The sequence below is a fragment of the Bos javanicus genome, chromosome 10 (assembly GCF_032452875.1).
Source record: "Bos javanicus breed banteng chromosome 10, ARS-OSU_banteng_1.0, whole genome shotgun sequence".
Taxonomy (NCBI): Eukaryota; Metazoa; Chordata; class Mammalia; order Artiodactyla; family Bovidae; genus Bos; species Bos javanicus.
The window spans coordinates 85,568,658-85,679,718 of NC_083877.1; the positions used below are offsets into that span (position 1 = coordinate 85,568,658).

Here is a 111,061-nt window from a genome sequence, read left to right on the forward strand (position 1 = left end):
TAAGAAAGTAAATAGTTTTAAAAAAATCATAAATGGAGAACTTCCCTGGTGGTTCAGTGGTTAAGAATCTGCCTGCCAATACAGGGGACACTGATTTGGCCCCTGGTCAGGGAAGATCCCACATGCAGTGCGGCAACTAAACCTGTGTGACACAACTGTGCGTCTGCATGCCTAGAGTTCCGGCTCCACAACAAGAGAAGACGTTGCAAGGAGAAGCCTGTGCACGGCAACTAGAGTAGCCCCTGCTTGCAACTAGAGAAAGCCTGCACACAGTGGGCCCCAAGGCAGCCCCCCCACCAAAAAAAAATGGATACTGAAATTTATCACATTCTTTTTCTGCATCTAATGAGATTATTTTCTCATTAATCATAAAAATCTTTCTCCTTAAGCCCGTTCTATAGGAAATTACATTTATTTCTATAGTTTTCAAGAATTTCAATTGAAAATATTAAAATTACAAGTAAGTGGGTTTCTGAGTTGGGTAATGTTCTGTCTCTTGATCTGAACACAAGAGTGATTGGTTTGTGAAAATTCACTTAGCTGTATGTATGATTTGCAATTATAGGTATGCACTTTATATTTCAATAAAAATTAAAAGGCACACAACTAAATTTCTATTTGAGAATGAAAAGCTCTTCTGAAGGATACTTAGTTGCCCCACTTTCTACTCACATTCCCCTCCTAAGAGAGGTGAAGATCTGGGTTGTTAGGATAGAAGCAATGTCAAATCTTTGAGTGATGCAGAACTGACACGTTGACACAGTTAACAGTCTCATAGTTTTTTGTTTTGTTTTTCAGAATTCAGGGTGTATCAGTTTTGTTTTTCAGAGATTCATTCAAGCCAAAGGAGTTCCTGTTTAGTCTTACATGAGACTGGATTATTTTCTAAATCCAATCTAGTCCTCTCTGGACAATCTTGTTATCTGGCATTTACTCTCTTCCCCTTGGCTGATATTCTCCAACGTAAATTTTTCTGCATTGAATTATTCTAAAGAATTTCCTTTCTCCGCTTTTACAATACCTGCAGGAATTGGTGAAGATTTACATTCCGTCTTCAGAATACATCATCACAGATTTGTTCCCAATTGGATTTTTTTGTTAGAACTGACTGAAGCCTATTCACTTAATTTGAGAACTGACATCTTTATACTTTTTCTTCTTTTCATTCAGAACCATGGTAAACATCTCCATTATTTCAAGTCTAATTTTATTCCACTCGGATATGATTCGCTACGGTTCTGTAGTTTCCTTCACACAGATTCTACATATTTCTTTTTAGTGTTAGTCCTACCTGCTTCACAGGTGTTTTTTTTTAATTGTTGTTGTTGCGATCGTTGCTATTGTGAATGGAACCTATTTTTTTTTTTTTTTCCTCCATTCAAAAATGAACCCGCAGAGCGATAGGATCTCTACCACCGTTTTCAGCGATGAGACTCTATGGTTCTACGGGAACCTTCTACTCGCCCCGACATTATCCTAACCGGAAGAAAGATGGCAACCGAGAGTCGCTGAGGACTGGGCCGCTCTATCTCGCCTTTGTTCTCCGATCTGTGGCCACTGCGCAGGCGTAGTCGCGCTCGTACGGTCCCCCAACCTTCCCGGTCGCGGGCCCAGCTCGGTAGCGCCGGCGCACTGGCGCGCTCCGTTTACACGCTCCGGGGCCTGTAGGCGCCGCGAGTTCCGGCTGTCGCCGCCGCCGCCGCCGCAGCTCCTGGAGGGTCGGTTGCGACGAGTAACGGCGCCGGGACGAGCGCCGCGCCCTTCTTCTCCCGATATGTACCCGAATTGGGGCCGCTATGGCGGGAGCAGCCACTACCCGCCGCCGCCGCCGGTCCCGCCGCCGCCTCCGGTGGCGCTTCCTGAGGCCTCGCCGGGGCCCGGGTACTCGAGCTCGACGACTCCCGCCGCCCCCTCCTCCTCCGGCTTCATGAGCTTCCGCGAGCAGCACTTGGCTCAGCTCCAGCAGTTGCAGCAGATGCATCAGAAGCAGATGCAGTGCGTGCTGCAGCCCCATCACCTCCCGCCGCCCCCGCTGCCGCCCCCACCGGGGATGCCGGGGGGCGGCTACGGGGACTGGCAGCCGCCGCCGCCGCCGATGCCCCCGCCGCCAGGGCCGGCCCTCAGCTATCAGAAGCAGCAGCAGTACAAACATCAGATGCTCCACCACCAACGAGACGGGCCTCCTGGTTTGGTTCCCATGGAGCTGGATTCCCCCCCGGAGTCGCCCCCGGTGCCGCCCGGGTCCTACATGCCTCCGTCTCAGTCCTACCTGCCCCCGCCTCAGCCGCCGCCCTCGTACTACCCTCCGGCCTCATCTCAGCCCTACCTGCCCCCCGCCCAGCCGTCCCCTTCCCAGTCCCCACCGTCCCAGTCCTACCTGGCGCCCACCCCGTCCTACTCCTCCTCTTCGTCCTCCTCGCAGTCCTATATGAGCCATTCGCAGTCCTATCTGCCCTCTTCTCAGGCATCTCCTTCCCGCCCTTCCCAAGGCCATTCTAAACCCCAGCTGCTGGCTCCGCCACCGCCGTCCGCCCCTCCTGGGAATAAGACAACTGTCCAGCAAGAACCTTTGGAGAGTGGGGCCAAGAACAAGAGCGCTGAACAGCAGCAAGCTGCCCCTGAGCCAGACCCCTCTACGATGACTCCACAGGTAAGAAAGCTCCTGCCCAGAGCTGAGTCTCTTACCTAGAGGGCCCTAAATGAGCTGGCCCTGGAGGCTATACCTAGTGCTTGGCCTGATTCCCTCCCCCTCCCCCAACAATAACGAGCAAATTTACACTCCAAAGGATTTCACAGAAGTCAGGGATCTGACACACCAGCTTTATAATCCGCTAAACGTGGATTATTAGAAGAACAGTGTTTGAGGATGTTTCTAGACACCAGAGTAGTTGGGTGGATCAAGAGTTAGTTCCCAGATACATTCTTTGATTTCCTTTAACCAGCCTTTTAGGTTTTGTTGCTGTTGCAAAGGGCCTTTCTTCCCCCTCCCCCCGCACCACCACCACCCCCTGCACCACCACCGCCCCCCACCCCCGCCCCCGCGCCCACAGTTGTAACTTAAAATTGTATTTGAGAGGCAGCGTAAAAAAAAAAAAAGAAGCTTCTCAAAGGGCTGACACTTGAAATGAATATAAATCTTATGACCAGTTAGCTCCTTTAAAAGAAAGTTAAGGGCCACTAATAGCTGTCAATTTGCTGAGTTAATCTCAGCAAATGAAGGATGGAAATCTTGTTCTAATCAGGAACGTCCTGTTTATAGATATATATATGCCATACCTAGGGAAGTCTACATATATGACCTTTTTGGGAGTCTGTTGGTCATTTCAGGAATTGACCCCATACATCCCTTTTCTCACATCACTTAAAGGTAGTTTTAAGACATGACCAATTTGCTGCATTGCATTATTGTTACCATTTACTCCAGAGTAACAGCCTTGGAATTTGGCCAAGCTGTAAAAAAAAAAAAAAATGTTCATGCCATCTCTCCATTCATGAGAGAGCCCTTCTCAACTTCTGTTTGAAGTGATGCTTCCATGTCAAAGATTGATAGAGTAGCAGTAATAAATGAATTCATTTCTTAGGAAAGAAGATGAAGGAGAAGAAGTCATTTGTTTTGATTTCTTAAAATAGACACTTTTAGCAATTCCTAATCTACCTAGCTTCTCTAATGAAAAGAGAATCTTTTAATTTACAAGCTCAGATTTGCATATAAAAGATTTCCAAAAGATGGGTTTGAGGATGGTTTGGGTTTACAGTGGTTTGGCATTAGAAATTAAGAAAAGCATGAGGAGAAAACAGCTGAGATGCTGGGGTAAAACAGTAGAGTGAGAGATTCTGTTAGCTTACACCAAATTAGTACCAACAGGGCAGCCTGGTGGGCTGCTGTCTATGGGGTCACACAGAGTCGGACACGACTGAATCAACTTAGCAGCAGCAGCAGCATGTTATTTGCTCAGATTCCTCTATTATAGACAGAATTTCTCCCCGTTTACCACCCCTCTCTGAAATTGCTAGGTTTTTTTCTTGTTATTGTTGTTGCCAAACATTCTCAGAGTTAGTCCAAGCCAAAATATGACATTTATATTCTCATCTCTACTAGACTTTTTCTGGCCTTTTAGAGAAACCAATGAATTGGGGGTTTTTTTGGTAGTGGTGGGGGCAAATCAAGCCAGTCCTTAATATAAACATGAACACTGCTTTTCTGCTTTTGTACCCTTGTCTATGGTGAACATCTTCAGTGCTTTGACTATTCAGTGCCTCAGATTCTTTGATGACAGCCAGAAAGAAAGTGGTGGAAGATGAGATTTGAGAGGTGTGAATGGGTCAGAACAAGAAGGCCGGTGCTAAGCCTCTTAAGGTGTTTTTTTTTTTTTTTTTTCCTTCTTAAACCTCTGTCTAGAATTTGTCCCAACTTCCTCAACCCTCTGATATCAGGCTGTCCATGAAGCCATGCCTCAGCTTACCCATGTGGTTTGGTTCTGTTCTGTTCAGATTATAAGTCCCTTGCAGAAAGAGACTGTCTCACCATTTTTTTTTTAATTTTTATTTTTGATTGAAGTATAATTGCTTTATAATGTTGCGTTGGTTTCTGCCATACAGTAATGTGAATCAGCCATAAGGATACATATGTCCCCTCCCTCCTGAAATTCCCTCCCACCCAGCACCCCAACCCACCCCTCTAGGTTGTTACGGAACACTGGGTTGAGCTTCCTGTGTAATATGGTAACTCACCACTAGCTATCTGTTTTACATATGATAATGTAAGTGCTACTCTTTCAATTCGTCCCACCCTCTCCTTCCCCCTCTGTGTCCAAAAGTCTCTTCTCTATGTTCACCTTTTTATCCCCTGTAGCACCTAGGACAGTGCCTTGCAAACTGGCGGCTTTCCACAAAGATGTGTTGAATAAGATACAAGAGTTGTCGTGTTCTAGACTTAGGATACTTTGGTTTATTAGATACTACACATTTTCTTCATGACAGTGCCAATCCGTGACAATTAACCCTTCTTAGTTGATTCATATTTTGTTTTTGGAGTATGTCATTAAAATTTTTTTATGGTGAAAGATTTTAAATGTGCACAAAAGTAGAGAAAATAGTATGATCCTCCCCCCCATTACCCATCACTCAGATTCAACAAGTATCAAGATTTTGCCATGTATGCTTTACCTAGGCCTTTATTGTAGTTCTTGCTGAAATATTTTCACATGACCCTTAGATCTCACGTCATTTCATTCCTGGACTCTTAATTAATTGATGTCTTTTTTTTTTTTAAAGACTTTCTTCTAAGGTAAACATACATTATAACACCTGACAAAATTAACAGGTTTCTATGTATCATCTAATACTTGACCTATTTACATTTCCCCTATTGTCTCATCGTACTAATCAAAATAATTCCTTGTTGTTTTCCGTGTTAAAATTCCCAGCTGGACTCAATAGTGTTTTGAGGGCTTGTTGAGATCGGGCTTCAGCTGAGGCAATTTTGGGCAGGGTAATTTTGTTGCAGCGCTGTACTGTGTGTTGCGGGATGTTTAGCAGCCTCTCCCTGCTAGATGCCTTAACAGCACCTGGTTGTGAAAACCAAAAATAGTTCTAGACCTTGCCAAATGTCCTGGGGCAAAATCACTCTCCCTTAAGAACACCTGATTTAGGTCAGTCTCTCTGATTCTTTTTCTGCTCCTGCCATTGATCTTGATGAAAAATCTGTGTTGGTTGTCCTAGAGAACGTCCCACGTTGTGAATTTGTCTGTTGCCTGATGGTGGTGTTTGGTTTGTTCCTCTCTCCCATGTGTTTCGTAAACTAGACGTTAACCATGAAACCCTCTTAGGTTTAAGTTCACCTTTTGGCAAGGGGACTTTGTAACCTAGGGAGCGCGGTGTACCTCTTTGGCATCCCATCAGGAGGCACTCAGTACCCGATTATCCCGTAGTGGTGCCAAGATTGCTCAGGGGGTGACAGTCCGATTCCTCCCCTATAAAGCTTCCCATAAATACCGTATCTAATGTTTCATTTAGTGGTTCATCGATTGATGGTCTTTGAGTAAATCATTTCTTAGTTAGAGGTCACAATGTGGTGATTTTTTTCTGCCATTTCTTCTACATTTACCATCAGGCATGTCATAAAGAAAAACTTTTATCACTCATAAACTAGGGCTATTTGGAAATGCAGTTAGCATATAAAGGATAAATGCTTGATAGTCTTCCATTTAATTTCTAGTTTTCATCGTAAAGTGTTGTTGATTTAATGGAATATGATTTTTGAAGAATTAACTTTTCTCTGAATTTAAAGGACTGGCTAACTAAAATGCATACTGGTCTTTTATTTTTTCATGAATTGTAATTTATTTTTTTATGCTCAAAACTTAAGTAAAGTTGTTGACTTTGATTAGCGTTTTTAGTCATTATTTAATATTCAAATATTTGTTAACAACTGTGTACCAGGAACTGCGCTTAGTACTGGAGCGATGAGATGGTGATCAAAATAGGCAAGGTACCTGCTCTCATTGGATTTGTTCCAATGGGAGGAAAAGACATTTAAAAAGTAATTAAGAGAAGTGTAAAGCGCTGAGGAAAAATAATATAGAAAATATCACTAGACTATGCCATAGGAATAGGAAAAGGTGAGCTTTTTTAAGTTCACCATTATATATATATATTTTTTTTTTTTCTAAATTTTTAAAAGAAAATCCATCCTGAACCCTCCTCCCTCCTCCCTCCCCATACCATCCCTCTGGGTCGTCCCAGTGCACCAGTCCCAAGCATCCAGCATCGTGCATTGAACCTGGACTGGCATCTCGTTTCATACATGACATTTCACATGTTTCATTGCCATTCTCCCAAATCTTCCCACCCTCTCCCTCTCCCACAGAGTCCATAAGCCTGTTCTATACATCAGTGTCTCTTTTGCTATCTCGTATACAGGGTTATCGTTACCATCTTTCTAAATTCCATATATATGCGTTAGTATACTGTATTGGTGTTTGTCCTTCTGGCTTACTTCACTCTGTATAATAGGCTCCAGTTTCATCCACCTCATTAGAACTGATTCAAATGTATTCTTTTTAATGGCTGAGTAATACTCCATTGTGTATATGTACCACAGCTTTCTTATCCATTCATGTGCTGATGGACATCTAGGTTGCTTCCATGTCCTGGCTATTATAAACAGTGCTGCGATGAACATTGGGGTACACGTGTCTCTTTCCCTTCTGGTTTCCTCAGTGTGTATGCCCAGCAGTGGGATTGCTGGATCATAAGGCAGTTCTATTTCCAGTTTTTTAAGGAATCTCCACACTGTTCTCCATAGTGGCTGTACTAGTTTGCATTCCCACCAACAGTATAAGAGGGTTCCCTTTTCTCCACACCCTCTCCAGCATTTATTATTTGTAGACTTTTGGATCGCAGCCATTCTGACTGGTGTGAAATGGTACCTCATAGTGGTTTTGATTTGCATTTCTCTGATAATGAGTGATGTTGAGCATCTTTTCATGTGTTTGTTAGCCATCTGTATGTCTTCTTTGGAGAAATGTCTATTTAGATCTTTGGCCCATTTTTTGATTGGGTCATTTATTTTTCTGGAGTTGAGTTGGAGGAGTTGCTTATATATTTTTGAGATTAGTTGTTTGTCGGTTGCTTCATTTGCTATTATTTTCTCCCATTCTGAAGGCTGTCTTTTCACCTTGCTAATAGTTTCCTTTGATGTGCAGAAGCTTTTAAGTTTAATTAGGTCCCATTTGTTTATTTTTGCTTTTATTTCCAATATTCTGGGAGGTGGGTCATAGAGGATCCTGCTGTGATGTATGTCAGGGAGTGTTTTGCCTATGTTTTCCTCTAGGAGAACCATTATAGTCACAGTACTTTGCTCAGGATCTAACACATAGTAGATGAATAATAAATATTTTTCAAATGATTGAATATAGCCGGGAGCGCTAACCTCATTGAAGTGATCTCCCTTTGCAAGTAGTATTTAAATGAAATCTGAAGAAGGGGTAGGAAATGACCAGATAGGAGTTCAAAGAATAAAGTTCAGTAAGGTTGACTGAAGGTTAAGGTGAGACTTCATCTTAAGGGTAGTAGGAAGCCATTGAAGGGTTTTATATAGGCCGTTGTGCCAGATTGGCCTGTTGAATGTTCATTCTGCTTTGGGGAGAGTGGAGTCGAGAAAAGCAAGAGTGATCTAGAGAGTGATCCAGGCAGGAGTTAACAGTGGCTTGGACTTGGATGGTGATGGAGAAGATGAAAAGAAGTGGAAAGACTGGAGAAATATTTAGGTGCTAGAATCCAATTGGAGATTGAGTAGTAGTGGAGAGGGTGGCATCGGGGATGCTTCCTGGGTTTCTGAGATAGGAAACTGGGTGGATGGTGGTTCCATATACTAACAGCCTACAGGAGAGGGAACAGCAGGTCTGGGGATGAAAGGAAAATGATGAGTTTAAGTTTTAGATTTACTGAGTTTAAGATCCTTGAGATAAAAGATTCCAAATGGAGATGTCCAGTTGGAAGTAAGGTATGGGTTTGGATTCTAGAAGCCAGATCTGAGAGACATGATGGACTTGTGAGTCATCAGCATAAAAATGATATTTGAAGGCACAGAAATGGATGAGGTCTCTTGAGGAGTGTGTATAGAGTAAGAATTAAGTTTAAAGGACATTGAGCCTAGCCCTGCAGAACCACAGTATCTAAGGGAATGACTAGGAAGAGAGGCCAAATAAGTAGATGGAAAATCAGGACAGCGAAGTGCCACAGAAGTGCAAGGAAGACTGTTTCTAGGAGAGAGTGGTCAGCTGTGTCACTGCTGAGAGGTCAAGCAAGATGAAGACCGTGTGTTATCTTTTGCATTTACTGACATGTAGATTATTGTTAACCTTGGCAGGAGCAGTTTCATAGTGACTGAAGCCATATTGCATTGATTTGAGGAATGATGGAAGGTGAGGAAATGGGGATGGTGAGTATAGACAACTCTTTCAAGAAGTTTGACTGAAGGAGAGAGAGAATGTAGGCAGGGGCTGGAGGAAGAGGAAAATAAAGGAGTTTTTGGTTTTTTCCCTAAAATGGGATGAAGATTATCTGGTGACCTTAATTCCTGGAATAGACTGTGAACTTTAAAAATACTGAAAATAAATATATTTTAAGTAAATTTTTTAAATGGAAATCCATTTCATCATTTTATCGTCTCCTTTCCCTAAACCACTTGCTTTAGGAGTTGGCATTGAATATTTAGTGTTACAGGCATTTATCCTAATCAACCTGGATAGGAAAGGCAACCTTTCAGAATTAATCTTTAAAGCATCACATACATATACACATATATTCGTTCATTCATTCTCTGTCTCTCTGTTCCTCCTTCTTTATATTTCCCTACTTGGAGAATCACTCAGTACCTAGTTCCTTACTGTACTGGTAGCAAGTAGTCAGTAAGTATTTGCTGGATTAATTAGCATCTTTTTGGTAATGGTATTTGTGGTGAATACATCCTTACTTTTTAACTCCATTCAGTCTCTTTTTGAATGTGACATGTACTGTGTTTGTCCTCTACAAATGACCTAACATCCTATATGAAATGGAATTGTCTGATACAATGAGATACTTAGAAGAACTGGCTACTATTTCAGATTCTATCAAGTCCAGGCACGTTTTTATTCATTTCTAAAATAGAGATAAAGCAGCCTTCTCTGAGATCACTGAGGACATTTCTGAATGATTTCATCATCATTCATTTGTAGAGCTTTAAAGATGTGCCAGAACCTCATCCTAGGATTGAATTAGAACTGGGTTCTGTTTATTGGGTTCATATTAAATGGAAATAGACCTGCAGTGCATGCTGTCCGTAAACCAACAAGTACTTGAGCTCCTAACAAGGTTCTTAACCTTAGACTAGGTCTAAGACAAAGATAGAAAGCATGAAAATAAGGTTGGTGCAGATTGATAAAGAATCTAGATCTGAAGAATCTTCTTATCTATAGCCACTGGCTTCTAGTTTTATGAAAGATGGTTTGCATCTTTGTATCTTTTGATAATACTTTCAAAACAACTTTGAAAAGGGAAACTTTTAACTTCTACTTGAAAGAGTTTATCAGTTTTTTAAAGCTAAAAGACAAGCCTGTTTTTCAGTATTTTCATAGAATAATGGAAGAGAGTTGAACATGTTTTAATACCATGTTATTGTTGACTGCCATGGCAGTGTTGTTTTTTTTTTTTTTTTTGATGTTGGATAGTAAAAGTAATTACATTCCAGGAGCTGATGATTATGTGTATGATAATGAAAAAGAAAAAAATCTAGTTGTGACCCAGACTTCAAGATGGAGTTAGTGAGATGGCATTTATTCTTCCTAATGGATTGCAGCAAGTTTCAGGTCATAGAAATTAGTAGCCTAGAAGAGAAGTCTTTAGCTGATCAGCAGTCACTTACTGACGTTCTACTGTGTGCTCCAGCAGTGTGCTTAAGCACCAGGTAGGATATGAGAAAAGCATGAGACGTATCTCTCTGAAGAAAATTACACTCTGTGAATGAAAAAACAGATAACAAAACAGTATGTTTAGTGAGAAAAGAATATAAGGTATGTCTGCATGTGGAAAATTAGAGAGGATATACAATAAAATAGTAACAATATAGGACATTCTGGTTATCCAAAGATAATGAACCCCAGTGAATTCAAGTAAAATGAATCTGTTTAACACAGAACCAAAAGTTTATTGTAAAAAGGAAAAAAAAGCCTTGATTTGGGACACAATCTTGAAAAATAAAGCTCAAAAATTGTAGAGAATAGCCGAGTCTTAGAGTTTATAAAGAACAAAGTTTAGATCAGATTTCTGTACTATAATTTTTGTGACAAAATTGTATGACAACACTATACTGTCATCATTTATTTTGTTTTTGGCTATGTTGAAAAAATATTTTAGGGATTCATGCATTTTTCCAGGGACTGTTTTTCAGCCTTGGATATTCATGTCATCCTCTTTTGCAGTTCATGTTATAAGAATTCTTTTTGGTTGTTAACTGGTAATGCTTCTGCTCCATCCTCCCCTGTCGTTAATGAGTTCTGAAGTTCTCCAATATCACTTTCATAAAATCCTGCATCTTTATAATTATAATAGAAATATATGCTGTTGTTAATTATAGAAGTATATAGGGCAGTTCATTAGTGAATATTTTAGTGTTATGACGGCTTTTTTTCCCCCTTATACAACCTTGTAACCATGGGGACTTATATAACACTGGGAAAATGAAGATCCTATAGTTATTTCTGAGTGGTGAGTTTTTAAAGTTGATTTTAATTATTGTTTGTTTATTTATTTGTAGTTGAGTCTCTTTATATGAGGTATTTTATGTTTTATTAAGTTTTCAATAATACTGAATTAGTGAAATCGGAACCTTTGCTCCTAGTTGGGAAATATGGGGTTAGGTGTCTGTGGGCCTTTGGTCACATTGGTTGATTGTATCAACCAGTCAATACATAACTTTGTTTCATATGTGTTTCTGTTTAGACACCTTGTTTAATGGATGCTGTTGATTCATGAACATTGAACTCAACAGCCAACAGCACTATAATACATGCCTGAAGGAAGCTTATCCAATGCAAATATGTTTTCTCCATAAGGCACATCACAGTCTTCTTGCACTTAGGACAGTAGATAACAGTTCAGCACTGTGCTTGTTGGGGTTAGGTGTCTGTGGGCCTTTGGTCACTTTGGTTGATTGCATCAACCAGTCAGTACATAACTTTGTTTCATATGTGTTTCTGTTTAGACACCTTGTTTAATGTATACTGTTGATTCATGAACATTGAATCAACTATTCAATAAGGGGTGTGCTTTTTAAACAGAAAAATCCTCAACAAAAAGTACAGGAATATGAAAAATGTGGCTTTAAAGAGACCTTGAAAAGAACACTCATTTACAGTATAAGAGCTAAACAAAAAGGCCAAGCATGGCCATTTTCTGCTTCAGCTGGGAACATGCAGTTCAGGTAACTCAAATTTTTTGCCCATCTCTGAGTGTCCACAAGTGACTGTGAAAGTTCCCTGAGTGTTGATTTTGGAGTTAGAGATAAATTTTAGCAAATAGGCAAATTCACAAATACAGAATCCATGAATAATGAAGATAGACTGTATCTTCTAATTTTTTTCCACATTAAACTTATTATTGTAGTTTTTAGAAAGTGGAAGCACAAAATAAGCATACAGAAAATTAAATTACAGTAATATTTGGAAGACAGAGTGAAACTTTAAAAATATATAGAAAGCATTCTGAAACAGTGTATTTTCATTTATGCATATATCCCTTGGTATGGCAAGATTAATGATAACAGGGCTTCCCTGGTCGCTCAGTGGTAAAGAATCTGGCTGCCAGTGTAGGGGACACAACTTCAATCCCTGGTCTAGGTAGATCCCATATGTCACGGAACAGCTAAGCCCGTGTGCCACAGCTGTTGAGACAGTGCTCTAGAGCCCAGGAGCTGTAATTACTGAGCCTGTGTGCTTCAACTACAGGGCCTGTGCTCCACAACCAGAGAAGTCATCACAGAGAGAGGCCCATGCACTGCAACTAGAGAAAAGCCTGCTTAGCAACACAGACCCAGCATAGCCAAAAATAAATAAATAAAATGAAAAGATTAATGATACAGCAGGGGTTTAAAAGAGGGAAGGACAATGCAAAAGAGAAGACCAAGAAAGGAGGTAGGACTATTTTGTTATATTCATTAATCATGAGACCACTATGGATAAAACTGAACAAACTAAAAGGCAAGTTAAAAACAAGTAGCTGTGAATACTAGAAGGATTTACTCTGGTCGTTTTTGAGAAAGACTGCTTTCACCTCCAAAAGCATGTTTGTGTTTTTTTTTTTAATGACAGAGAAGTATATTGAATTAATATGTATGAGTTAACTTCAGTTCAGTCGCTCAGTCGTGTCTGACTCTCTGTGACCCGCTGAACCACAGCACGCCAGGCCTCCCTGTCTATCACCAACTCCTGGAGTTTACCCACACTCACGTCCATTGAGTCGGTGATGCCCATCTCATCCTCTGTCGTCCCCTTCTGGTTTAACTTAATTATATACATTTGGGGGGGGGAAATGGAAAGATCTTGTTTATTTGCCTTTTTCAGTTCAGCTTTGCCTTTTATTATGTATAAGTACGTGAACACAGACACAGATGTAGCTCTCTGTCAAAGCCAAATTGCACATATGTAGGATTGTCAACAAAAATTCTTAAAAAAAAAAATGGTTTCTGTGCTAGGAACAGCAGCAGTATTGGTATCGACAGCACCTGCTTAGTTTGCAGCAGAGGACAAAAGTGCATTTGCCAGGACACAAAAAGGGTCCTGTTGTAGCAAAGGATGCAGCTGAGCCAGTGAAAGAAGAAGTTACTGTACCTGCCACCAGCCAAGTACCAGAACCCTCTGCATCTGAGGAGCCTCCATTACCACCCACTAATGAAGACGCAGCACCTCCTCTCCCACCTGAGGAGCCCCAGGTAACCATGAAATTAATTACTTGGTATTTTTAAGTTATTCAGCTTTTTTTCTGATTCATATATATAAATGTGTATGTATATATATATACCTTTGTTTTAAATGGATATATTTTTTTCATTTTTAAGTGCATGTAAAATTTCTTTTGTGGAATAATCAGATGTACGCCTCAAGGGATTTAGAAAAGAACATTTTTTTCATGGTTTAAGTGAAATTGAAGAATTAGACACTCTTCTGAATTGAGTATCTCTAAGCACTAAAGGGATGCCAGGGTGGATGTTTTCATGTTGATGGCACAGGGCAATAATTTAAGAGATTCAGCTTTATTGTCAAACTGCCTGGGCTGTAGTCCAGGCACTGCTACTTACTGGTGGTGACTCTGAGCAAGTTAGTTCACCATTCTATGCTTCAATATCCTCATCTAAAAAATGGGCATATTTAAATTGTAGCTTTCTTATAGAGCCATTGAAGCATTAAATGTGATAATCCTTGAAGCTTAACCTACTGGCTGGCACATGGAAAGTCCTCAGATTGGTCCAAAGGTCATTGTTCTCCCAAGAGCCTTATGTAGAAACATTAATGAAACATAATGATTACACTGTAGTCAGCTGGTGAAAAGTGACTTAACGGTGAAAAAGAGGTTTCTCATATAGTGGAAAGGACACTAACTGTGGATTACTTTCTGCTGGGGAAATGGTTATCCTATTGAGGAACAGTGAGGTGATTATTACAGCAAAGACTGTGGGATTTGTAAATTCCTTTGTGTTAGTATTCATGATCACAGGATAAGACAGTAAGATTTTAACAGAACTAAGTATTTTATCTAAAGATAGAATAGCTTTTCTCAGCCAGAGTTGCAGGGATTCTGGACTTTATGATACCATACTGCTGCTGCTGCTAAACTGCTTCAGTCGTGTCCGACTCTGTGCGACCCCGTAGACTGCAGGCCACCAGGCCCCCCATCCCTGGGATTCTCCAGGCAAGAACACCAGAGTGGGTTGCCATTTCCTTCTCTAATGCATGAAAGTGAAAAGTGAAAGTGAAGTCGCTCAGTCGTGTCTGACTCTTCAAGACCCCATGGACTGCAGCCTACCAGGCTCCTCTGTCCATGGGATTTTCCAGGCAAGAGTACTGCAGTGGGTTGCCATTGCCTTCTCCTGATACCATACTATTATAGCATAATACGTTATTACATATTCATGTTTCTTGTTTATGACTTAGAATAAAACTGTTTATGGTTAGAATAAAGCATACCCCCTCTTTCACCTTCAGTCTGAGGACCCGGAAGAAGATGCCAGGTTGAAGCAGTTGCAGGCTGCAGCCGCACACTGGCAGCAGCACCAGCAGCATCGAGTTGGCTTCCAGTACCAGGGAATAATGCAGAAGCACACTCAGCTCCAGCAGATCCTGCAGCAGTACCAGCAGGTTATACAACATCCGCCGCACATCCAGGTGAGAGCTTCCCTCACGGACATGTGGAAAGTTGTCCCAGATGCTTAAGGGATTTGTTTCTCATGAAAGAGATTTAAGTGTGATGAAGGAAAAGTATCAGATGTTCCCCCTGGAGTGCCCAAGTAGTTGTTTGTCACATTTGTCACCTGTGGATTTTAAAAGATAACACACTACTGTCTGTAAAATAGGTAAACACTAAGGACTTAGTGCAGAGCACAGGAAATTATATTCACTAGCTCATAGTAACCTATAATGGAAAAGATTTTGAAAAAGAGAGTGTGTGTGTGTGTGTGTGTGTGTGTGTGTGTATACCGTGCACCTGATACACAATATCGTTAATTAACTATATTTCAGTTTAAAAAAACACAGGGAATTCCCTGGCGGTCCTGTGGTTAGGACTCTGAGCTTTCACTGCTGAGAGTGTAGATTCAATTCTGGTCAGGTAACTAGGTCCTGCAAGCTGTGCAGACTGCCCCCCCCCCCCACAAAAAAAAAAAAAAGAAAAGAACCAGAACTTCCTATGTTGCTTCAAGTTAACCTGTGTTTTGCCTAAAAAGTATGACAAGCAAAAATCTACTGACAAGATCAAAGCAACCACCCCAGAAAGCCTGTGCAAATACACCACAAAAGATGAAGTGACTTAGATCCTTGTATGTCTTGTATCTTTGAGGTATAAACTTACGTCTATAACAGATCATTTTCAGTAATAATATTAAAATGATCCATATGTAATATTAAAAACTGCTGAGATACGTGTTTGCTTTAGTGATTAGTTGGGTTTTTTTAAGCATATCCTTTTATTTATTTTTTTAATTGATTTATTTTTGGCTGTGCCTGGTCTTTGTTGCTGCATAGGCTTTCTCTAGTTGCAGAGGATGGGGGCTCCTCTAGCTGCAATGCATGGGCTTCTCATTGCGGTGGCTTCTCTTGTTGCCGAGCACAGGCTTTAGGCGCATGGGTTTCAGTAGCTGTGGCACGTGGGCTTTGTTGTGGGCATGTGGGATCTTCCCCAACCAGGGATCAAGCTCGGGTCCCCTCCATTGGCAGGCAGATTTCTTACCCACTGCACCACCAAGGATGTCCAGTTGATATTTTTTTTTTTGACTCTGTGATAACTTACATAATTAAGTTAAAAGGAGAAAGGCGAATGATCATTGTTGAAGGGATTTAACAAGCATATCCTTAGCCTTCCTTAGTCTTGTGGTCCGAGTTCCTAAGGCTTTAAACACCCTTGACTCCTTGATATTTCAGCTTAAAATTACTTCCCTTCTGTGAATGTCTTAACAGTCATTTGCATCCCTCTGTTTGTAGACCATGTCCGTAGATGTGCAGCTGCGGCACTACGAGATGCAGCAGCAGCAGTTCCAACACCTCTACCAAGAATGGGAGCGGGAGTTTCAGCTGTGGGAGGAGCAGCTCCACTCCTACCCTCACAAAGATCAGCTCCAGGAGTATGAGAAGCAGTGGAAGACGTGGCAGGGACACATGAAAGCCACTCAGACCTATCTCCAGGACAAAGTCAGCGCACTTCAGAACGTGAAGAACCAGTACATGGGGAACATGTCCATGCCGCCCCCGTTTGTCCCCTATTCTCAGATGCCTCCGCCCCCGCCAACAATGCCCCCGCCGGTATTGCCACCGTCGCTGCCGCCGCCAGTGATGCCCCCGGCCCTGCCGTCAGTCCCACCACCTGGCATGCCCCCACCCGTGATGCCACCGTCTCTGCCGAGCTCTGTGCCCCCTCCAGTGATGCCTCCGTCTCTCTCTTCCACGGGGCCGCCGCCCGTCCTCCCCCCACCGTCCCTGTCCTCAGCAGGGCCGCCGCCGGTGCTTCCACCACCTTCTCTGGCTTCGACCGCACCACCCCCTGTCATGCCCCTCGCCCCACTCTCTTCAGCCACACCTCCTCCAGGCATCCCTCCCCCCGGAGTTCCCCAGGGGATGCCTCCTCCCTTGACAGCGGCCCCAGTTCCACCCGCCTCCAGCTCCCAGAACTCACAAGTTCCCGAGAAACCTCGACCAGCGCTGCTGCCCACCCCTGTGTCTTTTGGTTCAGCCCCACCCTCGGTTTACCACCCTCCACTGCAGTCAGCCCTTGGCCCATCAGACCAAGTGAATTCCAAAGCTCCTCTGAGCAAGTCTGCTCTGCCGTACAGTTCGTTCTCATCTGAGCAAGGACTTGGGGAGTCCTCAGCTGCTCCATCTCAGCCACTCGCCACAGTCAAGGATATGCCAGGGAGGTCAGGTGGACTGCTTCCAGATCCTCCTAGAAGCAGTTACTTGGAAGGTCCAAGAGGCCCAAGGTAGGTCTGCCTTTTTATTTGGGGAGGGGGTGGGAAGGAGTGGGGGGTGGATGGTGGCTGTTTTGCTGCTGTAGGTTGAGTAGGCATTTACATTCTTTTTATACTTTTATATATATTCTTGATTTACAATGCATAATGTTAGTATTATTCACTCATTAGACATGGCGTAATGAAATCTAGAAATGGCAACATACCCCCTTTCCTTGATGTCACTGCTTTTATCTTACATGTAGAGATTTTATTCCAGGATGAATGTAGTGGTTTTAAAATAATGCTTACCAATTTCTTAGTGACTTTGACTTTCAGCTTCAAAATCATTATTTATTTATTGATCTTTTTTACTCTTTGTTGATTTGACAAATAACTGGATTGGTAACTTCTTTTTGTGAGATGATACGCTAGCTGTTAGAGATAAAAATGTATAAGTATCTAGTGAAATAGGCAGTGAAATTTAAGGGTAAACAGGACTTTTATCCATTTGTTCAGCAAATATTTATTAAGTTTCTGCTCTGTGCTTCTAGCAGTGAATATAACATAACAGATAAAATTCCTGCCCCCATGGAACTTTTATCCTTTATATTTTCCTCTCTTTAGGAGATATTTTTCTCTTGTCTGAACCACATTTTTATTTAGAAAAGCACAAAAAATATTTACCAATAGATTCTAAATTTTTTCTTTTACCTTTTAAAAGGGCTTAAATTTATTTTTCCAAATTTGTAGAAATATTTTTCCCTAAAGTTGGCCTAAATGATAATTTTCTTATAGAAAAACATTTTCAATCAGAATTTTTTCCAGTTGGAAATTGTACTGGAAATATATACTCCTTACACAAAATGTAGACAGAATAGGAAAGTATTGAAAAAAGTAAATGTCACCTAATTCTACCATCTGGAGATAATTTTTAAAACATATGTTATAAAAAATTGAGTCATACTAAGTAATATTTCATAACTTGATTTTTCACTTATCAGTATTGATTAGTTTTCCCATCTCTGTTGATGGATCTACATTACCTAAATTAAATATTTGAAAACAAAATATGTCTTTTATTTATTCCCCAAGTTTATATTCAGAAAACAAAACTCCATACAAAAATGAAAGCTAGTTAGAGGCAATTGACATGAATTCCTCTGAGTACCAGAAGTCTTCTCAGAAGCGTTACATATATTATCCCATGGAGTCTTCTTGATAGATTGTGAACTTGACAGGTTTATCCCTACATTTACGCTTTATAAACTAGGGGTGGAGAGGATTGGGTATCTTGCTCAGGATCATAAAGTGGGGGAGGTGAACCTGCATGCAACAGTGGGGGCTGAGATTAGAGGGTCCCAAGAGCAAGAGCGCTAGTTAAGCACTGTGTTTAATGCTGTGATTCAATGATGTTCATCCTGTCAGTGATTAGAAGTGCATTTGTAGTCTTGGCTTATTTGGCATGTGTTTCATCTTGATTTGAATTCCTGTTTAACTCCTGGATTGAGAGCATTACCTTTTAGATCTGGTAACTGACTTGCTGTGTGACATTCTTGTAACCTATGTTGTTCCTATACAGCATAGGTTTCCTGCTCCCTTTCTTTCTGGCATAATAATGTTTTCTCTCTTCTGCCTACCAAAATCTTAATTTTGTAAATTTAGGACCTATTTTAAGTTTTTTCTTGCCTTAAGGTACAGTTAATAATTTCAGCACTAGGAGTATCTTAGCAATTAAACAGTGCAGTTTTCCCTCTTTAGCAACTCACCTTGGTGTTGCGTTTTAGTTTGTCATCCTGGGTCTTGCACATGTTACCTAATTTGTTCTTCTCCATCATCTTATGAAGTAAATGGGTAAAGGGAGCTGAGATTCGGAGAGGTTACAGATAAATTGCCCTGGATGTCATAGCAAATAAATGGTTGAGGTGGGGTTAGAATCCAAGGCTTTCTGATCCACTCTTAAGTCCTTTGCTCTTCCTGTGACAAGCAGTTGATGATGTTCAGCGTTGCCACTGCAGTAAGCAGCACTGCCCTATACAGTTTTCTAGAAACTTTATTTGTTACATTGAGTATCAATATGTTACCTTGACTTCTAGATCTGCTAGTTGATTCTAGATCTGCCTGTGTGGTGCAGTACATAATGAATTATCCCGTTCTTCAGTGTGTACCTACCATTGTTTAAAGACCATCCTCTTGTCTCCGTCCACCGGCCTTAACCGTTCTGCCCTGCCATCACATAAGCTGAAGTTCTGTTCTTTTCACACTAACATGGGTTCTAGCCTTCTGCTATAATGTTCATGGTGCCTAGCTTTCTCCTGCTTTATTGTTGATGGTCCTTTGAAGAGCTTTTGGTTTGTCAGTCTGCTTCAGAATGAACACTTAGATGGAGCAGACCATAGGCCTGTTACTAACTTTGACGCAAAGAATGTACTTATATAGCTGAACATACTGCTTTTTATGGGGAGGTGGGTGGCTTCAGTCAACATGGTGTTGACTCGTGTTGAGCGTAACGTCAGTTTGGCCTCCTAGGTCTTTTTCATCTTACTGTTATTCTTACTATTTCATCTTTCTGTTATTAAACATCTTACTGTTTCATCTTACTGTTCTCTCTCACCCTGAACTTGTACAGTCTTTGGTCTTTTTATTTTTCTTTTTCTAAGACTTTATATTTTATCTAGTTAGGTTTGGGCCTGCATTCCAGTCTGCTGAAATCTTGGTGAATGGAGGTTACATTGCTTTTAGGTATGAGGTACCCTTTCCCAGCTTTTTTCCACCTGCAGCTTTGATAAGAATGGCATTTTTTGTCCCTGAATTAGATGCTGCTCACATTTTTTACCTTAATCCTGCTAACAGTTTTCTGAAAAATCTAGATTTAGACTGCTTTCTAAAAACTGAAGGTTTACAAGAACTCAAGTAACATAACTGCATTATATGTAAATAGCATACCACAGTGTTGAGATTCTGAGGCAACTTTTTGAAACTGTATATGTGTGTATGTATCATTGAACTCACCAAGTCTTGTAGAAGACTACCCCTGCTCCAGTAAATTGTCATGTTAGTGGATGTTGGTTTCCAAGAGTCTTTTAGTTTCAGTAATAAAGCTTTTTTATTGAAGAGTAACATACAGAGATATACACAATCATAAGTGTATACCTTAGTAAATTTTCATGAATAGCTAGGCCTATGTTGCTGCTGCTGCTGCTAAGTTGCTTCAGTCGTGTCCGACTCTGTGCGACCCCATAGACGGCAGCCCACCAGGCTCCCCCGTCCCTGGGATTCTCCAGGCAAGAACACTGGAGCAGGTTGCCATTTCCTTCTCCAATGCATGAAAGTGAAAAGTGAAAGTGAAGTCGCTCAGTCGTGTCCGGCTCTGTGCGACCCCATAGACGGCAGCCCACTAGGCTCCTCTGTCCATGGGATTTTCCAGGCAAGAGTATTGGAGTAGGGTGCCATTGCCTTCTCCGAGGCCCATGTTATCACTACTCAAATCAAGAAATAGAAATTAATAGTGTCTGATGCAGTCTCAAAAACGACAGAATGATCTCTGTTCATTTCCAAGGCAAATCATTCAATATCACAGTAATCCAAGTCTATGCCTCAACCAGTAATGCTGAAGAAGCTGAAGTTGAATAGTTCTGTGAAGACCTACAAGACCTTCTAGAACTAACACCCAAAAAAGATGTCCTTTTCATTATAGGGGACTGGAATGCAAAAGTAGGAAGTCAAGAAACACCTGGAGTAACAGGCAAATTTGCCTTGGAGTAAAGAATGAAGCAGGGCAAAGGCTAATAGAGTTTTGCCAAGAGAATGCACTGGTCATAGCAAACACTTCTTCCAACAACACAAGAGAAGACTCTACACCTGGACATCACCAGATGGTCAATACCGAAATCAGATTGATTGTATTGTTTGCAGCCAAAGATGGAGAAGCTGTATACAGTCAGCAAAAACAAGAGCTGACTGTGGCTCAGACCATGAACTCCTTGTTGCCAAATTCAGACTGAAATTGAAGAAAGTAGGGAAAACCACCAGATCATTCAGGTATGACCTAAATCAAATCCCTTACGATTATACAGTGGAGTGAGAAATAGATTCAAGGGATTAGATCTGATAGAGTGTCTGAAGGACTATGGATAGAGGTCTGTGACACTGTACAGAAGACAGGGATCAAGACCATCCCCAAGAAAAAGAAATGCCCAAAAGCAAAATGGCTGTCTGAGGAGGCCTTACAAATAGCTGTGAAGAGAAAAGAAAAAGCAAAGGAGAAAAGGAAAGCTATACCCCTTTGAATGCAAGTTCCAAAGAATAGCAAGGAGAGATAAGAAAGCCTTCCTCAGTGATCAGCGCAGAGAAATAAAGGAAAACAATAGAATGGGAAAGACTAGAGATCTCTTCAAGAAAATTCAGAAGACAAAGATCATGGCATCTGGTCCCATCACCTCATGGGAAATAGATGGAGAAACAGTGGAAACAGTGTCAGACTTTATTTTTCTGGGCTCCAAAAACACTGCAGATGGTGACTGCAGCCATGAAATTAAAAGATGCTTACTCCTTGGAAGAAAAGTTATGACCAACCTAGGTAGCATATTCAAAAGCAGAGACATTACTTTACCAACAAAGGTCCATCTAGTCAAGGCTATGATTTTTCCAGTGGTCATGTATGGATGTGAGAGTTGGACTGTGAAGAAAGCAGAGCGCCGAAGAATTGATGCTTTTGAACTGTGGTGTTGGAGAAGACTCTTTAGAGTCCCTTGGACTGCAAGGAGATCCAACCAGTCCATTCTCAAGGAGATCAGCCCTGGGATTTCTTTGGAAGGACTGATGCTAAAGCTGAAACTCCAGTACTTTGGCCACCTCATGCAAAGAGTTGACTCATTGGAAAAGACTCTGATGCTGGGAGGGATTGGGGGCAGGAGGAGAAGGGGACGACAGAGGGTGAGATGGCTGGATGGCATCACTGACTTGATGACGTGAGTCTGGGTGAACTCCGGGAGTTGGTGATGGACAGGGAGGCCTGGAGTGCTGCAATTCATGGGGTTGCAAAGAATCGAACACGACTGAGTGACTCAACTGAACTGAAGGGAACTTTTCATGCAAAGATGGGCTCAATAGAAGACAGAAATGGTATGGACCTAACAAAAGCAGAAGATATTAAGAAGAGGTGGCAAGAATATTCAGAACTATACAAAAAAGATCTTCACAACCCAGATAATCACAATGGTATGATCACTCACCTAGAGCCAGACATCCTGGAATGCAAAGTCAAGTGGGTCTTAGGAAGCATCACTACAAACAAAGCTAGTGGAGATGATGGAATTCCAGGTGAGCTATTTCAAATCCTAACAAATGATGCTGTGAAAGTGCTGCACTCAATATGCCAGCAAATTTGGTAAACTCAGCAGTGGCCACAGAACTGGAAAAGGTCAGTTTTCATTCCAATCCCAAAGAAAGGCAATGCCAAAGAATGCTCAAACTACCGCACAATTGCAGTCATCTCACACGCTAGTAAAGCTGAAAATTCCCCAAGCCAGGCTTTAACAGTATGTGAACTGTGAACTTCCAGATGTTCAAGCTGGTTTTAGAAAAGGCAGAGGAACCAGAGATCAAATTGCCAACATTTGTTGGACTATTGAAAAAGCAAGAGAGTTCCAGAAAAACATCTATTTCTGCTTTATTGACTATGCCAAAGCCTTTGACTGTGTGGATTACCACAAACTGTGGAAAATTCTGAAAGAGATGGGAATACCAGACCACCTGACCTGCCTCTTGAGAAACCTGTATGCAGGTCAGGAAGCAACAGTTAGAACTGGACATGGAACAACAGACAGGTTCCAAATAGGAAAAGGAGTATGTCAAGGCTGTATATTTCCACCCTGCTTATTTAACTTCTATGCAGAGTACATCATGAGAAACGCTGGGCTGGATGAAGCGTAAGCTGGAATCAAGATTGCCAGGAGAAATATCAATAACCTCAGATATGCAGATGACACCACCCTTATGGCAGAAAGCAAAGAAGAACTAAAGAGCCTCTTAATGAAAATGAAAGAGGAGAGTGAAAAAGTTGGCTTAAAGCTCAACATTCAGAAACTAAGATCATGGCATCCGGTCCCATCACTTCATGGCAGATAGATGGGGAAACAGTGGAAACAGTGACAGACTTGATTTTTTGGAGCTCCAAAGTCACTGCAGATGGTGACTTCAGCCATGAAATTAAAAGATGCTTACTCCTTGGAAGAAAAGTTATGACCAACCTAGATAGCATATTGAAAAGCAGAGACATTACTTTGCCAACAAAGGTCCGTCTAGTCAAGGCTATGGTTTTTCCAGTTGTCATGTATGGATGTGAGAGTTGGACTGTAAAGAAAGCTGAGCACCAAAGAATTAATGTTTTTGAACTGTGGTGTTGGAGAAGACTCTTGAGAGTCCCTTGGACTGCAAGGAGGTCATACCAGTCCATCCTAAAGGAAATCAATCCTGAATATTTATTGGAAGGACTGATGCTGAAGCTGAAACTCCAGTAGTTTGGCCACATGATGTGAAGTGACTCATTTGAAAAGACCCTGATGCAGGGAAAGATTGAAGGCAGGAGGAGAAGGGGACGACAGAGGATGAGATGGTTGGATGGCATCTCTGACTCAATGGACATAAGTTAAAGTAAACTCCCAGGAGTTGTTGATGGACAGGGAAGCCTGGTGGGCTGCGTCCATGGGATTGCAAAAAGTTGGACACGACTGAGCATCTGAACTGAACTGAGAAGTCTTGCTCATGCCCCTTCCCATTTTTCCTTATCCCAAGCTAACCACTATACCAACTTTTACGTGATAGGTTACTTTTGCCTATTTCTGAAATTTGTATTTTGGTAAATGGACTCATGCTATGTGTACTCTTTTAAGTCTGACATCTTTTACGTGACATTTTATTATTGTGAGATTCATTAGTGTTGTTCATTCTCATTCCTATACAGTATTTTATTGTATGAATATACCACAGTCTGTTTATCCATTCTAATTTGATAGTCATTTAAGTTTTTGGCATAACACTGCATTGTTTCTTTGGTGCTGTATATGTCCCTTTAGATATGCACGTGTGTATGTGTGCATGTGTGTTTGTACTTAATTTTGTTTAGATGTATACACCAAGGATTAGAATTGCTTTGTCATAGGAGTATGAATAATATTGTACTTTGATAAATATGGTCAGTTTTCCAAAGTGGTTGTGTCAGTTTATACTCTCATCATCAGTGTTTCTGTTCTGCAATTTTTTTATCCCCTCATCAACACTTGGTATTAATGAACTTTTAAATTTTAGTAATCTTGGTGGGTGTTTAGTGATACTGTAATATGGATTTAATTTATATTTCCCTGATGACGAATGAAATTGACTTCTATTTGATTATCATTCAGTTGGATTTCCTCTTTTGTGAAATGCTGGTTCAAGTCTTTTTCCTGTTTTTCTGTTGGGTTATGTTTTTTTTCTTACTGGCTTGTGGGAGTTCTTTATATAGACTAGATACCAGTTCTTTGTATATCCTATGTCTAAATTGTCTTGACTGTTTCTCACTCAGCAGCACTTTTTGCATTCTTATCCTTCAGGATACTAGAAAACTATTAGTCTTCACTATTCCATCTAGATGGTCCAGTGGAACCTTTTTATTTTTTTTAATTTAAAAGTAACTTTATAAATAACGTACAGAAGTAAGAATAAAGGGATAAGGAAAACAACTTACTAGAAGTTTTAATAAAACTTTAAAAGAATAAAAATCCTTGCATCAAGTAAATTTTGGCACAGAAACATTATAGAAGATGAAATAATTGTGTCATGTATTCTTTGAGCAAAGCAAAATGGTCTAGGTTCTTGGCCAAAGATACATGAGGAAGTCTTTCTGTTTAATAGCTGGATGACAATGCCATATTTCCTTTCTGTCCTTAGAAATATATTGTTCACATCCTCTCTTGAGTTTGAGAATATTTATCTAGAATATTGTCATCCAAGGACTCTTTAGAGATTCACTTGTATGATTAATTTCACGTTTTTATTAGAACCTGGAGTATAGCTGTCTGCATTTATCTTTACTTCATCTAATAATTTTGACACAACTTTCTCTGACACTTTTCTTTGTCAGGATATGAAAATTTCTCAGTTCTCAATTGTGCTCAATGAAGCCTAAAAGCAAACTGCAATATTTGGGCGATCCAGGAGGGGCGACAACTCATTTCACAGTTTTGTCGTTCCTTTGCTGTCTTTATATTCTAACCTTTAGCGTAGTTGGGGGTAAGTGATAAGTAATGATGAATAATAATGAATTCTAGGATAAGCAAATCACAAAATATTTCATTATATAGAAAAAAAGTCACTGAAGATCCCGTAATATGTCTTAGATTTATGAAAGAATTCAATGAACCTATATGGTAATTGCAAGATAGTTCTGTTTTTCAAAAGGTGAATTTTCTCTCTGTTCTTAGGAAGGCCTGTAAGAGATAAAGTCATGAACTATCAGTCCTTAAAAACAACTGTTTAAAAAAAATTTAAAAACTAAAATTGGATCCAGTGAGCTGAAATGAACCCTAAGAGTTAATGATATCTTTTGATTAATAGATATTCTTGGTTTTTTAATTTAGTAGTCTAATTTACTGATCTTTTCTTTATGATTTGTGCTTTTTCATGTCCTGTTTAAGAAATCTTTGCTTACTCTAAGGTCATAAATATGTTATTATATTTTGTCTTTTATTGTTTTACCTTTTATTTTAAAATCAACAATCCGTATAGAATTGGTTTTGTTTTTTTTTTTTTTTTTTGGTTAACGTATGGTAAGAGACAGGGTATAAAGTTCATTGTTTTCCATGTGGCTGTCAAGTTGACTCCAGTACCATCTACTGAAAAAAAGCATCCTTTTCTTACTGCTTGGCAGTGTCTCCTTCATCATAAGTGAATACATGTGTGGATTTGTCTGTGGACTCTTTCTTTGGTCTGTTTGTCCTTCCACCAGTGTTGTATAGTTTCAATTTCTGTAGCTTCAGAGTGAATCCTGCCATCTCTTAGTGTGCGTCCTCCAGGTCTGTGTTTCTAGATCAGGGGTGACCAAACTGTTTCTGGAAAGGGCCGGGTGGTAAATGTTTTTCGGTTTTGTGGGCCACATTTAGTCTCTTTCAAACATTTTTCTTTGTTCCTTTCTTTAGCCTATAAAATGTTTTTAAAATTACTGTTAACTGGGTTTGACCCATGGGCCGTAGCTTGCTGACCCCTGATCTAGATTATCTTAACTATTCTTGGTCCTTTCTATTTCCCCTATAATGTAAGCAGCTTGTCAGTTTAAAAAAAAAAAACTGGTGGAATTTTGATGAACATCATATAGGTTTTATTGATGATATTGAGGAAGAACTGACATTTTTATAATATCAAGGTTTCAGATCAGTTTTACCCACTTGTTGTTAGTTTTAGGATTGGAAATATGACCTCTTCCATTCTGTAACTGTTAGCAAGGGGCTATTAATACCATACTTTTTCTTAATTCTTCCATTTTCATGGCTGTTTCTGTTTATAATGATTACTTCTCTTTGGAATTTTGATTTTAAGATCTTAGTTATACATATTAGAAAATGGCATTTGACGTGAAAACCAAAAGGGCAGGCATTTGATTCCAGAATTTAGCATCTTGTGATTACCATGATCTGCTGATGTGAGTGTGTTTATATAAATATTGTGATAATCAGACATTATTATCTTGTTTAAGAGTATTTATATTTCTATATCCCTCTTAAGTTTTTGTACCCAATTTGGATTATATTTTTTGTATCGCATTTTGAAATTTTTGTTCCTAGTTCTAATGGTCTCATGCCTAGTTTTAGGATTTTCTTTAATGTTTACAGTAAATATTTAATGACATAGATACTTACAAAGGAAGCTAAGAGGAAAAAAAAACAGGATTAAATTTATCTTTTAGAAGTTTCTGAAATACCTAACTATACAAGCAAAACTTTTCAAAATATTTAAACCCCAGATATTTGTCTCTTTTTCATTTCGTCTAGCCAGTGTGCATTGTGTGCTTTGTATGATTGAGCAGGTGTGTGCTGTTTGTACTTTATTTCCAATACATTTTTATATGTCAAAAAGGTCATAGTATTTCATTGTGTTGATGTGAAGATGGCTTATTTTTGCACATATGTTTAATATGAGTAACTTTTAATATATTTGTTCCAAGGACCGAAAAGTTCTTTACTTTTATAAATCAAAAAGGTTTTGATAGTTTGACATTTTGTAACATCCTTGAACTTTGAAAAATTGGTTGCCATTTGTATGTAGTGTTGAAAGTATATTTCAGTTGGTTTAACATATTTCTGACCACCAAAATAAAAATAAAATGATGTTGCTTGGCTGCTGGTCAGCAATTTAATGTGAAAGCAAAACACCCTCCCCTTTCATGGACACTGTATTATATATGCAGGCGTGAGGTTTACACAAGTGATTTCATTACCTCTTACAGCTTTTCTGCCTTGTTCATTTCTTTATTTTCACACCTTTTAGTGCTTCCTGCTTCCTTTATCCTTTCCTCTGGCCTTTGCACGTGCTCTGCTCTCTGTTCTTAATCCCTTTTATGTCATTTTTTGCTTTATCGATTCCTATTTTTCCTGCCCTGGGGATGGGACTTCTACAGTTAATGTGTTGAGAACCTTCAGTGAGTCAGACATTGGGAATACTTCAGTGAGCAAGACCAGCGTGCCCCACATTTATCAAATTCTGTTCTGATTGCTGATTTACTTGTCTCATTCTTCTTACGGACTATGAACTCCTTGTGGTTAGGTATCAAGTTATTTACAGCAGTAACACAATACTTGACAATTAGTAGGGGTTCAATAAATGTTGCATATGCCAAATATCTCAGTTATGGGTAAAATTCTCAGGGCATTCACAGTTTAGTTAGAAAATAGTTTATTCATTCTGAAGTTGATTATAATACTACCTAACATATTAAAGAATGTTCTTATACTGATTTGTGTATTGTGTATAGTCTTCTCTTACAGCTGATAGGAGCTAATAATTCCTGAATTGAATACAGAACAGATGATTTTACACATCTTTAATGGCCTAACGTGTTATTCTAGGTACTTTAATAAATTGATGAATGTAACTTCAAGAAAAGGAACCAAATCATCACAAAGCCTGAAATGGCATACTTTTTTCCTTCATAAATATATGGTCTCTATCCTTAGCATTGAGACATACTGTTTTTTTGGCTGGGTCATGCAGCTTGAGGGGTATTAGTTCCCCAACCAGGGAACAAAGTGGAAGCATGGCATCCTAACCTGGACTTCCTGTGGTGTACCTTTGACCAGCAGTTGGTCAGCTCGTTTCCCCTTTGTCCAGCAATAGCTGTGTCAAGCCTTCATTATTTTGTATAGACATTCTGTGCTATTGCTGCCTTCTCTGTCTCAGCAAACATTATTTCTCTTTGTATCCTTAATTTTTCTCCTTGCCCCAGAGAATCAAGGCTTTCAGGCCCAGTGAAATTTACTTCTCTGCCTTACCACTACTTCAGTTGCCATCCTCATAGTTCTTGTGGTCTCAGAAGAAGCCCTTTTCCTGGTTAAAGCTAACACTCTTTGTGTGTCTGTTAAATCCATTGTTAATAAAAATGATACATACATATAATTTTTTTAAAAATCAAGAGAAACAACTGCCCACTGCTCCAAACCACTGTCAATGTGTTTCCTAAGGACAGCTTCTAATTCTTCAGCTGTTTCTTTTGGTAATTACCTTATAGTACTAAAGAATGTGCTGTTCCTTTTGTCATTTATACATTTTAGATACTACTTATTTACTTCCTGTTCTGATAGGTAAAATTCAGTTCTTCTACTATTCTGTAACCCCATTTGCCCAATGATATTTATATCATTATTCTAAAATAAATCAGTAAGTAATGTTGTTCATAGAGGTAAGCAGTATACTGTGATTACATTTTCTGTAGTGTAGTAACCTTTTTTTTTTAGAATTTCCAGTTGCTGTTCTTCTTGCAACATCTTTAAATAATCCTCTTAACTCCAGTCCCCAAAGCGACATCTTTTTCTCTTGAGCTCTCTCTCCCAAATTCATGCATCCTCTTGCTTTTACCTGGGTTGGTTGGCTGCTCTGAAGATCTGTCATATGGCTATTATTCTGTCATTTCCTTTGACTCTTATTCTAGATTGGATTCACGGTTTGTTGAGTCTCATGGCTTTCTGTTTGTGGTGTAGTGCCTCTTTTTCCTGGAGTGCTTGTTCAATTAACTAAAAAATTGTGGGTTGGAAGTAAGTTCCCTGAATTCTTGTATGCCTGAAAATGTTTTAATCTAACCTCACACTTGATTAATAATTTGAATATATAATTTGAGGTTGAATATATTTTATTATAATTTATTTAAACTAAAAAACAAAAGAAAATAAAAAGTTTACCCATTTCTCCCACCTCCCGCACCCCACCTCTGGCAACTATCAATGTGTTCTCTGTATCTAAGAGCTTGGTTTTTTAATTAATTAAATTTTTTTCTAAGATTCCACGTCTAAGAGAGGTCATATGGTATGCCTTTCTCTGACTTATTTAACTTAGTTAGCATAATTCCCTGGTGGTCCATTTATATTGTCACAAATGGCAAGATTTCATTCTTGTAACATTCCATCTAATGTGTATGCTGCATCTTCTTTGTCCATTCATTCATCAGTGGACACATAAGTTGTTCCCGTATCTCGGCTATTTTAAGTAGTGCCGCAGTGAACATGGCGGGGCGCTGAGGGGCATGTGTCTTTTTGAATTAGTTTTTTCGTTTTCTTCTCCAGTAAATACCCAGAAATGGAATTGCTGGGTCATATGATATTTCTATTTTTAGTTTTTCAAAGAGCCTCCATACTGTTTACCATCGTAGCTACACCAATTTACATTCCCACCAACAGTGCACAGGGGTTCCCTTTTCTCTGTATCCTTACCAATGCATGTTATTTCTAGTCTTTTTGACAATAGCCTTTCTAACAAGTGTGAAGTAGCATCTCATTGTGGTTTTGATTTGCATTTCCGTTATTGGTGTAGGGCATGTTTTCACGTATCTCTTGGCCATCTGTATGTCTGCTTTGGAAAAATGTCTGTTTAGATCTTCTGCTCATTTTAAAATCAGGTTGTTTCATATTTTGCTATTGAGTTGTATGAGTTCTTTCTGTATTTTGGAATTAGCCCTTTATCAGATACATGAACATGCTCAGTCATGTCTGATTCTTCGTGATTCCATGAACTGTAGTCTGTCAGGCTCCTCTATCAATGGAATTTCCCAGGCAAGAATACTGGAGTGGGTTGCCATTTCCTTCTCTAGGGGATCTTCCAGACCAGGGGATCGAACCCAAATCTCCCACTTTGCAAGCCGACTCTTTACCAGCTGAGCCACCAGGGAAGCCCATCAGATACATGATTTGCAAATATTTTTTACCATTCAGTAGGCTGCCATTTCATTTTAGTGATGGTTTGCTTCACTGAGCAGAAGCTTTTTAGTTTGATGCAGTCCTACTTGTTGATGTAGGCCTGCTTTCGTTTCTTTGCTTTTGATGTTTAGAATCAAAAAATCATTGCCAAGACCTATGTCAAGGAGCCTACTGCCTTTTGTTTCTTCTAGAAGTTTCATGATTTCAGGTCTTACACTTTCATCCATTTTGAGTTAATTTTTGTGTATGATATACAGTAGTAGTTCAGTTTCATTCTTTTGCATGTGGCTGTCTGTTCTCAGTTACATTCATTTAAGAGACTATCCTATCTCCATTGTATATTCTTGGCTCCTTTGTCATGAATTAGGTGACTGCATGCTCTTGGGTTTGTTTTTGGGTGCTCTCTTCTGTTCCATTGATATGTATGTTTGTTTTTGTACCAGTGCCATAGTATTTAATAGTTTCCAGTTCAGTTCAGTCGCTCAGTTGTGTCCAACTCTTTGTGACCCCATGGACTGCAGCACGCCGGGCCTCCCTGGCATCACCAACTCGTAGAGTTTACTTAAACTCTTGTCCATTGAAGTTGAACATAATTTAGGATCAGTGTTTAGGGTCAGCAAGCATTCTCTTTTCTTCTGTTACCTAGTATAACTGTTGTGCTGTTCTGATTCATTTCCTTTTTAGATGATTTCTCCCTACTACTAGAAAATTTTTATTTAATCTTCATTATTTTAATATTTTATAGTGGTTTGTATTTGTTCAGTATTATTAACTGTACTGAATACTTAGTGAACTGGGCCCTTTCCATCTGGAAATTAGAGTCTAACTCTGGGAAATTTCTTGGTCCTATTTCTTCATTTATTTCTTTATTTTTTTCTCTTGTTTTCTGTTTTTCTTTTTCTGGAACCCCTGATTTGTAGGATTTTGAACCGGCTATATTTCTTTCTGTTCTCTCTCATTTTGTTAAACTTTCTGAGATACTTCTGGTCCTTTTATTGCCTCTTTTATTTTGAGAATTAAATAATTTCTATAGTTCTGCTTCTGATCCTTTTTTATATATAGCAAATTGTTCTTGATTTACTGATACTATATCTTAAGAATTCTCTCTGAGGATACTAACTTGAGAGTTGTTTATTTTTAAGTTCTCTTCTGCTTTTTTGCATTATTGCTCTTTCTTCCAGATCCATATTCTCTTCCTTTCATTTTGGAGGCATTCCTCAAATATATTGTGATCTTTAGTTGTCCATTTATACTTGAGAGGAAGACAGTGAAACTGATGGGGCACTGTTTATGCATGTGGAGGGGGGCTCATCAATTGTCAGACTTTGCTGTAGGAGGCCAGAGGATTGTCTGCTAATGCTAGGGGACCCTCAAATTCAGGCATTTAGAGACAATTCAAGCCCAGGGAATGGCTGATCGATGATTTAGAATATGGATTTTAATTTACATCATTTTAGCCGCAGGTCTTACCTAGTCTTTTCCCCAGCATCCCTGGCATCTGAGAATCCTGACCTTCTCTGGGTTTCTGTGGGCAAGCCAGACCCATTTTGATTGTACCCTCCTCTGCTCCCGGCAGTCTAAACTGCAGCTTCTTCTTGCTCCATGTGTCACCACTCATGTTTGTTCTTTGTCATCTAGAGTTTAAAAACAAAATTCTCATCTGCTGGCTGCCCCTTCTCTCTGTTTATGGTGAGTTTATGCATTTTTAAATTCCTTGTGATGATTCTGTGTCAGCTTGACTGGGCTGAAGTACATTTCCCAGAGTTCTCTTGCTTCTGTGTTTCTGGTTAGGGTGGGTCACAGGGTGGGGGGGATTTTGTATCTAACAGGAAATATTTATCCCTGGACAACCAAAAACCTTCTAACCATTTTCCCAGAAAAGATTATAAAGTCTCTGTTTTTTTTTGTTTTGGGGGAAATCAACTTTGTTCTCCCTAGCTGGCTCACGTCCCCTCTTTGATAGTCTGTGACTGAAATTCTGAGATATAAAGTTAGCTAGTACTAATACATCTTATGTTAGATGATAAGGAAGAAGAATCAGTCAGAAATATCTGACTAATAAATATGTATATATTTAAACATTTCATAGCAAATGTTGAGGAAGAACTACTCTACACACCCATTATTTCTGCAACTGGTCATGTAATTTCAGTTGGTGTTTATAACTACCTTCTTTCTCTACTTAATCCATATTCTCTTTGCTCTCAGCGAGTACCTCAGCTTGTCCAGGTTCCTTGCCTGATGAAGTGTCCCAAACTTTCATTCTTGAAAGGTCTAAGGTATTCTCAGCCCTGCCTGGATTGAGTAATTGTAGTTTTGTCTTGACTTTAGTCATAGGACATGAAAGGTAGTAAGGAGTGTCCTAGAGGATCTCTTCCATTCCAGACATACCTTCACCCTCATTGTATAAAAAGTACCCAATTTCCCCTTGAAAGACAGTATTACTCACCCCAGCCAGTACAGTAATAACTCCCTTCTTTGCCTGTCGATTCAGAACCCAAAGTGGCCAGATGGCAGTCTGAACTGAAGTTTTAATAGAGTCCTTGTGTCGCCCGATGGAAGCATTCCTCCCTTTGAAACTGAGACTTCCAGATCAGCAAAGCCTAACGTCACAGGGATAGGAAGTAAATATTTTGCTGAAACTGAATTTATTACTCTCATTTATTTCCCTAACTAATGAAAGAAAAACCCTTCTGTTTCTCTTTAGAGGCATGAAAGGCATCACTATCACCTCAGCCAGAAACCTTGGAACCATCCTAGTTCTTCCTTTTCCAGTATTTTAAATCGCACCTGTTAGAAAATTTATCAGCTTTACCTTCCTTCACATCTCTCACTTTTATCTCCTCCTTTTCCTCATTCAGTCACCGTCTTAGAACAGACTTCACTTTCACTTAGACTGTAGAGACAGTGTACCATCAACTTTTCCCACTTATCCATCTGCTACTTTTCTGCTGGAGCAATCTTTTAAAAATAAGATACTTAGCGTCTCTGAGTGCTTAAGGTAATTTCTAACTCTTTGTGCAAGCTCAGTCACTTCAATCATGTCTGACTCTGCGACCCCATGGACACTACAGTCCATGGGAATTCTCCCATGGCAAGAATACTGGAGTGGATTGCCATGCTCTCCTCCAGGGGATCTTCCCGCGTGGCTCTTATGTCTCCTGCATTGGCAGGCAGCTTCTTTAGCACCCACGCCACCTGGGAAGCCCTCTAACTGCTTACCCAGCTGAATTAATTCATCTGTTATAACAGAGATCCAAAGTCCACGGTTTTAACAAGTTGGAGGTTTGTTCTCTTTTAGGACTTATGTGGTGACTCTACAGTGTCAAGAATCCAGATTCCTTCTCATTTGTTACTTTACCATCTCTTATTATGTGGTCCATATCTACATGGTTCAGGATGCCCCACCACCATATCAGAGCCAGCATGAAAAAGAGAATATGAAGAGAAGAATGTGTTCTTCCCTTTAAGTTTACCACTCAGTTCAGTTCAGTCACTCAGTTGTGTCCGACTCTTTGCGACCCCATGAATTGCAGCACGCCAGGCCTCCCTGTCCATCACCAACTCCCGGAGTTCACTCAGACTCAGTCTATCGAGTCAGTGATACCACCCAGCCATCTCATCCTTTGTTGTCCCCTTCTCCTCCTGCCCCCAATCCCTGCCACCATCAGAGTCTTTTCCAGTGAGTCAACTCTTCGCATGAGGTGGCCAAAGTACTGGAGTTTCAGCTTTAGCATCAGTCCTTCCAAAGAAATCCCAGGGTTGATCTCCTTCAGAATGGACTGGTTTAATCTCCTTGCAGTCCAAGGGACTCTCAAGAGCCTTCTCCAACACCACAGTTCAAAAGCATCAATTCTTCGGCACTCAGCCTTCTTCACAGTCCAACTCTCACATCCATACATGACCACTGGAAAAATCATTTTCACTGTCAGCTCATTGGGGGCTGCAAGTTCTCCCTGCAAGAGAGTTTGGGAAAGAGAGTCTTTAGTCTGGCTATCCTTATGTCTTGCTAAAAATGGAGAGGTTCAATTACAGTAAGAAAATGGAAATGTGTATTGGAGGAGTACCAGTAGTCTGTGGCGCCGAGGTACACAGGGTCTTCTGGGAGTTGACCTTGCCTGTCCCTTTACCTTACCTCTCGGTGTGCTGCTGTTCCACTCCTTCTTTCCCGGCCGTCCCAGACTTTGTCTCCTCTTTCCTTCAGCCATGCCAAACTGCACTTCCAAACATGCTATGCTGGTATGTGCTTTTCTGCTTTTCCTCATAATACTTCCTTAACCTGAGAAATCCTTGCCACCCACTTGCATCAGCTCCAGTATTCTCTGTTAACCTGGTCTCTGAGAATTTGTTTCTTAAGAGTTAACTAAAGCATTTTCTGTTATAGAAAGCCTTTATGGGACAACACCACCTTCACTCTCATAGGGTTGACCATTCTCTCCTCTGTTGTCCTTATTATATGCAGATAGATGTTAGTCATTGCATCTTTTGGCAATTATTTACACTTAGATTCTTTCTCTTCTGTTGTAAGCCCTTTGAGGACAAAGAATTGTTCTTTGAGGGCAAAGAACATTTTATTCTTGTATCTCTTGGATTTAGCGTAGTACTCGACAGAGGATATACGCTAAATATTTATCAAATGTGCAAGTGGGTCCATAGCAGAATATCTTGGTCCAGATTTTTAAATGTTGGGGCGTGCTCTTAAGACATAGCTGGCTGCTGTTTTTTAAACTTTTGTCAGTTAGTCAAGATGATAATGTTAGCTCCAACAATATTTATACTCATCCTATGTTAACATTGCTAATTGTTTCATTTTTAGGTTTTAGTTATAATTTAACTCTAAAAGTACTCTTAGAATTAGCTATGGGACTTTTTTTTCCCCCTGTTTGACAAGAATGGACTTTTCTGTCTTTATTAAGGCACAATATTAATCATTGCTTTTTAACAATTCAGTGACTTGCTGCAGGAGATTTGTCGTAAGACCTTCTGAGCTCTGCCACCTTAACATAATGGTTCTAAGATATTGGTATCTCAGGATTTGTTTAATGACTAGCAGTCATTTTTGTAAAAAAAATTCTAAGGCAAGATTGCCTTAAATATTTTTACATGGAAAAAAATTTTTTTTCTGCTTTACTGTCTTGAGTAATATCTTTTGTTTTACTTGTAGATTTGATGGTCCTCGAAGATTTGAGGATTTAGGGTCAAGGTGTGAAGGACCGAGACCCAAAGGGCCTCGTTTTGAAGGAAATCGCCCCGATGGGCCAAGACCCAGATATGAAGGTCACCCAGCAGAGGGCACTAAAAGCAAATGGGGAATGATTCCCCGGGGGCCAGCATCTCAGTTCTATATTACCCCCAATACATCCCTCAGCCCTCGACAGAGTGGACCACAGTGGAAAGGCCCCAAACCAACTTTTGGACAGCAACATCAGCAGCAACCTAAGTCACAAGCAGAACCAGGAAACAAAGAACCATTAGCAGACACCAGTAGTAACCAGCAGAAGAATTTTAAAATGCAATCAGCTACATTTCCCATTGCTGCAGATGTAAAGGATGGCAAGGCGGCTCAGTCAAATGAGAATCTAAGCGACTCTCAGCAAGAGCCACCTAAAAGCGAAGTCTCGGAAGGGCCCATAGAGCCTTCTGATTGGGACCAGGATTCTCACAGTATGGAGACTCAAATGGACAAATCCCAAGCTGTTACTCACCCTGTGCCCCTTGCAAATAAAGCTGTACCTTCTCAATCTACTTTTCCCTCAAAAACCGGGGGGATGGAGGGAGGAACAGCAGTAGCAACATCATCATCACTAACTGCAGATAATGATTTTAAACCTTTGGGTATTGGTCTGCCCCATTCAGAAAACAACCAAGATAAAGGGCTACCTCGGCCAGATAACAGAGACAATAGGTTAGAAGGCAATCAAGGCAGCAGCTCATCTTACAGAGGTCCTGGGCAAAGCAGAATGGAAGACACACGGGATAAAGGACTAGTCAGTAGAGATCGAGGCCAGGCAATCAGCCATGGCCCAGGGTTGATCAAGCAAGAAGACTTTCGTGATAAAATGATGGGTAGAAGAGAAGACAGTCGAGAGAAGATGAGCAGAGGAGAAGGCAGCCGGGACAGAGGGCTGGTGAGGCCGGGAAGCACTCGGGAGAAAGTGCCAGGTGGTCTGCAAGGCAGCCAGGACAGAGGTAGAGCTGGCAGCCGAGAAAGGGGACCACCCCGGAGGGCTGGCAGTCAGGAGAGAGGACCCCCTCGAAGACCTGGGAGTAGAGAGAGAGTGCCACCCCGGAGAGCTGGGAGCAGGGAGAGGGGACTGCCTCGAGGGCCTGGTGGTCGGGAGAGGGGACTGGGAAGACCAGAATTTGGTCGTGACAGAGGTCCATTTAGACCAGAACCAGGAGACGGTGGGGAAAAAATGTATCCATATCACCGAGATGAGCCTCCTAGGGCTCCTTGGAACCATGGAGAAGAGAGAGGGCACGAAGAGTTCCCATTAGATGGTAGAAATGCTCCAATGGAACGAGAAAGACTTGATGATTGGGATAGAGAGAGATACTGGAGAGAATGTGAACATGACTATCAAGATGATACTCTAGATCCGTATAACAGAGAGGACAGGTTTTCAGCCCCATCTCGATCTCATGATGGGGATAGACGAGGCCCATGGTGGGATGACTGGGAGAGAGATCAGGATATGGACGAGGACTACAACAGGGAAATGGACAGGGACATGGACAGGGATGTGGACCGCATCGGAAGACCCGTGGATATGTATGATAGAAATTTGGATAATGAGTGGGACAGAGATTATGGGAGACCACTGGATGAACAAGAATCGCAGTTTCGTGAACGAGATATTCCGTCTCTTCCACCTTTACCACCCCTCCCACCTCTCCCACCTATGGATAGATACCGGGATGATAGATGGAGAGAAGAAAGAAACCGAGACCATGGGTATGATCAAGATTTCCGTGATAGGGGTGAGTTGAGGATCCGAGAGTATCCAGAAAGACGAGATATCTGGCGGGAAAAGCGAGATTATATTCCTGACAGAATGGACTGGGAAAGAGAACGATTGTCAGACAGATGGTACCCATCTGATGTGGATAGACATTCCCCCATGGCGGAACATATGCCTTCACATCATTCTTCTGAAATGATGGGGTCGGATGCAAACTTAGACTCTGACCAAGGCCTTGGAGGGGTAATGGTTCTCAGTCAGAGGCAGCATGAAATCATTCTGAAAGCTGCACAAGAACTGAAAATGCTTCGGTAAGTTGACTACTTAAGATCATTTCTTCTAGAACAAGCCACATGCATACTTCTCTTTTTAAAACGATGATGTGATATATTTGAATGGAATCATTTTAAGTTTTTACCACATAATTTTAATTTTAATTTCTAGTCATTGCTGTTTTAGGGTAGGATGGCTGTTTAGGAACTGTGTTAATTATAAACTTATGTCCTGAAAAATGAAAATTTGGTAGCCATTCTTGACTTTTATAGATATGTTGCTGACATGTCATACCTGTGATTATGTCAAGTTCAGACTTCAACTTTCCGGTACTCTGGGTTTCACAGAGCTCGTATGTAAAATCCTTTATTCCCCCCTCTTTGTTACTAGATCTGATAGACTTCATATTTACTAATCTTTGGTATAACTTTGGAAAGTGGTGGAAGGATTTATATTTTTCTCTTTTGAAGCTAAGAATGGTTTACCTGGAAGCAGCCTCAGATTTGTCTAACTATTGATTCTTCCTTTTGGGAATGTTTGATCTTTCATTATAACCAGAAGCAGCTATCTCTGCTTGAGGTTGTTACTTGTTTCTATATAAGCAAATATTTTCTTTGTGAAATGGAGAATAGAATTTAGATTTCTTGACTTACAATCACCTATGTATATAGGTATCTACATAACACTTCCCATTAGTAGCCGTAATAATAAAGGTTAACATTTATTGCACATTTGCTATATACCAGGGACTGTACTAAGTGCTTTGTATATATTGATTTATGTAATCCTTAGGAGTCACTGACAGATTACAATGAGAAATTACTTTTTGAATAATTTCTTATGAATTAGCAAATTTTTTGCAAAAATAAATTAATGGTTAGTTTTTTATATATTCCAGTATATTGTTTCTTTCATTTTTTCAATTCTGGTCTATATTTGTAGATTATGACAATTAAATTATAGCTGAAGCTTTATAACTGGGAAAGTATGATGAGGAAAAATACATATAAAATGAAAGATCAGATGCCTCAGGCAACACAACAAATTTCTGTGGTCTACAGAAGATACACTTTAAGGGATTTAACTTTTCCAGATTGCTCATGAAGATGTAGAAAGCATGTTATAGAACACTTAGCTACTACTATTTTCACTTTTAAATTATGGATATCTTTAACACCTACTCTGTGCTGGCACTGTGCTGATAATTTACTGTGTTATCGTCTCAATCTTCGTATTTCAAATCCTTATCTTAAAGGACTGCAAAGATAAGTAGTAGTATTCTCGCTTCACTAAGACTCAAGAGAGTACCACTTGGCTACTAGAATTGGTAAACCTAGAATTTGAAGTCTGTCCAACTCTAAAGTCTTTTTTCTTTAAGGAGAACACTAAGCTGATTGATGTTACTCAGCTACCAAGGTTTCTTCCCTTTTTGAAATTTCCTTTTCATCCATTATTGCTTTGTATAGAAATGCTGGATAAAGTTACTTCATCATTCCTTTTAAAAAGTTCTTTCTAGGCCACATAATTAAACAAAATATGTGAAATGATGGGTAATAATGGTCACAGTTGAATACAAGTCAGCCATATTGTGTCAGGAAAGTCACAATATGAGTTACATGAGGCAGAAAGTAATCTTTTTCTTACACTTGACCCTTTGTGTTCACTTGGGTCATTACACTTTGCAGAATGGTAGGAAGAAAATTGTAAAAGGTCTGAAGAGGTTGTGGTACATGTTGTTATGTGTTGATTGTGGATGTAAGACAAAGTGAAAGGAATTTGACCAGCCATTTAAAGAGAATCTTGAAGAGTTACATAATTACTCTTTAGGAACATGAAGTGTTGTTTTTAAAGGTTTAGGCTACCCATTGTTCTCACCATATACAAGAGGGGCCTTAAACTAAAATGCCCACCAGAACCAGACAGGTAACTAAAATGAGTGAAAGTGGGCCAGTATAACTCTACTGAGTGTGAGGATTGTAGCAAAGCGCTTCATCTAAGGCTGGCAGCCGCTGCTCCGCTGAGTGATTGCTGGCATGTGGGAGTGTAGGCCCAGTGTTTCCAAATTGCAAGTTTGAATTTATATTGAAAAGTATGTATTTTTTTGCTTTGTAAATAGTGTCAACTAGCACAGATTTTTTAAATTGATAATGAAAGCCAAATTGTAAAAAGCCTTTTTGTGTGTTCATATATATCCAAATACATTTGGCCCACGTGCCACCATTTTTCAACCACTTATCTAAAGACTACTGAATGAAAAAAAATCAGCAAGAGATTTTGATTGGATGAATGAAAAACATGACAAGTAGGTGAGATACTAAAACAGACTAAAGAGGCAGGTTCTAGAATCGATCCTTTCTAGATCTTCAATAACTTATCATTATTTATAGGTTGTAGATGTCTGATAAGTTAGCTCGTAAAGACAAAAAAGTATTACCCTGGAGATGTTTTATGAGTACTCTATAGAGAGTTTGAAACAAGGTGTTTAGTTTCCTTTTTTTGTTTTTCGATATTAATTATAGTTACTTAGGAACAGAGAACACATGCCTTAAATACAATGGCAATTTTATTTGTTTACAGAGAACAGAAAGAACAGCTTCAAAAGATGAAAGACTATGGGTCTGAGCCTCAAATGCCTGACCATCTGCCACCCCAGGATTCAAGATTACAGAGTACACCTTCAAGACCTGGATTGTATCCGGTACGGGAAAATAATGTACTCAGAAAAATGAAATGGTTCTCACTTTGTATGTTTGTATGTCGTTTGATTTTTTGTTGTTGTTGTTGTTGTTTTACAATAAGTATAATTTTCCTCTGTAAAAAATGAAAATTTTGGAAAAATGAAAAACGCTAATGGTAATGAACCTTTGAGAATCTTAGGAGTATGGTCGGAAGTGTGACAGAAATGCTTTCCCCTTACAGTTTAAGTACACCAAGCACATCAGAACTATGTATATGGCTCTGTGTTCAGAAAACTGTAAAATTTTCTTGGTAATCCTTTTTGTTCAGATAGTCCTATTTTTCATCTGGACTATGCAAGGATTCCCTGTGAGCCCTGCTCATGTGAGCTTCCTAGCCTCCCTACCTGTTCAAACTCCTAATCCTTAGCTAAGGAAAGGGATAGAACATCATGCCCCAATTCAGGCAGTGAAGTTATGTTAAAGAGTCACGTGATTAAGTTCTCTGCCAGAACCCTTATGGTCCTGTATTTCGATTGTCTGTTTTCTTGTCTGTCTTGCCTTCTGTCTTATTTTGCCTATTCTTCATAAGGATAGGAACTATGTCTTTTATCTTTGTATTTCTTAGCAAACAGTAGAAGCTCTAGATTATAAATCCACATTTCTGCTTTATTTACTTGATAAATCATAAACATTTTAATGTTTTGCTACATGCTTTATATTTTTGATGCATAATAGTTTATTAAAATTATTCTGTTTCTGTTAGACCTTTGTTTCTAATCTTTTACTCTTATTAATGTAATGTTAATGAATGTCTTTATATCAAATTCATAATAGTTTTAGTATTTTTTTTATTGAAGTATAGTTGGTTTATAGTGTTGTGTTAATTTCTGCTGTATAGCAAAGTGATTCATATATCTATGTATGTCTGTGTGTGTATATATGTGTACTTATACATACGTGCATTTTAAGATGTTCTCCATGCTGCGGTTTGTCTCAGGATATTGGCTAGTATCCTCTGAGCTGTGCAGTAGTGCCTTGTTGTTTGCCCATTCTGTGTATAAGCTCACATCTGCATTCTTTTTTTCTATAAACCACAATGCATTATGCTTCAAATTCTTATTTTAGGTATCTTCTTAAAAGTACTTTTAAATTCCTAAAGATCCTTTAGGAATCCTTTTAATGACTAAAGAACAAGGACATTTTTAATGATTCCTGTAATGTAGTCAACAGCTCTCTAAAGCTGTGTTGTAGCCTTAGAAGCATCAGCTACTTAATATTTTTGGTAGATTGAATAGTTTAATAAAATGTTACAATATATTTGGTAGTTTTGATAATTAGTGAACATGACTATTTTCCAGTATTTGTTAATTACATTTCTTGTAAAAAAAAAAAAAATCCTATTTTTGTTATCTATTTGACTCTTCAGGTTTTTCTTATGAATTTATGGTATAGATATTAATCCTTTCTAATGTAAATACTGTAGGGGTGTTTTGCTTTTCACAAATGTACGTGTTGCTATCACTGGGTACTATGAAGAAAACACTTTTTACTTATAGTCCAAAGAGTTCCTAAGATACGCACAACATGTCTGGACAGCTGTGCTCCAGATACAGTAGCTTTGCCATACAAAGGCATTTTCTAACACAGTTTAAAGTGCCGTAATCTAAAATTTATCTTTAGGTAGTAGTCATTTGTCTTTAACTCTAGCCTGTATTGGCCTCTTGATAAATGACATTCCTAACATTAGCCAAAATGTAATTTTGCTACTCAAAAAGTTTGTTTTTAAAGCCTAGCCTGTGTATGAGTAAATATGTAAGTAATGTGCATTATTGACTTTCCAAGGCCTGAAGTAACCGTCAGTGTGTTTGTCAATAGAACAAACAAGGCAGAAACACAGAAGTAAATGGATAAAGAGTATTCAAATCAGAGATTACTTGCAAAGATTAAAATAAAATTTGACAATTGGATTTCAGTATTAAGTAGATAGGACCTATCTTCCCAGAGATTCTACTATTTCCGTAATACACATTTCAGTTGACATCCGGTGCTTGTCAGAGAGAATACTCAATGTCCGTTTGGTTTCTTTGTCATTTCCCGTCACTGATGTCATGTGTTGCCACAGACAGCTATTGTCAACCAGATGAACTGGATAGAAGTGAGGGACCTAGCTAGAATTTGTTTCTCTCACTGGAAGTTCACTATTTTTGTGGAGGAGATAGGTCACTAGAGTGGAGAGAGAGTTTATAGCAGAGATTCTTTTTTTTTTTTTTTTATAGCAGAGATTCTTAAACGAAGTGGTGAACGTGAGATCGAGGCCAGGCAATCAGCCACGGCCCAGGGTTGGTCAAGCAAGAAGACTTTCGTGATAAAATGATGGGTAGGAGAGAAGATGAGCAGAGGAGAAGGCAGCCGGGACAGAGGGAGGGAGGAGGTGATAGTTTTGAGGGCAGTTTTTTTGGTCCCTTTTTTAAACCAACCTAATTGAGGTATACTTTACATACATCTAATTTGTCCATTTTTAAGTGTGTAATTCAGTGATATTTAGTAAATTTACTAAGTTGTGCAGCCATCACCATAATCCAGTTGTGTAACATTTTCATCACCCCAGTAAGGTCCCTTGTGCTAGTTTGCAGTTAATCCTCATTCCTACCCCAGGTCCCAGGCGACAGCTAATCTACATTTTCCAAAGTGGCTACACCATTTTACTTTTCTAACTGTAAGTCCTAAGTGTCTTCGTGTTTCTTTATATCCTCGCCATCATTTGTTATTGCTGGTTTTATCAATTATAGCCATTCTATTGGGTATGAAATGGTACTTTATTGTGGTTTTAATTTGCATTTCTCTAATGACTAATGATGTTAAGCGTATTTTCATGGGGTATTGGCCATTCATACATCTTCTTTGGAAGAATATATGCAAATCTTATGGCCATATTTTTTGATTGTCTTTTAAAAGATTTTTATATTCTCAATATAAGTCCTTTATCAGATATGTGATTTGCATATATTGTCTCCCTGATGGTGTATTTTAAAGTACAGAAAGTTTTGAAGTTTGAATAAGTTCAGTGTAGTGAGAACCAGGTTTCTACTGATACGTGAACATATGATGGTATGCTCATTCATTAAGCCATTTACCCTCTTCTCCAGCCTCCAGGGTCCTACAGACCACCGCCTCCTATGGGTAAGCCACCAGGATCAATTGTAAGACCGCCTGCCCCACCAGCAAGATCATCTGTTCCTGTGACCAGGCCACCTATCCCGATACCGCCACCACCACCCCCTCCTCCTCCTCCACCACCGCCTCCTCCAGTGATAAAGCCACAAACTTCAGCTGTGGAACAAGAACGCTGGGATGAAGATTCTTTCTATGGCCTCTGGGATACAAATGATGAGCAGGGACTGAATTCGGAATTTAAATCTGAACCTGCAGCAATTCCATCTGCTCCAGTGTTACCACCCCCACCTGTTCACCCTTCCATCCCTCCTCCTGGCCCAATGCCTATGGGTATGCCACCCATGTCCAAACCACCACCAGTGCAGCAGACTGTTGATTATGGCCATGGCCGAGGTAGGTAAAAATGGCAGACTTGTACTTAGGATTCTAGAGGAATTGTCAGCTTCAACTTTGGCTTCCTTAAGCTTCACTCTTACTGTGTTTTTATCCTTATTTTTGTTTACCAGACATATCCACTAATAAAGTTGAACAGATACCCTATGGAGAAAGAATAACTCTGCGTCCAGATCCACTACCTGAAAGATCAACTTTTGAAACAGGTAGAGGTCCCAGGGAGATCAGTATTTTTAAACCTTTTTGGACCTATTTATCATATGATTTTCCTTTTGGTAAGATTATCTGGGCCTCCCTTTAATATAGCTAAAGGATTCATACGTTGAATTTAGGGCAGCAGTTTATACTAGTTCTAAATTTAGATTTGTATTTTTCTGCTTTTATTTCAGGAAAAAAGGGATGTAGTTCTTAGCTTTAAATTAATTGTTTTTGCAGAGCATGCAGGCCAACGAGATCGTTACGACAGAGACAGAGATCGTGAGCCTTATTTTGATCGTCAAAGCAATGTCATGGCAGATCATCGAGATTTCAAAAGGGATCGGGAGACACATAGAGATCGAGACCGGGATCGTGGTGTTATTGACTATGACCGGGATCGATTTGACAGAGAACGCAGACCTAGAGATGATAGGTATGCCGTGAAAACTATCTTTGCTGAGTGTGCAAATTACCATATACTTAAGTTCAGCCAAAGTCAGTGTAGTTAAGGGAAATTTAGTAAATGATGTATTTTTCTCATGCATGTGTGTGTATAATTTGGAGAGGGAAGAGTACCAATTTTCAGGAGACTTCGATTCTTGAGTTTTGCAAGCTTGACTTTCAGAGAGTTAAATGGGAGATGGAGAAAGGAAAGAGTATTGTCAACAGAGTTGTAATCATTGCTTAGTTAATAGGCAGACAATTAATTTTTGCTGTTTGTGAGCTCTGGCTGTGTGCATGCAAGGCAGATCTAAATGGAAAAGCAAAATAAAAATATAAATATTGACTATGAATGGTAACTACCCATAGAGAAAATTGGGCATATAATGGTGTTGCATTATAAGAGACCGCCATATGTTTTTTATTTACCAAAGCACTTCCTGTCAAACTTTGTAGGACTCAGTCATATCGAGACAAAAAAGAGCATTCCTCATCCAGAAGAGGAGGGTTTGATAGGCCTTCCTATGATCGCAAGTCTGACCGACCAGCCTATGAAGGACCGTCCATGTTTGGAGGTAGATTAGTGCCTAACTAACTATAAAGATGCTGAGAATTGAAAACTACAGGAGATGCTTTTGATTGTAGCTCTGGGTTTAAACTTTCAGAGTGAAATACACTCACAGATTTCTCAGAGATGGCAACATTATCACCAAAAAGAGTCATATGAAATAAAATGTAAATCTCCTTTTTTACATTATTAAAGAAATTTTGGAAGACAGAAACAAAATCACTTATAATCCTACCACCTACCTACCGTACCACAGCCATTGTAATTTTGTATATTTCCTCTCATTCTCTCTTCACATACATATTAATGAAGTTGTAAACAAAGTCTGCATACAGTTTCTTTATTGTGCTTGTTCTCATTGATACTATACTGTATATAATTTTCTGTATGTAAATCTATTATATTAATGGCTCTATGATAGTTCATCAAGTGAATAAGATGTAAGACTCTTATTTTTGAACACTTAGATTGCTTTTAGTTTTTCACTGTTATAAATTAGACTTAAATAAACTAGCAATTCATACCTATTTTATGTGAATAAGTTTTCCTAAGCTGGTGACTCGTTCTCATATATATTAACATATATATATATGTATATTAGGAGGAGTGGAGAGCATTAAAATTTTAAATAATTACTATATAAATAGTAATCTTGTTCAACCGCTGGCATCCTAGGAGAACGAAGAAGTTACCCAGAGGAGCGAATGCCCCTGCCAGCTCCTTCAATAAGCCACCAGCCACCTCCAGCTCCACGGGTTGAGAAGAAACCTGAGTCTAAGAACGTGGATGATATTTTGAAACCACCTGGCCGAGAGAGCAGACCTGAGAGAGTGAGTCCTGTGGGGTTGACTAGTTTTATTGCAAATCAGAAGCTGATAAGAGATCTTTTTAGTATCCTGAACAGAACTTCTGTACTTTTCTGTGACATGGTATTTTATTTTTAATTTTTAAAAACTTATTTTATTGTAGTATAGTTGATATGCAAGGTTGTATTAACTTCTTCTGTATAGCAAAGTGATTCAGTTACATGTATAGATACATATTTTCATATGCTTTTCCATAGTTTAATCACAGGATATTGAACATAGTCCTCTGTGCTATACAATAGGACCTTATTGTTGTCTGCTGCTGCTAAGTCGCTTCAGTCGTGTCCGACTCCATGCGACCCCATAGACAGCAGCCCACCAGGCTCCCCCATCCCTGGGATTCTCCAGGCAAGAACACTGGAGTGGGTTGCCATTCCCTTCTCCAGTGCATGAAAGTGAAGTCGCTCAGTCATGTCTGACCCTCAGTGACCCCATGGACTGCAACCTTCCAGGCTCCTCCGTCCATGGGATTTTCCAGGCAGGAGTACTGGAGTGGGGTGCCATTGCCTTCTCCTAGTCTATATATAATAGTTTGCATCTACTAATCCCAAACTTCAGTCTGTCCTCCCCCATTCCCCACCTTGGCAACCACAGGTCTGTTCTCTATATATGTGTGTCTGTTTCTGTACTGTAGATAAATTCATTTGTGTCATATTTTCGATTCCACACATAAGTCATATATATAAGTCCACATATATAAGTCATATAATGATGGTATTTGTGTCTTTATCTTTCTGACTGACTTCACTTAGTAATAATCTCTAGGTCCATCCATGGCATTATTTCATGCTTTTTTATAGCTGAGTAGTGTTCCGTTGTGTGTGTGTATCTTCTTTATCCATTCATCCATCAGTGAACATTTAGGTTGTCTCCATGTGTGACATAGTATTAATATCAGATTCATGGCATCTTGCCATCTCCAAATCATCATTTTTCATAAACTGCCTATCCTTTAGAATCTAAGAAATTAGAGCTTAATTGCTTGGCAAAAAGAAAGTGTTGATTATTCTCTAATTAAAAATTTTTTTTAAAGTGTTAAATTATAGAAAATAATTAAGAAGAAATTAATTGCACTTTGAAGAAGGGGAAAGAGGATTTGGTCTTACGGTGTGTGGAATTTAAAAGGAAGAATTAGAAGAACTTGATTAGTTTAGACTTACTTTCCTGGTGACCTCCATTTATATATAGAGAGAGATACATAGATATCTATCTATCTGTCTATCTGTATATCTATATATATACACACACATTCTTACATTTACCCTGTATTGCAAAATAAATAGATTCCATTTAAATAAACTGATACTGGGATTTCTGTCAGAGGTTTGAACCATGTATGTATGTATGTCACTGTTTTAAAGTCTATTTCATTATTGGTATAGTTACTCCAGCTTTCCTGTGGTTGCTGATACCTTTTTCCATCCTTTTAATTTCAATCTGTTTGTGTCTTTCAGTCTGAGATGTGTTCCTTCTAAACAGCATGTAGTTTAGATCATGTTTTTTGCTTCTTAATTGGACTGCTTAAATCCATTCATGTGTCATGTTGTTACTGATGTAGATGGCTCAGGTGCCCGGTGGTTAGGATGCAGCACTTTTGACTGCTGTGGCCCAGGTTCAGTCCCTGGTTGGGGAACTGAGGTCCTGCAAGCCACACAGCAGGGCCATCAAAGAAAAAGAGATAAGGATTGCTTAATTCCATTTCTGGCTTGCTCAGCTGTATTGAAATACAGGTGGTTTTTGTGTATTGATTGTATATTGCTCCACATTGCTGAACTCATTTATTGGTTCTAATAGATTTTTAGTGGATTCCTTGGAAGTTTTCCTGTATGTGAGATGATATAATCTTGCAGATGGAGATGGTTTTACTTCTTACTTTTCAGTCTGGATGCCTCTTTTCTTGCATAGTTGTTCAGTGTTGAATCGATGTGGTGAGAGTGGGCATCCTTGTTTTATTCCTGAACTTAGAAAGAAAACTTTCAGTCTTTCACCATTAAGTACTGTGCTAGCTGTGCATTTTCGTTTGATGTCCTTTATCGAGTCGAGGAGGTTCCCTTCCATTTCTAATTTGGTAAATGTTCTTATCATGAAAGGATGTTGGATTTTGTTATACACTTTCTCTGCATTGGGAATTTTTGGTTTTTATTGTATTGATATATTATTACATTAACAGATTTTAGATATTAATTGATATCTCTGGGATAAATCCTACTTGGTTATCTTGTTTAATTCTTTTTAATGTTGCTGGATTCAATTTGGTAATATTTTGTTGTGAAGTTTTATATCCATATTCATAAGAGATACCAAATTTTCTTGTGACGTCTTTGTCTGGTTTTGGTATCAGATTATATGCTGGTTTGAAATACTGGCCTCATAAAATAAGTTGGGAATTGTTCTTTCTTATTCTATTTTTTTTTTTTTTTCCTGAAAGTGTGAAGAGTTGGTATTTTTTTTTTTAATGTTTGTTGGAATTCAGTGAGGAAGCCATCTGGGCCTGGGTGTTTCTTGTTGGCAGTTTTTTGACTACTAATTAGGTCTCTTCACTTGTCCTACGTTTGTCCAGGTTATCTATTCTTCTTGAGACCATTTTAGTAGCTTGTGTCTCTCTTAAGAATTTGTCCATTTTGTCTGAGTTATCTAGTTTGTTGGTATGCGGTTTCATAGTAGTCCTTTATAACCCTTTTAAAATTTTTGTAAGGATGGCACTCATGTCCTCTCTTTTTTTCTGATTCTAGTAATTTGAATCCTATCTCTTTTTTCTTAGTTTAGCTAAAGGTTTGTCAATTTTGTTGCTCTTTTCAGAGAACTACCTTTTGGTTCCATTGATTTTTCTTTAATTTTCTGTTCTCTATTTTAATAACCTCTGCTCTAATATTATTTCCTTCCTTCTTGCTTTACGTTTAGTTTAGTTTGTTTAGTTTGTTAGTACTAAACGTTTGTTAGTTAGTTTAGTTCTTCCATTTTCTTATGTTGTGTCTTCATTTTTGTTAATCTCAAAGTGTTTTCTGATTTTTGTTTTGATTTCTTCTTTGATCTATTGGTTATTTAAGAGTATGGTGTTTCATTTTTACATTTTCCCAAACTTTTAAATTTCTTTCCATTGTGGCCAGGGATATGCTTTGTATTATTCCTGTCTTCTCAAATGTGTTAAGGTTTATTTCATGGCCTATGGTATGGTCTCTCCTGGAGAATATTAGGTCATTGTTAACTCTAAGATCAATTCATTGTGGAAAAAAAACAACTAAGTAATTTTTTTTTAATTTGTGTTTCAGATTGTTGTTATAATGAGAGGATTGCCAGGCAGTGGAAAGACACATGTTGCAAAACTTATTCGAGTGAGTATGGAAAAGTGAAAGCATTACTGCTTTTGTTAGCTATTTGCCTTCTTAACAAGCAATGTGATGTTGACACAGGTATTTCCTGTTTGATCCGCTCTAGTTGGCCCAGGTGGATGCTGTCTCATTTTGATCTGCTTAGACAGATACTTTTGCCCCAGCTTGATTTGAAACCACAAGAAGATTGTGTGGTATTTAACCATAAGAAAAAACTTTGTGCACATTTATTAATTTATTCCATAAATTCTTTTTAACTTTCTTGAATATCTGATACTTAGGATAAGGAGGTAGAATTCGGAGGACCTGCACCCAGAGTTCTAAGCCTGGATGATTACTTCATCACTGAAGTAGAAAAAGAAGAAAAAGATCCAGATTCTGGAAAGAAAGTGAAAAAGAAGGTACACTATATTCCTCTCAGATTACATCCTAATTCATAAATAGTATTGAAAGCATGTTCAGAGAGAAATTATTGACTTTTTTGAACACAGACTTCAGTGCTCAGGTGTGAAGGAAAAGACTACACCTGAGAAAGAAGGAAAGTTGTCTTTATCCAAATGCTAACTAGGGAAGAGATGCAAGGTGACTCCTGCTTTTGCTAACTCTGTATCTCTTTTGTGGGGAATCTTAGGTAATGGAATATGAATATGAAGCTGAGATGGAGGAAACCTACCGTACCAGCATGTTCAAAACTTTCAAAAAGACTCTGGATGATGGCTTTTTCCCTTTCATCATCCTGGACGCCATCAATGACAGAGTTAGACATTTCGACCAGTTTTGGAGTGCAGCAAAAACCAAGGGATTTGAGGTATAGATTTAAAGAACTTTAGAGTATTTTGTGTTATCATGTAAGTCTTGCATTTGTTTGCTTAATCATTGTTCATTTCTTCTTAGGTGTATTTGGCTGAAATGAGTGCAGATAACCAGACTTGTGGCAAGAGGAATATTCATGGACGAAAGCTTAAAGAAATAAATAAGGTGATCATTATTATTATTATTATTTTTTAAGAAAACATAGAGGGCATGCATGGTCTCTTGGTCTTTCTTTGAGTAGCTTCCAGAGATAACTTGAGCTCCTGAATCTCTCAATTAGATGGCTGATCACTGGGAAGCTGCACCTCGTCATATGATGCGTCTGGACATTCGTTCTTTGTTGCAGGATGCCGCTATTGAAGAGGTGAGTGTCCTTTGGCTCGAAAGCAGTGCAGAAGCCACCTTTTTCTCCACCATTTTTACTTTGAAAAAATTTTTAATTACAGAAAAGCTGCATGATTAGTATAAGAATACCTGCATGACTTTCATTGAGATTCACTGATTGTTAACATTTTGTCACGTTTTTCTCTATTAGATTTCTTCTGTTTTTTCTTGTTGTTACTGTTACTACTATTCCTATTACTGTGAAACCATTTGAGCGTAAAAATGCAGACCTCATAAACCCTTTATCCCCTAAGTATTTCAGAAGATACCTCCCAAAAGCAAGGGCATTCTCTTACAGAAGTAGAAATCTCAGTTATCAAATTCAAAAAATTTAACATTTGATAAGATCCCATATTGGTGCTGCTGCTGCTAAGTCGCTTCAGTCGTGTCCGACTCTGTGCGACCCCATAGATGACAGCCCACCAGGCTCCGCCATCCCTGGGATTCTCCAGGCAAGAACACTGAAGTGGGTTGCCATTTCCTTCTCCAATGTATGAAAGTGAAAAGTGAAAGTGAAGTCGCTCAGTCATGTCTGACTCTTAGCGACCCCATGGACTGCAGCCTACCAGGCTCCTCTGTCCATGGGATTGTCCAGGCCAAGAGTACTGGAGTGGGGTGCCATTGCCTTCTCCGAAGATCCCACATTAGGTAATATAAATTTCTTGAATTCTTTCATGTACAGTCCATAGTCATATTTCACCAGTTGTTTCTGTAATGTGCTTTATAGCAGTTTCTTAAAATCCAGGATCCAATCCTTTTAATAGAAAAAATGGTTTCTCATCTATGTCACTGTCATGAAAGACAAAGAAATCTTGCAGCATATTGGTCAGTTAACTGTTCTGTTAGCTCCCATCATTGTGGGTTTGTCATGATTAGCTTTAGGTTAAACGTTAGCAGTGACGTGTTCTTAGTGCATCATATCAGGAGTCATATGATGTCAACTTATTTTATTATTGTTGATTAAAATGTTGATCCCTTGGTTTTGGTGATATCTTCAAAGTTTTCTACACTTTTCTCTTTGTAATAAGTCATCTGTAGGGAGATACTTTGAAACTGTTAATATCCTGTTCCCTGACAGATTTTCATAGATTGATAATTCTTATCTAAATCAATTATTTGTTTGGTAGAAATAAATCTTTATCATGGAAAAGGAGAGCTCTTTCTCTTTTAATCAGTTATATACCTCTGCTTTTTTGACTTCTTCCTGCGAATGAGAGTTATCGATACTCAGTGTTTCCACTGTATTTTTACGTGCTTTTGCCTCCCATGCCACTTGTCAACCCATTTCCTTCTGGCTTCTGTCCCAGCCATTCTCTAGAGACTCTCTCACCAGAGAGTTTCATGACAGTGAACAATTCTCACTTTTGTTGCATAATTTTGCTGCCACATGTGACTGTGTCCACCTTCTTGAAAACATTTTTTCTCGGCTTCTGTGAGTCTGCCCTCTCCTGATTTTCTTCTTGCATCTCAGGTCATGATGCAAGTCTCCTTTCCTGGCTTCTCTTGCTATCCAGTCCTTAAATGTTGGAATTCTTTAGGGCTATATCCCAGGCTCTGCTTTCAGTCTGCACATTCTGTGTAGATAGTCTTTCTGGTACCTTGAATTGCCTCTTATATGCCCTTAATATTAAATTGTAAATCTTGGAATGAATTTTATCAATATCTTAACAGTAATTATATCTGAGTGGAGAGGTTATGGGTGATTTTTACAATTCTACTATTATTTTCCAAATTTTGTACCAAAAGATATGTATTACTATTACCTTAAAATACCTCAAACCCAGCCTATTCAATGTATAATTCATCCAAACCTGTTCCTCTTCTAATAATCTCTTATTTAGTAACGAGACCCATCAATGACTAAGTTTCTGAAACCCTGACTCTTTTACTGTCCATTATTTTTGACTCCCTTTATACCGCGTTTGACTCTATCCCTCCATGTAGTCAGTCTATAAATTTTGTCAGTTTTATCTTATAAATACTGTCTATCTACTCTCCATTTGCATTGCTGCTCTTCTGGGCCAAGCTCTCCTCCGACTTCTTACTATACCCTGTCTTACATTTTGAGATTTGAATGATACCGTGTTTTATGTGATTGAAAAAATACTTACTAAAGGTTTTCAAAAGAAATCCTAGTAATCTATAGCCATTCAAAACAGATAACCATCAACTTAGATCATTATATTCAACTTCACAGGAAGTTATAAAGATAGATATCCCAGGAAAATGAAAGGCGGGAATATCATCTTGTCTGTCAGTTCTGTTTCAAAGTTTAGAAACTTTGAAATTTCCTAGTATGTAACAGTGAGTCTGTGCATCTTGCTCTGGGCAACTGTGCTCATTTCAGATCTCAGTGAGGGACTCAACATTTTCCTGAATGTTAACTCAGCCTATTTTATGTGTGATTATTGTGGTGGTGTAGGTGGAGATGGAAGATTTTGATGCAAATATTGAAGAACAGAAGGATGAAAAGAAAGATGCAGAGGAAGAGGAAAGCGAACTGGTAGGAGACAGAACAACCACTTTGAACAAAGTGTCTCTTTATTAAAATTCTTAAGGGTTTAAATTCATCTCTGTGGTCAGATTACTATTGTTGATATGCACCTTAATGGTAAAAGTTTCCAGAATCATCTTCACGGAGACTTTTGGATACTTTTTATTTTTACCCCGACCAAAGGAAAAGAACCCTCTACTGTGTTGTTAACAAGAAAATTTTAAGAATGCTAAGAAACGTACCCTTGTATTCACTCAGCTATTTGTGGGTGGCTCTAGGGGAATATACTTTTTAAGAAAATCAATTACATATGAAAGAGCATTTTTACATTCCAGCAAATACATGGTACAGCCTATCCAACTTATGCATAATTGTCTCTTCTTTGCTCTAAGAGCTCATAACTGAGTTTCTATAAACTGAGGCAGAAGAACTTATTGAATGAGGAGGCAGAGGGTTTCCACTGACTCCCGGATTTGTTCTTCCGCATTTTATCCTATTAAGTGATGGGGAAAATGATTTGACTGTGTAGGCAATGCATTTTGCTTAGGCTAATTAAAGGCTTACGTAAGTGTGAATTCAGAGTTCCCGTGTACCTACTGTAAATGCTTTTGATCACACCTCTGTTGTGATGTCTGCCTTACCCTGTCATTCAAGAGTATGTGACTTCCAGACTTATGTTATTTTCAGTGTTTGCTAATGCGGTACAGAGATTAGCAATGCCTTGAAATAGTGTTGCTTTTTTAATTCAAAATATTATTTGTTTTATTTAATACTTCAGCCCTCGCTAAAGTTGCTTTTCATATTCTTCTGAAAATGTACAAAGTGAGAACCCCGATTCCTCCCCCTAGAGAATACATGCTAAGAAGTGGTTTCATCACCCCATGTGTGTTATAGAGGACTCTGGATAGAAACTGTGTGTTTGCATAGAGATGGTGTCAACCTCTACATTCCTAGATTTCGTATGTGGATTAAAAAATAAGCTTTAAAGTTAATGGCATTTGAGTCTCAGTATGTTTTTTTTTTCCTTTAAACAAAGTCTTTTTATTTAATTAGATTGTATTTTAACATACATGATCTAAGGTGTAGGTAGGAAATTCACTTAAAGGTCCACGCTGTCCTGGAATATGGCTAATGACAAGTTTAGTTACTTGCAGCGTGCATACTAGAAAGCCATCATATGAGAAGCCTATAATGTCAGCTCTCTGAAACTCTGTCTTCCTTTGTAGAGATTTCAGTTCAGGATATGGTTCATAACATCTGACTTGCTTAGGTGTAGGTCAAAACTTGGAACTTTTAATTGAATGTACTATTATTTTTCAAAGTGAAACACACTGTAATACAATATTTTTTCACCAGAAACATGGCATTGAAACTTTAGAGCTCTACCCTGCTGAACTCTCTCTTTTATTTCCAAGTAACCTAATGTTTCATAGAGTGAGAAGATGATTTTAAGTTTTAAGGAAGAAAAGAGTAGTTCCAGCAGGGAGAGCTTAACATACTCATTTTACTTAACCTTTATGTTATAAAACTTCTCTTAACCTTTTTTCAAAATGCAGAATCCAGATCTCCTATTGTTGGGTTCTATTCCAGGAGTAAAAGATTCTTGGAAAATTTTAATAAAAGGGTTAAGAGCAAGTCTCTTGTCATTCAGACCATTTTAATGGAATTTTCACTCAACTTTGTTTTCTACTCTGTACTGATTACTACAGCTGTGTGAAATCCATACTTTTCTTGGTCAAGAGACTCCTTTGGGGGGATCATTGGTATGATATTTTGTCTTCTTTAATGCCTCAGTGGACCTTGTAGATATGACTCAGAATTTTAAAATATATTATTCTAGTGACACTTAAGGTTTTTAGATGATTTTTGAGATATAACAGTACAGATTCCATCAGTACCAAACTTTTAGCACCATCACTTCAACCTTTGTCTTTGTTTGTTATTGAAAATGTATTTGGAAAAGATAATATAATTTATAATCTGAAATACTACCTAATTAGTTGAAGTTGAATTATTAGTCTGGCTTAAAGACTACAAATGTATAAAACCTGTTGATTTCCTGGAAGATTGATAATGCTCTAGTAAACTCTTACACAGAAGCTATTGTCATGAACTGTTCAACATGCTTTCCAGCTTTACCTGTGTGTCAGTCTATTCTGTGAACTTCAGCATTACCAATAGTAGAAAGATTCTTAAAAGAAGATGCTGACACCTTTGATGAATCTGTCCTATATAATAAGTCCTAATATTAAAGTTCTGTATGTAAAGATCTAATAGAGAAGAACACAGTCCAAATGAAGTGAAACCTGTTTTACTTCAGTGAATTATATGGAAATTAATTATAAATCAGTGAATTATATGGAAAAGGCATACATTTGCTAGGCAAATAAACTGAAAGGCTTTACTGCATAGTTAAATAGGTACATTGGGAAATTTGCAAATCTTTATAGGACTTTGAAATAAACCACTCAGTTATTTTACTAAATAAGACATAAATTGCCTGTGGAGATTTCTGGTTTTTCATATAATAGAAAAAGTGTAATTTTTAAAAAACATCAGAAATAATCTAGCTTCCAATTGACGAAAAAGTAATACTCTGAAATAGATTCAGTAAAATTAGTCTTTGTAAGATCTAACTGGTAAATGGATTGAATCATTTTAAAATGAGGTTGAACTTAATAATTGTGTATCTAAAATTACACTGGAATACAAAGTAATTGTCTTGAAGAATACTCCTTGGACCTCATGCTATTATCACTTAATAATAGCAGTTGTATTTAGAAATGACCTGGCCAGGATGATAAGCTCTCTGCTGCTCTGAAGGATAGTATTTAGCGTAGTAACCACCACAGTAGCAGCGTAGTGACTACCAGACGTTCTTACTGTGTTTGCTGTACAGCTGTTTTTCAGACTACAGTTGTGTCCTGAGCTGTAGTTGCCTCAAAGCGCCTTCATGATACTATTCTAAAGTGCCTGTCCTCAAATCTGGGTAGTGAAGTTCGTGAATTTGGTAATTCAGTTTCTTCAGAGATAATGAGACTGTTTTCCCTAAGGATATATTTATAAATAGTGAGTGGAAACTGAATCCATTCCCAGTTGTAATGCTTTTCCAATTCAAAAGTGATATGCATGTATGTGTCTCTTTCTAACCCTTCGAGCTTCTCTCTGTGTACGATTTAGGGTTACATTCCGAAAAGCAAATGGGAGATGGACACATCTGAGGCAAAGCTAGGTGGGTATTTCCTTTTTCCTGTTTTTATATGTGATACCTGATGGTAATGGTCATAGATCTTTCTGCTGTAAGAAGAACAAGTTCCCCCAAATCTCTGCTTAAACAAAGATTTTAGGCCTACCTTACTACATCCTCAGTCTGTTTTGCTGACTTTCATTTTATATATTGTGACAGAGTAAATGCAAATATGTGATAAATTTAGTAATAAAATATTGTCACTTCTAAAATCCATTCATTTATATTAATCAGAAATGTTGGTATAGATGAGATTTCTACCTTTATAAAAAATATTTAACTGTAGTTCAAAATTGAAGTGGATTATGAATATTTTGGATAATAGTGATAGTAAAAATAATAAATATTGAAGTTTAAAAATTAATTAAAAAGCAGTTATTTTCTTTGTATAATAAAAGTTTGTAAGTGGGGGAGGTAGATATATAATTTAGGTTTTTGAGGAGCCTGGTTTCTAAGTTTCCATTAAAATTTTCCTCCAGCTGGTCTTTAGTGCAGGTTACAAGGTAAACTGGTGAAAATTATTGTCTAAATAAAAACTTGGAGTTGCTTAATGTGAGGTTCTTTGTCAAGTAGAAAATCACATATATCCAATGGATTTTCCACCAGTATTTTATGGTAATATTACATAACTTTTTTTTAAATCTCGCCTAAAGAGAACCATTTAATATGTTGATTAAGATGTATTAGTAAATAATTTAAGCTGGTGATATAAGATTTATTTATTTATTTTATTTTTTTTTTTTAATAAGATTTTTTTAAAAGCTGGACCATGCTACTGTATGAAGTATGACTGTTGGTCTCTGCATTTCTCTTCTGTAATTATGCTGTAACCCCCAGAGCTGAAGTAACCATAGAAACATACCTTAAATTTATAGAACAAATTTGAATAATTTAGCTGCTTCACTGTTTGGGATATACTCTCTGTGTTTCTGACATCAGAGGGGTGCATTTTACATACAGTTGCATAGACTGTGCCTTTTATTGTGCCCAGTTGGTCATGTGAGCCATTGATGTTGACCAGATCTAATGTTAGAAGATAATTCTGTAAACAGTAGTATTACCATATTGTTGGGATAGATGCTTTGTTGCAAAGTCTAGAATTTTCTAGTGTACGGCATGTGAAAATTTTATGTGGTGGTTACTGACATATTCTTCCATTCGTCCTTCCTCTGTGGGAAATCCATTTTAATAATAACCAACTGTCTCCTTCCTGAACTTTTAAAGCATTCGAAAGTGCTTAAATGCAATTAAGTATGTAGGAAAATAATAACAACAAATTAGTTTTAAATAATAATGCTGTAAATATGTTTATTTTAACATTAGTTTAAATCTGAAGTTCTGTACTTATAGAATAACCTATAAGACTGTAAAATCATTTTCCTCTTTCCTGCTTTTCTAAATAGTGATTATCTTTTGGGGCAAAGAGAAATGGTAATTAAAGAGATATGGGAATTATACAATATTTTAGCTAAGCATATAATCTTTAAGAGGCCTTTGTAATATATTATCTAGGATAATGCTTTTTTTAACTTGAGCCGATCCACACTCTTACTTTCCTTTCTAATATCTAAAGAGAAAGGAAAATGTAATTTAGTTACGATGATTATCCAAGATAATATGACATTAATCTTGATATCACTTTCCAGAAAAAATTCTGGCTGGTCTGCTATTTGCTTCTCAGAAAATACATTTAATACAAATTCAGTCCATTTTAGGTTTTTTTTTTTTTTTGGCTGTGAGGCTTGTGGGATCTTAGCCTCCTGACCAGGGATCAAATCTGCACCGCCTGTATTGGGAGGCCAAGTCTCAACCACTGGACTGCCAGAGAAGTCCCACAGATGCAGTCCATTTTAAAGACAATGCCAGAAATAGAGTTGTTAAATAAACCATTTCAGTTAAAGGCACTGAAGATCTAGTAATGAATCTAGGAAAGAAGTTCTTAAATGTTTGCAGCTGGGTTTTCGTTTGTGACAGTGATGTTCCATCTAATGACTCGCCTCTTGCACCACCTTGTTATCTTGAGAGCTAAATCATCTGTCGAGGAAGGAGTGTGAGCCTTCCTGGAAGTACTCCTTTGATATTGGTCCATGGAGCCAATTGAGAAGAAGAGCCTAAAGCACGAGGCTCTGTTCTTTTTTGTCACCTTCCTTATCATAACAAATTCAATAGATTTGACTACCAGGTACAACTCTATTTTACCAACATTTCTTAAATATCTCTTGGTAACATGATTATGCTGGGTGGACACGTGGTGGCATGTATTGAGCTAGACAAGCTGAATCTGTAACTGAGAAATTTTGACTTACAGATGAATTGGCCAATGAGAAAGTATTCACTTACTTGTAATCTTTCAAGCAACTGTTAAATCTTATTGTTGAGTCTTGATCTGTGTTCATTAAGTATAGTATTCAGTTCAGCCTGTGTGTGTGTGTGTTAAAGTAGAAGCAGTGTGATTTTAGAAAATTCAGAACTAGCCTGAGTTGCATCTGGCTTGGCTGTCATGGAATTGTTGAGGACTGTCTGTGACCCACTCTCAGGAGCACTTTGCTTCTTTTCCAGCTGGGACACAAGCGCCCTAAGGCAAGGGTGGTTGTTACAAGCCACATCAAATGCTAGGATTCAGCATTCAAGCTGCTTAAATTCCACTGACATGATTTTAGTTTCTCAAACAGTAAAAAACCAAAAGTATACTTGAGACTGTTGTCATCCTAATTTAGGTTTCTTCATATAGCTTACTTTTGCTTTTCTCATCTCAGCGTCATTTGTCTCCGTTTATGAGTTACTGTGTACTGGCCTTCTACATGTCAGGCAGTTTCATCTCTTCCCAGTTGGAATGTAATTATTTTGTATAGGCATGTAACCCTTGTGTGTTCACCATGAGCAAATTTTCAGAAATATCATTTATGTTTAGAAAACATATAGATGTATCTAAAAATTTTTTTCTGTTGTGCTATATATAATATACTGTTTTGAAGATATGGTAAAATCCTATGACATGCAGAGTTGGATATTTAAACTTTCATCTTCATCTTCAAACTTCATCTTTTAAATTCAAACCTCTGAAAATCATTAGTATGAGTGTATTGGATACCAGTCGTCTTCTGTAACTAACAAATACCCCAGATTCCTCTTCCCTTACCTTATGCCATACATCTGTGTGTTTGAGTTTCCAGGATGCCATGTGGAGGAGGTATGAACCTTTCTTCAGCTCCAAGAAGGAAACTTTAAACTTGTGTACAATAAAATTTCAAATTAAATATTACAAGCAAGGGTGTTCAGACTAGAAATACATACTCTTCTGAACTTCCGTGTTACAAATGTGAAACTCCTGGTGTGTAACTCCTGTCATACACCCAGTGTATGAGGAAGAGTTCTTGTAGTTTTCACACTGTCCTTCTGTAATTGCTGCCTGACCATGTTCTATTCTTGGAATTGAAATATGAAATTTTCCTTTGAAGTATGTAAATGTCGAAGTTGATCTTACTAAGTTTGGAAATCCTTTGACGTTTATTCAATAAGTGTGTTGGAGCGGCTGATACTTTACACTATTCAACTGAGAACAGTTTTACTGTTTGTGGGCTTCACTGGTTTTTCTAATACCATATTCTATGTCCCTGTGCAATCAAGGTGTCACTTGTAAGATCTTGTGTAATACGGCCTGTCCTGTACATGTAGGTTAGAGCCCCTTGGTATGGCATGTGATTTACAGAGGAGGTTAGAAGACTGTTTCTGTTGCACTCATCCATGTTAAAAATTTGCCAAAGTGATATGATAAAAATTTCTTGAGTTTTGTAAAGTGTTGTAGTTTGCCTTGCTGATTTTTCAATAATATTGCTTTTATGGGGGTGGGGCTTAGGAAATAAAAGCTTTGACAAGTATGCAAAATCTTACTGGTTTTTGAGATCTGTATGGTATGCACAATTAGTTGTGTGTGTAACTTTTACATTTGAAGCATAAACTCATCTTGCCTCCTGCTTCCATTGTACTTTTCTTTCACGTTCTGTCTGCCTTGATGCCTAAAAGGTTTCTATTATATATACTCTTCACCATTTATGGAGTTAAATGGAGTGTGGTTATTGTATGTTTCTGAAGTGTGTAGGTTTTCCTTTATTGACCTACTTAATAATAGTATGTTTTTATAACTGTAGATGATCCAAAAGTTTAGTGCTTCAGTGTAGCTTTTATATATATATGTACATATATATGTGTGTGTGTGTGTGTGTATATATATATATATATAACTCATAATATTTCACATGTAGAATTCAAAATCACAACTAACAACCAATAAAACAGACTATACACATTTCCATCGTGTGTTCTTGAAGACACCTAAACTCATATCTCATAATTTCTGAATCAGCACTCCCTGTTAATTTAATTGATTAAAGTCTGGGGCCTTTGGAAAGCCTCTCAGATTGAGGATTCAGAAAGAAAATTCAGATCCAGCTACTTTGGCTGACTAGCCCTCAGCCTCAGAATAGTCAGCAGCACTTTAAAGTACAACCAAAGACAGTGGGGATTTGTATGATCAACTTAGCTGTAAACGTTAACTTACAGCAAATCCTGTCACCAGTGGTCAAAATCCCAAGAAACTGTTCATCTAAAACTTTCCCAAGCATTAGCTTGGCTCATTAAGTTCTTATACTACCTGTTTTTCATGTAACACAATATCACACATGATTGCAGATCGAATGGGTGGTGTTAATGTTGTGTTAAAGAAACAAAAACAAAAAAGAATGGAAGAAGTTGCTTTTGGAAAAACTCAGCGTTGCTTTTCATCAGAACATGAGAGCTGAAGTGTGATTTTAGGTGGGTGGGGAGGATAAGGAGCCCAGTAAACAAGTGTCTTCTCTTGCTCTGCCCATATTTGCTACTTAAACCAGTATAGTAATGTAAAGGCTGCCGGTATGAACACCAGATAAAGAGTGGAAATTGCACAGAACTTGATATTATCTCAGCTAAGAAGAGAGTTTGGATCTGCAAGTGGTGGTGCTCTCGGAATTGCGGATGTGCCCTCCGACGGTGTTCCAGCCTTCTTTCCCCTTGTTTGTGTGTTGTGTGCAAGCTCACACTCTTCCTTAATGCTGCGGCTCTGTGTTTGTCCCTCAGACAAGCTGGATGGCTTGAGAACTGGCACAAAAAGGAAACGTGACTGGGAGGCTATTGCCAGCAGAATGGAGGACTATCTTCAGCTCCCTGATGATTACGACACTCGTGCTTCTGAGCCTGGGAAGAAGAGGGTAAGAGACCACGAGAGTGATTACCAACAGTTAAAGGCCTGTGTAGACATCTGGTTTTAGAAAGTTAAAGTCAGATAAACACGAATGCTATTTTTTTAGAGTGGTTTGGTTTATACTGCACCAGAGTTGGACACAACTGAAGTGACTTAGCAGCAGCAGCACCATATTACACATTTGCAAAAGAGACCTTACAAATTATTCGATCAAAATGTACAAATAACTTAAATAATGGAGAACAGAGCCTCACGTGGTTAGCACGTTATCAACCTTAAAGGAGTCTGGAATGGCTGCTTGTGCCATTTTGTCATGGAGCAAAAGAGTCAGGTGTGAAGTAGAGTACTGAAGAGAATCTGTGGAGCTTCTTAATGGATCAGATGTAGAGGGTCCAGGATGGATGGGCTCAATGGTGACGTTTCAGGATTCTGGCCATAAGCATTCCATGCATGTGGTACCATTTACTGAATTAGCGTAAAGTAGGGGAGACATACAAGTTTGAGAGTGAAAACTCAGAAGTTCAGCGAAGTACCAGTGAAGTTAGAAGTGGTAATAGGACTCGGGACTCCAAAATTTAGAAGTTCAGATAGAAGTAACTGTTTTAAGAAGGAAAGAATAGTCCATTGTTAAATGATACAGAGAAGACAGATAAACTGAGAAAAGAGAACTCACCATTGAATTTGGCAACATGGTGATTGTTGATGTCTGGTCAAAAAAAAAAAGTCAAGCTTTCTTAGAGAGTTGAGGGGAGAAGCCACTTTCGAGCAGATTTGAAGAATAGGAAATGAGGAAGTGCAGAACAGCAAATGTAGATAAGTTTCTGAAGAAGCTTAGCTATGATAGGGAGCAAAATAATGAAGCCAAGATGTTGAATAGGTCTTCCACACAGATGGCAAATTAAATAAAAGTGATATTTGTATGCATCCTTTAAAACACAATAAAGTAAGAGGTATAACATTGTACATGGTCCACATAAAGCTTTTCCAGCTAGTCTGTCTTGATCTTTCTTTTAAGTATATACAGACCTACCATTCTTTTTAATTTATTTTATTTTTGGCTGTACCACACAGCAGCTTCCTGCCCAGGGATTGAAACCTGGGCCCTTGGCAGTGAAAGCGCCGAGTCCTAACTACTGGACTGCCAGGAATTCCCTACCCTTCTTTTTAAATGGCTTCCTAGTGTACCATCATTTGGTTGAATAATCAGTTCTTTATCCATTTCCTTATCAGTGGATGCTTATGCTGTTTTTGTTTCATTGCTAATGTAATACTATAGTGTAAGTTGTATGCGTTTGTCTTGGCAACCTTTTGGCAGTGTATCTCTAGGGTGTATTTTTAGCCTTAAAGCTGCAAACTCATAGAATATGATGTATCATTCTGACAGCTATTATGAGATTGTTTTCCAAAAAGGTTGCGCCTATTTATACACCCACATGTAAGTAAATCCCTGTTTTTTTCACACTTGCACAAGCAGTGTTATTACTGAACTTTTTAACTTTTGACAATCTGATAGGTGAAAAATGGTATCTCATTTTTCATTTCGCCAAGTAAAAATGAAATTGTTTATCATTTCTTTATCTTTACACATCATTTCTTTTTTTATAAATTCCCTCAGTACTTTAATAGTAAAAGATGTTTATTGTAAGAGAATGAAAAATGCCACTTCATTACTGTGGATACCATTACAGGGGACTCAAGCTTTCAAATAGTGCAGACAGTCCCTGGGCCTGCCCTTGTTTGTGTGTCTTGAGACCTGATTAGTGGCCTTCTATGTCTGGGTGGCCCAGCTCTATCCAGGGACTACGTGTCTTAATACCTCTTATTCCAGTTTTAAGGTTGGGGCAACAGAAGCAGAAATAGCTCTTTCTTGGGAATAATAATTTGGTATAACAGTGAATAATCTCAAGTAAGAAATATTTTTCTCTAGTTCATTTTTAGTTAGGTAACTATTACTCTCTTCAGTAGGGAGTGTGTAATCTCATATAGTTTACTCTGTAAGCTGAGTGGACAAAAGCGTGAGCTGTACACATCCTAGTTCATTAAGTGGCTCCTCTTTCCACTCCTCTCCCTGCCTTCCTTCCTCATTTCAAATTGTTTTTAACATTCAAACCATTTTCCAAAATCAACTTCTTGAGCACAAGGAAATCCTGCAGGTAGCATGGAATGCAGGACTCATTCCTTTCCTGGAGTTGCTTGATTTCTATAATCCAGATTTTATAAATATTGGGTAGATTCCTGGGATTAATTTACACCGAAACACAAAGGTAGTTCTGTAGAATTGATCATACTAGAGTTTTACCAACGTGGCTAGGATTTAAAATATAATTAAAAAAATTTTTTTCCACTTGCTTAGTTTTGTATAAAATGACTTTAATTTATGTTTCTTTGATAACTGTAGAAAAGTGAATATTTCCCTAGTTTTGTTTGAGAACTCAAACGTTTTAGAGATATTTTTGGTGACAGTAGCTAAAATGTACACACACAAACTTCTGAGTATTGGTCAAGAGTTTTCTTTACTATACCTTTTTTTTCCCTTAACAGCTAAGGTAAATGGCAGAAAATTGAGATTGTAAATGTCAATAAAAGTACCTCTCTAGGAAGGTTAGGAGGGACACTTGACATTTCCAAAGCCATTTCTAGTTGCAAGTCATTATTCTGCTCCTTACATTTTTTTGTAATCATTTCATTCCTTTTACAGAATTGTATGTCTGTATGTCAGTCTGTGCAACTGCAGCCTCTTATATTTTCATTTCAGCTTTAAAATTTGGGGCATTTGTGCTGAAACATATTGCTTTTTTAAAAAATAACTACTTTTCTTCCTAATTCCATATTCTTTATTTTATCTGAGTTTTAAAGACTTAGAATTTAAACTTCAGATTTAAAGTAACTTAGTTTACACAGGGCAAGATTGATTAGTGTATTTAAATCTGTTTTAAGGATGTACTATGGACTGTTTTCAGTCTGTTTCTTTGTTCGATGGCCACAATTCATCTGTCTGTCCATCCATCCATTCTTCATTCCCCTTAACCATAGTCATCTTTTGCTAAAATACGTACACTTGATCCCAATGAGAACTGAAGAGAGGGTCCATAAATTTGTCAGAATAAATACATCAGCATTAATGGGCAGAAAGCCCAAAGATCTTGGTATTCAGAAACCCACATTATTTATTAGGCTTTTTATTAAGCCTCATGAAGGAAATTGAGCCATAGGTTTTCTGCCCACAAATAAATCTACCTTAAAAAGTGTCAAGTGTTATCAGTGTTCCCCCACAGCTGTTACTTGTGTGTATTATCTTTAGCCAAGTGGTTGATAAAAACAATTATCAGGGGAAGAAATAAGAAGCCAGTCCTTTGATTACCATTCCTATAGACAGTAATAGGGAGGGTCATTTTACTTCTCAGAGCAGTTACACATTTCCAGGTACAGCGTGGATGAACGTGCTCTGGTTCCCTCTCCTTGTTATAGATCACAATCACAACAAATCACAAGCCATATTTAAAATACAGTCTCTGAAGCCTTTGGTACTAGGCAGCTGCAAAGCACAGTTATAAGTATTTTATCTTTTACAGGTTAAATCTGCTTATATTTTTTAAATTATTACTGTAATACATACAAATCCGTATTTTTAAAATATCAGAATACCAATAGAAAATGTCCCCGATTCATATATTTGTAGGGATAATCTTGCCATAAATGATATCAACTGAGTTTGTCTCTTGGTCTCTTTATCTCATCAGTAAAAGTAATGATACCAGGTCCCTGTTTTCTAAGAATAAATTTCAAAAACTTCTATTATGTGGAGATGAGACTCAGTCTTTGATCTAGGATGTTTATGGTCTGTTGGGGAAGGGAGATCTGTCAGTGGATAATTGCAATATAACGTGAAAGTTCAAAACTAGGCATGTCACATCTGGAAGTAACTCCAGGGAAGCAATGATTATTTGATTGGCAAAGGACAAGAGGGATAAAGCAGAGTTCATGCGAGGCGGATCAGGTTAGAGCAAAGACATTTTCAGGAAGAGAGTCTAGTTTGTGTAGGGTTACAGAGGTGGGAATGACCCAGTGTGCTCTGAGAGCTGAAAGTACTTTTGTAACTGGTGAGCTACAGTCCATGGGGTTGCAAAGAGTCAGACACAGATAGCGACTGAACACACATCTGTTAAGCATCATAGGTACTGCCCAGAGATGCTGCAGGAGGACAGGGCCAGATCCAGAGGGACCTGTGCACTTGGATTTTATTCTGTAGGTTGGGCGAGGATTTAAAGCTGTGGCAGAGTGGACCAGAGGAAGTGAGAATGAAAGTAGGAAGACTAGGCAGAAGTTAGTGCTTTATTTTTTACTTAAGGTAAAAAATGAGGCTGGTGAATGGAAAAGGGGATAGGAGGTGGAGGGGACAGGGCTGACTTTTTCAGGAGCTGGTATGGCTAGGACTTGTGATTGACTAAAGTTTTCTTTCTGTAACTTAAGATGTATGACTGTCTTCAGTTCTCCAGTTAACTTCTAATTTTTTAAACCCCTGGCCTCAAATTAGTTATCCTACCCGTTAAACTATTCAGAAAGCTAAGAGACTCTTTGCGTATTTATTTTTTTCTAAAGCCCAGCCTAACACTGTGTTCTTTTTAGGTGAGATGGGCAGACCTGGAAGAAAAGAAGGATGCAGATAGGAAAAGGGCCATAGGTTTTGTGGTCGGACAGACTGATTGGGAGAAGATCACAGATGAAAGTGGTCACCTGGCTGAAAAAGCCCTCAATCGAACCAAATATATATGAAACTTAGTTTTTGAATGGAGTCATTACTCCTCTAAGGTAAGGGTACACGGTCATGTAAATAGCCTACTGTGTGTTGTTTTGAAGAGTCTGAGATAAAGAAGACAGCATGCTTTGCTAAAAATGCTTCTCTTCCTATATTATTTTCTGGTTCTAAGAGTAAGTATGTGCCAGTTGCCAGCATTTATAGTACAGGGTATTAGAAAAGGAAGCAATTTTCTGCAACCTGGCTTACTTATAAAAATCTAAGACTTAAGAGAAGCTTGAATTCTGTAGATCTGGGAAGGAGTGACGTGATGAGAGACTGAGGTCTGCTGAGTTTTCTGTCTGTCCTTCCCGCCGTGACAGCCTTTTCTTTTCTTTGCAGGTGGTTCGCTTTGAGGTGATCTGAAGCCACGGCCTTCTGGAGCTTCGTTGTGTGTCCCCTTGCTTCCACGTTTCAGTTTTTGTTTTGTTTCTACTGCTTTAGTTTTTTAAAGTTCTCCAGTGTCCCCGAGAGGTATTAGAGTCTTGCTCGACTTGAACAAGACATTAATCTTTCTTTTTAACTGCTTTGGGGAGGGAGGGAGTGATAGCGTAACTGCTGAAGCCAGGTGGAGATGTGCTGGAGGACTCCAACAGACAGTGTTTCCTCCACTGTACAGTTGTTACAGACTATCTCTATCATCATTGCTTTGTGGCTGTTTTTGTTTTTTACTGTATGTAACTGGTAGCTGATTGTACTAGGATTAAAAAAAATAAACTTTCATGATAAAGCCATGAGATTCATGGGCTATATAGCATGAGCCCCTTTCTCTTGTTTTCTTAATTTTATTTTTATTGCTTTTTTAATATGGTGTGTTCTGATTACATGCTAGTTGAACATCTTAAAAACCTCGTTCGCATCTATGATTCCGTAACGCATGTTGTAAACACAAGGCTCAGCAATGTTCACAACACTTATCTTTGTTTTATAGCTGATTTCTTTTTCTGTCTTTGTGTCTTGAAGACTAATAGAGACAATTTCAAATATTTATCTGTTCCCTGGAGCACATCTGTTCTGTATCATGATGTTTTATTGTCGTCATTGTCGTTTTGATCCTTTTTTGCTCTTCCCTATTTTCTTTTCCTTCCTCTTTTTACTTTCTCCCTTCATGTTCTCTAATGTTTTGATTTTTCTCTAATCTGACTTTGACTCCTGGGTGGACAAAACTGATGTACTCTATGAAGCTTTGGAGCTTGTTGCCTGACTGCTGAACTTGAATTGTTGGTTTTTTAAGCCAAGATTGCAGGGCAGGAATATGGCAATGCAGAGCGCTCTGGCAGGCAGCCTTTAAGTCTGTCAAGTTTTCAGGTTCTTGCCAGATTGTTCATTATTGGAAAGCATGGCCTTCTGCTTAAAATTTTATCTCTTGTGAATGGTACCAGGTGGAGCCTAGAAATTGCATAGAGCTAAAACCCAAGTATCGTTCCTGTTTAAAAAGAGAAAAGGAGCTCCTTTCCCTTTTTCATTCTGCAAAGGAAAAAAAAAAGTTGTTTCCAGCATGAGAGAAGACTGAGAAGAGACTTCTTTCTCAAGCATCATTTCCACTATGTAATCTAACTCAGTAAGCTGCAAATTTGTTTACAGAAGGCTTGAATATTTTGAAATGTTTACCTTTGTCTAAAAAACCAAAAAACATTTTCGTTTTATTTCCTACATTAAATGTTGTGTGAATAGAGATAATGTTGCCATTCACATATTAATAGTATTATTTTGGGTTCAAGAACTTCAAAGCACTGAAGACTAGTGGGAAATTCTGATGAATTTCTATACTTTTTAATGTTTCCTACAATTCTGAATGTTTAACGTAAGAGGCTTTATGTTATTAACAAGTCAATATTGAATGTATAATTCGCTACATTAAGTAACTTCTGGTGTTTGTAGTATTTGAGAAACTACTTTGGTTGCTTGCTGGCCGACGGTACGTTTCTATGTAGTGATCTTTCTCAGTCACCTTTATTATGTTGAGTGAAGGTACGTCACAAGATGGTCAACAGAACTATTGTTTATACAAAGACCAACCTACTAATTATTGAATCTACCAAATGTATGTTTTTAACAAAAAATTTCTAGAATGTGCTCTTTAGTTCAGGAGGTAGGTATATACATATTCTTATAGAAGATGCTTTCCTTCCATTTCTTAACCTTTTTATGTTCTAACAGCATTCAGAATGCCAGTGAAATGAGAAGTGGTCATCACTCACGAATCACTTTCAATCTGTCATGTTTTTGCCTTGCAGCCATGGCTTTGTGTCTGCGGTCTTACTCCAAGAGGTGGTAGGGAAAAGTGAATGGGGTCAGAAATAGCTTCTGCTGATTTTCAAAAGATACTGATTAATATTGCTGTTAGGTGTTGAACATAGAATGTTTCCTGCTTTAGGAAATTGGTATAATATAACCCAGTGAGTGGGATTAATAAGAGAAAGATCAGGCACCATAAAGCAAGTATTAGTCTGTTGACGTTTGAGGTTGCTAGTCTGATACAGAACTGGTAAGAAATTCTTAAATTTACTTTATCACTTGAAGCAGAATAGAAGAGAAAGATCAAGACTATGTTGGAGAAATTTGGTGTGAGCACAAATTACCTTAGAACACAAATATTCTAAGTTTATTAAGAGATGCCCTTGGAATACAAAGAACTGAACTTTGGTTGCATTTATTTGCTAGCATTTTACAAACATGTTCAGAAAGCTGCTTGGTATTTTTTATTTTAAGCATATTAAGTTTATTTAAAATTGGTACTTGCCTTATACAAAATAGTCTGATGTTGGAAAAGTTCCAGTTATCTTTTAATGTTTCAGATCTTTTAAACTAAATGTAAAACCTCTTTCTGCAGTAGTTGAATTCTACCTGTAAACTCCCTGTGCAAGTAACGTGGATAAGATGCAGAAATCTTTCTACTGGGGAATTGTTTATTTAGGGTTAAGCTGGCATGTTCAAAATATGTTGTGACTGATTACAGAAACTGAAAGCTGTTGGGTAGTCTGCTTGTTGACACGTAATTGATTCACATAATTTTCTAGAAGTTTGTATTTGGTTAAGATGTCAATGGTTAATTCAGAAGGTTTTTTTCTTTTGGATAAAGATAAAATCTTAAATTTACTGGCTGGATCTTAAATTTACTGACTGGGTTCATGTCCCTTGTGAAAATTCTGATTATTGATTGACCACATCAAAGTAAGCTCCGTTTCATTTGGAGACTAAGTATTACATTCTGAATTGGAGTGACTAAAAATTTATTTCTTTGAAGGCACCTCCACTTCTTTTGTAAAGTATTTTATCTTCTAGCTACGCAAGGTGCAGATATTTTGGTAATAATAGACATCTGGAGTCAGCTTACTACTAGGACTGTAAAAGCAGCAGGTTGTCAGCTATAAAGAGACCATTCAGATGTTTCAGACTGGATTTTAGAATTCAGAGTAACCAAAACTGAGATGAATTTTACTAGGCTAAAGAAAAATGATTCCTCATTTCTAGCCTTGACCGGTCCTAATACACATTCAGGTTCCTTTCTTGAAAGCTGTATGATCTTAAGTTATTAATCAAATTAGAAAGTAAAAATCAACGAAACTCACTTATCAAAGGTCTCTGTGAGGAGCAAACTAGATAATGCTTATAAAACTGCTTGGCACAGCACCAGGCTCAAAAATTGGTAACTGGCCATCAATCATTATTTTTTTGACTTGTTCTTTCATGTGTGCTTTTAAAATTAAAACTTTTCACTTGGCTTGAAGGTAACTGTCACCTTTTATAGTTAGCTACCGTAACTGAGCTAGGCCATATGAAATAGTGTGGTGAGTGTAGGTTGGAAGAGTAATAATTTAGAAGCATTTTCAGGTAGCCACTGAAACTGATCTTCAGAATCAGTATGAAGATTTGTTTAAAGGAATCACTGAGGTGCAAAGGCTCATTAGTAAGTACCCAGGAGGAAAGTGAAAGTGTAAGTCACTCAGTTGTGTCCAACTCTCCCCAACCCCATGGACCGTACAGTCCATGGAATTCTCCAGGCCAGAGTACTGGAGTGGGTAGCCTTTTCCTTCTCCAGGGGATCGTTCCAACACAGAAAGGGATGAGTACTAATGGAAAGCTGTTGCCAGACCACACGTGTGAACAAAGGTGAAGGCGCTGAAGCGTTGATTTGCCTTGTCACATATTCAAAAAGCAAATAGTAATTTTTATGAATAAGTAATACAGTCATATGATATAAAATCCAGAAGGTTTAACATCTTTCCATCCCCGTCCTCAGCCTCCCACTATCCTGTCTACAGAGACAACCAATGTTGACTTTCTTTTGTGTCCTTTCAGAAAAGTTCTGTGGATAAGCAGTTGATTTCGCTTTACCCAAATGGCAGGGTGCTGCCCGCGCTGCCGCGCCGTTTCTGTTACAGTGTCCAGGAGGGCTTCTGGTCACACGGGAACAGTCCCATTCTCATTCGGCTCCTACTCTCCTCTCCCCCTTCTTCCTCTCTTCCCTTTCTCCTCCTCAATCTTCCAAAGGTACCTTCTAATTATAAGGAGCTTCACTGACAATTTTTAGAAATTTACCTGTATTTCTGTTCTCTACAGGTAAATGGCACAGAATATGTAATTATTGTATGGATCTGTCTGTATACATTTTTATCACATGTAGGTTTTTATATCAACCCCTGTCTTTCTCTGACTCCTGCCGCCACCTCTGACCCTAGGCAACCACTAATCTGTTCTCCATTTCTGTAATTTTATCATTTAAAGAATGTTCTATAAATGAAATCATATAGTAGGTAACCTTTGGGGATTGGTTTTTTTGGCCTTTTTCACTTGCTGTAATTCCCTTGACGTTTATCCAGGTTGTTATGTGTGTTATCAGTAGTTTGTTCTGTTTATTGCTAGCATTCATAAATGCTGTTAATGGGTGGAATCAATAGCATTCCATCCCATTCTCTTTTCTAGCTGTAGAATGTTTTATGTCTTTATCGTAATGTAGCTCACCAGGTCTCTGTTGATGGATTTAAGCTGTCTTTTGCTGTTATAAATTGTGACTTTTATATACTGTTATCATTACACCACTCCTGTACTTGCCTGATTTCTAGCAATGAAGGAGCACTAGGTACAGCATCATTTACATAGGCATCCTTGAGGGTGACAGGTGCTTAAGAGCCAGCACAGCACATCACAGCGATGAACTGTCAAGGGAACTGACAGTAACGAAATGAAAAAGGCAAATCCTGTTTCCTGGAAAATCCTACAGTATAGAATTCTGACAGAGTAAAGAACCCCAGTGGGTCTTTGAGGGCTTAGAGTGGCCAGAGACTGATGGGTTCCCGGTCCACACATAACAGAGTTTAGACCTTAGTTCACTCTCTTTTTACCTAGTTATTTATGCTTCTGCATCTCCATGGCTGATCTGAACTCAGTTCTCGGCTCTATTGCCTTCACATCAGACTGTAGTCAGGGAGCATCCTCAGGACTGAGTTATGGACAGCCCTCGGTCTGCCAGCAGGAATTTGCACTTGTGATACTAGGAAAATCCATAGACTTAATGGTTTACTTTGTAGTTGACGAGACTTGACTTTGACTCCTATACCCAAGTTTGAATTTTCTACCAGAGATTCACATTCTTAGGTTTGACAGTACTGATGTAGATTATAGCTCCCTTTCCTATGATATCTGAAGAATTAAAATAATTTCTTCCACTATGACTTGAAATCCCACTCGCAGGTCTATTGTTTCTGAGTTCCTACTTCTTGGCATGTCTAATTTTTTTTTTTTTTTTTTCTTTTACAGCATCTAGCTCAGTACATGGCTCATTTATCTGTAGAGTGAATAAATAGAGGGGATATCTCCTATCTGTATGGCAGTGGTCACTCATTCAGAGTCGGACAGGTAACAGATGTGTGAGGCAGAGGGTGGAGATTGTGGCAAACTGGAGAACAAGGTAGGTCCTGTTACAGGGTACACAGTACCTGCTCGGCCACAGACTGGCCATCTGGGGATTTGGGTCTTGTGTTGCCAGATTTTTCTAGGATTTCCAGAGAAGTGAGAAAACTGGATTTTTTGTGAGATCTTCAATATATTAGCACCAGAAAATTTTGTTTCTTGTTTGGTTTTTTGGTAAGTGCTTCAGCCCACACTGCCTACCTGTCATTTCATACTTGAAGGCTGCCAAGTTGAAATTGTTGATATTTAGATAAGAGGTTGAAGAGGCCTTAAAAGTTCATTCTTGTCAAGTTCCTTCATTTTACAGATGAGGTTTCTGAGGCTGAAAGAAGAGAAGTGACTTGCTCAGTTACTTGATGGCAAAAGAAGGCTAAATCTTAGTTTTCCTGGTCTGTTTCTTATAGGAGTAAGTATGTTTTCTGTACTTTATAATTGCTTACGTAAGGCAACTAGCCTATTTGCTTTGGCTCCAATGACAAGTGTTATTCCTTCACTGAGAAGTTCCCTATTACCTGCCTTATTACGGACAGATGCATTCAGCTTGGCAATGAAGTCTGTCAACAACATCGTCCAAACTACCTCTTTGGCTTCCTTTTCCACTTCTCTTGCCACATGCGCAATAACGGCAGGTGCATTGTGTGGCTTACCCTCAACACTCCGTAAAAATTCTTGGTTTACTGCCTCCTTTTTATCTTATCTTTTAGAAATTGTACCTGTCTTAAGGCCCAGCACACATGCCGCCTTCTTCCTGAGGCTTTCCTGTCTTGCTCCCTCCAGCTCTCATAGGGCTTTGCTTCTGTTGATATTTGTTCTGTGATCTTCTCTTACTTTGCCTTTCTAGGAGAGTAACTTATATACTTCTCTATTCCATTTCCCCCATCTGTTCTCACTCCCAAATGCAAGCTCCTTGAGGGTAAGAGCTGTTTTATTCATCTTCATCCTTATAACACTGAATATGCAGTACCTGTTAGGTATAGTTGGTACTCAGCAAGCATATTTATTTATTTTTTCAGTTAGCATATTTAGAATTGATAGCATGGTATATTTTAAATATGAAGTTAATTCAGTAAAAATTTATGTAATTCACAAAACTCCAATTTTTGTTTGCTTCTTCACTGCTTCTCTATCTTTTGGTTGATGACATATGCATAAGTATTATATAAATCAGACATCAGATATTCAAATGCCTACTATGGACAGGAAGATACCATAAGTGAGAGAATTGGCCAGTAGTTTCATAATGGCATGCTAAGTTCTATTCTTTCATCCGAAACACACTGTTTTGTTATTGGACCTGTCAAAATATTCTTATAGAAAAATATCCTCTTTCCCATTTTTCTTGAAACATCGGACATTCTGTATTATTAGCTTTCCCACATTTGGTAGGAATGTAAGTACAAGTATTTTCTTCCTAACCCTATTATGACAAAAACAGCAATGGAAGCAGAGTAATGTGGGCAGCTGACTCTCAGCCTTAGTATTGAAGAGGCAGTAGGGCATGGTGGGGCCTAGGATGTTGCAGAGTGCTTTCCCTGTCTCACTGCGATAGTTCTTCCCCAGCCATGGTTGCCATGAAGTAAGGTAGACCCAGTGTTGCCAGATGAAGGGGAAGTGGAAATCTGGATCTTTGTGTGAAGTAGTCTTTGCAAAGTACCATGAGGACAATACAGTAGATGTAAAACAAATCACATCTGGAAGTGACATACTTCAGCCATCATTTTGGGACATATACCATAAGGGATGGTGAATCCTGGCACTAAAGAAGATATCTATAGGAAAGGAAACATCAAGTTATATCACATAGATGGCATAAAAATATTTTGACAAACACCTTTTGACTGATATTTTGGAGTGAGCAGTTCTGTTTTCCTTGAGCCAGATGGTAACACATACATAATGTACTGATGCTGAATTTGCAGTGGGTTGATTTTTATCCATTTCTTGCTTTGACGTGGAAGCATGTGAATTGCCCCTCTCCTTGGCTAACATCCTTCCAATGACTCCATTTATCAAGATGCAGGTAAGCACCTTATGTGTGCACAGTTAAATAGTGGGCACACACTCCTGTCCCAGAGAAAGAAGATAGCAAGAATTCCCTTTGGTTAAGTGAAACTGCTAAGCAGCCATACTTGGATGCAAATTTGAACCAGAATGTTTTCTTAATTCTCCATTGTGTTCTGTTATTTCCACTGAGGAAAGAGGATGCATGTCATTACAGCTTCTTTGGCACCTATCCATGTCAAGGTGGGTATACTTTTGATATATTTGATTTCTTAAGTATGTTTTGGGGCATTATCTTTTCCAAATTCTCTTCAGCCATAAAATATAAGCTCATTATTTTTAAAAGTGTATCAGAGATAATACTAAAACCCTCCATTGAGCAACAAACACCTTAAAGTCTTAGAAGTAGTTACTGTTATCATTTTGGAATGTGGCTTTCCAAACCATTTTCTGTGCATCTTAATGACCCAGATAACCACGATGGTGTGGTCACTCACCTAGAGCCAGACACCCTGGAATGTGAAGTCAACTGGGCCTTAGGAAGCAATACTGTAAACAAAAAACTAGTGGAGGTGATGGAATTCTAGCTGAGCTATTTCAAGTCCTAAAGATGATGGTGTTAAAGTGCTGCTCTCAGTTTGTCAACAAATTTGGAAAACTCAGCAGTGGCCATAGGACTGGAAAAGGTCAGTTTTCATTCCAGTCCCAAAGAAGAGCAGTGCCAAAGAATGTTCAAACCACTGTACAATTGCGCTCATTTCACATGCTAGCAAGCTAATGCTCAAAATCCTTCAAACTAGGCTTCAACAGTATGTGAACTGAGACCTTCCAGATGTACAAGCTGGATTTAGAAAAGGCAGAGGAACCAGAGATCAAATTGCCAACACCTGTTGAATCATAGAAAAAGCAAGATAATTCCAAAAAAAAAAGTCTACTTCTGCATCATTGACTATCCTAGTATTTGACGGTGTGGGTCACAACAAACTGGAAAATTCTTTAAAGAGATGGGAATACCAGGTCCTTCCTTGTCTCCTGAAGAACCTGTATGGGTCAAGATGCAAGAGTAAGAACCAGACATGGAACAACGGATTGGTTCCAAATTGGGAAAGGTGTACAACAAGGCTATATATGGTCACCCTGCTTATTTAACTTACATGCACAGTACATTGTGAAATGCTGGGCTGGATGAATCACAAGCTGGAATCAAGACTGCTGGAAGAAATATCAAAAACCTCAGATATGCAGATGATTCCACTCTAATGACAGAAAGTGAAGAGGAACTGAAGAGCTTCTTGATGAGGGTGAAAGGAGAGTGAAAAGGCTGGCTTGAAATTCAACATTCAAAAAACTAAGATCATGGCATCCAGCCCCATCACTTCATGGCAGATAAAAGGGGCAAAAGTAGAAGCAGTGACAGATTTTATTTTCTTGGGTTCCGAAATCACTGTGGACAGTGATTGCAGCCATGAAGTTAAAAGACGCCTGCTTCTTGGAAGGAAAGCTATGACAAATCTAGACAGCATATTAAAAGGCAAAGACATCACTTTACTGACAAAGGCCCATATCATCAAAGCTACAGTTTTTCCAGTAGTCCAGTACAGATGTGAGAGTTGGGCCATAAAGAAGGCTGAGCACCAAAGAATTGATGCTTTCAAATTGTAGTGCTGGAGAAGACTCTTGAGAGTCCCTTGACATGCAAGGAGATCAAACCAGTCAATCCTAAATGAAATCAAACCCTGAATATTCATCAGAAGGACTGATGCTGAAGCTGAAACTCCAATATTTGGCCACCTGATGTGAAGAGCCAATTCATCGCAAAAGACCCTGATGCTGGGAAAGATTGAAGGCAAAAGGAGAAGAGGCGGCAGACCCTGAATATTCATCGGAAGGACTGATGCTGAAGCTGAAATTCCAATATTTGGCCACCTGATGTGAAGAGCCAACCCATCGCAAAAGACCCTGATGCTGGGAAAGATTGAAGGCAAAAGGAGAAGAGGCGTCAGAGGATGAGATGGTTAGATAGCATAACCAACTCAATGGACATGAATCTGAGCAAACTCCAGGAGATAGTGGAGGACAGAGGAGCCTGCCTTGCTGCAGTCCATGGGGTTGCAAACAATCGGACATGAATTATTGACTGAACAACAACAAATATACGTGTATCTATAAGGATATATTTTTATTTTTTCAGTGAGTGATATTCTTTACACATTGTTTTGCAGACCCACCTTGTCATATACATGTACACACTTTATGTATGTGTATATCCTATTACATGTATATAACAGATTATTGTATTTTCCCTTATTTGTGACAGTTTTTACTGTCATAACAATGTTGCATTGAACATCCTTGTAAATGCCCATTTCGGGGGTATAATTTCCTATTTTCCAGATAAAAAAGTAATTGAATTACTGGGCTACAAGGAAACAATCTCTTTTTTAATGTCCTCCTAATAATTATATATATGTGTGTGTTTTAGAGAAAGTCCTAATTTAATGTCCAGGGTTTCAAAAGAAATGCTTTTGAGGGGTATTTTAGAATTCTAATTTTATATTACTACTCTCATTTGATGTCTGACTTTTGAATCAATTTGAAATTGATACAGGTAAGCAAAATAGGCTCTAGGAAGTAGCCATGTTCAAAATTAGTAAGCTTTTGAGTGACGTGTTTCAATGGTGGGGAAATGAAATTTTCAATTGAGAAAATAATCTCCCTTAATCATGAAGTTCTTTTTTCCAAATCTTTTTCTGCTCCCTTGGGAATTACAACAACTGGATCCATAGGAGGTGTGAAAATATTTTTTCACATCACACATTTTTAAAAATACTAGTTTGAATAATCCTGGAAAGTGTAGGTTTTTGTACTGTGCCCTTACAAATCTTTTTAAAAGAATGTTCCTTAATACAAATTACTAATACCAGAAATGAAAGAGATTCAATGGACATTAAAAGGATAACAAAGGAATACTGTGAACAACCCTTTGCCCACAGGTTTGACATCTAGATGAAACAGATCAATCACTTGAAAGGCACAATCAGCTAAAACTCACACAAGAAGGTATAAATTTGAATAGACCTGTGCAGTATCTATTGGTTTGTCCAAAAAGTTTGTTTGGGTTTTTCCACATGATTGTGCAGAAAAACCCAAAGGAACTTTTTGGCCAACCAGTATTCTAAAAATCAGTAAGTATTAGCCTTCCAAGCCAGAAAGCACTGGGTTCAGATGAATTCACTGGAAATTTTGTCAAACACTTAAGAAAGAAATTACATCAATTCCTTATGATCTCTTCCAGATGATAGAAACAGAGGGAATGCTTAACATTATGAGGCCAGTTATTCTAATATCAAAACAAAAAACATTACAAGAAAACTGCAGACTACAGCCCTCTCACATGAAATACAGAAATCCTCAACAAAACATTGAGGATCCAACAATGTAGGAAAATAATTATATACTATGACCAAGTGGGAAATATAGCAGCTATGCAAGGCTGGTTCAACACATATGAATAGATGTGGTAGAAGCATCTAACAGAATCCAACACCCATTTAAAATAAAACCCTCAGTTAACAAGGGATAGAGGGAACTTCCTTAACTTTATAAAGAATGTGAAAACCCTACAAACTAACATGTTTCATCATACTTAATGATGAGAGACTTGAGGCTTTCCCACTAAGATCATGAGCAAGACAAGGATGTCCCCTCATACCAGCACTTTTCAATGTTGTATCTGATGTCCTAGTTAATGCAGTAAGGCAAGGAAACAAAATGTATATACATTGGGAAGGAAGAAAGAAAACTTTGTGTATAGAAGATGTGGTTATTTCTGTAGGAAATCTGAATCAACAAACTCCTGGAACTAAGAAGCAATTATAGCAAGGTTGCAGGGTACACAGGATTGATACATAAAAGTCAGTTGCTTTCCTGTGTACCAGCAATAAACAAGTAGAATTTGAAATTTAAAACAATACCATTTACATTAGCACCCCCCCCCAATGAAGTACGTGGTATAAATCTGATATGACATGTACAAGATCTATATGAAGAAAATGAACTCTGATAAATAAATGCTGATATTCCATGTTCATGGATAGAAAGAGTCAATATTGTCAAGATGTCAATTCTTGGGCTTCCCTGTTGTCCAGTGGTTAAGAATCTGCCTGTCAATCCTGGGGACACAGATTCGATCCCTGATCTAGGAAGATTCCACATGTTGTGGGGCAACTAAGCATGTGTGTCTCCAATACTGAGCTGGTGCTCCGGAGCCCGTGAGCCACAACTGCTGAGCCTGTGTACCCTTGAGCCAGTGCTCCGCGAGAAGAGAAGCCTCTGCACTGAGAAGCCCGTGTACTCTTGAGCCAGTGCTCTGCAAGAAGAGAAGCCTCTGCACTGAGAAGCTTGTATACCACACCTAGAGAGTAGCCCCTGCTGCCTGCAACTAGAGAAAAAAGACTGCTCACAGCAGTGAAGACCTAGTATAGCCAAAAATGAAGAAAAAAATTTTTAATGGATGTCAGTTCTTTCCAAATTGATCTATAGATTCAATGCAATCCCAATCAGAATTCAGCAAATTTTTTTGTGGATGTCAACAAACTGATTCTAAAGTTTATATGGAGAGGCAAAAGATCTAGAATAGCTAACAGTATTGAACAAAAACTCAAGGACTAGTCCTACTTACTTGAAGCTGAACTTCAAGACAGTGTGGTATTTATGAAGGAACAGACAAAAATAAATACATGGAACAGAATTGAGAGCCCTAAGTAGACCCACATGAATATATAATCAGCTGATCTTTGACAAAGGAGCAAAGGCAATGTAACAGAGCAAAGATGGTATTTTCAGCAGACAGTGCTGAAACAGCGTTGACATGCAAATAAGTAAATCGATACAGACTTACGCCCTTCACAAAAATTAACTCCAAGTGGATCACAGACCTAGTTGTAAAACACAAAACCATAATTCTTCTAGAAGCGAACATAGGAGAAAAGGTAGATGGTCTTGGCTTTGGTGATGACATTTTAGATGAAAGGCATAACCCACAAAAGAAAGAATCAATAAATTAGACTTCATTCAAATTAAAATTTCTGTGAAAGACATGGTCAAGGGAATAAAAAGGCCATAGACTAGTAGAAAATACTTGCAAACTGCATATATCTGATAAAGAACTATTATCCAAAATCAGAAAGAACTTAAAACTCAACAATAAGAAAACAACCCAATTTAAAAATGGACCAAAAACCTTGGCACCTCACCAAAGAAGATAAACATGATAAGCATATGAAAAGATGTTTTACATCTTGTGTCTAGGGAATGCAGGTTACAACAATGAGGTATGTGGGTCAAGAAACAACAATTAGAACCAGACATGGTTCCAAATTGGGAAAGGAGTACAAGGCTGTATATTGTCACCCTGCTTATTTAACTTACATGCAGAGTACATCATAGGAAAAGCCAGAATGAATGAATCACAAGCTGAAATCAGGATTGCCAGGAGAAATATCAACAATCTCAGATACACAGATGATACCACTCTAATGACAGAAAGTGAAGAACTAAAGAGCCTCTTGATGAGGGTGAAAGAGGAGATTAAAAAACTGGCTTGAAGATGATAGTATCTGGTCCCATCACTTCATGGCAAATAGGAGGGGAAAAAGTGGAGCAGTGACAGATTTTATTTTTTTCGGCTCCAGAATCACTGCAGACAGTGACTGCAGCCATGAAATTAAAAGGTGCCTGCTCCTTGAAAGGAAAGCTATGACAAACCTAGAAAGAGTATTATTAATAAAAAGCAGAGAGTATTATTAATAAAAAGCAGAGATTTTGCTTTGCCAACATAGGTCCATATAGTCAAAGCTCTGGTTTTTCCATAGTGCTATACAGATGTGAGAGTTGAACCATAAAGAAGGGTGAGCACCAAAGAACTGATGCTTTCAAGTCCTGGTGCTGGAGAGTCCCTTGACTGCAAGATCAAACCAGTCAATTCTAAAGAAATCAAACCCTGAATACTCATTTGAAGGACCGTTGCTGAAGCTGAAGCTCCAATACTTTGGCCACCTGATGCTAAGAGCCAACTCCCTGGGACAGACCCTGGGAAAGATTGAAGGCAAAAGGAGACTGGGTGCCAGAGGATGAGATGATTAGAAAGCATCGCTGATGCAATGGACATGAATTTGAGCAAGCTCCAGGAGATAGTGGGGAACAGAGGAACCTGGTGTGCTATAATCCCTGGGGTCGCAAACAGACACGTCTTAGTGACTGAAGAACATTCAACAGCACAACTACACATCTATTAGAATGGCCAAAATCGAGAACATTGATAGTATCGAGTGCTGGCAAAGATGTGGAGCAACAGGAACTCTCATTGCTGGTAGCAATGCAAAATGGTATAGCCACTTAGGAAGACCGTTTGGCAGTCTCTTACAAAAGTCAGCATGTTCTTAACCATGCAGTCTAGCGATCACACTCCTTGGTATTTACCCAAAGGAGTTGAAAACTGTGACCACACAGTAATCTTCACATGGTTGTTTATAGCAGTTCTGTTCTATAATTGTCAGAATTTGGGAGCAACCAGATAACTTTCTGTAGGTGAAGGGACAAATAAACTGTGGTACATACGGACAATGGAATGTTGTTTAGCGGTAAAAAGAATTTATCAACCCATCAAAAGACATGGAGGAAACTTAAATGCATATTGCTAATTGAAACAAGCCTGTCTAAAATGCCACACACTGTATTAGTCCAACTATATGACATTCTCAAAAAGGTAAAATTATGGAGGTACTAAAGATAAATGTGATTGCTAGGGGTTAATGGGAAGGGAGGGATTTTTAGGGCAGCAACACTATTTTGTATGATACAATAATGGTGGATACATGTCATTATATGCTTGTCCAAACCCATGAGATGTACAACACCAAGAGAACGCTTATTAGACTATAATGCAGATACATCAGTGTAGATTCATCATTTGTAACAAATGCACCACCCTGGTGGGAATGTTGATAATGGATATTGAAGCCTGTACTTACATGGAGGTAGGGAGTGTATATGGGAAATCTCTGTACCTTCTGCTCTATTTTTCTGTGAGCTCAAAATGGCTTGAAAAAATAAAGTATGTACATATATAGAGTGAGGGATTTCCTAATTTTCATATGAGCCTTCTGCTCATTAGATATGGATCTGAGTGTGGTCAGGAGGGCCTCTAACAAGATCTGAAAGGCAGTCCCAAAGTTTATTGTCAAGGAAGGGTATTGACAATGGAGGCCCTAACCCAAGAATTGGTATGGTTCAAGTTGAATAATTGATAATTGCTTATATTCCATGACCACTGAAGCATATGATTACTCTTTTCCTTATGCATGTTTGGAAGAATGATGAAATATGAGAAGTGTTCTGTGTGAAGAGTTGTGTGCTAAAAGCAGTAGTTACCAAACTGCATGTAAGAATTACCCTAGGGATCTGTTAAAACTCTCGAAGTTCAGGCTAAAGTTCACCAGGTAGTTCCAGTGGGTAGCCAAGTTTGAGAACTGGTGGGCCAAAGGAGATTTTAAACTTTATCTCTGTCTGAAGATAGTTTTATTAATCACAATTCCGAAAGGCCCTTGTCATAACTTTGCAAGTGTGGAAGGATTTGGAGGTGTAGGAATGCCATTTGTTAATAACAAACTCCTAAAGCGAAAAATAAAACCCACCTAGCCTGAAAGAGTTAATGTAGTTTCCAAAAGTGCTTGATACAGCCAAGGAACAGCTTAGGCACAGGAAGAATCTGGCTTATACTGGGAGTAAATAAAGCCAGTGTTTAAAATGTGTTCTAATCTAAAACACATATGTGCCCCTGGGCCTGAAAACAAGCCAAGACTTTCACAGTTGTGGTGAAGGTTCCTAACAACAGATAGAAATGAGTTGCTGTACAGTGTTACTTAAACTTGAAAGTTTAGAGGGGAAATCTGATCTGTGGAGGGGTGTTGTAGACAGGGGCTTCCCAGGTGGCTCAGATGGTAAAGAATCTGCCTACAAGGCAGGAGACCCGAGTAGAGGAGTGAGGTGGGCACGCAGGACAGGTTGTTATTTTGTGACTTCTTTCTGATCCCAAAGAGAACAGAACTAGCTGATAGTTCTAATTATCTGTGTACTCAGAACAGAACAAAACCAAATAAACCCTAACAAAATGAAAATTGTGTCCTTTTAGAAGCACTCCAATCTGTGCTGGGTATGAACTTTTATATGTGTCTTCTTTAGAGTATATTACTTCTTCAATAGAACCCTTTCTTAAAGATTCTGATTCTATGTAGTTTTTTTTTAAGAATTATATAGATTCATAGGAAGTTAAAAAACGCACAGCGAAGCCCTCATGCATCCTTTACCCAGTCTCCACTATGATAACATCTTACATAAGCAGAGTTTATGTGTCAGAACCAAGAAATCAGCGTTGATATACTCCATGGGGGTTGTTCAGACTTCACCAGTTTTGTAAGCACTCAAGTGCGTAGGTGTACGTAACTCTGCAGTTTTTCAGGTGTAGCTTTGTGTAACACTACCATAATCATGATACAATACTTCACAAGGGATTCTGAAGAACTGCTAAGGGCTATGGAATGAGTCACTTTGCTTGTAGTCCCATCCCCAACTTGAGTTCAGAACTTTGTATTGCTGGGGGCTGCTACATAGCTTTTGAAACCTCAGATGGCTTTTGGTCTTTTTTTTTCCCCATGGGATCATCAGTACAGATGTGTGTCTCAGTTACTGTGCTTTGAGGAGGTAAATTGTGATCACTTTTATTTAAAGAGAGTGAACTGATAAGTATACCCCAAAGCATAAAAATCTGCTAATGATCTTCATTTTGGAGGCAAATTCAACAATTCTGGCACAACAAATGACTGAATGTTTGGAAGTTCTTTTCCTGCCAATTTTTAGAACATGTGAGATTTGCTCAATAAATAGTGTCTTTCTAATTCTTAAAACAGAAGACTGTCCACCTCCCAGAGAAATGCCGGGATATATTTGAAGTGAATAGGCATGATTCTATAACACGTGAAAACTCACTTAACAGCATATTCTCAGCATTGTCAAACATATTAAACTCTGCCTCACATTGTTTAGGTAATTACTGTCTCCAGAGCTGAATGATACATAATCATATTTACCATTTACATGGTATGGGAATTTTAATTATCTTTGCATCCAGTATGGCAAAACTAAGGTGTTTAGGAATTTAAGTCCAGTGTTAAGCTTTCTGTTCCCAGGATTTGCAGATAAATCTACAATCTAGCAAAAACTGTTTACATGTGTGCTCTGCACCACATTGTCTTCCATAGAAACTCTTATTTCTGACACTCTTTGGCAAGAGTTCCATAGGAGAGAATAATTCTGGAGTTTGTTCTAGTTGGTTCAGTCAGTGAGCTCAGCCCTGATGAAGTAATGGGATGTATGATGAGGGATGAAGTATCTAAACACCAAGATAGTCATTTTGAATAAAAGCAGCTTTGGCGTATTTATAAAGAATATATTCTGCCCTATAAAATTGTGGGATATTTGTTAGGGATTTGATAGACTGTGAGTTCAGCAAAGCATCAAGTTGATAATCCTATTGTCATAGAGAAAGCAAGAGAATTCCAGAAAAATACCTACTTTTGGTTCATTGACTACGCTAAAGCCTTTGACTGTGTGGATCACAATAAACTGGAAAATTCTTAAAAGAGATGGGAATATGAGACCCCCTTACCTGTCTCCTGAGAAACCTGTATGTAGGTCAAGAAGCAACAGTTAGAACCTTACATGGAATAACTGGTTCAAAATTGGGAAAGGAGTGCAGCAAGCCTGTATATTGTCACCCTGCTTATTTAACTTAAATGCAGAGTATATCATGTGAAATGCTGGGCTGGATGAGTCCGAAGCTGGAATTGATTGCTAGGAGACATATCAACAAACTCAGATATGCAGATGATATCACTCTGATGGCAGAAAGTGAAGAACTAAGGGACTTCTTGAAGACGGTAAAAGAGGAGAGTGAAAAAGCTTGGCTAGAAACTCAACATTCAAGAAACTAAGATCATGGCATCCAGTCCCAGCACTTCATGGCCAGTAGATAGGGAGAGGGGGAAGCAATGGCCGATCTTTGGGGGGAAAGGAGGGCTCCAAAATCACTGTGGACAGTGACTGCAGTCATGAAATTAAAAGACACCTGCTTCTTGAAGGAAAACTATGACAAACCTAGACAGTGTATTAGAAAGCAAAGACATCACTTTGCAGACAAGGTCCGTATAGTCAAAGGTGTGGTTTTTCTAGTCACAGATGGGCGAGTTGGACCATAAAAATGGCTGAGCACTGAAGAATTGATGCTTTTGAATCCTGGTGCTAGAGAAGACTCGAGAGTCTCTTGGACTGTAAGGAGATCAAAGCAGTCAATCCTAAAGGAAATCAACCCTGAATAATCATTGGAAGGACTGATGCTGAAGCTGAAGTTCCAATACTTTGCCACCTGATGCAAAAGGCTGACTCTGGAAAAGACCCTGATTCTGGGAAAGAGTGACAGCAAAAGGAGGAGAGGGCAACAGAGGATGAGATGGTTAGATAGCATCACCGACTCAATGGACGTGAACTTGACCGAACTCCAGGAGATAGTGAAGGACAGAGAAGCCTGGTGTGCTACAGTCCATGGGGTTGCAAAGAGTCAAACATGACTTAGCGACTGAACGACAATAAATTCTCTCATAAAGCTTGATTTGAAAGTCAGTTTATTTAGAAACAGTAGGCAAAAAACATCTAGAGTCTTAAATATTCTGAAAAAAGTAAGCACCAACCCACATTCATAAAAGAGCAGAGGAAGAAAATAATCAAATTTAATGACTAAAATGAGACGTCGGATTATTTTTAATAAAGCAAGCTTATCTTTGTGGAAATGTAGATTTTAAATATTAAGAGGAAATATTAAAGAAATATTAATTTCCTCTCAAATACTGAGAGGAAAGCTAGGGTTATGTCAGTAAATGCTCCCTGAACCCACCCACCCAATCAAGAAAGCAGTGAGACAGCCTCTTTAACAAGTGGAACAATTCAAAGATGTTTTGGAATAACTGCACAGAAGTTAATTCATAAAATATCAAGCCAAGAACTGTCCAGTGGACACTGATACAGCTTTTAAAAGCAGTTGCTAAAGACAGCAAGTAGGATAATTTTAGAAATGCTATCAGTACATCAGTCACAAAGTTTATGGTTAAAAGGATGTCAAAAAAACAATGTATTGGCCTATAAAAAAGAAAAGCTGGTTGGTGTATTAGCAACCAACTAGCAAATGGCAATGATTGTGTCATATGTCTAGAAAGCAGCACGTCAACATGCAATTTTTACAAAGAGTAAATGAGGATGCATATAAAGTTCATAGCACAAGGCTTTTTTTAAAGCTGGGTTTTGTTTACCTCTCAGGAGATACCGCTTTAAAGCTATGTTTTATGCTGTCGTCCCCTAAATCAGTGCGTGTTACTGCATGGTTGTAGTGAAAAGAAAATTTAGAATATGTTTTGTATCACTAATGTCACACATCAGGGCTATTCTTAAGAAATAATTATTTTTCACTGGTAGGAGTACAGATTCATGATTTTGCCAACAGTTTATGACTGCTGAGTAAGAACGTAGCTACTGAGCACCTACTGAACACTCGGAGTGTGCCGAGAATTTCATGTGTATGACTTTACCTAAAACTCAGAACAGTTTTACTGAGGTAGTTACTTTTTTATTATCTCTGTTCTACAAATGGGAAAGCTGAAGCCAAGGGAATAAACAGTTTGCAGAGATCATAGCTGGTAGGTGCTTGAGCCAGAAAGGAAAGACACTCTAGAACTCATGCCCCTAACCACAGTACTCTTCTTCAGAAAGGTGTTGGTTGAGGGGGAAAGTGAAGGTAGGGAAACTGCAGATCAGATCACTGGGAATAAAGTGGAGAAAAATGAGACATTCTGACCTTAGACTGCTTTTCTAGCCTAAGGTACCCAGTGCTTGCTTACTTTTCAAACTTAGTTAAGGAGAAGCAGTGATCAAGGAGATAGGAGTCTGGGTGGAAGAAATACAAGGAGAACAATATGAGGGCACAGTAAAGGACAGAAATGGTATAGACCTAACAGAAGCAGAAGATACTAAGAAGAGGTAGCAGGAATACACAGAAGAACTGTACAAAAAAGATCTTTTTCATGACCCGGATAACCAAGATGGTGTGATCACTCCTCTAGAGCCAGACATCCTGGAATGCAAAGTCAAGTGGACCTTAGGAAGCATCCCTACAAACAAAGCTGGTGGAGGTGATGGAATTCCAGTTGAGCTGTTTCAAATCCTTAAAGATGATGCTGCACTCAATATGCCAGCAAATTTGGAAAACTCAGCAGTGGCCACAGGACTGGAAAAGGTCAGTTTTCATTCCAATCCCAAAGAAAGGCAATGCCAAAGAATGCTCAAACTACCTCACAGTTGCACTCATCTCACATGATAGCAAAGTAAAGCTCAAAGTTCTCCAAGCCAGGTTTCAACAGTACGTAAACCGTGAACTTCCAGATGGTCAAGCTGGTTTTAGAAAAGCGAGGAACCAGAGATCAAAGTGCCAACATCCATTGGATCATCAAAAAAGCAAGAGAATACCAGAAAAACAGCTATTTCTGCTTTACTGACTATGCCAAAGCCTTTGACTGTGTGGATCACAACAAACTGGAAAATTCTTAGAGAGATGGGAATACCAGACCACTTGACCTGCCACCTGAGAAATCTGTATGCAGGTCAAAAAGCAACAGTTAGAACTGAACATGGAACAACAGACTGATTCCAAATCAGTCAAGGCTGTATATTGTCACCCTGCTTATTTAACTTCTATGCAGAGTACATCATGAGAAATGCTGGGCTGGATGAAGCACAAGCTGGAATCAAAATTACCAGGAGAAATATCAATAACCTCAGATATGCAGATAACACCACCCTTATGGCAGAAAGCAAAGAAGAACTAAAGAGCCTCTTGATGAAAGTGAAAGAGGAGAGTAAAAATGTTGACTTAAAGCTCAACATTCAGAAAACTAAGATCATGGCATCTGGTCCCATCACTTTATGGCAAATAGATGGGGAACAGTGGAAACAGTGTCAGACTTTATTTTTGGGGGGCTCCAAAATCACTGCAGATTGTGACTGCAGCCATGAAATTAAAAGACGCTTGTTCCTTGGAAGAAAAACTATGACCAACCTAGACAGCATATTAAAAAGCAGAGACACTACTTTGCCAACAAAGGTTCATCTAGTTAAAGCTATGGTTTTTCCAGTAGTCATGTAAGGATGTAAAAGTTGGACTATAAAGAAAGCTGAGCCTGAAGAATTGATGCTTTGGAACTGTGGTGTTGGAGAAGACTCTTGAGAGTCCCTTGGACAGCAAGGAGATCCAACCAGTCCATCTTAAAGGAAATCAATCCTGAATAGTCATTGGAAGGACTGATGTTGAAGCTGAAACTCCAATAGTTTGGCCACCTGATGCGAAGAAGTGACTCATTTGAAAAGACCCTGATGCTGGGAAAGATTGAAGGCAGGAGGAGAAGGGGACAAGAGAGGATGAGATGGTTGGATGGCATCATCAACTTGATGGACATGAGTTTGAGTAAGCTCCAGGAGTTGGTGATAGGTAGGCCTGGCGTGCTGCAGTTCATGGGGTCGCAAAGAGTTGGACATGACTGAGCGACTGAACTGAAGGAAAGACTAGGATCTGACATTTAAGGGGTGAGTCTGGAGAATTCCAAAGAGGCAAAGCAAGAGTTTATGAGTATGAAGGATAAGATTGTGGGAAACAACCCCAGGGGACTTGGTGAAAGCGAAGGCAGATTCCTCAGGGAATGTATGAACATGTGAAACTGGTGGAGTTTGGAGGTGGGTGGGTGGGTGTTCCTGTACTGTTTTCATTATCTATACCTGTCCTCAGCATTTCATCAGACATTCCCTTCCTTCTCTGGGGCCTCACATCTGATTTTCTAAAACAACATGATTGAGCATCAACTCCTGGGTACTTGGTTGTACTATTTAAGTTTATATAATCTGAAAGAGCTCCTTCTGGTCTGTAGGAATTGTCTGCCCTTTAGAAATGCCTTTTTCATGAATTATCTTATTCTACAACTGAGCACTTAGTACATCTTTTTAAGTATAGGTACCATGATCGACCTCAGAGATACGGCACACGTTATCAATAATCAATCTCAAATAGGTAACCAGAGCTCATTCCTTACCGTGTGTGTTGTATATACTTAAATCTGACCAGGAGTAATTTGCTGTACACCAGAAACTAACAAACATCAACTATATTTCACTTTTAAAAAGAGATTATGAACAATTTAGAATACACCTCATCCGGGAAACCCAATTTTTTAAGGATTTGACTTAAAAAAGATGTATTTTCTTAAAGGTACATGTAAAATTATGGAAGCCTTATTTTAACTTATTAATTTCTCTTAAGATTCTACATCATTGAAAACAAAGACACGTTTTAAAAAGTAGACCTATGTACCTCCGTGGGTCTGGGGTATGCAACTTTATTAAAGAGTGGTGTGCTATATCTGCCAGTGTGCACTTTCTCTGGTGGAAAGAAAATGGTTCAGGTCCCCCTTATATACCTAGGAGATGCCTTTGGCCTCTTTACTGTTTGAATCTGGTTTGGAGCTGTGTATACTAAATGCAACCATGTTTGAAATAAAGGGTCCTTATGAACCTCTTTCTGCATGAAATGCCAATTAACTGCCTGCTTTTAATTGATAATTGGACATTAATCCCTAAGTAGTGCCATCATCTTAAACCTTAGTCCAGCCCCTACTGTCCATCAATGAAGGATTGGACAGTTATGCAGTATTTGACTAGACACTGGGCATGTTTACTTTGGGAGAGAATAGTACCCATGTGTACCTTAATGGGAAGAAAAAGATGAATAAACAATTGACCTTTGGCAATATTATGACTGCTAAAAGAACACAATAACCAGCTCAGCTTACAGTCCGAATGTGTTCCCTCCATTCTTGGTAGAAACAGAAAAATATAATAAAACAAAATTCTTCTGTTGGCAGAGAATATGTATTTATACATTCTTGTGTGTTTAGCTCAGTGGTTAGAGAACACTTCCTGGAAAGATTGCAGTACACAAGTGTTTTCAATTTGAACTTGTACATTTCAAGGTTCACTGCCCTGGAGGTGGCTTGGCTCAGTGTTTAAAACACACTAATGAATTTCAGGTTTGGGACAGAAAGTGGCTGTTCCACATTGGACAATCATGTGAACTTGGAATTGCTTTCCATGAATGTCTTAAATAACTGTGTAATGTCACTCTGGACAGCAGGTTCTTCTCCTGTCTCCAAACAGATAACTGATTGCCTTTGCTCAGGATACTCAGTGCTTGCTTACTTTTAAAACTTAGATTTGGCAGAGTCTTTCATTTTTGTAAAGGGAACGTTGTGGGAGAAAATAGGGCAAAGATCATCTGAGTGCAGTTGGATGTACTGAAGGACACTTACAAATAACCTTGAAACAACCCCAAAAGACTGGTTCGGGCTGAATATTTTTCTTTTTCTTTCTCTCTCTCTCTTTTTTTTTTTTTTTTTTTTTAATTTTGTGTTTCCTCTTGGCTGTTTGGAGTAAGAGAAAATTCAAAAGAAGGTCACCTTTCCTACCTTTTTGTGTTGATACATCTATCAATAATTTAGGAACTTCATCCTATCTGATCCAGCTGACGTGAAATGTCAAGGAAGTAGGCTAGTCGGTATAGTAATTTCTGTAGAGGAGAAAGCAATAAGCTACTGAAATCACAGACACCCCTTAGTCAGAATGAGCTCTGAGTGATGCCCGCCCTGGCCTGTGCACTTTTGGCATGCTTTCAAAGACTTGATTTTCCGACTAGCTGGGCTGCTGCAATTACCCAGCATTCCAGAGGTCTCGCTTATATGCTCAGAGCAAGTCACTGTTTGTGTTGGACCAGCAGGGGGAAAAGAAAAAAAAAAGTTGATTTCCTGAATTCCTTTATCTGTGAAAGATTGACCATGGGCGGTAAGGTCCTTATGGAGCAGGGGAGTTTCCATTTCTGTGTGATGCCGTATTTGTCTCAGTTATGCCATTCATCATCTGAGAGGCTGTGTACAAACCTCCCGTCTGAGTTGCAGTTTCCTCCTTCCTCATTTAAGCAAGCTGGGCCAGATGAGCCCCTCAGGCCCTTTCTAGCTTTCATGGCCTGAAGTTCAGTTTCTTCATCACATAGGAGCTTGGGACATTCATTACATTGGTCGACTAGAGACAGTTTGGGTTATTTAACTGCTGATAAACTTCCAGCAGATTAACTGTGAATGTATAACAACACTCAAATCCTGCAGAAAGTTTGTGTTGGCTTTGCTGAAAGGATCGGTGGACATCCGGGTAACAAAGCACTCCTAAGTGCCAGGCAGGGGTTGTCAGAAGACAGTGCCCATCAGTGCTGATGCTCACCGGTGACAGTGGCCTGTTTGAGAGCATGGATGGCAACACAAGGTGGTCCCCGTGCAGCCTGGCATCAGAAGGTCGTGGGTGCCTCCATGCTCCTGACCACCCCTCCCAACCCAAATGCCCTGGCTTCGTAGCCTTTGGCGACTTACCTCACAGTTCTAAGATTCTGTTTGGTTATTTTTAAAATGAAGATAATATCTACTTTTCAGGATAAATAGCTTAAAGGTAATGTATTTGAAAGTGTCTTGCAAATCAGTAAAATTTGATAAATAGATAACTAAAAACAGCAATTTGTAAAAAAGACTCCAAATAAGATAACTTTATCTGAAAGCTGAAGGGGGGGAAAAAAGAACATTTGTGTAGTGAGTAATAAACATTTCACAGAGTACTCTCAGACGTATCTCTTTATCCTTACAACCTCGTTTTACAGATGCAGGGATACCTGCAGGTTCCCAGGGTCATGATACCTGAAAACAGTGGAGTGGAGATTCTTCTGGTTCCAAACCGTTGTGTTCCTTTTACAGTATTTTATAGTTAATGTTAAACCTCTGGTAATTCTGGAAAAGGAAATAAATGATCAAAAAGTGGTCATTGTACCTATTTGAGGGATTTCTCCTTATGCCCTCATTATATGACTACAGCTGTACTGACTGCCATTTGAGAACCAAACCCAGGAAAGCCAGACCAGTCACTCCTCACTTTGTGGGATCTTAATTCCGAAACAGTTCCTGGGGATAGCTGGAAGATTTGAATATCTCTGGGATGTCACTGTCCAGTTTTGAAATAATTTTATAAATGGGTTTCTTCCAGGAAGGATCTGCGTCTTTGCCTGAGGAGACAGCCTTGAAGAACTCCTGTAAAGTCAAGCTGGCGATTTCCAAGAAGCAGTCTGGGACCTGCATTCCCAAAGAGACCCACGAGAAAGAAAAAACGTGAGGCCGTGAAGCCTGGCTCCATCCAGACCTCATTGTCTGATGCTGCCATTTCCTTGGGTTGCAGGCTGATCGGAGCACCCCCACTCTACTGGCCCCTGACTTTTGAAGCCCCAGGAATCCCTTGCTCCCTCATCAAATACGGACCTTAAAATGATGATCCTGATGAGACAGCCCTGGGAAAAAACGGATTAGGGACACTTCCTCTGTAGGAGTAGTTGATTCCGTTAATGGGTGACATTTTCAGCAAGTGGGAAATTCTGACTGGTTGAAATGAAATCTGTGGTTCAAAAGAGGTTTTTGGTATTCTTTTCCTTAGTGCCTCACGTGGAAAGAACCACCCCCAAGCTTATGACTGTCGTACCTCATTCCACCTTTTTTGGGGACTAGATTCAAAGGACTTGGAATCACTCCTGCTTCCAAAGCCAACCATTTGGCTTGGGGGTGGAGAGGGCTCAAGACTATGTTCCAGGACCTCACCCAGACTGGCAACATTAATGATGAGACATCCCGCAGGGCCTCCAGATCCAGCCTGGCTGGGGGCTTGCCCCCACTGCCTGCCAGATGACCACCTCCACATGGAAAGACGCAGTGCTGCCCCCCACCCACATGCCTGGACCCCCCACAGGTAGGCTTAGGTTTCTAAACATATTCCAATGGGGCATCTGAACAGTGGATGCCAGCAGTTCTTTGCTTCCTTGGAGGTGTCCATACACTGCTCTTCGTGACTGCACAGTCAAGTGAGACATGTGAGAAGAGCTCGTGACCAGACACACAGGACACCTGCAGAACAAGATGCCAGCCGAACAGAGCTGTTGGCCACACACAAGGAAGATCGCAAGCTCTCACCGCTAACACTTGGGCCACGTGCCCACCCCTCACCGATGCTTGACCTCTAAGGCGCCACCAGTGTGTTCACAGGGATCCCCAAGGACTGAGCAGCTTAAGTATCGTGTATTACTTCCAGAAAGGGTTTAAGATGACTTGCCATGGAAGGCGCACAGATAAAACTGTTCAAGGGAGAATAAAGGTAAGAACCAAATGATGAACAGCAACTGGTGTAAAGAAAACCTTGGCCAAGAACTAGTGCTGCAGCTAGAGCCCGGCGTTTATCCTGGGCCTCCTGGTGCAAAGGCGAGAAGGTTTTCAGGGTGTACAACCCGGTCATTACAGAGTATTGTCTAAAATGGCCTAACACCTGACCTCTGCTCGTGTTTCTGAATAAAGACTGGCTGGAGATTCAGTTTGGTATCTACCTGTTGCCTACGAGAAGATGCAGAGGCCGTCATCTTTGTGGATGGTACAGAGATGGGTCCCAGGCTGCCCTGCTCTCAGTGATGTAAGGACAGACATGGAAGGGGATCTTTTCTAAAACTGCAATCACAAAGGGAAGGCGCTCATCAGACCTCCTGGGACCCGAGTACATGGTCTTACCTCAAAGTCGTTTCCCTTGTTATAGTGCATATTGAGAGCTCGAAAAAGTTCTGAGTCACGGAGAATCACCAGCATTTTGGGATTTGTGACACCATCTGAAATCGCTTGCCGGGCAAATTTCTCCATCTGTATGTAATAAAACTCACGGAAGTTGCTGAACCACTTGATCATCTGGGAGGTGATGCAGCGGTTGAACTGTGCAAACAACAGGATCCATGAAGTCAGACGTTTGCCTCGAGGTGCTCAGAGTCAGAACTGCCAGCTTCCAATTCAACACAGGGGTTAGCAAGAGTGGCTTCAATTCACACTAAACAGGGCTTTCTTTAAAAAAGAAGTCACAGCTATTTTCTAAGCCTATACAGTTATACATGGAAAAATTTGAATTAGCTGTAATGCCCAGTAGAAAACAAATGTATTTTATAGCCTAGACTTATAAAGGTTTTTCACTCCTTAAGTGTGACTTTGGGAGGGCCCAAGGTCAAGATCAGTGTGGTTCCAGTGTCTACAGCACCCAGGTAGATTACATCACAGCCCCAGTGCCCTCTGCCAGGTAGAGCCAAGGGAAGGGGTAATGGTATAGATCAGAGAACTATGTATTGGCAACTCAGAGTTGCAGAATGAATCAAAAATGAGAACTTGGATCAGGGAAGAAGCAAGGGACTGGGTATGAGGGAAATAGCTCAAGAAAAAAAAACAAAGGATGATTGAGATACAAAGGATACAAAGTATTAACAGCCCCTAACCCAACACCCAGGGTAAAGGAGGCCCTCTGAAACCATGGAAACTTCCAAGGCCTGGTTCCAACCATTAGAGCTTGATTTTTCTCATTGTCACACTAATTTGTATGGTCCTTCACTCAGTTTTGAAACAAAAAAGTTCAAAGGTAAATTTAACAGCCACAGTGTCCAACTCTTGATATATTCTTTCTTTTTTATAGTGTCCCCAGCAAAGACAGAACACTAGGCTAAAGGTGCTGTTTACTCTTGGTTCTGTAAGCCCGCCTCCTTCCCCAAGTGTTTCTGGGTCTTAGCTATAGCTCAGAAGCTTACGTTCAGAGACCCGACCTTCCTTCCCCCAAAGTTACGCCTGTTTGTTCAGTCTCTCAGCCCAGGACAAAAATCCCACAACAAGAAGAGGAGCTAAAGTGCACAGATGATGACCTAGGGTTTGACTCGACGTGGGAAATACCTAGGGCCCCTGGGGAGTTTTGCAGAGACTGAAACTCAGTTGAAGGACTTTACCTGAACATCAGGGAAATAAGCCTTCAGGAGGCTGGAGCTGGGGTAGCGTGTGAAGAAAAACATTAGTTTGGCCTTCTTCAAGTGACCAGGATTGAGGCCCTCCTGGATTTGGCCCAGGGTCAAGGAAAACTAAGACCAGTTTATCAAATGATTTCGTCAAATTATCCAAATGCTAAATTGCCCTGTTCCTTATGGTTTCTATTTAATTTTTTTCCGGTTGAATGATGTATTTGCTTCATTTTTCTGTCTCTAGCAAGTATGATCAGATAAACTTCTTTCTTTCCAGATGCTGAATACCATCTATGTACAGTCAAGTTGCAGAGTTTAAAAAACATTTTGATGTGTTAAAGATCTATTGCATATGTGATAGCAAATACAATTTGTTGTACTCAGTGTGAGTGTGCGCGCTTTCACAATAGGGTGGGAAGAGATGGCAGCTGTCCCCCAGATAAACTATGTTAAATCCCCAAGTAGAGACTTGCTTCTCTCTGTCTCAGTTTCCTTGTCTGTAAAATGAGAGGAGTCAACTAGATGGTCCCCTTTCTGGCCCTCATCGTTGCGTTTGTGGTGTTGATGCCAGCAAGCACCTAACCTGACTGAGTACCAGATCATGGTACTCAGTGATCTGGCTTTGGCTCAAGAAGCTTGAATTGCCAGGCTGCACTTCTCTCTGTTTGCCTGGCAGAAGTTCCCCCACACCCTCCCCATCTCAACTCAGATGCCCCCTCTGCTGTGAAACGCTTCCTTGCCGAGGGAGGCCCTCCTTACCCTGGCTACCAGCGTTCTTTGTATAAGCTGTTTTTGTAAGAATGACGTGATTGGGATCTTTAGTGCACATTTGTCTCCCCATTTAGACTGTGAGCTCCTTGAGAGCAAGGGCCTTACCCTTTCATCTTTGTATTCCACGTGCCTAGCCCAGTGCTAGGAGCAGAGTAGGTGCTCAATAAATGTTTGGTGAATGAAAGAATGAATGAATTGTCAACTTTAATCCACGATTAACTATGGCGATTCTATTCCAACCCATGCCTCTCACTCTGGGAACAGATCCCTTCCCCTTTAATAAGAGCAGGGGGTTGTGGCCTGAAAACTTAGCACCAGGGTGGTAGGGAAATAAAGAGTCTTACGCTAGAACACTTAGCATTCCCAGGAACAATCCTAGGGCTGAGTGGGAAACGTGCAGGGTGACCTTGGAGCTGAGGCTGAGAGCTGTAGCTTTAGGACAATGAAGACTTCTTAGTAGGACAGGTCAGTTTACCCGAAGGAAACCAGACAACTGATTACAACTATAGCTGGCCCAGGCACCCAGGCCACTGTCCAGGAGGCCCCTGCCCCTTGCCTCATTAGCCCTACTTCTTATCCTTCATAAGTGCTGTGGAAAGAATCCTGGATTGGGAGTTCAAAGACCCAGCTTCAGATAATAGATTTTGCCACCTAGTCGCTGTGTGACCCTGGGCAAGCCGCTTACCTTCTCTGGGCCCCATTTCTAAATTGTGATGTGTAGTGGTTGAAACTTGTGCTTGGAAGTCAGATGCTGGCTTTGAATCCTGGCTCTGCATGTGTTTGTCTTTGAGCAAGTTAGTCTGCTTCTCTGTCCCTCTCAGATACTGATCTAGAGTGGATACTTGAGGGTGGTGAGGTAACTCGGGCTCACAACCCCTTATCTGAAACAGTGGGCCAAATGGACACCAGGTTTCAGAATTTATTTTATCAAGGCAATATGGTGCGTGTATGATGTGTTAGTTACTGCCCACAGCAGGGTCTGTGGCAGCTGTCCAATCAGATAAAGTTGCAGCGGCAAAATCAATGACTAATTGTGCTAAGTGAGATAGTCTATAAGAGGCCTCCTATCAGCACAGGGAGGGCTTCCCAGATGCTGCTGGTGGTAAAGAACCTGCCTGCCAATGCAGGAGACACAGGAGATGTGGGTTCCATCCCTGGGTCAGGAAGATCCCCTGGAGGAGGGCATTGCAACTCACTCCAGTATTCTTGCCTGGAGAGTCCCCATGGACACAGGAACCTGGCGGGCTATAGTCCATGGGGTTGCAAGGAGTCGGACACGACTGAAGCAACTTAGCACACGGCACAGGTCAGGTTTTGCAACCAAGAGAATTTCCCATCGACCTTAGGAGAAAGAAATCATAGAGCTTTTCAGAGCGTTTTGAGTTTCAGAACTGTGTCTAGGTGGCAGTGCACAGGGGCACTGTCAGTCCCCATGCCCGCCGCCCAGGAGGTGTGCGGTCACCCATCATTGTCTCGTCATCGTACCCTCTCCACCTGTTCACAGGGTGTCATGTGAATGGAAAGTTCATTTATACTTAAGCATCTTGCTCTTCTGGGCTTTCAAGGCCCAGAAGAACAAATTTATAATTCTAGAATGAGGGAATAATTGGGGCCAGGATGCTGCCTGGGGGCCCCAAATCGTTCCAAAGGTAGCCAACTGCATGACTAGGGCAGCCAGGCCCTGTGGGTGGCCCCTGAAAACTCCTGAAGTTCTCGGAGCCCAAGCCTCATTTCACAAGGCAGGGCCAGGCATACAGAAGGTGCTTTTCTGAAACAGCAGAATACCCTTCCCAGGGGAAGATCAGTGGAGAATCTTTGGGGACTGAGTTCTTGAGGTTCTTCCACAATCTGACAGGGAGACTTAACCAGTGGCCTCTTATCAAAGACCCAGACAGATAGCTTCTCTCACAGAGGGCTTTCATCTGACAAGAAAATCTGTCTATGGTGATATCTCCGTGTCTACTGCCTGAAAGGTGTACTGGTGGCCGTCGAGATGCTCTCCGCATTGGGTTTGTTTGTGGCTGTTGCTCCCTGCCTGCTAGGAAAAGAACCCAGGAGTGTCCAAGCTTGGGCAGTGTTGCCAACACTTGTGACCAGCAGGTGGCGCTCATAGCACTTAGGACACAAGAGCCAGCCTCGTGTGGCCGTGAGCTGGTTCCACCCCGTCCTGCCGCCTTCACCACAGCCTGCCAGGTAGAAGGGGCATGACCATTCACCCCTGCTTGTGCGACTCCACAGAACCCAGGAGATGCAATTTAAGGCTGTTCCTGAGAAGCAGCAGCGTGAGCTTGGCTCACTAAAAAAGCCACATCCAAAATGTGTTCTCAGGAGCTTTAATCTCATAAGATGCTGGTTGAAAGAGGGTTCTTTGGTTTTATGCGTGTGGGACCGCATACATTCTCCTCTTAGCATTTTTCATCGGACTTCATGTTAAAAAGGCTCTGAGAAGTCCCACAGAAATGGAATTAACCCAGTGTTTACCCAAGCAACTTCTTCTCTTGCTTCAACAACTTTTACATTCCTGAGGGAGGGTTACTCTGGAGAAATGCCTGTTTCTGAGTGGGATCTCCCTACGGCTTGCAGAGGTGATGCAGTAAGATTCAGACCCCCTGCAGACCAGCCTGGGCCCCACAGCCTGCTCGGCGGGGGCCCCCCACCCTGCTCCACACACACACAGCACCCAGCTCTCTCCTCAGCTGCAGCCTAGAAGCTAGTCCTTAAACTGAAGTCTTCTTACCCCTTTCACCTGGCCTCAGGTCTTGTCCCTGAAGAAAATCTCCCCTTTTCCCATGGGCCCCACAAGTTGCTGGCCCCTCATGTATTGCCCATGAGTTATCTAGTGTGCAGGTAGAGGGGCATGACTATTCACCCCCTGCTAGTGTGATTCCACAGACACAAGGAGATGCAATTTAATGAGATGTCTCAATGAAGCAGATGTCTCTCTTTGCCTGAAGAGACAAGAGGTTCCGGGAGCCACGCCTCAGGTAAGGGCATTCCTTTGACCTGTTCTGCCAAGGTGTCTGAGCAGCTGACGTCTCAGTGATGGGGTTCTTCCTTCCACAAGCTGTTTTTGTCATATTTTGGGAGCCCATTTGGGTTTAAAAATAAACAAAACCCTTCCAGACCCAAAGGACTAAGTCAGTAGTGATAGAATCTATGTTACAGAAGAAGGTAAAGGAACTCTCCCAGACCCTTAGATCTCAGAACGTGGTCACCACTTTCTCAGGAACCTACTAGCTATGAGCCACAGGGGAAGGAAGCCCCAGAACGAACATTAAGAAGACCCGCGCTCCTCTGGAAGGGCAGAGCGGTTCCCTGTGCCAAGCAGTTATTTGTCCCCTAACCTCCCCTCAGCGTCCAGAGTTTCTGTCTCTCTGGGCTGGGACAAACGAGAACCCCGATTGCCCAAAAAGGATATGTGGGCCGCAGAGAAAGGAAGCGCGTCCATGCCGGCCTGCCGGCCCCCCGGCTCCATTTTCACCGGGGAAACGAGGGGCAGTCTTTCCAAACAGGTGGACGTGAAGGGCCAGGGGCACTGCTGCTGGCCCAAGGCCAGAGGTCGCAGTTTGGCAGCTCCCCAAGGTCGCAGGGCCACCTTGGAGGAGGGCTGGCTCAGGGCAGATGGGTCCTGAGGAAGATCGCCCCTCCAGCGGCCACCGGGCCCGTGGCCCAGTAGCTGGCCGAGAATCCACTCCTCCTGGATGTGGGCAGGTGCAACCGCCAAGGGACAGTCTGCTGGGGGAGCCTGATAGGGTTTGGGGATCATTCTCGGAGAGACAGGGTACCTGGGAGAATCTAGAGGCTTGGCCAGTGATAAGCTTCCCAGCGGAGCCTCCCCTGGTGGCTGGGCCCGCCTGGGCAAGGCCGCCAGAGGAAGCGGATCTTTACGGGCACTGCCCTCGGGAGGCAAGGGCTCACTTCTCCCGTCTGGCTCTGGCCCCTGGAATCTCCCACCCAGCTGAGTCAGGTGCCCCGAAGGATCCACCAGTACCTTTTGTAACACCGAGTCCACAGCCTGGGATATGGCCCCCGTCAGTTCTTTCTTCAGACTCTCCAGCAAGGCCCGTGCTCCAGCGGGAAGAAACCTGGGCCCCTCAGACAGGTACTGGACTTCAGACACTCTGTGTTTCTCCACCCTGGAGAAGTCCCCGATGGACCCTTGGCTGTGGTCGCTGTCCGCCCCCCAGGGCCCAGACCTAGAGCCATTCCTCTGGTCTGCCGTTGGAGGGCCCTGAGCTGCGGCCCTGGGCTCCACGGCCCGCAGGATGCGCTGCTGCAGGTGTCTCATCTGCTGCCTCAGCATGTGGAGCTGTCCTCTCACCCGAGGGCCCCCCTTCCTGCCGCCGCCCCGGTTCCCGACGGGGCCTGCCTCCAGGGGGTCTTGCTGCATTGGAAGGCTCTGCTTCCTCTTCCGTCCCTGGGCCTTCTCTGGGTGGCTAGGGCTGTCCCCAGTGGGGGCCCTGCCTGGCCCCAGAGAGGTTGGGGAGAGGAACATGCCTTGGACGATGGTCTCTACTCTGGCCCTCTTTGCCTGGATGTGCTCATCCCCAAAGCAGTCAGGGTCGGAGAAGCTGGAGCTGGGGACCTGACTCCAGGCAAAGGGGGAGCATCTGCTCTGCTCTCTGGGGGACAGGCTTCTTCCACCTTCCATACAAGGTTCTGTCGGATACTGGGCTGGTCCCAAAAGCAAGCTGGAGTTTGGATCCATCTCTTGGCTCCACAGATGCCGTAGTCAGGGTTCCGCAAGACAGTTCCTCCTCTGGAGGCTCTCAGCTGGACATGCACCTCCAGGGAGCTGGGGATTTCTCCTCTCCACTTAGAGGAAGGATTCAGACTCTGGGATTCCAGGCGCTCACCCACCACCTGGGCACTCTGAAAATAGAGATGAGAGAAAACAGGACCTGTGACTTTGAGTGGTTCCTTTCAAACTTGACCAGCAGACGAATCAGCTTGAATCTTGTTAAAATGTAGATTCTCAGTCAGCAGGTCTGGTGTGGGGCAGCGATTGAATCTGTATCCCCAGCCAGCTCCCAGGTGATGCCGCTGGTCCCGACCACAGTTTGAAGACATTCCCAAGAACAGGCCTCCCGAGAGAAAGTTCTTGTTCTGCCAGGACATAACAATAAAATAATCCATAATAATGATTGTGGCAGCCAGTTGCATAACCAGCATTGTGCCAATAACTTTACACCCATTACCTGATGTAATTCTCTTAACAGCTCCGTGGGAATGCTGGCAGTCCTATTTTACAGATAAAGGAAACAGGCTCAGAGGAATTAAGAAGTTACCTCCCTAAGGTCATATAGTTAGTGTCAGACTGGAGTCAGAATAAGATTTATCTTGATTTAGAATGACTTTCTGCAATAGAATCACCCTGGGCACTTGTTAAAAATAGCAGATCCAGTAGGTCGGCCAGTCCTGTTTAACCAGAAGTCCTTGGTGCTGTGTTAGGGCACCTGCCTTTGAAACAAGCAAACTGAAGTCTGAGAACGTGCTGTTTGACCACTATGCAGTCCTGCTCCCGGAAGAGTTGGATCATGATCTTTCAATGTTCTCACCGCTGCTTTTTAAGCATCTACTGTACATCAAGACTTCTTCTGGATGCTTGGAGAGTCTGTGGTGAATAAAGCAGCATAGTCTTGCTCTCATAGAGCAGGACATATAGCAGGGGAAGAGAGAATAAATAAGTACATTTTCAGGTCATGATAACTTCTATGAAGAAAAAAGACAATAAGGGACTGGGATGAAGGTATGGGAGAATGAGGGAGCAATGTTAGAAAAGGCTGCATAAAGCTGTTTTATTCCCATGAATATCAAAGTACACTGCATTTGAACCAGGAGGTAATTCAGGTAGCAGGTATAAGGCACTTCGAGTTTATGAAACATTCATATGTGTAGTCATTACGTCTCGCACCAACCTTGACAGTTGGTGTAATTCTCCCATTTTGTTGATGAGGAAACTGAGGCTCATCAAGGTTAAGAATGGCTCTCGGTTACTAAGATTCCAGTCTTCTAATGCAAACACACTTCAGGTCCTTCCTCAAAGAAGACCTGCATAAGAGACTGACTTCTCTGCCTGTTAAGCAGATTCATCCTTTCTTAGAAAATTTAAATGAATTTCTTTTTTCTCTACAGATTTCCACTCTTGATTGCTTCTCTAGTACAAATGCTGGTGGGAGAGACTTTGCTTTCTTCCCATTTTCCTCTTGAAGCTTGCTTGGAATTCTCTGCTTCAGGAAATCCCAGATCTTCTGCAGCTAATGGATTCTAGTTGGAGACTTGACCACAGCCTCCACCTGGAGCTGGCTGGCAGCTGGCAGACACACAACACAAGCTCTCTGAGGGCAACTTCATGCCAGCACTAGAGTGAAGGGTAGGAGGAAATGGCAACTGCATGCCATTTTGAGGGAAATGCCACTGAAAGAAGGCTAGGATCTCAGGTCAATTAGAAGAGTCTGGTTTTGAATAAGTAAAACATTTGTAAATTACTAAAAATAAAAATCAATGACTTGCCAAATTAATATAAATGAAAGAATTTGCTATTGCCAAGTTTTACCAATAGTTTGGATAGTTTACTGCCTCTTGGAGAGAGAAACATTTAACTTCCTGTGATCATGGCAATGAATATACACTATTTGTATAATATGAAAAAATTATTTTAAAATCATATCATCTAATAAGCATAACTGGATCATTGCATATACATTAGCTGCTTTCTAACCAATAATGATCATTACACTGGCACAATTGATATTTTAACTTAGAGGGACTAAATAACAATAGTACAAACCATGTATATTTTCAGTTAAAATATACATGGTATATTTCCTGGTAGCTCAGCTGGTAAAGAATCTGCCTGCAATGCAGGAGACCCTGGTTTGATTCCTCGGTTGGGAAGATCCCCTGGAGAAGGGATGGGCTACCTACTCCAGTATTCTTGGGCTTCCCTGGTGGTTCAAACGGTAAAGAATCTGTGCGCAATGCAAGAGACCTGGCTTCAATCCCTGGGTTGGGAAGATCCCCTGGAGGAGGGCATGGCAATCCACTCCAGTATTCTTGCCTAAAGAATCCCCATGGACAGAGGAGCCTGGTGGGCTACAGTCCGCGCGGTCGCAGAGTTGGACATGACTCTTTCTTCCCATTTTCCTCTTGAAGCTTGCTTGGAATTCTCTGCTCTGCTCAAGAGTGGAATTCTCTGCTCAAGAGTAGAAAGAGTTGGAAGCCCCTCACAGCTTCCAAACAGAAGAAGGGTTTGGTTAATAGTTATTCTTAGTGACCATTTCCTAAACTCAACATTTTCAAACCCAGACTCTATGGCTGCCCTCTGCCTTACCTCTCTGCCACCTATCTTCTTGTTCAGTCCAGAAGCTGGAGAGCCCCTTTGACCCCTGCCCATCTTCTTATCCTCAACATGTGGTCACTATGGCTGGTAAATTTTGGGGAAAAAATGACTCTGAACTGCATTCTGCCATATTGTTCCCATTATGTTTTTCTGACTCCGCATCTCATAATTTTTCACCTGGGCAATTCTAATACCTCATGACTGGTCCCCATCCTCTAGCCTCTTCTCACTCTGGTCTTTTTTCTACATTCATTCATTTATCCATTCAAGAAATATGGGCTGAATAGTGACAACCAAGAAAATCCTCTGCCCAAGTGGAGCAAACAATCATGCAAATGGAGACAGATGTAATAACTTAGTAAGGAATGGAAGGCCAATATACAGGGCCTTGTTGATAACTGTGAAAATATTGGCCTTCACTCTGAAGGCCAATAAACGAGGACCCAATGGAAGGCTATGTGCAAAGGTGACCTGACTTAGTTTTAAAAGGCTCGTTCTTTACTGGGTGAGTAATAAACTAGGGATGGCAAGCAAGGGTTGAAAGGAGAGATGGCTTAGGAGGCTCTGGTGATCATCTAGATGATAATAATTCAGATGAGATGGCTTGGACCAGGGTGACAGCAACAGAAGCGGGAAGTGGTGTCAGATCCTGGATATATGTCAAAGTTGAAACCAGTGAGGTTTACTATTGATAACAGATTGGATGTGAGGCCCAAGAGAAAAAGAAGCATCACTGATGATGGCTCCAAAGTGTTCGGCCTGGAAGGATGGAGTTGCATGAACTGAGACGGGGAGGGCTACAGAAGAAGCAGACTTGGGGAGGAATATCAGGAGCCCAGTTTTGAAAGTGATAAATGTGAAATAATGATCAGACATCTCAACGAGGATGCTGAGAAAGGAGTTGGATAACTAGGCCTTGGGCTCAATGGGGAGATCTGGGCTAGAAATATACAATTGAGAGTTGCTGGTAAATAGATGGATGTTCTCATCAAGAAGTGAATGTAGACAGAGAGGAGCAGGGGGCTGAAGTCTGAGTCCTGGGACTTAATAGCATGAAGAGGCGGGGCAAGAGGGGACCCAAACAGGAAACACAAAGAGCAATCAGTGAAGCAGGAAGAAGTTTAGTCTAGTCTGGTCCAGGGGTGTGTGAGGTCCTGAGAGCCCAGTGAAGGAAGTGTTTCTAGGAGACCGGAGAGGTCAAGTCACATAAGGATTGTGAATTGACCGTTCAAGTTAGTAATTCTAGATGTTACTCAGAGTCACTTGGGGTGTTTATCAGAGCAGTTTTGGTGGAGTGGAGGGCAGGGGAAGCCTGGTTGGACTGAATTTTAAGGAGAGGACAAGAAGAGAAATTGGTGACGTTGACTGTGACAACTTTTTCAAGGTGTTTTGTAAGGAAGAGAGAAATGGGAAAGTAGCTGGAAAGAGAAGTGGGGTCAGAGAGGGTTTCTCAAAGGAACCCTCCCACGCCATTGGTGGGAATGGAAATTGGCACAGCCACTGTGGAAAACAGCAGGGAGGTTCCTAAAAATAGTTACCGTATGATCCAGCAATCCCACTCCTGGGCCTATATCAGCAGAAAACTCTAACTCAAAAAGATACATGCAGGGAATTCCCTCCAGTGGTTAGGGCTCCAAGCTTCCACTGCAGGGGGCACAGATCCCATCCTTGAGTGGGGAACTAAGATCCTGCTTGCTGTGTGGAAAAAAAGATACATGCACCCCTCCCTCCACGTCTGTATTACTTACAGTAGCCAAGATATGGAAGCAACCTAAATGTCTATCAACAGATGAATGAATAAAGAGTATGTGGTCCATACATACAATGGAATACTACTCAGCCATACAAGAGAATGAAATAATGCCATTTTCAACAACATGGATGGGCCTGGAGATGATCATACTAAGGGAAGTAAGTCAGAGAAAGACAAATATATGGTATCACTTATAAGTGAAATCTAAAAAAACGATACAAATGAACTTTTTTACTAAACAGAAATAGACTCACAGACATAGAAAGCAAATTTATGATTACCAAAGGGGAGATGGAGGGAGGGATAAATTCAGAGTTTGGGAGTAACATATACACACTACTACATACAAAGCAAGTGAGAAACAACAAGGATTTACTACATAGCGTAGGGAACTGTATTCAATATCTTGTAATAACCTATAATGCAAAAGAAGCTGAAAAGGAATAGTCTATACGTATAACTGTACATCAGAAACTAAGACCACATTGTAAATTAATTATACTCCAATAAAAATTAAATTTAAAAAAAGATACTTTCTTGGGATAGGAGGTATCACAGGATGTTTGTAGGCTAATAGCAATGATGTAGTAGACAGATAATGTTTGTTAATATAGGCAAGAGGGGGAGAATTTCTGGAGCTTTGTCTTTGGGTAGGAAGGAGGGGGTGTGATGTGGTGCAGACGAGGAAGGCTGACTTCAGGGAGGAGAACCCTCAGTTCATTGGTGGTAGCATGAGAAAGGCAGGTATGTAGGCAGTGCTGGCAGGTGGGTAGATGCGGTGATGGGAGCTCGGTGGGGGAAGTCCCTTTTGACGGTTTCAGTTTCCTCAGCAACATCGTCATTGACATTAATTTTCTAAAATGTAGGTCTGCTTATGCCCCTCCATGGAATCAGAGCCTTTGCTAGCTTCCTATTTACGGCAAGGTGCAGCTGTCTTGGCTCCTGGTAACCACGGTCTTACTCTATCTCCTCTGGAGCCCCTACCCTCAACCGTTACCTGTGTTGTACTCTCCTGGGCTGTGTTTCCTGAGCTCACCGAACTGCTTCATGCTCCAGATCTTCACACCTGCTGCTCCCTCCACCTGGGAGGCCCTTCTGCTTTCTCACCTGATGAGCCTCTACTCCTCTTTTAAAACCGAACTGAAACGCCTGCTCCTTTCTGAAGCAGTCAGCGTGTCTCCCCCGCACTTCACGCTCTGAGTTCTCCAAGTCGTGCCTGCTCACCAATTGTCACCAAACAGGTTTGTGCTCACATATTCGCTCAGCACTTTATTTGGACTGACTTTTGTCTCCTCATTAGAGGTGCGGTATTTCAGATCCCTCCAACGCCAAGCGCAGAGCCTTGTGCATGAAACAAAACCAACACAGCCAGACCGAGAGACAGAAACAGACAGACAGAAGAGCATAGAGCCACCAACTGCCAAATCTCCCTTGTGGGTTACTGAAGGTATTGTTTCTGGTGTTCGGTGTAGTCCACGTGCCCTGGACGGCACAACCACCAGAGTAAAGGACAGGACTCAGTCTATCTGATGAAGCAAAGATCAGCAAGAATGTTTTGATGTCAGAAACTGAAGTCCAGCCAAACACTGCCGTGGCCGGTTGCCCAGAGACGGCCACACCCATCTCTGTAGGACAGCCATGGAAACTCTGCATCCGGGCAGCCAAGAAACAGGAAACCTCTAATGCTGGGCCAGCCTGCTGCCCCAGCCTGCTGCCCCAGTCCCGGATCTGGGTGTGGCTTGAAGCAGCGATGCTGTCTGTTTGAAAATTAACTAGCAGCACTCTCACACTCACCGATAGAAGTGACCATTGTCACAGCCCTTTAAAAATAGGTTTACTGCTTTTCTTGAAAAGTGAAAGTCATGAAAGTAATACAGGATCATTTTACTTCCCAAATACAGAAATGTGTTAATAGGAGAAGAAAGACACTTATAATGCTGCCTCCCAGAAAAAAAAAAAAAAATCACAGCCAACATATTGATGTTCATCATTTTTTCTGAAATTTTTCTCTGTGTATAAAGCTCCATAATTTTCATAATTCTATTTATTCAAAAAATAAAATGGAATCATAAATACATAGTTCTGTAGCTTTCCATTGTTCCTTTTTTGTGTCAAAGAATATTAATCTACAGCAACATTGTAAAAGCCAATAGTAGTCCATTGTATGGATGGACCATAACTTATTTGGTAAATTCTCTTTCTGTGTGTATATGCTTAGTTGCTCAGTCCTGTCCAACTCTTTGCAATCCCATGGACAGTAGCCCACCAGGCTTCTCTGCCCCTTTCTAGGGACAGTTAGGTTCCTTCCTCTGTTTTCATTGTTATAGCTGTAGAGAGGAGTTGAAAGCATGGACCCTGGAGTCTGCTTGGATTTTTTTTTTTTTTTTTAACTTTTTGCTGGTTGACTTTCCACTTGGTGCCAGGCACAGAGTTATGGGGTGTCGGGAAGGTTCTTGTGTGGCTTGAATAGTAAAGAAGGAGATCCTCTTAACTTCCTTTTTGGCATTCTGCTGCTTTGATATTAAAGAATGGAGCTGCTTCTGCTGGCTACTGCCTGTGAAGTCTTGAGGTGGGGAGCTGGGGGAAGGGGAGGGGTGGGGCAGGGCTCTTAGTGCCTAGAGCCTTGGAAGGAAGCCTGGTGGCTGGAGGTGGCCACTCTGGACGGGGGCCTGGCATGGGTTTTGTTGGGCTGGCCAACAGGCTGCTGCTTCCTCATGGTTTTCCAAGCCAGGTCACGGGTGACCATGCAGTTGGACGCTGGGGGACTGAGGACTTCAACACTGTGGCCATGAATAGGGGTGTGGACTTCTTGAAAAAGAATGTGGCCCATCAGTGCCCGAGTTGACCTTGAGGGGACTGGGTGGTAGAGGCTGGTGTCCCTAGGGCACTGGGCCCCTCTGCGAAAGTTGTTACTGAAAGTGAAACCCAGGGAGCCCTCGTGGTCACGGGTGTTACTGAAAGTGAAACCCAGGGAACCCTCGTGGTCACGGGCGGCCACCAGCCGAGCTGCTGGAGCGGCTGGCTGCCTTGCTCTTGCTTGTGAGCTGGTGGGAAGCTCGACAGAAACCCATGGGCATAGCTGGCAGGGATGAGGGCACTTGATGATGGAGCTCATTTGCAGAGGAGACCACGAGTGGCCACTCCGTGACCCAGACATAGGGCTGCCTGCCCAGATTGAATCCCTAGAGCCACTTACTAGCTTTGGGACCTCTTGGTCCTCAGCCTTCCTCTCACTAAACCAGGAATAACCATAGTGTGCACTGTTATCATAGGGCTGTTGTAAGGATCCAATGAGTTAATGTACGTCGTGGATTTAGAACAGTTCCTGGTACGTAGTCAGTTGCTGATGTGTTAGCTATTTTTATTATTATTATTGAGCTGGTATTGAGATGAACACTCCTATCTATATCCTTGGAAACATATTATTTTCTTATGTTACATTTCTGGAAGTGGAAATTCTGGGTCAAAAACTAGGTATATGTTAAACTTTCATACTTGTCATCCACCTGCTCTCCAGAAATGTACCAACTGATTGGAAGTAAAGATGAGGGTCTGAAGGAGAATTTTTAATTTTAACTGTATATTTCTGTATTAATTGAAGTTTCATCAGAAGGTACTCATGCATTACTTGTACATATACTTTTAAATAGTTTGCTCTCTTACCAACATATCTTTAAAAGAACACATATAATCTCATCCTCACCAACACTGAGCATGTCAGTTCTTCGTCAGTGTCAGCCTTTTAAATCTTCGCCAACATGATAGGTGAAAATGTTATCTCATAATTTGTATCTCTTGCTCATTTTTCATATATTTGGGGAGAAATAGTTATGTTGCATATATTATGAAACTTAAACATGTTTATGCCATTTGGGTCAATGACTCTACATCTAAGAAGTAAAATCAAGACATTATTAAAAAAATAAAATATATTTTTAAAACTTAAAAAAAGAAAATTGATGTGATACCCACAGATTTATGTAACAATGATTACCTTATTATTATTTATAAGACTAGAGAATGGTTAAATAAATTATAAAGTATGGTATCATCTATGTGATGCTATGTCATGCAGTCATTTAAAAAATCATGTTTGAGAAGAGTTTGTAGGATATTACTTTATAATAAATAGGGGGAGAGAAAAATCACATTAAAAATACAAAGAAAAAAAGCATGAGAAGGAAATATATTAAATTGTTAGCAATACTTCTTTGGGGGTGATGGAACCTTAGGTTATTTTTTTCTCAATTTCTTTTTTTTTTAACTTTTCTGTATTTTCCATATTTTTAATGAGTATGTTCTCACTCTTGTAATTTAAAAAAGGATCCCTTGCCTTGAATAATTAAAAACTTGCATTTATAGGGGATGCTGTGAATATTTAGGGGCAGAGAATATATAGGAAATCTCCGTACTTTCTGGTTAATTTGCCAGGAACCTAAAACTGCTCTAAAAAATAGGATCTATTAAAACAAACAAACAAAAGAGGCATTTTTCTTTCCCAGACATACATTTCTGGGCACCAGACAGGAAAAGCCCCACTGGAGAAGCAAATTCAGCCACAAACACAAGCACAGAACTCAGGCCTCATAAGATCACTGCAAAGTTATATAGGATCTTATAACTAGAAAGGGTGAAATGCGGGCGAGGTTGAATTTCAAGTAAATAACAGACATAAGAAAGAAGCTCTGTGTCATTTCTTTTCAGTTGAAGTGTTTGAGGTCATGGGCACCAGCTGAAAAGTCAGTGTCTGGGGTATTCTCAATTACACAGATCACCTCCTGACCTGAGAACCTTTCTCCCTGTGAGTTTGTGCCCTTCCGTGGAATCGCTCTCGAGATCTCCCAAAAGCTCTTCCCCAAGAGGACAAAGGGGAAGAGCTGCCCACAAGGTGGGCTAGGGTGAGACCAGCAGCTCACAGGCTATGTCTCTCCTTCTGTGATGTGTCCACACTTGGCGGAACAGCAAACACTTCTTACAGACTCCAGCAGGGCCACTGAGAACCAGTCAATAAAACAAGGTTGGCCATGGGGAGTCCTTAGATAAGAGGCACCATGTGAAGCCCAAGAGACACTGACTCATTCTCATCCCTGTGACTGATGCTCAGCCCAAGGTTTAGACGAGGTTTATTGTTACTTCCTTGATAATGTTCCTGCCAAGTTTGGGTTGGGAAAATGTAGTGTTTGTCTTTGCAGGATTTTGTTCATTCACTTCCTAGACTCAGTTGGATTTCGACTGGACCAGCCTAGTAGATCACTGCCCCAAGATGGTTGGAGAAATATGGAAGGAAGTGCCTTATCCTGAAACAGCCTCTCCTGAGCAGATTATCATGAGATCTAAGGGCCCACCACCAGTGCTTCATAGTAACGATCACTTAATCACACGTTTATATACAAATGCATTTTCGCCTGACCTATAGTATTTCTGAACAGCTTTCCATCCAAGTCCTTAGCAGGCTCAGCAAGCTTTAGCTGCCACCTAAGACCTGTGCTAGGTGGTATATCTCAAGGACATACAGCGTTTTTATATTCTACTAAGGTGTTTTCACACATGACCTCACCTCTCTTCATCTTCTTGGGGCCCCCTGCATTAGTCTCCTGTGGCTGTGGGCAGGAGCAGAGGCGCCCGTTCATCTCCGGTCCAGCCCTGAGTAGCTCTCCCCGCTGCACTGGCCGATAGTGGAAATGGTGAGAGGAGGTCAGACTGACGGCCCAGTAGGCACAGCCCTGACCATTGACAGACTGAGATATAATCACTTCAGAAGCTCTGGTGGTCCGTGTGACTAGTGCTCATGAATTATGGAGTCATCTACCGGTGCTGGATTCACCAGCTCTCATGCAAGTTAACTTTGCCTCTTTCCTTAGTTTCTTTGTCTGTGAAATGGCGTTGATAACAATGCCATTTCCTAGGGGTTTTGCAGATGTTAACACATGCCCAGTGCCTGAACTTACACTCTCTAGCACTGATAATAGGTGTTTCTTAAATTGAAGCTTCCTTTCCCCCTAGGGCAGGTCTGGGAGGCCCCATAGTCTTAGCACTTTAGCACTGGAATGGGCTTAGGGATGCCCTGGCACAGTGTTTCCAGACTTTTAGATTTCAATCATTAATAAAGTAATCATTAAAAAAAGGATCAGCCTGAGAGTTGCTGACACTTTATTTGCAGGTAAGGGCACAAAAAATAAGTGTACAAAGACTGAAATCTACTCTCATTTTATTTCATAAAAAAAGAATCTTAACCACCCTGTTTTAAAAAAAGAGGACTGGCATAATATCCAGCTTCATTAAAACACACACACACACACACACACACACAACTCTTTACATTGTATTTTCTGAAAATCAGTGAAAACATCACTGACGATTCATGATCGTCAAGCCAGGCCTTTGCTTTATGGATGAGGCCACTGAAGCCCAGAGAGGTGGCATGACATGCCCAAGGTTACACAGTGGCTGCCATGTGTCAGTGCTGTCTAGAACGACACAGCTCAGCGGGAGAGTCCCTTTCTTGTGGCTGAGATGGGTGCGCTGAGCTGACGGTCAGTAGGTCTGGGCTCCACTCCCAGCCATTTGCCCTCAAGCCACATTTTCTGCCTTGTCTGCTTCTCTAAAATAGGGATGGTCATCACTCCCTCACTCAAGACTGTCTGAGAATCTAATGAAAGAAGTGCTTCAAACCTGCTTGAAGGGACTTTCCTGGTGGTCCAGTGGTTAAGACTTCAC

At 40.1% G+C, this 111,061-nt stretch overlaps 2 protein-coding genes across 4 annotated transcripts; one reads left to right on the forward strand and one right to left on the reverse strand.

The window, feature by feature from the left end:
• The first annotated feature begins 569 nt into the window (after positions 1-569).
• YLPM1 (YLP motif containing 1) lies at positions 570-67,238 on the forward strand. 2 transcript variants are annotated; one of them, XM_061429465.1, is made up of 21 exons: positions 570-2,650; positions 13,235-13,471; positions 14,742-14,921; positions 16,233-17,224; positions 35,792-37,900; positions 40,440-40,560; positions 43,687-44,107; positions 44,221-44,313; positions 44,543-44,738; positions 45,203-45,321; positions 45,990-46,144; positions 49,450-49,512; positions 49,791-49,910; positions 50,141-50,317; positions 50,404-50,487; positions 50,603-50,686; positions 53,129-53,209; positions 56,381-56,432; positions 61,560-61,690; positions 66,310-66,492; positions 66,821-67,238. In XM_061429465.1, the coding sequence occupies exons 1-20, from the start codon at positions 1,775-1,777 to the stop codon at positions 66,454-66,456; spliced, it is 6,438 nt and encodes a 2,145-aa protein (XP_061285449.1). In that variant the 5' UTR covers positions 570-1,774; the 3' UTR covers positions 66,457-66,492; positions 66,821-67,238. The 2 variants fall into 2 exon arrangements, with proteins under 2 accessions (XP_061285449.1, XP_061285450.1); XM_061429466.1 differs by lacking the exons at positions 56,381-56,432; positions 66,310-66,492; positions 66,821-67,238 and having other exon boundaries at positions 61,560-61,664.
• Positions 67,239-91,251: 24,013 nt separating this feature from the next.
• On the reverse strand, positions 91,252-107,232 carry PROX2 (prospero homeobox 2). Of its 2 annotated transcripts, none has more exons than XM_061429467.1 (4): positions 105,342-107,232; positions 99,241-100,121; positions 93,229-93,423; positions 91,252-91,758 (listed from the first exon to the last, which is right to left on the reverse strand). In XM_061429467.1, the coding sequence occupies exons 2-4, from the start codon at positions 99,955-99,957 to the stop codon at positions 91,573-91,575; spliced, it is 1,098 nt and encodes a 365-aa protein (XP_061285451.1). In that variant the 5' UTR covers positions 99,958-100,121; positions 105,342-107,232; the 3' UTR covers positions 91,252-91,572. The 2 variants fall into 2 exon arrangements, with proteins under 2 accessions (XP_061285451.1, XP_061285452.1); XM_061429468.1 differs by adding an exon at positions 94,470-94,577 and having other exon boundaries at positions 98,668-105,433.
• Between the last annotated feature and the right edge of the window lie 3,829 nt (positions 107,233-111,061).

Coding starts and splice junctions, on each gene's coding strand:
- PROX2 (XM_061429468.1), bottom strand. CDS start 99,957: ATGGATCCAAACTCCAGCTTGCTTTTGGGACCAGCCCAGTATCCGACA. Junction 94,578..98,667: donor TTCCTTTCTCTGCGGCCCAC/ATATCCTTTTTG, acceptor ACCCTGGGCCAA/ATCCAGGAGGGCCTCAATCC. Junction 93,424..94,469: donor CTTATTTCCCTGATGTTCAG/GTAAAGTCCTTC, acceptor TTGTTTGCACAG/TTCAACCGCTGCATCACCTC.
- YLPM1 (XM_061429465.1), top strand. CDS start 1,775: ATGTACCCGAATTGGGGCCGCTATGGCGGGAGCAGCCACTACCCGCCG. Junction 44,108..44,220: donor TGATTATGGCCATGGCCGAG/GTAGGTAAAAAT, acceptor TTTGTTTACCAG/ACATATCCACTAATAAAGTT. Junction 50,687..53,128: donor AGGATGCCGCTATTGAAGAG/GTGAGTGTCCTT, acceptor GTGGTGGTGTAG/GTGGAGATGGAAGATTTTGA.